Source organism: Callospermophilus lateralis, chromosome 2 (assembly GCF_048772815.1).
Source record: "Callospermophilus lateralis isolate mCalLat2 chromosome 2, mCalLat2.hap1, whole genome shotgun sequence".
Classification (NCBI taxonomy): domain Eukaryota; kingdom Metazoa; phylum Chordata; class Mammalia; order Rodentia; family Sciuridae; genus Callospermophilus; species Callospermophilus lateralis.
Window position 1 is genome coordinate 36,212,427 of NC_135306.1, and position 112,013 is coordinate 36,324,439.

General features: G+C 47.1%; 10 protein-coding genes and 1 pseudogene across 19 annotated transcripts; 6 read left to right on the forward strand and 5 right to left on the reverse strand.

Moving 5' to 3' along the window:
- Positions 1-5,704: 5,704 nt before the first annotated feature.
- Rgp1 (RGP1 partner of RAB6A GEF complex) lies at positions 5,705-17,083 on the reverse strand. Of its 3 annotated transcripts, none has more exons than XM_076845833.2 (9): positions 16,750-17,083; positions 16,214-16,348; positions 15,705-15,841; positions 15,349-15,432; positions 15,100-15,249; positions 14,680-14,826; positions 14,340-14,467; positions 13,952-14,141; positions 5,705-13,463 (listed from the first exon to the last, which is right to left on the reverse strand). In XM_076845833.2, exons 2-9 carry the CDS (start codon positions 16,327-16,329, stop codon positions 13,240-13,242), a joined length of 1,176 nt encoding a protein of 391 aa, XP_076701948.1. In that variant the 5' UTR covers positions 16,330-16,348; positions 16,750-17,083; the 3' UTR covers positions 5,705-13,239. The 3 variants fall into 3 exon arrangements, with proteins under 3 accessions (XP_076701948.1, XP_076701947.1, XP_076701949.1); XM_076845832.2 differs by having other exon boundaries at positions 16,705-17,082; XM_076845834.2 differs by lacking the exon at positions 16,750-17,083 and adding an exon at positions 16,461-16,536.
- On the forward strand, positions 11,880-12,986 carry Msmp (microseminoprotein, prostate associated). The gene is made up of 3 exons (XM_076845837.1): positions 11,880-12,018; positions 12,252-12,360; positions 12,700-12,986. The coding sequence occupies exons 1-3, from the start codon at positions 11,889-11,891 to the stop codon at positions 12,878-12,880; spliced, it is 420 nt and encodes a 139-aa protein (XP_076701952.1). The 5' UTR covers positions 11,880-11,888; the 3' UTR covers positions 12,881-12,986.
- Positions 17,084-17,194: 111 nt separating the features above from the next.
- Gba2 (glucosylceramidase beta 2) lies at positions 17,195-28,594 on the forward strand. Of its 2 annotated transcripts, XM_076845830.1 has the most exons (17): positions 17,195-17,807; positions 21,052-21,143; positions 21,352-21,467; positions 23,832-24,050; positions 24,339-24,578; positions 24,809-24,911; positions 25,073-25,226; positions 25,314-25,439; positions 25,603-25,775; positions 26,014-26,118; positions 26,336-26,443; positions 26,547-26,698; positions 26,813-26,919; positions 27,075-27,217; positions 27,296-27,411; positions 27,518-27,709; positions 28,008-28,594. In XM_076845830.1, exons 1-17 carry the CDS (start codon positions 17,473-17,475, stop codon positions 28,284-28,286), a joined length of 2,760 nt encoding a protein of 919 aa, XP_076701945.1. In that variant the 5' UTR covers positions 17,195-17,472; the 3' UTR covers positions 28,287-28,594. The 2 variants fall into 2 exon arrangements, with proteins under 2 accessions (XP_076701945.1, XP_076701946.1); XM_076845831.1 differs by lacking the exon at positions 17,195-17,807 and having other exon boundaries at positions 21,061-21,143; positions 24,344-24,578.
- On the reverse strand, positions 28,428-32,790 carry Creb3 (cAMP responsive element binding protein 3). Its single transcript, XM_076845836.1, has 10 exons — positions 32,182-32,790; positions 31,954-32,091; positions 31,705-31,864; positions 31,565-31,629; positions 31,360-31,449; positions 30,124-30,230; positions 29,968-30,036; positions 29,291-29,375; positions 29,117-29,201; positions 28,428-29,030 (listed from the first exon to the last, which is right to left on the reverse strand). The coding sequence occupies exons 2-10, from the start codon at positions 32,080-32,082 to the stop codon at positions 28,696-28,698; spliced, it is 1,125 nt and encodes a 374-aa protein (XP_076701951.1). The 5' UTR covers positions 32,083-32,091; positions 32,182-32,790; the 3' UTR covers positions 28,428-28,695.
- On the forward strand, positions 32,473-66,069 carry Tln1 (talin 1). Of its 2 annotated transcripts, none has more exons than XM_076845827.1 (57): positions 32,473-32,784; positions 38,649-38,816; positions 39,055-39,152; positions 39,534-39,663; positions 39,770-39,922; positions 40,328-40,470; positions 40,573-40,700; positions 41,576-41,636; positions 42,282-42,386; positions 42,735-42,890; positions 43,073-43,174; positions 43,344-43,420; positions 43,638-43,818; positions 43,996-44,109; positions 44,236-44,344; positions 44,571-44,779; positions 44,942-45,040; positions 46,107-46,274; positions 46,434-46,728; positions 47,795-47,961; positions 48,767-48,895; positions 49,064-49,180; positions 49,269-49,382; positions 49,584-49,718; positions 49,878-50,006; positions 50,298-50,400; positions 50,550-50,758; positions 51,128-51,247; positions 51,429-51,626; positions 51,824-51,963; positions 52,156-52,249; positions 52,347-52,436; positions 52,551-52,673; positions 54,206-54,349; positions 54,812-54,973; positions 55,202-55,342; positions 55,437-55,618; positions 55,813-55,945; positions 56,443-56,544; positions 56,625-56,795; positions 56,870-57,019; positions 57,126-57,227; positions 57,307-57,426; positions 58,162-58,308; positions 58,455-58,621; positions 58,789-58,972; positions 59,065-59,190; positions 59,291-59,407; positions 61,733-61,918; positions 62,038-62,145; positions 62,616-62,721; positions 62,916-63,040; positions 63,144-63,269; positions 63,997-64,059; positions 64,167-64,349; positions 65,256-65,384; positions 65,494-66,069. In XM_076845827.1, the coding sequence occupies exons 2-57, from the start codon at positions 38,687-38,689 to the stop codon at positions 65,617-65,619; spliced, it is 7,626 nt and encodes a 2,541-aa protein (XP_076701942.1). In that variant the 5' UTR covers positions 32,473-32,784; positions 38,649-38,686; the 3' UTR covers positions 65,620-66,069. The 2 variants fall into 2 exon arrangements, with proteins under 2 accessions (XP_076701942.1, XP_076701943.1); XM_076845828.1 differs by having other exon boundaries at positions 38,654-38,816.
- On the reverse strand, positions 64,737-65,026 carry LOC143390853 (prefoldin subunit 4 pseudogene; annotated as a pseudogene).
- A 6,688-nt stretch (positions 66,070-72,757) lies between the features above and the next one.
- On the forward strand, positions 72,758-80,896 carry Tpm2 (tropomyosin 2). Of its 4 annotated transcripts, none has more exons than XM_076845841.1 (9): positions 72,758-73,041; positions 73,476-73,601; positions 76,693-76,826; positions 76,920-77,037; positions 77,125-77,195; positions 77,338-77,413; positions 77,918-77,980; positions 78,155-78,224; positions 80,707-80,896. In XM_076845841.1, exons 1-9 carry the CDS (start codon positions 72,928-72,930, stop codon positions 80,787-80,789), a joined length of 855 nt encoding a protein of 284 aa, XP_076701956.1. In that variant the 5' UTR covers positions 72,758-72,927; the 3' UTR covers positions 80,790-80,896. The 4 variants fall into 4 exon arrangements, with proteins under 4 accessions (XP_076701956.1, XP_076701955.1, XP_076701954.1 ...); XM_076845840.1 differs by lacking the exon at positions 80,707-80,896 and adding an exon at positions 79,607-79,939 and having other exon boundaries at positions 72,768-73,041; XM_076845839.1 differs by lacking the exon at positions 77,338-77,413 and adding an exon at positions 77,666-77,741 and having other exon boundaries at positions 72,770-73,041.
- A 1,051-nt stretch (positions 80,897-81,947) lies between these two features.
- Positions 81,948-96,752, reverse strand: Ca9 (carbonic anhydrase 9). 2 transcript variants are annotated; one of them, XM_076843301.2, is made up of 12 exons: positions 96,664-96,752; positions 87,669-88,073; positions 86,824-86,853; positions 86,392-86,562; positions 86,091-86,233; positions 85,926-86,018; positions 84,906-84,972; positions 83,291-83,448; positions 82,975-83,110; positions 82,812-82,841; positions 82,348-82,429; positions 81,948-82,236 (listed from the first exon to the last, which is right to left on the reverse strand). In XM_076843301.2, the coding sequence occupies exons 2-12, from the start codon at positions 88,003-88,005 to the stop codon at positions 82,170-82,172; spliced, it is 1,314 nt and encodes a 437-aa protein (XP_076699416.1). In that variant the 5' UTR covers positions 88,006-88,073; positions 96,664-96,752; the 3' UTR covers positions 81,948-82,169. The 2 variants fall into 2 exon arrangements, with proteins under 2 accessions (XP_076699416.1, XP_076699417.1); XM_076843302.1 differs by lacking the exon at positions 96,664-96,752 and adding an exon at positions 88,119-88,180 and having other exon boundaries at positions 87,669-87,903.
- A 170-nt stretch (positions 96,753-96,922) lies between these two features.
- Positions 96,923-99,995, forward strand: Arhgef39 (Rho guanine nucleotide exchange factor 39). The gene is made up of 9 exons (XM_076841274.2): positions 96,923-97,060; positions 97,247-97,341; positions 97,586-97,706; positions 97,979-98,097; positions 98,687-98,757; positions 98,997-99,125; positions 99,282-99,511; positions 99,731-99,819; positions 99,980-99,995. Exons 1-9 carry the CDS (start codon positions 96,923-96,925, stop codon positions 99,993-99,995), a joined length of 1,008 nt encoding a protein of 335 aa, XP_076697389.2.
- Positions 99,996-100,715: 720 nt separating this feature from the next.
- Ccdc107 (coiled-coil domain containing 107) lies at positions 100,716-103,414 on the reverse strand. Of its 2 annotated transcripts, none has more exons than XM_076843305.2 (6): positions 103,245-103,414; positions 103,007-103,158; positions 101,398-101,458; positions 101,208-101,298; positions 101,048-101,139; positions 100,716-100,949 (listed from the first exon to the last, which is right to left on the reverse strand). In XM_076843305.2, the coding sequence occupies exons 1-6, from the start codon at positions 103,348-103,350 to the stop codon at positions 100,738-100,740; spliced, it is 714 nt and encodes a 237-aa protein (XP_076699420.2). In that variant the 5' UTR covers positions 103,351-103,414; the 3' UTR covers positions 100,716-100,737. The 2 variants fall into 2 exon arrangements, with proteins under 2 accessions (XP_076699420.2, XP_076699418.2); XM_076843303.2 differs by having other exon boundaries at positions 101,027-101,139.
- A 6,290-nt stretch (positions 103,415-109,704) lies between these two features.
- Sit1 (signaling threshold regulating transmembrane adaptor 1) lies at positions 109,705-111,273 on the forward strand. The gene is made up of 5 exons (XM_076843306.2): positions 109,705-109,872; positions 110,002-110,137; positions 110,222-110,280; positions 110,392-110,453; positions 110,544-111,273. Exons 1-5 carry the CDS (start codon positions 109,806-109,808, stop codon positions 110,775-110,777), a joined length of 558 nt encoding a protein of 185 aa, XP_076699421.2. The 5' UTR covers positions 109,705-109,805; the 3' UTR covers positions 110,778-111,273.
- Positions 111,274-112,013: the final 740 nt, after the last annotated feature.

Consider the following 112,013-nt stretch of genomic DNA (forward strand, 5'->3'; position numbering starts at 1 on the left):
GGGAAGCTTCATCTTGGTAGAGAAATATACATTTCAATTTTCCCCTTCCTCACCTGCCCACTCCCCATCTGTTCTCAACCTCTTTCATCAGAATTAATGTCAATAGGTTTATGTGTTTTCTTCCAATTTCTATGCAAGCATGCTATAAATAGGATTATACATGTTCTTATGAAACTGCTTTGTACTAGCTATGATTTTTTTATCTTCTCATCACATCTGATTAAAACTATATATATATGAAAGCCAAGCATGGTGGCACATGCCTGTAATCTGAGTGATTTGGGAGGCTAAGGCAGGAGGATCACAGTTTGAGGTCAGCCTCAGCAATTTGGTAAGGTCCTAAGCAACTTAACAAGACCCTGTCTCAAAATTAAAAAAAATTAAAATGGCTGGGGATGTGGCCCAGTGGTTAAGCACCCCGGGGCTTAATTCCTGTTAAAACAAACAAACAAACACAACAACAACAAAACTATACACATGAAAATCCCTACCAAAGTTGGAGTCTAGGGGTAGGGTAGGGGGGGACTCAGTTTTTCTCACTATTATATAGCCCATTAATTACTCATACTAGGATGGATTTGGTCTCACATTAAGCTGAACAGGAAAATCCTAAAGAATGCTAAAATTATAGGCTAAAAAAAGTCCTAAAGGCAATAGAGAGAAGATTCTTCAGCAGGAAAATCTCACAATGAAGGTATTTTAAAAATAATAAAATGGCAACAGTACATATAATGACAACCATAAGGAGGATAGATTGGGTAGAAAGGAGACTACTTGTGGTTAATATAAAATAGTAAATCTAAATCTATAGGTGATTCACGCCTATAAATCCCAGCAACTCAAGAGGCTGAGATAGGAGGATCACAAATTTGAGGCCAGTCTCAAGATGTGGCTCAATAGCAGAGTTCTAGCCTAGCATGTGTAATACCCTGGGTTCAATCCCTAGCACCACCAAAAAGAAAAATGAGAAAGAAAAAAAAAATTAGAAGAGCTAGATTTGAAAACTGATTGTGAATTTTATTAGCTGTGTGACACTTCCCTGGTCCATATCTTAAATTTCCCTGCATAAATAAAGATATTAGAATACCAGCACCTTTGAATGCACTTTTTTTTTTTCTAGCAGCCCTCCTTCTTGAAGGAAATCTAATTTTTAAAACAAATAAAAGCAAGATTGTTCTGGTTAAAGCATAGGTAAAGGGCCCAGAGATTTTCATTTCACCTTTCTCAACCACTTCTGAGACCATGAATATCCTGAAGGCTAAGGAACAAAGTTTGAGAACTCTAAAGACCTTTATACAACTCTAATGTTGAATGACTCAGGGGGTAAACTTGGCAGAAATGCCTAAAAAAATAGTAATAACTTGAACAATTGCCACAGAATCATATAATAAAAAAAAAGATGAATTGATTTTGGCTAAATTTGCCCGTTTCTCCTTACAGGTTAAACCTAATTTAATGACCAAAACATTATCCAAACTTGTGTAAATGGTAATCTAACCTCTACATAAGGAATGTATGGAGGTCACAAATAATTCACTCCCTAATAATTTATCTCAATTTGGGGTCCTAAAATTATTCAAAAGTTCATCCTTATCAAGCCAAAATGTGTCCACTATTACTGTCATCTAAATAAAAGTTTTCATTCCACCTTCTGGAGTTAAACCAAGTAAATGTGATCCCTCCCCCACATGACAGTCCTTCCACTGTTTGAAAAGAATTAGCAATTCTGCCTTACTTTAAGGGACCTTTTCAGTCCCTTACTTTAATCTGTCTTGAATGCTGCATGGAGGTGGTCAATTTAACATTTTCAAGCATCTAAGTAGCTTTTCATTTATTCATGACTTTAACAGGACTTAACCAAGCCAGATGATTTTCCTTAAACAAATGATTAGCTTTGATAATGAAGTGTAAATTAAATCTAAATTCATTATTTAGCAACTATTCTTTTCTGGCTAAACCTTACGTGTTCCCAGTGTATTAGAAGTGTATTGCTGAGCTGGGTGTGGTAGCACACACTTAAAATCCCAGTGGCTTGAGAGACTGAAGAAGTTCAAATTGCAAGTTCAAAAGCAGCCTCAGCAACTTAGCAAGGCCCTAAGCAACTTTAGAACACTCTATCTTGAAATAAAAAATAAAAATGGCTGAGAATGTGGCTCAGTGGTTAAGTGTCCCTGGGTTCAATTCTTAATAACAAAAATAAAAAAAAATTTTTTTAAAAGAAGTACATTACTAAGTTGGGGTTGTGGCTCATTGGTAGAGTGCTTGCCTGGCATGCATGAGGGCCTACGTTGGATCCCTAGCACCACAACCAAAAAAACAAAACAAAACAAAAAGAGTACCTTTCTAATCTTCTAATTTGTTTCCAAAACAAATTATGAACATCTAGTGAGGAGGATGAAAAACATCCAATACTCAAGGTCCAATGAAATAGGTATTAATAATATAAATAAATGGAAACATCCTGACTTCAAAGCTTGTAATCTAACTAGCTCTTGGGGAAATGTAATTCTTAACATAAAAAATTCACCATTTAGTTATCACCAAGGTGACATGGAATATCAATGTTAGAACAAAAGCTTCCCTCACCATTCCTTTTGGGTCTTGTTTGTTTCCTTGGGATCAAACCCCTGACTTCATGCCAAGCATGTGCTGAGCCACATCCCCAGCCCCTGCCCATTCCATATTCCATTACCAGGTCTGTGAAGTCAGGGTCTGTGGTATGGACCTGGGTATCTTCCAGTCTGGGTACTTTGAGGCTAGGAAGTAAGAAGGCTGACTGAGTCCCTAAGGAGAAAGCAAGCCAGGATAGCCACCATCTGTGATGCCTGTGAGAGCGCTGAGTCTTTATGGTTTCCTGTGCTCCAGTTGTCCTGGTTACCTGAGGCCTCCCTATTTGTGTTGGCATCATGAGTCCAAGGGCGGAAGCAAAGCTGAAGCACTAGGAAGACTTGTAGGAAAAAATGTGGGTAATGCAACAGTTATGCCACAGGAGGGTCAAACCTAGGGCATAGAATTACCTGATTAAGGGCAGGGGGACTGTTACGTAAAAATCCCATCTCTGGATTCTACCTCCAGTGTTTCTGACTCAGTAGATCTAGGATAAGCTCAGGAACCCGATTTGAGAGGCAATCTCCTATCAAGTAAGTTCAAAGACCACACTTTTACAGGCCAGGTTAAGCAAAATCGGCATCTGGGGAAAAAAAGTACAACTAATAAAATTCAGAAGGCAATTATTCTAGTACAATAGTTCTCAATACTGGAATGGGGGAAATATTGCCTACCTGGAACAAGCAACGTCTGGAAACATTTTTGGTTGTCATAAATGAGAGGATACCAATGGTATCTAGTAAATAGCTGCTAAATATCCTACAATGTAAGGAGAGCACCCCTTTCCCAACAAAGGATAATCCAGCCCCAAATGGTAACAGTGCCAAGGTTGGCAAACTCTGCATGAGAGGATATTCTGCTCCCAAAATCCCATCTGTTCCAATCCACAAGGAAATCAATGCTACGTATACAAAATTAGGTCCCAGTACAAAGACTTATGTAAGATCCCTCAAAATATTTTTGAGACCCCGAAAATTATCTATCTTTAATAGTGAATTTTGCCCAGCAAAGTGGCACATGCCTGAAAACCCAGTGACTCAGGAGACTGAGGCAGGAGGATCACATGTTAGAGCCAGTCTCAGCAACTTAGCAAGACTTTGTCTCAAAACAGAAAAGTAAAAAGGGTTAGGGATATAGCTCAGTGATAAAGTGTCCCTGGATTCAATCTCCAGTACCCACCCTCCCAAAAAAATAAAAAAGTGAATTTTATTCAGAGATGGATTGGAAGAGATGAGAACAACAGACAATAAAGGGAAGTAAGTATGGACAACAATGATGAGTCAAAAAGTTAATCAAAGGAGGATGAGATATTGAGTGACAAGCAGCAGAAAAATAAATGCTGCTCCCTCAGTGGATGTGGCATATTTATGTCTGGACCAGTAAAAATGATAAACCTATTAAAAATAACATAGAAGGAAAAGTTAAGAGCAAAAACCAAAGGAAAATAGACAAAGGAACTATCTATAAAAGTAGCTTTAGGATATATTCAACTGTAGATATAGAATGACAAAATGACATTAGCTGGCATTATGGTACACACCTATAATTTCAGCAGCTCAGGAGGCTGAGGCAGGAGGATCACAAGTTCAAAGCCAGCCTCAGCAACTTGGTAAGGCCCTGAGTAATTTAGTAAAGAGAAAGCCCTGTCTCAAAAATTTAATATGTAATTTAAAAAAAATTAGCTGGGGAGGTGGCTCAGTGGTTAAGTGCCCCTAGGTTTAATCCCTAGTACCCACACCCCCCGCCACCAAAAAAAAAAAAAAAAGACACTAAAGATTCTTCTGTAAAACAATGCTTAAGAATGTCCAGCAAAGATGAGAGGACTACTGGAAGGAATTCAGGAATTATGTATAAGAGGAAAAAAATATATATGTACTTATCGCCTTCTTCCCCTAGTTACCCGCCCCCAAGAAAGTGGGTCCAGAAAATGCCTGTTGGTTTTACAGCAGACAGGATAGAAAAGCAAAAGCACAGCTCTGTGGTAGAGTGTCTGCCTTAAGTGCATGAGGCTTTGGGTTCAATCCCCAGTAACCACCCCCAAAATTTAAAAAGCACACCTAAAAACTCTCCTCAGAAGGGAAGAGGGCAAATGGTGGTGCTTAAAGAAGATGGACAGGCAAAGCTCAATGAGAAGAAGAATTTCTTTTGATAAAGAAGAGAAGGAGAGAAGAGAGATTTGGTAGCCAGTATAGGAGCCACTAGGGAATGGGACTCTAGGAAAAGACAGATATTCAATGAAGACATTTTTAAGTTCTTCTTTTGGGGTATGGGATATGAGCTACAACCTCACCTTCTTGTCCTTCTAAGAAAACTTTGGTAAATTTGACATTATTCATCAGAGCTTTGGGAGTTGAGTTTGAGCTATTTCTCAGTTGCATAATGTGAAGATGGCCTCAGAAGACGGTGACTTCAAGAGCAAGTTACACATTTTTACCATGCTTTATAAGATTTATGAAGTGGCCAAGAAGAGTACTGTGTGACAAATACTAACTCCCAGAGAGTCAGAGCTGTACTAACACAGAAGCCACTGGCCTCATCAGGCTAGCTAAATTAAAATTAAATAAAATTTTAAAATTCAGTTCCTCAGTCTCACTAGGCACATTACAAATGTTTAAGAGTCACATGTGGCTAATGGCTACAGAATAGAAAGTTCAGGGAGAGAGCATTTCCATCTTGGCAGAAACTTCCATTGGACAATGTTGAAGTAAAGAGAAAGCTTAGACAAATAGCTAACAAAAAGAAACCCCAAACTTTTCAAATCTTTAAAAAGCTGCCATATTGAAAACTGATGTCTCCCATATTCTTCCAAAGAGAAGAATTAAGAGGGGAAAAGGAGTAGATAAGCAAGATATGTTTCAGCTTCACTACTCTCTAGTTACTAAACTTTATAATGGTAAAACAGGCAGCTCTACCTCAGGAATAGCAATCCATTCAAAAGCTGGGCAAAGAGCTTATTAAAGATAAGTAGAATTGTAAATTCTGTTTTGGGTAAAAAAAAACACACACAAAAAATAAAAAACTAGAATCCTTCAAAGTATCAAGTTTTAAATCTATTATTTTAAGAAATCAGTAATTTACAAATGAGATAAAGGCAAGAGTCACAAGTGGAATTTTAAGCCACTGCTACCATAAGTAGATTGTGGAGCAGGCAGGAAAAATCAAAGCATATAGGTAGATAGGTAATTTGGTGAAAATTAATAGTAATTAACTAGGGGTTAATTGGGGGGGGCTATCATGAATATAGGAATTTGTAAGTAGAAAAAATAATAAAGAAAATTTTGGTTACGAATGACTCCAGGGAGGGCTGGGATTGTGGCTCAGTGGTAGAGCATTGGCCTAGCTGTGTGAGGCCCTGGGTCTGATCCTCAGCACCACTTAAAAATAAAGAAAGAAAGATGTTGTGTCCATCTACAACTAAAAAAATAATAATAATAAATTTTTTAAAAAATGACTCCAGGGGCTGGGATTGTGGCTCAGCGGTAGAGCGCTCGCCTAGCACATGTGAGGCCCTGGGTTCAATCCTCAGCACCACATAAATAAATAAAATAAAGATATTGTGTCCAACTACAACTGAAAAAATAAATAAATATTTTTTTAAAAAAAAGAATGACTCCAATGGTATAGAGATAGGCAAATTTCAAAATGGATTATTAATAGAAAGTTGACTATGGTTGCAATCAGTATCACAGTGAGAAAATCTTTTTCTGGCCCTCTACCCATCCTCCTTCCATTCACCACAGCCTTAAAGTCATCCTTCCCAATTGCTGAAACTCAGCTTCTTTTATGAAGATACCATCTTCAAAGGGATAACTCTTTCCTCTCACCCTTCTCTAGTCTGAAAACAAAATATTAAAGGTTGGTTTTTGTTTCTATCCTAACTGCTTACCTACCCTCATCTTCCACCCCAAAATGTAATTGGGTTGATTGTAATGTATGTGCCTGTGTGTGCATTATTTATTTGTTGACTTTTGGTTCTGTTGTGCGAGTGTATGGCAACATTCATGCACATGTGTGATAGCATTTTTTGTTTGTAAGCATTTAGGAATCTGGTACCAGGATTATGAAATTCACTACACAGTGCTTAGCACAACACCAATCTTAAATCTATTATTTTAAGAAATCTTAAATTTTCACTCAATGAACTTTACAATAATGGACCTGTCACATTTCTGGATGCAAAACATTGGGAGAAGAGACTGAAGGAGAGGTGAATTGAGAACTATTTTTATACAAAAAATATATTTTTTACTGAATTCAGAGGAATAATTTTAATCATAAAAGAAAAGTGTAAGGTTTAGGGTGAAAATAAGCATAATGGAGTTTCAAAACAGTCCAGAATAAGAAAAAAAGGTGATTAGAAGAGGAAGGAAGGCAGAAGTGGATCATGCAGAATAAATAACCAAAGCCTAGCCTTTAAAAACACCCCAGTTCTCATCAAAAAAAAAAAAGTGGGGGGGAGGATTTCAACAAGAGTGTTAAAGATGGAAAAGAGCCAGGAAGGGCTGTAGGCTTAAAAAAAAAAAAAAAAAAAAAAAAAAGTAGGGAAGAAGTTGTGGTGTATGTTGGCAAAGACAAGTGTAGAGATGAAGGGAGGGAGCAAATTTATAGTAGAGGGAGTTGGTGTGAAGTTTTCCTCTAAAGATGCCCAGGCAGAGCACAGAAGGAATGAAGGTAAAGGCCACTGGGAATAGGGCAGGGCTAGGGCTGAAATAGCATGGGAGGAAAGCAACAGGATCCAAAGTAAGAAAAAAAATTTTTTTTTTTTTTTTTTTCACTAGCTGACCCAGATTTTCTTGTTTGGGACCAAAGGCAAATGAAGAATTAAGGATCTTTAAAATGACTTGAGGGAGGGGAGCAGGGGCAAGAGGTACCTCAACTCTAGTCCAGGCAATTTAGCAAGATCCTGACTCAAAAAGCAAAAAAGGTCTGGGGATGTAACTCAGTGGTATAGCACGGATGCATTCAATCCCCAGTACCAAAAGGAGGAAGCATCTTGAGAAATACTACCAGTGAATGAAACAGCTTTAGCTTTCTCTTTATCAGCCACAGGGTAAACATAAAACTACCTAGTTACATAACTGCCCACAGAAGATAGTAAGTAACCTAATGTCCATGACAGAATTGTTACTTGTCTTTGTAGACTGGAGTTCAATGACCCATGCCCCCACCCTAAGAAATGTTTTACTTGGTTCAGGATATATAAGGGCAGGTTAAAGAATTAAGCAGGAAAAAAAGTCAAGTAAACATAGCTGGACAGGGGCTACAGATTTAGCTCAGTTGATAGAGTGCTTGCCTCATATGGGCAAGCCCCTGAATCCAATCCCCAGCACAACCAAATAGGTGGACAAACTGGGCAGGCACAGTGATGCAGGCCTGTAAACCCAGAGATTCAGGTTTCGGGAGGAGGATTGCAAATTCTGGAAGCTCAGCAACTTAGCCACACCCTGTCTCAAAAAAAAAGGTAGGGGAGGGCAGGGGATGCAGTTCAATGGTAAAGCACCCCTGGGTTCAATCCCCAGTACGAAGGAAAGAAAGAAAGAAAAGATAAAGTTGGCATAGCTTGGGGAAGATCACAAGTTTGAGGCCAGCCTGGGCAATTTATTCAGACCAATAAAAATTTTAAAAGGGCTGGGGATGTAGCTCAGTGATAGAACACTTGCTACCAAGTGCAAGGCCCTGCCCCCTCCCCCCAAAAAAAGGATAAGATGAAGGAGAGGGAAAGAAGCAGATGTGCTATGCTACAGATGAGGACGAAATGAGCTACTGACTCACAGAATTCAGTCCTCTCACTGAGATAAAATTGTCACAAAAAGCAACAAAAGAAAGGCCCAACACCATATAACTAATTGTAAGAACCTGCCTTTAGGTTTTAAATCAAATATTGAATCATTTTTCAACTTTTCGATTTTATTTAAAATTTTGTTTTTAAAATTCAAAAACTTAATCATGATAGATATACTCATGCAATTTCAAATGACTATAAAAATGAGATCAATGCTTAATTTCTTTGGCAAAAACTGAATGGCAGGCAATAATGCTGGACACATAATTTTGCATTTCAGCCACCTCTTTCTGACACAGACCAATGATGGTTTTTTCTACCTGGGAGGCCAAATCGGCTTTCTTCATCCTGGTACTAAAAGCCTTCAACGACCAAATCACATTTGTTGCCTATCCTCCCCTGTCCACACAGGTCTCTGGAGGGGACTGGCCAGTTCCACCTTTCATCTGATGAGGATCTTTCCTTGCACTGAGTCTCTCAGTTCTCCAAGGCCCAACCTGGAGTTTCTTCTTGGTACTGCAGTCCTAGGGCTCCTCTTCCCTTTCTGAGTACCTCCTCTAGACTCTAGGTTTTCCCCAGGACCCTTTTCTCTGTGTGAGTTTTCTAGGGCCTCTCCCAGTGCAGGAAGTTCTCCCAGAGACTTTCATCCCAAGAAACTCCATTCAGTCACAAGCTACATACTCAGCGTGCTTTGCGGTTTGCCCTTGTACCAACAGGACACTGTCCGCACAGATACCCTTCCCCCATAGTTTCTGGGCTTTTCCATGATCCTTCTGGGGTCCAGGCCCCCAAATCTCCAGGTGCCACCATCCCCAAAGGCTGCTGCTCTCTCCCTCCTGGCCCGGGAGTTGTGGCTCCTACCCGGCTGCAGGCCAGCAGGGGGTCGGCAGTGACTCACTGAAAGGCGGGTGGCCGAGAAGGAGCCGGAATGTGCTCACTTCCTCATCCCGCGCACCTGCCCGTTCCACTGGAGCGCTGCCCGGTTGAGCCTCCGGCGGATGTTTTCCTTGTTCCTGCGCTGGCAGTGCGTGCCAACCGCTGTGCCCCCCGCCACTAGTGCCCCAAATGGCCATTTCCCTGGGACTCAGAGGGCTGGACCCCAAGCACTGACACTCCCTACACATGGACACACTAATAGGAATGCATACTTGGATCAACCAACACCTCCACACCCACCCCTCTAACTTCTGGGAGAGGAATCCTGGCTCACCAAACCTCTTTCCCAAAAGCCCCCTATTCCTGCCCCTATATACTGACTGCATGTCCATTGCACGCGAAAACCCTCACTTTTCCTGTATCCATAACCTCACACACCAATGGCCTACTCCCTTCACCTTCCAGCATCACCACCTCCACCTCTCCACTCACGCCTGCCCCCTATGGAGTCGGCCCCAGGTTGTAGTCTATGGCTCAGCTTCCTAGACATTAGCTGGACCCCACCAAAGATAGCCGCAGAGATACTGACAATTGACAAGACTGGGCCTTTGTGCCAGATAGGGCTTCTAATTCCGGGGCTCCAACCAAATGAGCAGTCGAAGGCCATGGTATTCCACACACCAGCCTACCTCAGGGCACCCTGCTGCAATTGTGAGTTTTCCCTTCTTTTCTTGGCACTCCTCTGAAAGAATATTTTGGAAGAGGATTGCTAGGGAGTTTGAAGTGCACTGAAAGTCATTTCTGAATGGAGAGGATGTTGACACAGGGTGGTCCTCTGAAAAGTTTGCCAGAAGTAGTTGTACCTACAGGTGACAGAGTAAGTCTTGAAGTAAATGGAAGCAGACATTTAGGAGGAAAAATGGTAACAATGGCAGTGATCAGCCCCATGAGTAGGAGGGGAAGAGCTGGAGCATGGGCCTTCAAAGTGTGGAAAAGTCAAAGAAATCCAGTTTGACCAGGGCCTTTAGTAACAAAAAGAAAGCTAACATTAGAGTGATCAGAACATAGAACTTGAGAGGCCACATCAGTAGGGATGGGAAGAAATGGATCAGAATCCTAATGAAAAAAAAGTAGAATCTCTAAAGTTAGCCAGAAAGAAATGAGAAAGAACACCTCTTCCCAGGCAAGATATGAGGGCACTGATATGAGGAAAAAGCAGGTTGATCCACAACATTGTTTTTCAAACCAGACACTTGGAATTCAATATTAGGACCCAAATCAAAATATTCCTGGATGCATGTTTGAAGGAGGTGGTAGGGATAACACAGAGCATATACATGAAAGGGAAGAAGTTGGCTGTGAGACAGCAGTCCTCAACAGATGACCTCAGCTGTGCACAGAGCTACTCAGTGCCATTCAAAGTAAAGAATGTCACCCATTTTGTCTGTGAGCTTTAGCACCAATACAGTAGCTATGTGCCAGACGGTGCTAAGAATATTCCCTATGCTATTGCATAACAACTCTATGATGTGGCATTATTATCCCTGACTTATAGATGAGGAAATAGGCTGAGAGAGATGAAGTAACTTGCCCAAAGTCACATGGCTAATAAGTCAGGATCTGAATCCCAGTAGCCTATCTCTTTGGCCTATGTTCTCAATCACCCATCTGAGTCCTTCAGAACCTGAAGGAAACTCAAAGGAGAATGCCAAAAGATAAATTCCTGAAGCCTCATTCCACCCTGAATAAAGAAGTGGCCCCTCTGTAAAACAGGTGATTCAAGCAGGTGATTAGGGTGCCTAGAGAAAATGCTCCTCTTTGAAAGGGGAACAGAAGTATCCCCAGACATGAGGCAGTCTTACAGCAGCTGCTTTATGTTTGCGGGTGATAAATTATGGATAGCTCATCTCTGGGATGCCTGAGGAAAACACCCCTCACTCCCAACATCTCTGAAGGGCAGCCCATTTCTTGAATGCATCAAAGAAAACCTGCCCCAGGATCTGAAGGAAACAGGCTCTCCACTCCAGGTGCCTGTTCGCTCTCCTGGAGCCTCTGGCTGTTGCACCCTGCTGCAGCTCCTTGGTTTGGCTAGGGCACAGAATTAGCCATCCCCAGGAAATACCTCCCTCCGGTTCAGGCAGGGATCCCAGCACACACACTCCTGGTGGTGGTAGTGGAGGGTCGGGTGGGGGAAGGTGGAATGTTTCCTCTCTCCAGTTCAGGGAGATCTGGGACCACCTGGAGCTCTCACCCCTCCCACCTCCTTGCTTGGGGAACTGCCCAGCCCAGTGCCCCTTCCACGGCCACCTCCCTCCTTCTAGCCATGCTGGGGCATGAATCAGCTCTCACAGCTTGTTAAAGCTGGACCTCTTGTTTTCATGCCCTCACCTCAGGAAACAGAGTTACAGCGGTTCCAGCTCTACTCAGCAGGGGGCCAGGGTCCTCACTTTATAAACATCCCAGCCTGTGAGAGCAGAGGGCAAGGAGATGGTGTGAGATAGGAGGCCAGGGAAAAAGAGCAAAACTAAAGACTCAAGGAGCAAAGCAAAGAAGAGCCAAAAGGACAAGATCCGAGTATCCTGAACAGAAGCTAAGAAGGGTCCAAGAGGGCAGTGCTGCAAGAATGGCCCTGAGGATGCTCTGGGCTGGACAGACCAAAGGGATCGTAGGAGGCTGGGGGATCATCTGCTTGGTGATGTCTCTACTCTTGCAATACCCAGGAGTCCACAGCAAGTGTTACTTCCAAGCTCAAGGTAAAGTGGGTTGAGACTTGAGTAAAGCAAAGAATAAGGCATGGGCTTGGGGATGATGATGAGGGCTTTACAGATGATGCTAATCAAATTACTCAGATTCCTTTTAACTGTGAAACAGGACAGAAAGATTAAACATAGGGATAGTATGAACAGACTCTCTCCAACCTCAGACCAGAAGAGACTGTCTGCTGTCACCCCTCCCATGCCTACTAACATTTCTCATTCTTCCCTAGCCCCCTGTCACTATGAGGGGAAATATTTCACCTTGGGTGAGTCTTGGCTCCGCAAGGACTGTTTCCATTGCACCTGTCTGCATCCTGTTGGTGTGGGCTGCTGTGACACGTGAGTAACCAAGAATGGCCAGAGGGAATACCTCCGATGTGAGTGACTGAGGGAAGGCCAGGGAGTGATTAGATTGCTATGAGGTAAGAATGAATAGAAGGGCAGTATGAGACTGGCCAGACGTGAAGGTATGTACAAGAATGAGAAAGATAAAGCTTCAAGCCACAAAGTCAGGGAGGTGGAAGTAGATCTAGAAGGAAAATACTCCTGCTACATAGCCAAAAAGTTCTTGTATAGTAGGTGAAGAGGATATAGGAAGACAGCAGCAGTGACAAAGAATGGGGGTACCATAAAGGTGGGCTTTCACTGTGAGCTCTTTCCCCATACTTGGTTCCCTAGGTCTCAGCACCCCATCGACTTCCCTGCTGAGTGTGAGGTACGTCAAGAGGCAGGAACCTGCCAGTTCTCCCTGGTGCAAAAATCAGACCCTCGGCTGCCCTGCAAAGGGGGAGGACCTGACCTAGAGTGGGGCTCAGCTAACACCCCTGTTCCTGGGGTTCCTGCTCCTCACTCCGGCTAAACTCAACTGATCACCTGTCTGCAGACTGCTCACTGTTGCCACTTCCAGGGAAACCACTAGCAGCTGCCAATTTATTCTGAATAAATAAATTAATGCTATAGCTGAAAGCCTGCCTCTTTCTCTCTCTCTTTTTATATATATATATCCCCCTCCCCCCCTCCCGTGCTGGGATTGAACCCAGGGCCTTGCACATGCTAGACAAATGCTCTACCACTGAGCTGCACTCCAAGCCCAGACTGCCTCTCAATTGTCTCTGCTATTAGGTCCTAGGTGGAAAAAGTGGATTCCAGCTAGAGTCCACAAGCTAAGTTCTCAGAATCTTGAAGAAGCTAGTGTCATGGTGGGTAGATGGGCCAGTTTCAGATGGTTATGGTGCTGGTGCTGGGGCCTGGAGCAGCATATGAGGCCAGGGTGGGGCTTGTAGGCAGCACCTTGATGGGAAGATCCCAGCTGAAGGTGTCTACAGGCACTTGCTCAGGACCTGTCCAGGTAGCAGGTTCAGGTTGTTCCACAGGGGGCAAGAGTACCAATCCTGGTTCTCGGGATGTTACAAATTCAAAATGCAGTCGCCACTTCAGGGACACTATGGGAAAAAACAGAGATAGAGGCATTAGAAGCCAGCAGGAGTAAAAGCCAACAGCAGGATGTGGTTAGTGAATGAGAAACAATACAAAACAAAATTTGTATTCAGGAAAAGGAAAGTCATGAGGAGTTCTGATCAAGGGCATTTTTTGAAGAAATCTGTTAAGGAGAGCAGTATCAACTACCTAATAACCCAAGAGTGGGACAGTCAGGACTACAGAGATTGAAGTAAATGTTCTGAAGAATTAGAGATCAGTGCATCACAGAGGCCCAGTAGGTTGGAGTGGGGAAGGAATTCTACAAAGCTGCTGAAGAGTTTAGGATTCTATGCATCCAGAAACAGAGGTAGAGGTTAAAGCTCTGAAAAAACATTAAGGGTCACAGGATGAACATAGGTATATGGGGAAATGTGTTAGCAATCAAGACCCATTACACTCTACCTAACACAGAATTTTATTCTCCCTTCTCCAATATTGGTAAGTGTCTTACCAATGGCAGTGCAGAAGCCTGGGGTAGAGCTGAGAGGGATGGGGAGAGAGAAGCTGGTTCTGGTAGTATGTAAGCAGGACTCCTGGTGCCGGGCATGAGTCACATGGGACACAGAGGGAGCACCCCCTGTCCCCCGGCGCCGCTGGTATTCAGGCTGTACCCGTTCCTCGGTCTGTAAGCTTACTGAAAACTAGGAGCAAGAAGAGAGTTACATGCAAGCAGGCATTTATAAATGCAGACATAAGTGACAGAGTAGCCCAATCTCAAAATGTTTTACCAAAGGCACCCTGGGTGACCCCACTGTCCACTTCTACATACCACCCCTCTCTCTGTAGGGCCTCCTTCTACTACAGCCCTTCAAGCCCAGCACCCCAGTCTCCCTTCTTACCTGCAAACAAGCTACAGTTCCTTCCCCTAAGTTTAAGGTTCCCACAACGTCCTCGCCAAGTCTGTACACAGATTTGAAGATGCCAAATGTCCCAACTTTCCCTCGACCATCACTGATATTATACAGATCTGGGGAGAATGAAAACACTATAAGCCTGGAGTCTACACTGGGGAATGTCTAGCACTGTGTTCCAGAGGCCAAAAGGTGGGACTTATCTTTATAATCCGGGGTGAGATAATCAGATCATCCACAAAAACATGTGGTGGTTAAGAGACTGTCTTTGACGTGGGAATAATTTGCAAGGAGGAATGGGGTGGAACAATTCTGAAAGGATTCTCACGGAGGCTACGGCAGGATGTGGCAGCCATGAGACGCTCCCCAGCCAGCTCAGCAAGCCATGAGTCCTTCTTGCCACCCTCATCCTCCTCTAAGAATGGACTAGATGGGGCTACAGCCTCATCCTGGGGAAACCGGACATCTTGAAGGCCTAGAGAGAGAAAAAGTGAAGAGGTAATGCTAGGAGGGAACAGATAAAAATAGAGATTTGAGTTTAGACTCCAACCTGAGAGAAGTGCAAGTAAGGAAAGCCTTGGATGAGGTCAACATCTTGACATAATCTCCAGGACGCTCCCTCCTTCCCCAATTCCCTAGCACCATCCCTAAGAAAGCTTCCCTGCAGCCCCACTTGCAAGCCCTCTTAGATTATTTCTGCTTTGGCAATGCTCTACTCCAGCCCTTCCCTCCAGGCACCCTTACTTACCAGTCAGTACAAGAACCCTCAAAGGGACCCTAAGTAAAGTGATGGGTGAGTTGACACGCTGGCAGCCAATAGTCAGTTTGTAGACGTACTTGACCGACTGACCCCGAAAGGAGGGTGGTCCCTCAATGGGCAGCACTTCACTGTAGGAGTCTGGTTGGGAAGCAGTAGTCAGGGCAGCTAGAGGCAGCCAGAGGAGTCCTCCCTCCAGGAGACTTAGAAGGCAATCCAGGGCTAGGGACTGTCACTCACATGATTTGGACTCTCCAGGGTCTAGCCTCAGGTCACAAAATAGAATTTTTGGTGGAGTAGAAAGGATACACTGACCTCTCTCACCTATAAAAGTCAGGAAAGACTATAATTTAATGACTCCACTGTCCAATGTCAGACAAGGCTAGTAGAGCAAGTGGAGGCAGTGAAAGGCTGCCACCTCTTTTCCTGTTGGGTTATGGGACAGAATCTTACACCATAAAGCACCAGCTACCTTCCTCTACATCCCCAGTGTGACACAGACTGTAACACACAAGAACAACTTAAAATCACACTGGGTGACAATGACTCCAACACCCCCCCTCCCCCGAACCCCAGGCAAATGCCCCATCTCTAACCTCGGTGTGGCAGAAACACAGTCTGGCTGTCAGGCTGGACATCTGGCTGACTAGAATCAGGGGGAGGCAGTGCTACTCGACTCTCACTGGCATGGAACTGGCAGTGGATCTGGGCACTGGCCCAAGCCAGAGCCTCACTGTGGAAAGAGGAAAAGGAGACATCAGAGGGTAATTCCTGACCTCACAAATGCTTTCCCAAACTCCCTACCACATGAGACCAACAAGGTTAGAAGGCTATTCTAGTGATCAGGAAATTTGGAACCCCCAAAGAGAAACCATTACATTAAAGTATACTGTGAGTACAAAGGGAAATGGGGAGGGCTAGGGAAGGGAGGAGGAGAGTGGAGGGCTATGTCATCCACCCCTTCTGTTAAATAGCCCTTTCCTACAATGAGAACACAATGAGAAGTTGGTGGTATAGCTACTGGACAACCTGATCTCTGGCATAGCACCAGAGATACCAAGCTTCCTCCCAGAAGGGCCACCACCTTCAGCAGGAGCATCCTCACCTGGATGCAGAAGTGGCTGTAGGGGGTAAGGGGTTGGTGACGGTTACCACACACTCCAGTGCCTCCCCCGCCAGAAATACAGGACCTCGGCTCAACTCAGCTACCACTTCAATCATGGCAGCTCTGGATTCAGATCTAGAGGGAAACATGGGAGATCAGAGGTTAGTAACATGACAGGGAGGGAGCCTGAACCTAGGGGTATGTCTAGAACTGAGTCCCAGAGACCAATATATGGGGGTTTTCTTACAAGTGTCAGAGGACTGGTGGTCAACACCTCGGTACCAGAGGAAAATGCCAGGATTTGGGTAGCTGGCAGGATAGGAGGGTCACGGGGCTGCTGACTCTGTACTGCCTAGGGGGAAGGCGTCGTTCTGGCCCTCAGACCCCGGCTCCCCTTAGCACCGGCTTGGTCCCCCCATCACAGGCTGGCCTCCACACCCCACTTCCCTCAAGACTTCACGTCCCAGCCCAAGACCACCGCCGCCTGTCACCTCGTACGGTCCAAAACCAGGGTCTCAGGACACCAAAGTCCTCACCTGCCCGGGCCCCTCCGGGACCCGGCCAGGTACGCGGCGGCGTCCGCGGCGTAGGTGGCACGGCAGAGGCGGGACTTCCTTTCAGATCCCCCCCGCCCCGCTCAGGGTGCCCCTTCCGGCCGGAAGCACCCGGCTGTCCGGACCGGAAGAAGCTCGGGTCCTCCAGGCGCCCGGGGTCACCATCCCACGGGCTGGCACCTGGGTGCGGGCGCTGTCCCGGACCCCCGCGGGCCGGACCCGGCGGTCAACCCTGGGGGGCCTGGTGCCGTGGCCCCGGGGCGGGGCCGAGGCCGCCGTGAGCTCCCGGGCCGGCTCCGGGGGCGGGACTGTACGGGCTGGTCCCGGGGCGGTGCCTTGCGGGCCGGTCCCACGGCTCCGCCCCTCTCCGCTGGCCCAGTCGGCCTTTGGCCAGACGAGCTAATAACCACGGCCCAATGAAGGCGAGGCCCGACCCTTCCCGCCCAGGACCTAGAGACACTACCGAAAGGGAGTCCGAGGCAGCATTATTGCTGTCGTCGCCACCGCTGCAACAAGAACTCCCCGCTTCTACGAAGCCACCAGCTCACCCCAGTTTTCCCCAGCGTCCAGCCCTCCCGGACGGCACCTAACTACTACCGGCGCCCGTGTCTGCACTTGGCTTGGCGATATACTTTGTGTCAGAGGTCTCGGGACCCGGGGCCATACATTGTGTCAGAGGTTGTGGGCACCCAGGATTCAGGGAACATGGAAACCTGCGTCCCAGCCTTGGAGCAGATTAGCAGCGCCAAAGGGGATTCCCAGCTCTATCGCCCAGAAGCTATTGGGAGCTCGGAGTCTGTGCAGGTTACAGGTTTCGAGAACCCTGAGGACAGTCGACGTCAAAATGAACCAGGCTACTGCAATCCGGAGGACTCTGGGCAGCTGATGGCGTCCTATGAGGGAAAAGCTAGGGGATACCAGGTGCCTCCTTTTGGCTGGCGCATCTGCCTGGCACACGAGTTTGCAGAGAAGAGGAAACCCTTTCAAGCTAATAACATCTCCCTAAGCAACCTGGTAAAGCATTTGGGCATGGGCTTGAGGTGAGTAGATCCTATTGTCTAGAATGCCTTACTTTGTTCCATTTCAGGACTTCCATCAGAAGTGGGAAAGGGTGGAAAAGCAAATGAGCTCCTGATCCCATTCAAGTGGCCCTTGTTTCAGAATATCTTAGGCTTGTGATTTTGAGGGTGAGACCAAGTCATATCTCTTTGCAACCATCTTCCTCCCTTGTCTTTTTAGCAGGAAAAGGTAGGAACTTTTGGTCCTGTTCCCTCTCATTTACTCCCTCTTTCTCAAAGACTTCCCTTTGGGATTAGCTAGACTTTGTGTCAAGGTAGGAGAGAATGGTAGGACTGCTGTTGCATTGACACAATGTTTTATTTGGAAGGGGGAAGTTTTCAACCCCAGATTACTCTGCGCAGCTGGAGCATTCTCTGTACCATCTTTAAGCAGACAATATTACACTTCCAACACTTGTCTGGGTCTGGTTTCTTTTCCTCAAAGTTTAGCTCCAGTGAGTAGGTGAGAGCCTGCCTGTTGTCATCCCCAAGGAGAGGGTAATGAGAACTTCACTCTATTCTCTATTATATCAGACAGCTTATATAAAAAGCAAAGACAGGGAGCTGGGCACACTGGTATGCACTTGTAATCCCAGCTACTTGGGAGGTGGAAGCAGGAGGACTGCTTGAGCCCAGGAGTTCAGAGCCAGCCCGGGCAATATACTGAAACCTGTGTCAAAAGTGGGGGTGGGGGGAGTAGTAGGCTGGGGAAACAACTCAGTGGTAGATTGCATGCAAGTGCTCTGCCACTGAATTTCACCCCTAGCTCTGCAAAGATGCCTTCTGATCAGAGAGGTGCTGCTATAGATGTCCCCAGAGGTCTTAGTAATAGTCTTCCAGAGGGTGCCCTGGCTTCTCCCCTACCTCAAGATTACAGACACCCTCAGAGCTTATTTGGGCTGTAGAAACCCTCTGGGTTCCCACTGAGTTCAAAGACTATGATGAGAAACCATACTTGTTAACAGGAACAGGTGGATGTGAGGCCAGAAAGCATCACCCTGAGGTCATCCTGAGTCAGTCCCACACAGTAAACACAGAGCTGGGGAGGGAGGTATATATGTTGGGAAACTGAGTCCTGATAACTTCTAAAGCAGGGAATCCTTCACTTCCCCAGTGTTGAGGGTTGTGGTGGGAAGGTCACTTACCTAAGCTCAATCCTGGACTAAGGGAAGGACCTGGTGCTGCCTAGACATCTGACTCCTCTGTTAGTGCCTGCAGTGTCCTGTACCACAGAAGAATCATCCCTCCAGGCGCTTCTGAAACTAATCCAGTCCAAATTTGACCCTAAAACCTTTGGGTTAAAATGGGATCTAGGGTACTGAGACAAGTACAGTTGGTTGTATGTGTTGGGGACCATGAGGTAAAAAACATCTGGGCATTCTAGCCCCTTAGTCCCTAAATATGAGCTGAATCAGAGACCTGAAGTTTTGCTCAGTCCTCTGGACCCTGGCTCCCCATCCCAGGATAGGGTAGGAGCCATTAACACAGAACTTCTAAAATGAGAGAATAGTCTTCATTGAGAAGAAAGCAGGAGTGAGACAAGGAAAAATTTGGAATGATAATTCTTGAGTTAGGGCAGAAATTATGGAGAAGGCCAGCTGCTAAATTAGGGGAATGCAAAAGCTAAGACGGAGCCCAACTGGAGGAACTCTCATTAGGAGCTACAGCAAGATGGAGTTCTCTGGGCCTGGGCTTGGTGGGAGCTCAATTTTGATGACTCCCTTCAACCAGAATCCATTCATGCAATAAATATTTATCAAGTGATTGTTCTATGCCAAATAGTTCTTTGTTCTGCTTATCTTCATATCTTTCATTTCTTTTCCATGGCTGTCCTAATCACAGCTGCACCCACCTTCCTTCCACCAATCCCTTCTGGCCTCTAGTGCCAAACTCTAGTTTCCTCTAAGCTAGCAAAGAAGACCTCTGCCTCCCCACATCTCATCCTTCATCCTCAGAGCTGTTCTCCCTGCCTCCATAATGTACTGCCCGCTGTTCCTTAATCACATTTCTCCTCCCCTAGCTCAAGTCTATTGTGTCCCATTGTTTGTACATTCATTTGTAAGCAACCATTTATGGATTGCAGACCATGTGCCCTGCCCTGTACTTAGAGCTGAGAGTAACACTGAATTAGTCTTTGTCACTATCCCTTTCCCCAAGAAATTTAAAAATTTGTCAGGCTCACATGGAGAACATTGAAATAACAATAAGCATACCTGTCACAGGTATTCCACTTTATGGCTTTCTTATCTGTCATGTCATTTGATATTTCATTTACTCTATGAGATAGCTAGGGCAGGAGGTATGCCCATTTTATAGATGGAGGGAACAGGCTTTAGGGTATACTTACCTAATTACTTGGTTAGAAGTGGTGTCACTGGACATCGGGTATAAAATCATTGGGCCAGAGAAGAGAGTAGAAGTGGAAAAGAGTCTGGCAGGGCATGCTTAGTACAGATCCATCCTGAATAAGAATTTGTAGGAAATAAGATTAGAAGGCAGGCTGGGGCTTTCTTCGCCTTGAAATGGAATGATTTACCTATTGGAGATAGCCTTAGTCGTTTGTCTATTGGCTATAAAGTGGGGACAAGACCAGGAAATTGTTGGGATTTTTAGAAGACTTTACTGGAATATTATGAAAGAGCAAAAATCTGAAAGCTTATAGTTTAAATGCTGAACTTAAAAAGGAAGACTTACAAGGAAATGGCTGGATACAAAAATATTGGTTCTCTTTGGGTGAGATATTTTTTCTTTCTCTCTAGTGTATTTCCAGATTTTCATTTTTCATAATCAAAAAGAAAAATAATCATTTTTAAAAGAAGAAAGTTATCTTGGCAGCCTGTACCTGTTTGGGAGGTAGGGAGTGGGTGGTAGAGTGGGTGGACAGAGACGTATAACTGACCCTTTCAACACCTCACACAAAAGCTCCTAAGGTTTGAACTAAAGCAATAGTAGTAGAATTGGAGAGGAAAGGAAAGATCAGAAAGCACCTTTCGCAGAGAATAAAGAGGAGAAACAAAGGCTATCCTACACCAATGGCTGGGGCAACTGGGAAAATGAAGGGGCCTTGAACTGTAGAATAATCAAGACAAGAAAAGGTTTGGAAGCCAAGGTGATGATGCCTTGGTACATTTAATAGGATGTCACTGCTGGATGTTGAAAGGCAAGTGATTTCAGCCTGTGAAGAACTGCCTATCCACCCCTGTACTCACTACCTCTTGCTCCTCAGGTACTTAAAGTGGTGGTACCGGAAGACCCAGGTAGAGAAGAAGACACCTTTTATCGACATGTTCAATTGTGTACCCCTGAGGCAGATCTATGGTGAGCCTCACCCCACTTCTGCCCTGCTCAGAAAGGTTGTAGCATTCAGGTCTACTATAGAGTTAGGCAAAGAGGCTTCCAGGTTATGCAAATTGCACTGCCCCATTCCCTAGGTTTTTAGAGGAAGTGGTTTTTATAGTCCACAAAGTGAGAAAGGCATTGTTTTATTCTCCCCTTACCTCACTAACCATCATGTTTCTCTTTCTAGGTTGTCCCTTGGGTGGCATTGGGGGAGGCACTATCACCCGTGGCTGGAGAGGCCAGTTCTGTCGTTGGCAGCTTAACCCTGGAATGTACCAGCACCAGACAGTCATTGCTGACCAAGTAAGAGCCAAGAGGCAGAGGAAAGTCTCAAAGAAGAGCCTCTTGGCTAGGGTGGGACAGTTAAATGTAGACAGGATTCAATCCAAGAAAGACTTTTAGGATGCTTTTTGTGTGCCCAGTCCTTTCTAGGATATACAATGGGAATAAGACACACACATTTCTTGAACAAGGAAACAGCCCTGGCATTTCTGTGTTAAATGCCTCCTATCTACCTTGCGGCCCCAATTCTACTAGCTGAGCCAGAACCCACCACAAGGAGTACAGAGAGTTCCCAGCTCACTGAACCTGGCTGAAAGAACATTTGGTAGGATTAGAAAGGAAAATTAAGGGGCTAGGGATATAGCTCAGTTGGGTGAGTGCTTGCGTAGCATGCACAGGGCCCTGGGTTCAATCCCCAGCACCACCAAAAAAAAAAAAAAAAAAAGGAAAATGAAAACCAAGTCTCCAAAGTCAAGGAGAAAAAAAGATCATAGTTCAACCTCAGCTGGAGGTCAACTTCTTTGTGTGAATCACAGGTCTCTGGCTAGGGCCCCCACAACTTTCTCTAGCCTTTTTTACTTTTCTGAAACTTCTTGTCCCCTTCTGCTTCTACATTGCCTTTGGGTCTTAAGTTGCCAGAGGTATATGGCCTGCCTTTCATCATATCTTTCTAATGGCCTACCTTTTTATTTATCTACCAAGTTCCTCTGTTCCTCTTCCCTGTTTGAGGAATGCCTCCCGCTTTCAGCTCATCTTCAAAGGAGAAATGACTGACAGATCTTAGTCCCATTGATGACAGTGCCCTTCTTAATTCAAGTTTATTAGCCCTACCCAATGCCCCAAGATCCCCCTCTGCATCATCCCTTAGGTATCCCAAGGGAATGCCTTCTGGAATCATGACTCTACAGTTAAAGTAATTATTGCATGCTTTATATGTCTAGGCCCTGTGCTAGACTTCTTGTATATTTAATATTAAAAACAATCCTATGCTCAGTTTATAGATGGGGATACTAAGAGCCAGAGAGGGCTGTATTACATCCAAGGTCACATGAGTGGTAAAAGGAAAGATTGGGATTTAGAACCAGTTCTTTCTATGATAAAGTACCTGTGGTTTTAACCATTATGTACTGTTCCAAGAACATGAAAAATTATTTTCTGTACAGTAAAAATACCAGGTATAGTTTGAACCAAGAGAAGAGCTATTAATCTCTCATAATTCCTACTCTCCAGGAGATGTGTGTGTGTGTGTGTGTGTGAGTGAGAGAGAGAGAATGAGAATGTATATGTTTGTGTGTGTGGTGGGCCTTACACATAGGCAAGCACTATACACTGAGCTATATCCCCAGCCCTAGCAGCTTGAATTTTTGTTGGGGAAATAGAACTTAGAGAAAATGGGAGACTGTGAGTGGCAAGGTGAGGATAGATAGTATACTAAGAAAAGGGACTTTGTATGGTACAGACTTGCTCATTCGCTTTACACACATGCCAGCTCTGCAGAGGGCCACATCAGTGAACTAAAAGAGTCTCAAAAGAACCGATAGAGCAATCAGGGAAATAGAATGGCAATTAAATATATTTTGACATAATACACAAATGCTACAACAGAGGGACACATGGAATGACTCACTACTGGAGGAAAAAGAGATAGCATCTGACCTGGCCCTTGAAGGTTCAGGAGGAGTTACTAGATGGAGAATAAACATGAGCAGATCCATGGAGGAGGAAATGTAGTGTGCTCAAGGAACAGGAAGTATTTTATGTAACCAGAATATAAATGTTTAAAGAGGTAGAGACCAGATTAAGAAGGTTTTTGGAAGCCAGGTAAGAGAATTTAGACTTCAGCCAGGTGCAGTGGTGCACAGCTGTAATCCCAGCTACATGGGAGGCTGAGGCAGGAAGATCACAAGTTCTAGGCCAGCCTGGGCAACTTAGTGAGGCACTATCATAAAATTAAAAAAGTCCCAGAGCATCCCTAGATCAATTCCAGTACTAACAAGGGGCAAAAAGAATTTAGACTTTAGCATTACACCATAGGAGTCAATGAAACATTAGAAGCAGAGACTAACTTATCTTGATTTGTGTGTAAGAAAGATCACTCTGCTAACCAGATAAGAAGTGGCATGGACTGTAGACTTAGATTAGGGTGTGGAGACCATAGCAGTAGAAAGGAAAGAAGAAACCTGGGAGCTAGATAATGGGGGGGGGGGGCAGCAGGACTTGGTGGCTTACTGAGTTTAGGGGAAGGCCTGGGGGATAAACTGAGGCTGGTGGTGCAGCTGTGAGGATCCAGGCTCTGGGAGGGGAGGAACTGCTCCAAGGGGAGGAAGACTAGTGTGTGGTACCTGTGGGTTGCCCTGTTCCAGCCTATCTGCCCTCTTGATCAAGTTCACAGTGTGCTTGCGTCGGGAGGGGCAGACTGTATACCAGCAAGTTCTGTCCCTGGAGCGCCCAAGTGTCCTACGCAGCTGGAACTGGGGATTGTGTGGGTACTTTGCTTTCTACCACGCCCTCTACCCCCGAGCCTGGACTGTCTATCAGCTTCCTGGCCAGAATGTCACCCTCACCTGCCGTCAGATCACACCCATCTTGCCCCATGACTACCAGGTGAGGCTCTCTTTCTGTTTCCTCCATTGCCCTCCCTCCCCCAGATCTACCTCTGCTGAAAATTCCATGACCTGTGAAAGGGAGGGGTTGGAGCCATGAACATCACACACCTTGTCTTCTATGTACTCTGGTAGGCAGCTTGCCTGGGAATATGGGGAGATGCAAGTGGAAGACAAGAGTACATTGGGGATATATGAGACAGGTCCTTCTTGCCCAGGAATAATCTGGGGGAGTGAGACCAGAAAGGGCTACAATGAGACCGTGTGAGTCCAATTTTTTTGTCCCCAGGACAGCAGCCTACCTGTAGGAGTCTTTGTATGGGATGTGGAAAATGAAGGGGATGAAGCTATGGATGTGTCCATCATGTTCTCCATGCGGAATGGACTAGGGGGTGAAGATGATGCCCCAGGGGGGTTGTGGAATGAGCCCTTCTGTCTGGAGCAAGACGGGAAGACTGTACAGGGACTACTGCTGCATCACCCAACCCTTCCAAATCCTTACACCATGGCTGTGGCTGCACGACTCACGGTAATGGAAGAGCCTGCCCTTTACCTTAGCCCCTACCCTTAACCTAACTTTAGACCCACTCCCAGTACATCATGCTCTCTTCATTTCTTCAACCCCTAAGTCCCACCCTCATCAGAGTCCTTCAGCCTCTGGAACTTGGAGGCGATAGTATGTAAGAGGAGCTGGACAGCTAGTCAGAATCCAGCATACTTGTGGAGCTTGTCCTCACAGAATTTTTGGCCCCTTAACAGGCAGATACCACGGTAACTCACATCACAGCCTTCGACCCTGACAGTACTGGGCAGCAGGTGTGGCAGGACCTACTTCAGGATGGACAACTGGACTCCCCTGCTGGTGATGGGGGGTCTGACTGGGAGGGTTGGGAAGAAAGACTGTACCTGTCTTAAGGACCAGGGGTGAGAGACCTGATAATAAACAGGCCTTGTTCTCATGTTAGGGACCCCAGCCCTGGTGTTGGAGAGGGTGCCTTTGCTGATTTGTCTTGTGATTCTCAGGCCAAAGCACCCCCTCACAGAAAGGAGAAGGCGTTGCTGGGGCTGTATGTGTTTCGGGCAAGCTGCCACCTCGAGGCCAGTGCCGCCTGGAGTTTTCACTGGCTTGGGACATGCCCAGAATCATGTTTGGAGCTAAAGGCCAAGTCCACTACAGGTGTGGGAACTAAGAACCTTTAATGATTCAAGACTCTAGAACTCTGACCTGGAACAGGTGTTCTCATCCCTTCCGTTTCTATCACAGGCGGTATACAAGATTCTTTGGCCTAGATGGTGATGCAGCACCTGCTCTTAGCCACTATGCACTATGCCGATATGCAGACTGGGAAGACAGGATCTCAGCTTGGCAGAGCCCGGTATTAGATGACAGGTGCCAGAGGAGCCTTCTCTTACCTTTTTTCTGGGCATGCCCTTCCAAATGGGACTCTGATTCATTGGCTACCCACCAAATTTCCACTATATTGAACACCAGAATCCTTTCTATCCTTGATGGTCCACACTCATGAAACCATTGCCTCCTTCTGACTTCCCAGATCCTTGCCTGCCTGGTACAAATCTGCACTGTTCAATGAACTATACTTCCTTGCTGATGGAGGCACAGTATGGCTTGAAGTTCCTGAGGACTCCCTACCAGAAGAGCTGGGAGGAAGCATGTGTTGGCTCCGCCCTGTTCTGCGGGACTATGGTCGATTTGGCTATCTTGAGGGTATGGACTGCTTGTGGGATTTGGCAGGCCATATCCCTCAGGTCAGTTAGTGACCTATCACAAAGCCAGATGATGATTTTTACCATCCAGGGTATTGATGGATGGGATGAGGGGGTCAGTGGTGACCATGAACAGATCACAGGCAATGCTCTGCCTCTAGCTTTGGAAGATGTGGAGAGGGAGCTATGAAGGGAAAGCAGGAATTCTGGCAACAGTGTATCTTCCCTCATTCCTCTAGGCCAGGAGTATCGCATGTACAACACATATGATGTTCATTTTTATGCCTCCTTTGCTCTCATTATGCTGTGGCCCAAACTCGAGCTCAGCCTACAGTATGACATGGGTGAGGGTAACTTTTGTGTTGTTTCGTGTCTTTCCCCTTAGCTTCCTATATCCCTGAATGTTTGTGGTCCCTCAGATTATCTCTTCTTCCACTTTCCTCCAAATATATCTATATCCTGTTCATTTCCCCTCTGGGGTGGCATACATAGCTCTGCGCCCCATCCCAAACCTGCCCATTCCATGCTTTTCCCCCTCCCACTTGTATGTCTGTTCTTCAGCTCTGGCAACTCTCAGGGAGGACCTGACACGGCGACGATATCTGATGAGTGGAGTAATGGCACCTGTGAAAAGGAAGAATGTCATCCCCCATGATATTGGGGACCCAGGTAAAGATCCCTCCACCCCAAGGTCAAATGCCCTCCTTCAACTTTTTATACCCTTCACTTTGTCCACCAGTACAAATGAATCAGGTCCTCTTCCTTCTCACAGATGATGAGCCATGGCTCCGGGTCAATGCATATTTGATCCATGATACTGCTGACTGGAAGGACCTGAACCTGAAGTTTGTGCTGCAGGTTTATCGGGACTATTACCTGACGGGTGACCAAGGCTTCTTGAAGGACATGTGGCCCGTGTGTTTGGTAAGGGATGCATGTGCAGTAGCCATTGTGTCAGGCATGGCTAGCATCTGGAGAGAGCCCCAGCTATTATCTTTTCTTAGCACTTAGGTCTTCCATTTCTTCATCTTTCTCTAGGCTGTAATGGAGTCTGAAATGAAGTTTGACAAGGACCATGATGGACTCATTGAAAATGGAGGCTATGCAGACCAGACTTACGATGGATGGGTCACCACAGGCCCCAGGTTAGAGGCAGGGAGCGGGCAGGAGTTTCCAGGAGGCTGGAGATGGGGAATTGGGAACCAAGAGATGGGGAAGGCTTAAGAAAAAACAACTGTTAGATTACATGAGGGTAGCTTGAGTTACCAGTCTGACCCCCCAAACTCCTGTCCCTGATCAGTGCTTACTGTGGAGGGCTATGGCTGGCAGCTGTGGCTGTGATGGTGCAGATGGCTCTTCTATGTGGGGCACAAGAGGTCCAGGATAAGTTTTCCTCCATCCTCAGCCGGGGCCAAGAAGCCTATGAGAGACTGCTATGGAATGGTGAGTTGGGACAACCTGAGGAGTCTTAAGGCAGCTGCAGGGGCCCTGGATGCTTATTTTACATTTCCTCTACTCCAGGCCGCTATTACAACTATGATAGCAGCTCTCAGCCTCAGTCTCGTAGTATCATGTCTGATCAGTGTGCTGGACAGTGGTTCCTGAGGGCCTGTGGCCTAGGAGAAGGTGACACTGAGGTGAGAGACACTAAAAGGAAGAACCAGAGAAAAAGGTGGATTGTCCCCAATATATGGGAAGCAAGTATAACAAACCATGTCCTTGCCTTTGCCCTTGACCCTCCAGGTATTTCCTACCCCACATGTGGTTCGTGCTCTCCAAACCATCTTTGAGCTCAACGTCCAGGCTTTTGCAGGAGGGGCCATGGGGGCTGTGAATGGGATGCAGCCCCATGGTGTCCCCGATAGATCCAGTGTGCAGTCTGATGAAGTCTGGGTGGGTGTAGTCTATGGGCTGGCAGCCACCATGATCCAAGAGGTAATGCAATGCACTCCTTCTCCTCTCTACCATCTGTACTGTGGCCCAGAAAACTTGATAATCCACCAGACATCAAGGCATAACCCACTGCCACATCAGTGCCACATCATTGGTCCATAAAGCCTCCCCCTTTTCTTTGGCATGTGTTCCACCCACTGCCTTTAGGTTTTTGCCTGTGGGTTAAGTTTTATCTCCCTGATAGCTGGGTGTTCCCTGAGGGCAGAGACCTTACTTCTCTATCTATCTGGTAACACTGGGAGTGCTAAGTTATATGTGTAACTTCCATCTCTCCCCACAGGGCCTGACTTGGGAGGGCTTCCAGACAGCTGAAGGCTGCTACCGTACTGTGTGGGAACGCCTGGGCCTGGCTTTCCAGACCCCAGAAGCATATTGCCAGCAGCGGGTATTCCGCTCACTGGCCTACATGCGACCACTAAGCATCTGGGCCATGCAGCTGGCCCTACAACAGCAGCAGCATAAAAAGGCTTCCAGGCCAATAGTTGAACAGGGCACAGGAGCAAGAACAGGGCCTAAATGTGGACCAAAGGAAGCCTTGGCAAATCTAAACCCAGAGTGAGCCCTCTGAACTGTGGGAGCCAGCCTGGTTGATGCTCCTTACCCCAAACCTCCTGCATCCCTGAGCCACCAGGACAATCATGCCTTCCCCTTTCCCCGACCCTGCTGTGCCAGTAAAGAGGGGCTGAGGGTGAACCATGCATCAGAATCACTTATTTATTTCCTTACCCTTTCCCTCACTGCATGAAATATTTGAGGTGGTCAGTTGATTTCCCCAGATCCATTCATGGGATAATAGACACACATGGGTACAAATAAAAGACCCACAAAGCCAGTAAGTGTTGTGTGTTTGAGCCTGTAGGCATCCTAGCAGGGCACAGGAGTGAAAGCCAACCCTCTCTTATTCTTTTTTTATTTGGACAGATAGCAGGGTGGGGTGGGCTTTTGCTGAAACACCTATATTCTCACATTTAACCCGAGTATCTGTCCTGCAAGATGACAGGTGATGGGCTGTGGGTAGGGAGGCATCCCCCCTTTCCTGTGAGATTTGCCTGCAGGGGAAGGGTGGGTCCCGGGCAGAGGGGCTCTGAGAAGAGGTTGGGGAGTAGCCACTGCAGAGAAGACTCTTCCTGAGAAGCCTGAGGCATGTGATATTGCAGGCAGGAAAAGTTGCCAGGGGCCTGGAGTGTATGTTCTGAGCTGTCCAGTAACTGGTTCGTGTTGTCCTTTCGTACGTCTGACTGCTGCGCAGGTAGCTCCAGCTGGTGCAGGTCCCTACTGGGGAGGGCACGAAGCTGGCGGAACACTGAGAAGACAAGAACTGTTAGGAAACAACACAGAAGGAGTCTAAGCCTCTAGTCAGTGCCTGAAAGATATCCTTAATCCTCTTACCAACATGCTCAGCCGGCAGGCTCCCCCTTGTGTCCGAGGAGTACATAGCAGGCACAAGGAGAAGGCAGAAGGAGAATAGTAGGACCTGGAGCATAGAAAAAAGGGGATAAAGGGATCTGAATTGTACTCCTGTCTCCACCCCTGAGGAATCCCTCCTCCCAACACCATCCTCACCAGGACACAGGTGCTGCTGCTGCTGGTTTTGTTTGATATCTCGATCACCATGGCCTGGAGTTTTCTCAACTGATCTAGAAGGGACCTAGAAGAGGGTACTGTATTGAATACTCCTTGCTGGCATCCTAAGCCACAATGAAAACCTCTGTTATGCCCACCTCCTCCCTCTGCCCTGAATCCTCTTATTATTTTGTCCTATTTTTGCAAATGACTTCTTCTCTGAACAAAATACTGAGTCCCTCATTAAAACAAAACACTTCCCTGACTGAAAATAATACCTTCAATAGTTCATCAGTGCCTGGTCAGCAGTGCACATAATTCTCACCAGGTACTCTGTGTTCTCTACCTTCTAGCCCAATGTGCCTTCCAGCCAAACCTGACTGTTGTGTTCTCTCTGCCTAGAATGCTTTCTCTACCCATCCCTCCCCCAGTCCTAACTGCATTCAGCTACTACTGCCCTATGAGGTCTTTAACTTACTTCCACTTTCCAGGTACTTAACTCCTTGGATACCTGTAAATTTATTCCCATCATTGGGAACTTCTTATAATCATAGAGTAAAGGCCAATGACCAGACCTTGCATTTGAGGAGCTGCCCCTACAAATCAAGTGTAGGATAACAGGGAAGAGACAACATTAAGTGGCAGGTTTGGGAGAAATTATCTGGAAGGTTGCTCACAAATTCTGTTCCTCCAGAAGTTGTACTTTGTTCTGTAGCTCCAGATTCTGGGCTGTGTATTTCAAGACCCTGGAGGATAAAAGGAATATGGGAATATGGCCATATCCTCCCTTTAAAACCTTAACACAGCTATTCTATTCCTTCTCCCTTTCATACCTGTTCTCTAAACCCCCCACATACACCTTCTTCTTCCTACGGCTCTCTTGAGCAGACCTCTTGTTTCGAATCTTCCTCCTCACTTGTTTCAGAACTTGTTCTTCCATCTGAGAGAAGATGGGATAGAGTATCAAAGGAGTATTGGATCAAAGAAGGCAACCAAGTTCAATATTCCCAGTGTAGGAATCCCTTCTACAGCTACCCTGACCAATAGTCATTCTACTTCTGTCTGTATGCTAAGGACCAGTGTTAACCCTCTCACAAGCCAGGACATTTTTAAGAAGCTTATTTTTTAAAAACTTTATTCTGAACAAACATCAGCCTTCTTACAGTTTTTCTTTTTTCTTTTTTCTTTTTTTTTGGTGGGGGGCATGGTGGGCAGTATTGGGGATAGAACCCAGGAGCACTTTACCACTGAGCTACATACATCCCCAGTTTTTGAGATAGGATTTACTGAATTGCCAAGGCTGGCCTCAAAATTGTGAACTTCCTGCCTCAGCCTCTCAAGTCATTAGAGGAGTGCACCACCGTGCCCAGCTTCTCATTATAATTTCTGTCCATCAGACTTACCTAGTCTCTGGGGCCAAATAGAACAAACCCTAATTAACTATTTTAGGACACTTTTAACATTGCCTAAATTTAAAAAGCAGAAAACCTCAACAAAACTTTAAATCATTGATGAACTCTAAAATGCACATTAAAATGTGCTTTACCTAGTATAAAGGAGAGCAAATTATTCACTGCCCTTGTAGGGGTAGCACCTCTATCAATAGCTTCCAAATCCCATGTACTTTTTGCTAGCTACACCACACTGCTGACTCATTTTGTACTTTTTAAGAACTCAAAATTCCCTTAACCCTTCTGCCAATGAACATTGATTTCCTCATAATATCATAATACTGTGCCTATGAAGTTGCCATTCACTGCTTGCAACCTAAAACAGGACTTTATCCTTATTTTATTGCTTGGTCCCAATTGTTGAACTCAAGACACTTTACAACTGAGTAAGAAGTGGGTTACCATGAAGCCAATAGAATGCCCTTCACTTGGACAGATCTTTCCAAGGCTGTATACTAATGTTGCACTGATAATTTTGAATTTATTTTTTCTTAAAAAGAACACCAAAGTCAGGAACTGCCCCAGTTTCCTACTAGCAACAGATTTGCTAACTTTGTCACAGAATTTGCCTACTTGGAAATTTGCATCCAGCCTTTGCTTCACCAATGGAAGCCTTACCTTAGTGAGAGGAAGTGTCCTGGGCAGAGTAAGCCCCTCCTTCTCCAATAGCCTTTTCTCCTCTTCTGTCAGTACCAGCCTAGCAATCTCCTGGGGTTATAGGAAATGGACAGCAGAGTTGCAGGCCGATGTCAGAAAGGAATGGGGAACTCTGGTCCCACCCGTTCAATGTGGGAATAATCCTCTTGAAAACCAAGTCAAGTACCTGCTCAGTGGGCTCCTCCATATGCAGTGGAGTCATCTGGACCTCCTTTCCACAGCTCCCACTATCTACAAAAAGGGATAGTAGGAATAATCAGACCCATGAACCCTCTCCTCCCCTAAAACTGCTTATTTCAGACTCACCTAGATCGACGGTGACATACTCCTGTGGTAGGGAGTAGGTGTGATCGTGGTGGACAAGGCTAGAGTCGGAGGATCCAAGAGCATCCAAGGATTGTGGGGGACTCAGCAGAAAGCTCAGTAAATCCTCTGCCTCCCAGTCGCTCAGTAATTGCACGGAGTCCTAACAAATTAACAGGCTTTGATTGATCTCCACCCCCACTCCCGGGCTCACAGATATCCTGAGCTTTCCCCCTCAGAACCTCTATGCACCTCGGAGGGCGGCAGCTTCCCGTCCAGCTGAGCCTCCACGACTTCATCCCGCAAAGCCCCCAAATCTCCGCTTTCCTCTAGCAGAAAGCCCAGCAGGTCCTGGTCACCAGGGTCCAAGGCCAGCTCCATGTGGGACACCTACGGAAAAGATAGGCAGAAACTAAAGGTACACCCCTCCACGCGGTTCCACCCCGGATTCTAGGCGGGAGCCCAGGCCATCTCCCCCACCTCGCTGGTCCGTCCGCTGGGTTGCCCCGCTGGGGGCTAGCTGTCGCTATCAAGCCGGAGCCGACTCCCAGCTCCAGGGCTCCTCAGCCTCCAACACAACATAAATGACGCATCCAACCCCATGGCATATTGGGACTTGAAGTTCTCTACGACTCGGAAGTGGCCTCCCAGCCGCGCCACGTCCCGGGGGCTATGCAAATAATGGGGACGTCCCCGCGGCTACCTCACACCCTGGGGGCGGGGATTCGGGGATCCGGCTACGCCTCCGCTCCAAGCTAGAAAAAGGAAGAGTTAAGAGTCTAAAAGGGAACTCGGGCGTAGTTCGGGTGTTTTCTCCGGTAGCGCCGCACCCTTGCTTCCTGCCGGGGAGGGGCTGCCGGTCTTCGGCGGGCTCCCGAGCATCGAGAGCTGGGGCCAGAGCAGCTTCCTGCAGTCCCCGCAACCATAGAGCGCGGGCCCAGGGCGCCGCCCGCGGGTGGGGGACGTTCCCGGGACGGAAGTGGCGGAGAGTGTCGAAGGGAGGGTGAGGCCGAAGCCCGACAGCGACCCGGACTACGAGCGGCTAGCGGGCCGGCGGGTGGGGCACAGAGCCCGGCAGCACAGGTAGGCCGGACCGGGCGAACTGGAGCCTCGGGGTGGGGCCGCGGGGCCCGGCCCGGAAGGCGGGCGGACGGGCGGGGCCCCCGACTGTCCTGCGTGTGATGTTTCGGGTTCAGTGGGAGAGGTCAATGTCCAGTGTGTCTCAGCTAGGTATTGGAGTTAAGTAGGCCGGCTTGTGGGAGGCAGGCTCTTCCTGGGAACCGTCCCCCGCCTGGTCTAGATTTTGGGGAGGGTGAGGAATGGGTGGCAGTGAGGCGCAGGGCGGCGATGTGCTTTGGTGTTAGCTGATAGCGGGTATGTGGTAGAAAAGCTTTGGGTGAGTTTGGGACTAGTTGGGGTTGGCTTAGAAGTTATAAAACGGGGCTAAAATTTCAGTTATTCCTATGAGTCAGGTCCGTTTTGTGTAGGTGAGGTTTAGATTAAGGTCATTATTTTGTTTTATGAAATGGCCACTGTAAGAGTGCAAGGTCGGGTTAAGGGTCAACAACAGGAATTAGATTAGTAGTCCGTGTCATGGTCAGTATTAAGGACAAACTGAAAATGAGATTTAGCAATCAAATTACAAATGAGTTTTAGGTTTAGGGCTCAACCTTTAAGGTTATAGACAGGAGAGCTGGTGCTAAAGGTAAAAATTAGACCAGTATGGGTGTCTGCTAGGAAAGAGAAGAATGTCAAAGCTAATACTGGGAATCAGGAAACAAATTAGGGTCAGGGTTAATGTTAGGATTTAGAGGCAACTTTGGGATTGTGGCTGAGGCAAGGGTCCTTGACCCTGAGCAGGTAAAATTTAAGAAGTTTGTAGTAAGTAGATGCCTTTGTTTTGTTCAGAGGTCCCTTATTCCTGTGTAGTCACAGGAGCTTCTTTCACCCAGAGAGATGATAAACTAATTTCAGACCAGGTTTCTGGGATTCAGCTAAAATCAGAGGTATCTGGGATTCCAGCTTTTTTATTCCACTCTCTATGCCCAAGGCTCTTACTGTGGTTATCACAGTTGGAGGACAGGGATTCCTGACTCTCTGTTTATAAGAAGGGATGTAGAAAATAAACAGGGACCCAGGAGATGTTACAAGACCTAGTGGTAAGTGGGGGACTGCCTAGGGAAGAGGAGACAGGTGACTAAGGGGGAGGAAACACTATTGCCAGGGGAGAAGGGGATGACTAAATCCCCTGACAGTTTAGCTACACTGCCTTCCCTTTAACTCTTTCCCTAGATATTAAGTGTCCCTCTCCAACTCTCATCCCTGTCTCTTATTACATACCCTTTTGTCATACCTCCTTATAGAATACTTTCTTTGCCTTTGACTTTCCTATGTTGTTTCAGCCATTCCCATCCTCTCTGCTGCCTCAACCCCACCTCTTAATCCACATATGCTACTTTAATTTGCTCACCCAAACCTGCGCTTTCCTGCATACCACCTGGTCATCTGCTGAATACCTGTCCACCCATCAGCCCCTGCCATGTACATCCACTAGTTCTGAGTCTTTTTTAATTTCTTGATCCAGTTATAGATCCCCTTCCCCCACTCCCCAACAGAAAAGAGGAAATGAGACCCAAAGAGGAAACTGGGTCTTGCTGATCTCACGCCTAGCCAGGCCACTGACCACACCCCCATTTCACTCCCAGCTTGACCCTGCCACTGACTACAGTACTGTACCCTACCCATCCTGATTCAGCTACTATCTATACCTAGACTGCCCTGCCCCCCACCACAGCTCCAGTTTTAGACACTGCCAATATCTCTTTACTTCCCCACCCTACTCAGCCTAATTTAATTACTTACTGTATCCCCCATCTGTTCTCAAACCCCTATAGCCTGACTTGGCCTCTGACCTCACAACATCTTCCTCTGACTTAGGCATCATCCATGTAGTCACTCCTCCCTTTCCCCCAGCCTGATCCAGTGACTGATAGTATATGTATTTTTCCTACCTGATTATTAATCACATCCAATCTTCTTTTCCCTCATCCTTGCCCCAGTTGGGAAAGTCCCAATTCCTTACCTAAATTCAAGCTGCTCTATCCACTGATGATAGGAAGCTAAGGGATCCCAGCCTGACTTTGGGCTCTGGTCCAAGAGATTGACAGAACAGACTGTCATCGGGTATTGTCAATTCTACCTCTTAAAAGTCTCTCCTGAGCCAGGTGCGGTGGTGCACACCTATAAGCCCAATGGCTCAGGAGACTCAGGCAGGAGGATCACAAGTTCAAAGCCAGACTCAGCAAAAGTGAGGTGTTAAGCAACTCAGTGAGAACCTGTCTCTAAATAAAATATGAAATAAGGCTGGGGATGTAGTCAGTGGTCGTGTGCCCCTGAGTTCAAATCCCCGGAACCCTCCGCCGAAAAGTCTCTCCTGAGTGGCAGTTTCCTCTTTACCATTCTAACTCTGGTTTCCTTACTTCTTACTTGTACTAAACAGTGTCTTTGTAAACAGTCTCTGAGTTATTTTCCTAAATTGCAGTTCTGGTTATGTTCCTTCTCTGCTTCAAAGCTTCCTTTTGTCTCCTGCCCCCCACCCGTAGGTAAAATTCTCATACTCTTCTGTAGGCCTCCCCTGCCTTTCCATCCTAACCCTGACTTCCTCACCACTGCTCCCTTGCAGGTACCCTGTGCTTCAACCAGTCTGCCTACTCACTTCCCTGACTGCTCCTCCACGATTTCCTGCTTCTCCACCTTTGCTTAAGCTATTCTCCCTGCCTGGAATGCTACTTTTGACTCATCTCCGGCTGGCGTAATGGAGAGAGCTTGGGCTTTGGAGTCAGAGAGACATGGGTTCGGATCCTGACTTCACCAACTTAGTATTTGGACAAGTACTTTGAACAAGTATTTAACTTTCTTGAGCCTCAGTTTCCAAATCTGTAAAAATGGAAATAATGACACCTACCTTGCAGGGTTGTTGTAAGGATAACTGAAGTGATGTATACAGTGCAATGGAAATATAGTCAATAAACGTTAGATCACTATTATTATATTTATTTATTTATTTAAATCCTAACTTCAAATGATACCTTTCATGGACATTTTTTCATCCCACTCCCTAATCTTCCTACTTCCCCCTCCCCCACTTGGAAGTAGATCTGTCTTCTGAGCACGCACTTTTTGGCTTTTATCACATCACATTATTGTAATTCTTTATTTAGCTTACCCACCTATCTGGAAGATTGGGAGCCCATTGAAGGCAAAGGCTAGGTCTTACTCATTTTGGTTCATAGCCACTGAAAGTTTGGCCCATTCCTCAAGGAATTCTGGCTGGGTGAATGAAGGAGAATGTGTACGTAATAGGAGGAGAGATGCTGGGGACTAGAGCACTGAAGCATGGCATGCTTGTGATTTGTGGGGAAGCTATGTGTGTGGGATGGGGACCCTATAAGATCCGTGTAGAGGCTGTGTGGTTGAGATAAGATGTATATAGAGACAATGTAGGTGGCTTTGTTGGAAAGAGTTCTGTGCACATGCTGGGGTGCATTAGGGGAGAATGAGTGTGTATGTGTAAATGTGGAGGGGCTGTGTTGGAGGAAGTTAGGTCCAAAGCCCAGCTCAGCTGCCCAGTCCAGCCCTAAATGAGCCTCCAGCAGCCCGAGGCCGGATATGTCAGTCTCACCCACAAACCCTCCCCCCATCCCCCGCGGTTGAGGACTCAGAGGCCAAATTTGGTAACAGACTGAGTGTTACTCCCCCAACCCTCTTACATTCTGACTCCATCTTCAGCTTTCTCGCTCTCTTTGTCCCTTTCTATAACTCCTTATCTTTCCGTAGTTCTGTTTGTGGGTATCTGCTCTATGTTCTCCACATACCCTAAAATTCCTTAGCCCCAATACACTTACATTCCATTCCTTGCTGGGATTTGACCTCCTGTCCTCTGTCCCACCTCCCCCCTCCAATTGCCCAACTCCTCTGGAATGCATCTCAGGAATGTATTGAGGGAGGAGGAGTTCCCTGGGAGGGGGCCATGGAGGGGGTGTTGTTGCTGTTCCATAAAACATGATGGAAAAGGGAGCAAAGTTCTTAGGCCAGGGCAGGAATCAGTTAGCTTCTATTCATACTTCCAGGGGCCTTGTTCTTTGCCACCACTACCCCCAGTGCACTAATTCCCTCCCCATCCTTCACCCTCCCCATCCTTCACCCAATTTTGTAGATGTCCACTCAGGACCAGCCTGGGATTTAGGGTAGGCATGACTCAACTGCCTTATCGGGGTCTCACCAGAGGCCTCTGAGGAAGATGTGGGTGTCCATATGTCCGGAGGAAATGGGGGGAGACATACAATTTCAGTTTAGGGTGAAGGGTCCTTTCAGTCCTGCTTTAGCTCCTCGGACTCCTGGCTTCTCTGACCCTCCAGCCCTCACTTTTGTGGTAAGCAGTCCATGGTCAGGTCTGTCCATTTTGGGAGAAGTGCCCCAGGAGAACAGGTGGAGAGAGGGGAGATTGGAAGGGTTCTTTCTTTTTTTGGAGAAAAGAGAGAGAGTGAGCCATCGTTTTTCTCTTATGAGATTCTTGACTATTTATAAGGTCAGAAATGGTCTAGTAGTCACTGATCCAGACCTTTTCCACATCTGCCTCCTGTTTCTACCTAGACTTTGAACTCTCTCCACTCATCTCTCCTGACCTCTCTACCCTCCACCCCTTTCCAACTTCCCTGGTTCTCAAATGCCTTCTGTATTCAGACACCCCACCTCTGCTTGCCAGTCCTGCTTTCCCCACTTGAAGCTAGCAGTTTGCCAGGAAGGGAATGGGGACCTCATTCTCTTAATTAAGAAGCACCCAATCCCTGTACCACACTGGGTCACATCATCAGCTGCTGGGCAGACTTGTCCTCTTGCAGCCTGTGCGCCACCTGCTGCCCACAGTGGCTCCTTTAGCCCTCTGAGATGTGGTGCCCGGAGGGCAGAAAAGCCGGGTAAGACCCCTGTGTGCTGAACTGCACTGATACTGTAAGAGGAGGTAACTGAGGTGGAGGGCAGAGAAGGACTTGCTGAAGCAGAGAGTGCATAGGAGTTGCAGCAAGACCTGAGTATCAACTTGGTGACTTGGAAGGAGCGAGGACTGAGTTAGAAGGACTGGGCTCTTTCTCTCAATTGCCTTGAAACTTTGTCCTCTCTTCCCAGGGTCTGCTTCCCCTTTTGCAAAATTCAAGAGTTAGCTAGATAATTTCTGAGATCTCTTTGGACTAGAGAATCATAATTTTAGCTTGACTGGCAGGGAAACCAGATATGTGGCTCTGCTCCTTGAGGAACCACCCACCCCCCAATCTCTCAGGTTGAAGAAAGGCTGGGGCAGGAGTGGGCCTGGATGGCCAGAAGAGCCTGCACTCGATCTCCCTGCCAGGCTAGCTAGAGTCTGTTTGCAGGCTTTAGAACCCTTGGGAATTATCTCATATAATGTCTTCATTTTGCAGAAAAGGCTAAAGCTAAGAGAAGAGGTCACGTGATATGTTAGGGCAGAGCTCTGAAAAGCACAGACAGGGAAAAGCCAGCAGAGAGAAGAATACAGAGACAGAGAAAAAAATACAGGCCGGGTAGGACTTGAAAAGGAAGTGAGCAGGGACAAGTGGCAAGAGAGGCACTTAGAAGAAAGAAGGGAAACAAAATTTCAGTGGTGGGTCAGGGCAGTGCCCACAGTAACATAGTATTTCAGATCCACTATTGTACCCTGCATACTAGCCTCTCCCCTGGATGTCTTAAATGATCAGAACTGGTCCTTTTAACGTAACGAATCTTTAATTCTTTTAAATTACTAAATTAAAAAAAAAAAAAAAACTGCTTTAGTCTGTTTTGGTGAGTCCCTTTCAAAAAATTTTCTCTCTAGAACTTCACTGACTGGTAAGCCTCTTTTCCAATTGAGAATGTATTCTAATGCCCCAATGTCGCAGGACAGGTATAGCCAGGCTGGAGAGCCAAAGCTGCCATCATGGTTGCACTTTCGCTGAAGATCAGCATTGGGAATGTGGTGAAGACGATGCAGTTTGAGCCATCTACCATGGTATACGATGCCTGCCGCATTATTCGTGAGCGTATCCCGGAGGCCCTGGCTGGCCCTCGTGAGTCTAACTCCCAGTGGCTGGGGCAGGGGTCCTCTTGTCTCTTCTCCTTTCCATGCTCTTGAACTTGAGGGATGACCTCATAGTTCCCTAAGACTACTCACTCCTCATGGTTATGCTCCATTGTTCCCTTCTTCCTCTTTAGGCCCAAGGTCATGGGAGAAGTGGTAAGGAGCAGTGATGTAGCCAGCCACAGTGGGGTCTTCATAAGTCTAACGTGATCCATCTTCTCTTTTAGCCAGCGACTTCGGGCTGTTTCTGTCAGATGATGACCCCAAAAAAGGTATATGGCTGGAGGCTGGGAAAGCTTTGGATTACTATATGCTCCGAAATGGGGTGAGTATCATTCCATCAAGGATCACTAACATCCTCTTCTATCAGCAATCACTGTCCCACCTCCTATTTTCAGCACCCACATCTATTGTCTCTGATCCCTCCCCCTCTTGCTTTATTTGTTATTTTTTTTTTAATGGTTCTGAGGATTAAACCCAGGGCTTTATATAAATGCTCAACCCATGTTGCTTTCTCTTATAAAATAAATAATACCTAGCCCCTCTCCCATATTGCTTTCTGTTACGTCAGTCATAATATCCTACTTTTGAATGAATCATGATAGTTTTCCTTTTGGTAAATTAGTTTCCTCCCCTCAGGCCATGTGAAATAGAAGTAATGCCTTTAGCCTAAAGTAGGCCTGACCTCCTTCTCCTACCCCGATAGGACACTATGGAGTACAGGAAGAAACAGAGACCTCTGAAGATCCGGATGCTAGATGGAGCTGTGAAGACAATCATGGTGGATGACTCCAAGACTGTTACTGACATGCTCATGACCATCTGTGCTCGCATTGGTAAGGGGTCTTGGTGGAGCTGAGGGCCCAGGCCCGGAAGCTCCAACTCTGCCATAAAATCTAGATGTGGTGCCTGGAAAGTTACCAAACTGTCCCCTTTCCCCAGGTATTACCAACCATGACGAATATTCACTGGTTCGAGAGCTGATGGAAGAGAAAAAGGATGAGGGAACTGGCACTTTGCGAAAGGACAAAACACTGCTACGAGATGAAAAGAAGATGGAGAAACTAAAGCAAAAATTGCACACAGATGATGAGTGTAAGCAACTGGAAAAAAAGAGGACTTTTGGGGGGACTGGGGTTGTGGCTCAGTGGTAATGTGCCGCCTAGCATGCATGAGGCACTGGGTTCGACCTTAGCACCACGTAAAAATAAAAGATATTATTATGTCCACCTAAAGCTAAAAAATAAACAAACAACAAAAGAGGGCTTTGGGAGAGGGCCAGGAAGGGCAGTCAGTTATTCCTTATTTATTCTGCATCAGCTTGTAAAAGGCACTGTTTTACACACTGGGGATGCATCTATAATAAAAACAAGTCCTACACTCACGGAACTTACATTTTAGTGAGGGAAAGTAGGAAATGAAGAAATAAACAAAAACCCAGATAGCAGACAGCTCAGGAGCAATGGGGATTTGACATTGAGGAAACTCTCTATGTCCCAGTGAACTGGTTGGACCATGGCCGGACACTGAGGGAACAGGGAGTAGAGGAGCATGAGACACTGCTGCTGCGGAGGAAATTCTTCTACTCAGACCAGAATGTGGATTCCCGAGACCCTGTACAGCTGAACCTCCTTTACGTGCAGGTATTAAAAGGACTTGACTGGTGCAGGACAGGTAGAGGGAGCGGAGCACATTGTGGGGTATTACTACACCCACACAACATTTGCTCCTCCTGTGCTCTCCAGGCACGAGATGATATCCTGAATGGCTCCCACCCTGTCTCCTTTGACAAAGCCTGTGAATTTGCTGGCTTTCAATGCCAGATCCAGTTTGGACCCCACAATGAACAGAAGCACAAGGCTGGCTTCCTCGAGTGAGTAACCCACATCCTATACTCTGTTATGGCCCAGGACTCCCTACCATTGTCACCCCAAAAAGCCTGTCTCCATCCCAGACCTTCTCCCCCTGTCTTCTCTTCCAAGGAACCAGGATTTGACCCACACAGTCATCATTCTTTTTTTCCTTATTGGTCCCATTGGAGTGTGACTGTAGTGCTGTATCTCTGCCCCTGTTCCCTTTCCCAGAAGTATGTAACTCTTGTCTATTTATTTAAGATTCCCTGAAGAATTTTGCTGCAGTAGCCAGAGGAAAATAGGATAACATTTTCCTTGTAGGGGAATTAGATTAAAAAGTTTCTAAAGTAGCCAGGTATGATGGCACTCACCTATAATCCCAGTGACTCAGGAGGCTGAGGCAGAAGGATTGCAAGTTTGAGGCCAGCCTCAGAAGCTTAGTGTGGCTTGATGGTAAAGCACCCCTTGGTTCAATCCCTAGCATACGGCTCCCCCTCCAAAAAAAAATCTCCCAAGTTTCATCTACTAGTATTTCTAGGAATGCATAATTCATTATGACTTTGTAGCTTCCTAAGTGCATGGTCATCCTTCTAGGGAGTTCTTCCACTTCTTGGTTCCCTGAAATGGTGCTCTAGACCCTTTCTCTTTCAGAGCCTGAACTTCCGATTTAATGAGCCCCTTTCCCCACAGAGGGAGACACAGGTTGCATTCAAGAATTTATGTTAAGTTATCTCCATTTCAGAAGATAATCCAGACCCAGTTTCCTTAGAGTCCTCCTTCTCCCTAGAGGTAGCACTGTCCTAGACATTTCATCATACCCCTAGGCCCAAAATTGATGGCCCACATGTCCCCCAATGCTGTCCACTATGTGCTGACCCTCCCTTTTCTGGTGTAGCCTGAAGGACTTCCTGCCCAAGGAATATGTGAAGCAGAAAGGAGAGCGTAAGATCTTCCAGGTGAATGGGGTAGGGGAGAGTGTCTGGGATGATCTGGGAGCTTTGCTGCTTGATCCTACTGACTAAGTGGACCCCTGCCCACTGCCCATCTCTGCTTACCCTGCTTCTACCCTCCGCTATTCTTCTACCTCTCTTGTGTCAAACAAGCAGAAGACTTGGGCTTTGATCTCAGCCCCATCACCAATTTTGCCATGGAATTCAGTTCAATATTTTCTTTACCTCTAATGTGGGATAAAAGTGCCTATACCCTGTGTATGATTGATGGGAGCATCAAATGGGCTACTATGCCTGAAATTACTGTGAAAGTATAATCTTTGTCCAAGGGTGAGGTGTTATCTCCATTATTTGAATACTCATCCCACAAGGCCTTCTCTTTGAACTTTTAATTCCTAACTACCTATTTCACTGTAGAATATCTGTAAGTTCTTTATCCTTATCTGTAAGTTCTTTATCCATATCTCATGAGTCATCGCTTCTGTATATCCCTAGCCAGTCCCCATTCCATCATTTCTCATCTCTTGCGCTCCTGAACCTTTCTGTATCCCTATAATATTCTCTTGATACAGTTAACATATCACCTTGACTTCTTAGCTGTAGCTTTGTTCCCTTATTTTTGCTGAATCTTTCTCCATTTCATATTTGAAGGCACACAAGAATTGTGGGCAGATGAGTGAGATTGAGGCCAAGGTACGCTATGTGAAGCTAGCCCGTTCCCTCAAGACTTACGGTGTCTCCTTCTTCCTGGTCAAGGTGGGTTCTAGTCCCTCTCTTTATCCTCCTATTTCTCACTCTTGTCCTTTCCTATCTCTCCGAAAGTCTCTGACTCTTCCCTCAATCACATTTCCCAATATTTCCCCAAAAGTCCCATTCTCTGCTTTTCTTATCTTGTGAAACTTGCCTGGAACACCTGCCTGTTGTCAGTCCTCCACCGCTACTTCCCTCTCTACCTAGCGTTTTCCCTTGTCCCAGGCCCATTCATGGACACCCTTGTGTAGCCCTCCTAACAACTTTAGCATCCCTTGTGATCTAGAGCTAATCTGACAATTTGCCTCTCATTCAACCTCTGACCTGAAATACCAACACCAATCTGCTTTATAGGAAAAGATGAAAGGGAAGAACAAGCTAGTACCCAGGCTTCTGGGCATCACTAAAGAGTGTGTGATGCGTGTGGATGAGAAGACCAAGGAGGTGATCCAGGAGTGGAGCCTCACCAACATCAAACGCTGGGCTGCCTCTCCCAAAAGCTTCACCCTGGTGGGTCTGGGGACTCCAATGAGGAAGGGCTTTGGGATTTTCTGAGAAGGGACAGCTATAGAGGTCTTTCCCCTTTCCTTGGGATAAGTGCACTGAGTGCGACTCCAGAAAAGCTGTTACTTCAACTTTCCATTCTAGTTAGACTTTAACTTTTCTTCTGAGTCCCCACCTTGTTACCCTAGGACTTTGGGGATTATCAGGATGGCTACTATTCAGTCCAGACAACTGAGGGAGAGCAGATTGCACAGCTTATTGCCGGCTACATCGACATCATCCTTAAGAAGGTGAGCACTGTCGACTCATCTTCACCTCCTCTCCCCAGCACCTTTCCCAAGCCAGTCCTTTAGAAATGGGGTCCCAGGTGTGAGACAGCTGACTATAGAAAGAAGAGACTCCCTTTCCCAGCTTCCTCTTCTTTAACTGCCCCCAATTCTTCCTTTTTTCTTCCTACAGAAAAAAAGCAAGGACCACTTTGGACTGGAGGGAGATGAGGAGTCTACTATGCTGGAGGACTCAGTGTCTCCCAAAAAGTAGGAAGAGAGTTGGGCTGATCCCATCCCTTGGGTAGGGAAGGCAAGGCTTGACTTCAACGACTGTTGGGGGACAGGGATCCCTAGTATGGTTCTTTCACTAGGCATAGGCTGTCATGATCCTTCATAAACCCCCAGATCCCAGGACCTGCTGTGGCGGTGTTACTGGAGGGTGGCAGGGAGGTGAGGAGTCCTCTGTCCTCCACCTTGTCTCTAGGTCAACGGTCCTTCAGCAGCAGTATAATCGGGTGGGGAAAGTGGAGCATGGTTCTGTGGCCCTTCCTGCCATCATGCGCTCTGGAGCCTCTGGGCCTGAGAACTTCCAGGTGGGCAGCATGCCACCTGCCCAGCAGCAGATTACCAGTGGTCAGATGCACCGAGGACACATGCCTCCATTAGTAAGTATGCCCCATCTTCCACCCCAGTACCTGGGCCCTTCTCCTACCCTCTGCCAGGCCTACCTAGGAGTCAGCAGTGCCCAGGCTTCTGTGTTCCTATTTGAATTCCCTTTAACTTCTCTTTCTTCTAAACTTTCCGTTCCAGCCTCTGTTATTCCTCCTTCCCTTGTTTTTTAGACTTCAGCACAGCAAGCCCTCACCGGAACCATTAACTCCAGCATGCAGGCTGTGCAGGCTGCCCAGGCCACTCTGGATGATTTTGACACTCTTCCCCCTCTTGGCCAGGATGCTGTGAGTATGGAATGGAGGAGAGACCAGTGGTCCTAAAGCTGGAGTTCCCAAGAGATAGAAAGGGACTAACCAAACCAGAAACAGATCCTGAGGGGGATTTTTTTTTTTTTCGCTTCCTTCTTTCAGGCCTCCAAGGCCTGGCGTAAGAACAAGATGGATGAATCAAAGCATGAGATCCACTCCCAGGTAGATGCCATCACAGCTGGTACTGCCTCTGTGGTGAACCTGACAGCAGGTAGGCTGGATACCAACATGTGTGCGTGTGCCGGGGAGGGGAGGACAAGTGTGTACAAGCATGCGTGTAACTGGCTCCATGTGTGACTGTACCTTGACTCATTATGGAATGTTCTATGTGTGTACATCTCTTTTAGGACTTGTATATGACTAACTGGGTGTGACAATGTTCCTTCCCTAGCCTGTTGTCTAGCCTGCCCTGTCTCATGCTTTTCCTCTGCCCTCAGGAGACCCTGCAGAGACAGACTATACTGCAGTAGGCTGTGCAGTCACTACAATCTCCTCCAACCTGACGGAGATGTCCCGTGGGGTGAAACTGCTGGCTGCCCTGCTGGAGGATGAAGGCGGCAGTGGCCGGCCCCTGCTACAAGCAGCAAAGGGTCTTGCAGGAGCAGTGTCAGAACTGCTGCGTAGTGCCCAACCAGCCAGTGCTGAGGTCAGGGGCCAGGGGGCTGCAGTGAGGGTGAACACAGGGTTCCAGTCCAAGGAGAAAGGGCAGTCCAATTTATAAAATGGAAGTGTGGCCCAGGAGACTAGGAGACCCTTTGGTATGTGGGCAGATATTGGGCAGCTTCTGACAGGTGTTCACTCTCCACAGCCCCGTCAGAACCTGCTGCAAGCAGCTGGGAACGTGGGCCAGGCCAGTGGGGAGCTGTTGCAGCAAATTGGGGAAAGTGACACTGACCCCCATTTCCAGGTTGGTGACTTACCTGGTCCCTAGAACCCCTGCTTCTAGGAGGTAACCTCTGATCCTGAATCCAGATCCCAGTCCCTGCTTCTATTCAGTGACCCCTCCAAACCAACCTGGGTCTCTTTCCAGGAATGACACTTTGAACTTACAGGGCTGTTTATATATATATATATATATATATATATATATAATTTTTTTTTTCTTTTTTTTTTTTTTTTTTGGAGTAGTGGGGCAGTAAAAATTGAGAATCCCTGAATCCAAATAACCTACTGATTTACTCTTGGCCCTCAATGATGATATTCTTAGCCCTGTCATCCCTATATAGCCCTTGCCCAAGCTTGAGGCTGTCTTGAATCTCTAATCACATTACCCTGAGGACATTGGTCCTCTGGCTATTCCCCTTCCCCACCCCATGCCAGTTGCCACAGCTGACTTTTTCTCCTGAATTTCCCATGCAGATATGTGCACCCAGAGGGGCCGGGGCTCCATCTCCCCCCAATTCCCCTACGGTAACGGCCTCTGGCCTGGGCCTTCCCAGCTTGGACCTCTCTGAGCCGCATACACTCGCTTCTGTACCTCTCCTCCAGCCTCCTAGGGGAGCAGAACACAATGGGAGATGAGGAGGCTTGGCCCAGGCAAGGCTGGGGAACTGGGATCAGGTAGAGTAGTTCAGGGACTTGTTCCCAAGATGCCAGGACGACTGCTTACTTGCAAACCAAGATTGAGAAGAAAGGAAAAAGAGAAGCTGGAGGTAGGAAGGACCCCAAAGGTCCCTCCTGTCCCCATCCTACTGTATTAGTGCCATCCCTCCCTCACCATTCGAGTGTATCCGCCTCGTACATTTTTCTCTTTGGTGTAGGCTCTATTTCTTTTGGTGTAGGTTTGTTCCTTGGTGGGGTTTCTGTCCTGCTGGGTTGCTCAAGGCAGGGACTAGGAATAGGTTCTGGTTGCTTCTGCATACACTGTCCTCTGATTGGAGTCATTGGGAATAATGAAGCAGCTTATGCTTTGGAGAAATGTCTATGGATCCCAATCTCAATCTCAGGTCGTACTAACTGCTATTTTCTCATAGGATGTACTAATGCAACTAGCTAAGGCAGTGGCAAGTGCTGCAGCTGCCCTGGTCCTCAAGGCCAAGAGTGTGGCCCAGCGAACAGAGGACTCAGGCCTTCAGACCCAAGTTATTGCTGCAGCCACACAGTGTGCCTTGTCTACCTCCCAATTGGTGGCCTGTACCAAGGTAAGCCCAAATAGTACTATCGCCTGCATCTAGGACTGCTATTACCAGACACTCATTTTATTTCTTTGGTTTTTGAGGCCTCATTACCTATCCCAGTGACTATGTGAAAACCACAGACATCTCATGACTTCTTTCCCTTGCCTACATCTTTGCCCATAGGTGGTGGCACCTACAATCAGCTCACCTGTGTGTCAAGAGCAGCTGGTGGAGGCCGGAAGATTGGTGGCCAAAGCTGTGGAAGGCTGTGTTTCTGCCTCCCAGGCAGCCACAGAAGATGGGCAGCTGTTGCGAGGGGTAGGAGCAGCAGCCACAGCTGTCACTCAGGCCCTGAATGAACTGCTGCAGCATGTAAAGGCCCACGCCACAGGGGCCGGGCCTGCTGGCCGTTATGACCAGGCCACTGACACCATCCTTACTGTCACTGAGAATATCTTCAGCTCCATGGGTGATGCTGGTAAGGACACCCACCCCCAGGAAGACAAAAGCCCGGATGATATTCCCCAGGCCTTTGGACATTCCTTTGCCAACCCAACCACTCTACCCCTAAAGACTCAGCACCGTGTGGCCATCTCAGCCATGCAACCACAGGCTCAATGTTTAATCTCTAAAACCTCCACTTTCCCATCTATAAAGCAAAAACATGAGCCCAGCTCTGCTTTCCTTGGAGTATTTTAAAGAATATATCAAAGGTGGGGGAATAGCCAGGTGTAGTGACATATGCCTGTAATACCAGCAGTTCAGGGGACTGAGGCAGGAGTTCAAAGTTCAAAGTTCAAAGCCAGCCTCAGCAACTTGGCAAGGCCCTAAGCAACTTAATGAAACTTTATCTCAAAATAAAAATACAAAGGGCTGGTGATATGACTCAATGGTTAAGCACGCCTGGGTTCAATCCCCAATGCCAAAACAAAACAAAAAAAAAGAAACAATAAGAATATAACAAAGTACACACCCAAATATGCCAAATATAAGAGCTAGCCCTACCAGGTACTGTGGCACACACCTGTAAACTCAGCATTTGTAGAGACTGAGACAGGAGGATCACAAGATCAAAGCCAGCACCTGAAACTTAGCAAGACCCTGTGTCCAAAACAAAACAAAAAAAAAAACATTAGGGATGTAGCTCAGAGGTAAAACAACCCCGGCTGGGTTCAATCCCCAGTACCAAACAAAAGCAAAAAAAAAAAAAAAAGAAAGAGAGAGAGATAGCCTTCCCCATACTACCTGCTTAATTCCAAAAGCCTTCACAAAGAATGTCTTGTCTTCTCAAGACTGTTTCCTGAAAATAACCCATGGGAGATTGTCCTGTTCCCCATAAGAACTCACAGGGAAATCTTCCCCAAGATCCTAAGCCCAGAGAAAAAGAACTTGCTAGAAATCACTCAAAAACTTTTGCCAGTTTCTTTCCTGTCCCTAAAACCCCCCACCTACCTTGTCTTCACTGTTTTCCTTCTCCATTGTCTCCACCCACTACCCTCTCAGTGTCTCTAGCTTCCTAACCTGATTATACCCTGTTCTTTCAGGAGAGATGGTGCGACAGGCCCGTATCCTGGCCCAGGCCACCTCAGACCTGGTCAATGCCATCAAGGCTGATGCTGAGGGAGAGAGTGATCTGGAAAACTCTCGCAAGCTCCTGAGTGCTGCCAAGATCCTGGCTGATGCCACAGCCAAGATGGTGGAGGCTGCCAAGGTAAAAAGCCTTCTTGGCAGACCCCAGACTGGGCCCTGAAGAAAGTAGAAAGTAGAAAGGTTTAGATGTTCAGCTTCATCTGATGGGGAGACCCAGGAAAAATAGAAAATATAAAAGAACAAAGAATACTTAAGAAGCAAGTGTGTCCCCATTGCTGCAGGTGGCTGCAACCTATACTCCCAGCCATTGTGACTACCAGGCATCCATACCCTTTCCTCCTGTCCAGTCCAAGGTCTGCTGTTCCTACTTTTCCCTACATTGCTGCCACCACCTGCCTGGGATTCCTCTCCTTCCTGATCTCTCCTGTGGAGGTGCATGGGCCTTCAGTCCCAGGCATCTTGGCACTAGTAGCACAAAGACAAGGCATTGGGACAGAGGACCAAAATTCCTTTGGTGTCCTTTTGGAAGCTCCAAAGATTCCCAGACCTATTGAGCTCTAGAGCTTTTTGGTTTGCAGGAAGAGACAGTTCCCTGCTTAGGAATCATGAGGTCCCTACTCTAAATTGAGTCCTCACTTTTCCAAGGATCCTTGCTCACTGCACTCTCTGTAGTATTCTGGGTGCTTTAGGGAGTGGGGCAGGAAATGAGGGAAAGAAGGAACATCCCAGAGGGAATGCATATGTCCCTGAGGCTTCCTGTTGACTTTCCCAAGGTAGTTCCTATCAATAGTGATTATCTTTCAGTGTGGACAAACAGAAGTGACCTCAGGAAAACAAATGTATTTCAAATCAAGTCTAGAGGGGTCATAGCAGGGCATATTGAGGGTCCACAGGGATGCAGGGTGATGACTGTCCACTTTTCTCAGGGGGCAGCTGCCCACCCTGACAGTGAGGAGCAGCAGCAACGGCTGCGAGAGGCAGCTGAGGGGCTCCGCATGGCCACCAATGCAGCTGCACAGAATGCCATCAAAAAAAAGCTGGTACAACGCCTGGAGGTGAGGCTGAGAAGTCAACAAGAACAAGAGAGTGTGGGTGCTGTGAGAGGCTTGAACCAGAGGGATGTGCAGGAGAGTCAGTGTGTCCTTGTGGGCATAGCAGGGGCCAGGTGACCTGGGACTGGACTTGGAAATACCTGGGTTGTCCTGACTGCTCTGTCCTCACAGCACGCAGCCAAACAGGCTGCAGCCTCAGCCACACAGACCATTGCTGCAGCCCAACATGCAGCCTCCACCCCCAAGGCCTCTGCGGGTCCTCAGCCCCTGCTGGTGCAGAGCTGCAAGGTAAGTCTCCAAGAGGCACATGAGATGAGAAGAAGGGGACTTTCCCTAGTCTGTGGGGAGGTGGCACTGATGACATTTCTACCTACAGGCTGTGGCAGAACAGATTCCACTGCTGGTACAGGGTGTCCGAGGGAGCCAAGCACAACCTGACAGCCCCAGCGCTCAGCTAGCCCTCATTGCTGCCAGCCAGAGCTTCCTGCAGGCAAGGCACCCTTTCCTTCCTCTTAGACCAGGCCCTCCCCACCTTGCCAGCACCAACCTCTCCCACAATTTAAATGTTTGCTAGTTGCCTCTTTCCCAATACTGAGCTCCAGTGCTCACCATGTCCTGACCATTATTAGTCCCTACACCCAAGCTCAAAGGGAGGATGGCACACCCTATCTGCCCATCTGTTCCCTAACAGCCAGGTGGGAAGATGGTGGCAGCTGCGAAGGCCTCAGTGCCAACAATTCAGGACCAGGCTTCAGCCATGCAGCTAAGTCAGTGTGCTAAGAACCTGGGCACCGCACTGGCTGAACTCCGAACAGCTGCCCAGAAGGTATGAAAGCCACTTTTGGCTGTTGGGAAATGAGGGTAGAGTCCTGGTATAATAGGTAGTCTGTATAGTATAACCTTTAACAGGGACAGTGTGTAATCTGAGGGGTCAGTGAGACATACCCATACCTCCTACACCCCAAACCCCTTCTTATCATTGCAGGCTCAGGAAGCGTGTGGGCCTTTGGAGATGGATTCTGCACTGAGTGTGGTACAGAATCTGGAGAGAGATCTGCAGGAAGTGAAGGCAGCAGCTCGAGATGGCAAGCTTAAACCCTTACCTGGGGAGACGGTGAGTTGTTTTTTTTTTTTTTTTTGAGTGTGTGTGTGTGTGTGTGTGTGTGGTGGGGATGGAACCCAGGCCTTTGTAGCCATGCTAAGCAAGCTGTCTACCACTGAGCTACCCCCATAGCCCTGATAATGAGTATTCTTAACATCTTCTTACTCAAATCCCAAACGTCTTCCTTGCTAGCTGTGCTACAGAGCTGCCCGAAACTGTCATTTAAACTGTACCCAGGTACCTTCTCAAGTGCATTCTCCTCATTCCTCCTTCCCCTGAGCCTATTTCTCCCATCATGTGTAGATGGAGAAATGTGCCCAGGACCTTGGCAACAGCACCAAAGCAGTGAGCTCTGCCATTGCCCAGCTGCTGGGGGAGGTCGCACAGGGCAATGAGAATTATGCAGGTATGCAGGCAGAGGGCCAGGAACAGGGCATATGGTAGGGAGGTGGGGAAATGGGAGCTAGATGAGGGATGGGGCCAACAGAGGAAACCACTGGGATCAGAGCCCGCCATTGAAGGCAGTTTTTCCCTTCCCTCCTCTCGTTTCCCCAGGTATTGCTGCTCGGGATGTCGCAGGTGGGCTGCGGTCACTGGCCCAGGCTGCTAGGGGTGTAGCTGCTCTGACATCAGATCCCGCAGTGCAAGCCATTGTGCTTGACACAGCCAGTGATGTACTGGACAAGGCTAGCAGTCTCATCGAGGAAGCAAAAAAGGCAGCTGGCCACCCAGGGGATCCTGAGAGCCAGCAGCGTCTTGCCCAGGTCAGGTATTAGGAAGGGCCACTCGCTCTCTTAATAAGGTCAACCCCATCAGAACTTCATGCACACTGACGGAGGGATATCTTGGACCTGCTTATGAGAGCTTTTTCCTGGATTCTATCCTTCTTTCTTCCAATCTTGGAAAAAGTATCTCAGTAGGCTAAAGCATGGGCCTAGCTAAATACCAAGTTTAAGGAAGTTTGATCACTATCACTTGATACTCTGACCCCAGCCTATTCAGATAGAGCACCCCCTTTCCTTTTCCACTTTTGGAATCAGGAGCACTTGTTATCTCCTGTGTCTCAGGAATGGGGAAGAAGAAAACTCCTAGATTTTTCCCACTCTGGCAACCTTATTTCCTTTTCACTTCAGGTAGCTAAAGCAGTGACCCAGGCACTAAATCGCTGTGTCAGCTGCCTGCCCGGCCAACGAGATGTGGATAATGCCCTGAGAGCAGTTGGAGATGCCAGCAAGCGACTCCTGAGTGACTCGGTAAGGGGACCAAAGTGTAGGAGAACAGAAGAGTCAAGAATATTCCAAGCCTTCCCTTCTTACTGATAGACTTTTTTGATTCTGACTGCCCAGATCTCTCCCCCTTTTTTCCCCTCAGGTTTTGTGCCTACCCTCCCAACGCTCCTTTCCCATACCATTCCATTCTTCTCAAACCCTGCAGCTTCCTCCCAGCACTGGGACATTTCAAGAAGCTCAGAGCCGGTTGAATGAAGCTGCTGCTGGGCTGAATCAGGCAGCCACAGAACTGGTGCAGGCCTCCCGGGGAACCCCTCAGGACCTGGCTCGAGCTTCAGGTCGATTTGGACAAGACTTCAGTACCTTCCTAGAAGCTGGCGTGGAAATGGCAGGACAGGCCCCGGTATGAAAGCAGGGGGTCTAGTTACATGGTCTCCTTTGGGGGCCAGTTAGGAGGACTTGGGTGACCACAGAGTCTAGATGTACTCCTGGCTCCCTCCTTACCCCACTCTCTAGCAGTGCCTGAATGTCTAGAAAAGATTTTTTTCAGAGACAAATAAGATGGGACAGGAGAACATATGACCTTCTCACCTTTAACAGAGCCAGGAGGACCGGGCCCAAGTTGTATCCAACTTGAAGGGCATCTCCATGTCTTCAAGTAAACTTCTTCTGGCTGCTAAGGCCCTGTCCACAGACCCTGCTGCCCCCAACCTCAAGAGTCAACTGGCTACAGCTGCCAGGTAAGTCAGCTCTGGGAAGCCCAACCCTAGGGCATGTGAGAGAAACTGGGGAGGAGGCATTTCATGTGAGGTCCCCAGCTTAGGAACAATAAGGCAAAAGGGAGAAATAGAGACTTCCCATGTGTACAAAGGACCCAGGAATGATCACCTATTCACCCATTCACCTATTTACTCAATTTTCTGTCCCCCAAGGGCAGTGACTGATAGCATCAACCAGCTCATCACCATGTGCACTCAGCAGGCACCAGGCCAGAAGGAGTGTGATAACGCCCTGAGGGAATTGGAGGTGAGCACTTGGCTAGGGTTAGAGGCTCGAGGAGGGTGCTCTGGGTTTGGGGCTGAGGGAGGTGTCTTGTATTTCCTATCTCCTTCCACTCACACAGACAGTCCGCGAACTCCTGGAGAATCCAGTCCAGCCCATCAATGATATGTCCTACTTTGGCTGCCTGGACAGTGTCATGGAGAACTCAAAGGTAAATGCAGCTGGGAGCCCAGGAGGAACGAGGCTAGGAACATGGTACCAACTGGATGCTGCCCTACTGCTCAGATGACACCATCAAACTCTCCTGATATTCTCTGTTCCTCAGGTGCTGGGTGAGGCCATGACTGGCATCTCCCAAAATGCCAAGAATGGAAACCTGCCAGAATTTGGGGAGGCCATTGCCACAGCTTCCAAGGCCCTCTGTGGCTTCACCGAAGCAGCTGCACAGGTTATTTCCTTGAAACAGGTTCTGGGAATAATTCCTACTTTCCTTGCCCCGTCTCCCCTCACATGTACATAAATCAAGAAGTTTGTGTCTACAAAGCCAACTCTTTAAAATCTGAGTTTAAGATAAAGGTCTATCAACAACTAAAATATATTTTTAAAATATTAAAAAAGAAAGAAAGAAAAGAAAAGAAAAAAGAAATCTGGGTTTCCCCCTCCTGAAGGGGGGAGATACTCAACAGCAGTTGTTGAATAGCAACAATTCTGATTGCTGTAAACCTTGAGCTGTAGTTATGATCACACTGTCCATCTGTGAGGTTGCTTTGTTGTTTTGTTTTGCTTATTATTAGTGGGGATGGGGGGGCTAGAGATTACAGTCAGGGCCTCGTGAATGCTAGCAAGTGCTATACCACTGAACCACACTCTCTGCCCAAGTGAAGTCTTTTTTTATTAAAATAGTATCAGAAACAACATCTGTAGTCACTTGAGTTACCATTTAACTTTAACATTTTCTACATTATCAAGTAGCTTGGAGAGTGTTTTACTTTAATGCATTGACCCTTAAACTAGCTGGAGAGTCCTTCTTAGACTTGTGTCTCCCTGCAAGCCCACCATCTACTCCCCCAAACTCCACCTCCCATTGTCCTATTATTTTGGATACCCAGCTCTGTGTATCTTAGCTTTTGAAAATCTTTTTGTTTTTGTTTCTTCATTTCTTTCTGATAAACATAAACAGGAAAAAGCAAAGCTTTCATGTACTGATGGAGGTATGAATCAAAAAAACTTTTTTATATCCAGTATATCCCCATCCCTTCCTGTTTTTCAAATATCTGAAGCTTAGAGATGCCATCAGTGTTAATTAACTTAAGAACCTTCATAGTTTTGTCTTTAAAGAGACTTTGCCTATATGTGTGGGATCGGGGGATAAGAGAGAGAAACTTTTTCACCATTACTCACAGTAAGCTATACTTTTCACTGTAGGACCCAACACACACATACATACACACACCTCTAAACAGATAATCATTAAAATTCTTTGTATGTGTTTTTTATTGTTGGCTTTTTTTTTTTTTTTTTTTTTTTTTTTGGCATTGGAGATTAAACTCAGGGACCCTTGGCCACTGAGCCACATCCCCAGCCCTATTTTGTATTTTATTTAGAACAGGGTCTCACTGAGTTGTAAGCACCTCACTTTTGCTGAGGCTGGCTTTGAACTTGTGGTCCTCCTGCCTCAGCCTCCAGAGCCACTGGGATTACAGGCATGTACCACAGTGCCTGGCTATTGTTAGCTTTTTTTTTTAATTACTTTTTTAATCTTCTGAAAATTTTAAAAAATATTTAGCAAAACAGGAGTTTGGTGTTTTTTGTTTTTTGGTTGTTTTTTTTTTACAGTGTAACCACTGTTCATTTTTATATTTCCACTTATGTAGAACTCAGAAAAATAAACCCTATTCTCTAAACTTACTCCTCTTTCCTTCTGTCCCTACTTTCACTAATCATTTCTGACCTGCAATCTTTATTCCTCACCCTCTTTAGGCAGCATATCTGGTTGGCGTCTCTGACCCTAACAGCCAAGCTGGACAGCAAGGACTGGTGGAACCCACACAGTTTGCCAGGGCAAACCAAGCAATTCAGATGGCCTGTCAGAGTTTGGGGGAGCCTGGCTGTACCCAGGCCCAGGTAACACAAGGGAGCAGGTACCATGGGCAAGTCTGGGAAAGAGCAGTCTGGACTTCAAGGGGAGAGAGGGAGAGGAAGCATAAGTGGGGAGGAGAGGGGAGGGACCCATCTCTAACCTTCCGCACAGAGCTTCTCCTTGGGTAATGTCTTCTCTCATATTTCTCATCATTCTTCTAGCTAAATTCACAACTTCCTTACAGATGATTGAGATTATTCTCCCAGTTGCCCTATTTTGGTTTTTCTCCATTAAAGTATCTGTCTTTCATCTTCTCCTCCCTACTGCCTCAGTTCATCTTTAGGTATCTCTGTTTCCAATCTCGACTTATCTGATGACTGTGTCTTTCCTATTTAGACATCCAAGAACATTGTTCTCCATCCTCCAACCTTAAAATGGCTTCTCCTTTGGTATGTGCACTTCTCTCCTGCCCTTGTCATGAGTTTTCCATATCTCTGTCTTCTCAGGTGCTCTCTGCAGCCACCATTGTGGCCAAACACACCTCTGCGCTGTGTAACAGCTGCCGCCTGGCTTCTGCCCGTACAGCCAATCCTACCGCCAAACGCCAGTTTGTACAATCAGCCAAGGAGGTGGCCAATAGCACAGCCAATCTTGTCAAGACCATCAAGGTTTCCAGTGATTGAATTTTATCATCTCCCTGATCTGCCCTGGTTTCTCCCCCTCAGTCTCCCACTCATTCTCTGAGGCCTTCTGCCAGATCCTCTAACTAAGCCTAAGCCCTTTCCTATTCCAGTGGCTACTGCCAGTCTCCTAATATTTTAAGCTCTGGAGGGAGGTATGGGCTTCACTTTCTATGTCTACAAACTGAATCCTCAGGACCTTCCTGTCATTTCCAGGCATTAGATGGGGCCTTTACAGAAGAGAACCGTGCCCAGTGTAGGGCAGCAACAGCCCCTCTGCTGGAGGCTGTGGACAATCTGAGTGCCTTTGCATCAAACCCTGAGTTCTCCAGCATCCCTGCCCAGATCAGCCCTGAGGTGAGACAAAGTGAAGAGAGAACTGACAGACCTAACATGTCACCTCATCTTCTGGGGTACTGTGAGACTAATCTCTCTGCTCCCCTCTCCCTAGGGCCGGGCTGCCATGGAGCCCATTGTGATCTCTGCCAAGACAATGTTGGAGAGTGCTGGGGGACTCATCCAGACAGCCCGGGCCCTTGCAGTCAATCCTCGGGACCCCCCACGCTGGTCAGTGCTGGCCGGCCACTCCCGAACTGTCTCAGACTCCATCAAGAAGCTTATTACAAGCATGAGGTACTGTGAGGTGCAGAACTGGTGCGGCTGGGGGACAAACATGGCAGAATGGAGGAGGTGGGCACTTAGATACAGTTAGATGGAGTAGGGTTGAATGACACCTTTTACTCCAAATTTGGGGAATTCATGGAGGAGATAGACTAGCCCTGTTTAAGGGAGATGTTCTTGGTATGGAACCTGTGATGCATCTACAGGGACAAGGCCCCAGGGCAGCTGGAATGTGAGACGGCCATTGCAGCTCTGAACAGCTGTCTACGGGACTTAGACCAGGCTTCCCTTGCTGCAGTCAGCCAGCAGCTTGCTCCTCGTGAAGGAATCTCTCAAGAGGTAAGGGGAAAGTTTACATGAAAAGGAAGACATCAGACTCCAGGAAGATAGGGAGTCAGAGATTGGGCTTCACAAAGACATCAAAGAGCTGAAACATGTCCAGCAGGATTAGGAAGTTCTGTATGGGAAGAAGAGTGGGGCCAGGGCGTAGCTCAGGGGTTGAGTATGTGCTTATTGTGCATAATGCCCTGGGTTCAGCCTCCAGTACCACAAAAAAATGTTGGAAGCCAAGCATGGTGGTTCACACCTGAGACAGAAGGATCACCAAGTTCAAGGCCAGCCTCAGTGGCTTATCTAAACCTAAGCAACTTAGCAAGATCCTATCTCAAAATAAAAATTTTAAAAAAGGGTTGGGGTTGTGGTTCTGTGGTTAAGTACCCTTGGGTTCAATCCCTGGTACCAAAAAAAAAAAAAAATAGTTGGAAGAGTAGGGTTCTGTGCACCACAGGATCCTACAACAGGTCACAATCAGAGCTGATATACACTTGCTTCCCCAGGCCTTGCACACCCAGATGCTCACTGCAGTGCAGGAGATATCCCATCTTATCGAGCCACTGGCCAGTGCGGCCAGAGCTGAAGCCTCCCAGCTGGGACACAAGGTACCTAGGAAGATCTGTGAGGAGTCCTGGTGGGGAAGGTAAGAGAGAGTACTTGACCCCATTCTAACCCCTTGCCTCAGGTGTCCCAGATGGCCCAATACTTTGAGCCACTCACCCTGGCTGCAGTGGGTGCTGCCTCCAAGACTCTGAGCCACCCGCAGCAGATGGCGCTTCTGGACCAGACTAAAACCTTGGCAGAGTCTGCCCTTCAGTTGCTGTACACTGCCAAGGAGGCTGGTGGTAACCCCAAGGTAGTGAGGGGGAGGGAGAGTGGGAAGAGCAGGAATAATAGGGTTCCCTTCCACTAACTCACTGTGCCCCACAGCAAGCAGCTCACACCCAGGAAGCCCTGGAGGAAGCTGTGCAGATGATGACAGAGGCTGTAGAGGACCTAACAACCACCCTGAATGAGGCAGCCAGCGCTGCAGGGGTTGTTGGCGGCATGGTGGACTCCATTACTCAGGCCATCAACCAGGTTAGACTCCTGGGTCCCTGTGGGTATGGAGGTTATCCTGGCCTGGGACCTTGAGCAGTGCCAGAGACCCTGATAATCTTCCCCCTTGCCCCACTCCCCCACTCAGCTAGATGAAGGACCAATGGGTGAACCAGAAGGTTCCTTCGTGGATTACCAAACAACTATGGTGCGGACAGCCAAGGCCATTGCAGTCACTGTTCAGGAGATGGTGAGTTTAGGAGATTGTAAATGGACTGCCCTTGGAGAGTTGAGTTTAGATAGAACATGACTTTTTCTGTTATCATTAGGTAACCAAGTCAAACACCAGTCCTGAGGAGCTAGGCCCTCTGGCCAACCAGCTGACCAGTGACTATGGCCGGCTGGCCTTGCAGGCCAAGCCTGCAGCTGTGGCTGCTGAAAATGAAGAGGTAAACATGGAGGCAGCTCTGACCTTCCCTGACCCCCTCACAGGAAATCCCTGGGGCATGCCCTTTGTTCCCATCTGTCAGCCTCTAGGGTTGTCCCACTGACTTTATCTAATCTGGTAGAAAAGGGAACATGCCCTCAGGGCCCCTCTACTAAAGAGTGATCAGGGCTCTACATAGGGACAGAGGAGATCAAAGCCTTCAGTCACAAGAATAAAGGAGATAGCTCAAGTTCTAAGGACTTCTCAGCCCTGCCTCTCTTGCCTCTGCCAACCCTCTGCTTCTCTTCTACAAGTCTATACTGGCACTATCCCTTCTTAGCTCTTCCTTGTTGTAAACTCATGGCGCTCATCCTTCCCTAAGCTCCTGGCTTTCCAAGAAAGCAAGTAATTGGATCTTACCCGGACACACCTAATCCCCAACCCCAGACCTACCACAGTCCCATACAGGCCAAATTGTAATCCACAGCCCTCTGGTCCAACCCCTCAAGTACAAAGTGCTTCTCTCCTCCTCCTCACTGTGCTTAACACAACCTCACCAGTTGGTGCCTACATGCTATTGTTTTCCATGTGTACGAGGTGACCTCCGCTTAAAGGACATGAAACCAGAAGAGTGTGCTGGCAGCTTTTCTCCACAATTCCATTAGTCAGTGATCCTAATATCCTTGGTTACTCTTCTAAATACTGTGAAGGTGCCCTAAGTGCCCCTTGTAAAATCCATCTTTCCCCCTGCTCACAGATAGGTGCCCACATCAAGCACCGAGTACAGGAGCTGGGCCATGGCTGTGCTGCTCTGGTCACCAAGGCAGGTGCCCTGCAGTGCAGCCCCAGTGATGCCTACACCAAGAAAGAACTCATTGAGTGTGCCCGGAGAGTGTCTGAGAAGGTGACCATGGGCTGCAGGGCTGGCTCCCCAACCTGAGGTCTTTTCCACACTCCTCTGGCCTTCCCAGCCCTTTCCTTTTGTTTCTTCTTCCAAGCATGGATGACCTTTCCCTTATACGTGGCACCATGTAACTTTCCCTATCCCAGGTCTCCCATGTCCTGGCTGCACTCCAGGCTGGGAATCGTGGCACCCAGGCCTGCATCACAGCAGCCAGTGCTGTGTCTGGTATTATCGCCGACCTCGACACCACCATCATGTTTGCTACTGCTGGCACGCTCAACCGTGAGGGTGCTGAAACTTTTGCTGACCATCGGTGAGGAGGGAACTGGCCTGAGGGAAGCACCCAGGTTGGGACATAGGGCCAGAAAAAGGCAGGATATCATTAGCTTGTTTGGGAACAAACCTAGTCTGGGAACTCTGGGTCAGCTCAAGTGGGCAGTCAGATCTGAGAAGAGCTGACTAGGCTGGACCCTTCCTCAGGGAGGGCATTCTGAAGACTGCAAAGGTGCTGGTGGAGGATACCAAGGTCCTGGTGCAGAATGCAGCCGGGAGCCAGGAAAAGTTGGCACAGGCTGCCCAGTCTTCTGTTGCCACCATCACCCGCCTTGCTGATGTGGTCAAGCTTGGTGCAGCCAGCTTGGGAGCTGAGGACCCTGAGACCCAGGTATCTACACCTGATATCCCTAATTCTGGCTAGAACTACTTCCTGCTCCTCTTCCTTCTCCCATAGACCAGAGCCACCTCTCTTTTACACAGGTGGTGCTGATCAATGCAGTGAAGGATGTAGCCAAGGCCCTGGGAGACCTCATCAGTGCAACAAAGGCTGCAGCTGGCAAAGTTGGGGATGATCCTGCAGTGTGGCAGCTGAAGAATTCTGCCAAGGTTGAAGGGAATGAGGAGCACTATCAGGATGGGGGTGATTAATGCACTTCTTCCTGTTATTTTAAAGTGATCCCCTCCCCCCACTCTTTGATGCTCTTAGGTGATGGTGACCAATGTGACATCACTGCTCAAGACAGTGAAAGCTGTGGAAGATGAAGCCACCAAAGGCACCCGGGCCCTGGAGGCAACCACAGAACACATACGGCAGGAACTGGCGGTGAGCACAAGAAGTCTGGGCATCACAAACTAGGGTCAGAGAGAGGGAACATGATAGACTGTAAACACGTACCTCACATTCACAAATATAGTTAAAACATTCTTATTGCCAAACTTCTTGTCTTTCCCTTCTTATTGATTCCTTAGCATTTGATAGCTATTTGCTTTCACCACCATCTTCCCATTTTCTCCATTCTCCACAGGCCTCTTAGTTGCTACATTCAGTGATCTCTTTTTGATCTTTATTCTCTTCAAACATTTCCATAGTATTTGACTCTGTTAATAAACATCTCTTTGAAATTCTCTCTGCTTTTGGCTTTCTTGATACTGGCTTTTCTCTTGCTGCTTAAACGTCATTTTAGTAGCCATCATTGGATCACCTTCAACCTAGTAAATGCAGAGGCCTTTCCAGAATTGTAAAAAATAGCCTTTTTTCTCTATTCCAATCTTGGGTGAGTTTAATCATTTTCATTTTCATTCTTTAAGCTGACTTCCTGTTCTTTGTTCATCTCAACTACCTGTTTGATATCACCACCTGGATGCAGTGCCTCCATGCAGTTCTTTTTTTTTTTTTTTTTAATTTTTTAATATTTATATTTTTAGTTTTCGGCGGACACAACATCTTTATTTTATTTTTTATATGGTGCTGAGGATCGAACCCGGGCCGCACGCATGCCAGGCAAGCGCGCTACTGCTTGAGCCACATCCCCACCCCGCCTCCATGCAGTTCTGCCTCAAGGCCACCTCTATAAACAGTGGTCATAACCTTAAATCATGAAGAGTTCTCAAACATCCTTGATTTCCAACTTATTCACCACATCCAGGCCATTGCAAAACCCTTCCACTCCTCTTCTCTAGTCCCTTTTCCTTTCTAGCTTTCTCTACCACCATCCCCCTGCAGTACTGGGGATAGAATTCAAGGGTACTTTATCGCTAAATCCCTAGCTATATAAACAAATACATATATATTAGTTGTAGTTGGACACAATACCTTTATTTTATTTATTTTTATGTGGTGCTGAGGATCAAACCCAGGGCCTTGCATATGCTAGGTGAGCACTGAGCCACAACCTCAGCCCAATCCCTAGCCCTTTTAATTTTTATTTTGAAACAAGGTCTTGATATTATCAAGTTGTTGAGGCTGGCCTTGAACTTGATCCTCCTGCCTGTGCCTCTCTAGTCACTGGGATTGTAGGTATGCACCAGCACTGCTTTCATGCCCTTTTCCTTTCATTCCTCCCCTCTAGCCCCATTGTCTGCCCTCTTGTTCAGACTTTCATTTTCTCTCCTTCACTTTGCCTGTTGTACCAGTCTTCTCCCTGCTTTCAGCCTCTACCACTTTCCTGTCTCCTCATCTTTCTGATGCTCTGTTTTCACCAGATATCCAAATTGAAACTCTCAACTTTCTGCCTTCCAAACCTAGTCCTTTCCTAGTCTTCTCCAACCCAGTAAATGGAAATTTTGAATAACTCATTTTCTAAAGCTAGAAACCCAGCTTTAACATCTAAAAATCTTTCATTCTCTTTATCTAAGTTCATTAGCAATTCTTGTTAGTTCTCCCTCCAGATAGATCTCACTTTGTCTCTTCCCCATCTCTTCTACCACCCCTGCCTTGTCCAGATCATCAACAGTCCTTAGCCGAATTCATGCAATAGTATCTATCTGATCTCCACATTTCAGCACTTGCCCCTCCAATCTATTCTTTCTATAGTAGCCCAAATTATCTTTTAAATTTTTAAATTAGCGCTGGTGATAGAGCTTAATGGTAGAGTGCTTGCCTAGCATGCTTGAGATCCTGGGTTCAATCCTGACCTTAAATAAGATTATGTTACTTCACTGCTTAAAACCCACTACTGTTGGGCCTCTGCCAACATCCCACTCTTCTGCTTCCTGTGCCCCTATTCCTCTGGACTCTTATCAGTTCTAAGAGCATGCCAGGCTCTTGCCAGCTGTAGGCTTTTCTACTTGCTTTGCTCTGACTTTTTTTTTTTCTTTGTTTCTTTGTTTTTTCAGTGCTAGGAGTTGTACCCAGAGCCTTGTAGATGCTAAGCACATGCTTTTCCACTGAGCTACGTCCCCAGCCAGAAGCCTCTATTTTCATTTCAAACAAACTCTCCCCCAGTCACTTCATTAGAAACATCAGTCAGCTGCCTTCAATTCCATTAGCTATGTACAAATGTCCACAAGGACTTAACCTCCAATAAATACTCAAGGAATGTTTGCTGAACAATCACAGATGATTGAGCAAATCACATGAGCATAGAGTATGACATTGTCTTACAGTCTCAGTCACTGTAAAATCTTTCTTCTTATTCTGCTCCAACAGGTTTTCTGTTCCCCAGAGCCACCTGCCAAGACCTCTACCCCAGAAGATTTCATCAGAATGACCAAGGGTATTACCATGGCAACAGCCAAAGCTGTTGCTGCTGGCAATTCTTGTCGACAGGAAGATGTCATTGCTACAGCCAATCTGAGCCGTCGTGCTATTGCAGATATGCTTCGGGCTTGCAAGGTAGGAATGCTAATAGTGAGGTAGCCTTGGGGAAGAATATGAGGGCCATAAAACTGCAGGGACTTGGGAGGCCTGGAGATCTATGGAATCCTAAAGCTAATATATTACTCTGGGGACAGGAAGCAGCTTATCACCCAGAAGTAGCCCCTGATGTACGGCTTCGGGCCCTGCACTATGGCCGAGAATGTGCCAATGGCTACCTGGAATTGCTGGACCATGTGCTGCTGGTAAGGAGGGCATTGTTTGCTCATCATCCCAGCCTCCCTGAATACATAGTCTTCTTCCCACAAGGCTCAAACCCAACTCTTATTTTTTCTTTAAATTCCCTCCATACTCTGCCATCTATTTCCCAAATCCATTCTTGTTTCCAAAACTCCCTTTCTCTGGGGCCCTATCATTCTTATTGTCTTTGTTTCTCCCTCTTACTTCCTCTTCTTCCTCTTGTCTCTTCCCACCTTCATCATCTGTCTTTTTATTTCATCATTCTCCTTGCTGCTTCTTGTCAGCCGGTAAGTGACAAAGCCCTGCTCCTCACCATGTGTGCAGCATGATGCACGGAGTATACTTGGATAGGCAGCATGATGTTTGAGGGCTGTGCTGTGGAATGCTTAGGGATGGGGTGGTGGCATGGTCTGCCCTGCTTCATAGATCAGAGTGGAATCTAAGATGTTTTACTTTTTGTTTCCTGCCCCCTCAGACCTTGCAGAAGCCAAACCCAGAACTGAAGCAGCAATTGACAGGACACTCAAAACGGGTGGCTGGTTCAGTCACTGAGCTCATACAGGCTGCTGAGGCCATGAAGGGTGAGAAATGACCAGGGACTGGGAGGGGGGAGGGGAAAGCCTTACAATGGTATGATCTCTGCTTCCTGGTTAGATATCTCTGAGCTAACATAGTCCCCACAGGTGCCAGGACCTAGTGGTACTAACCAAGTTTTCCAGTGCTTCTGACCCCCCTGCTCTACCTTAGCCTCCTCCTTTCCCCTTCATCCCATCAGGAACAGAGTGGGTAGACCCTGAGGATCCCACAGTCATTGCTGAAAATGAGCTCCTGGGAGCGGCAGCTGCCATTGAGGCTGCAGCCAAAAAGCTAGAGCAGCTGAAGCCCCGGGCCAAACCCAAGGTCAGTGCTTTCCCCTCCCCACACCCCTCCAATGGCAGAAAGTCCCCACCTTTGGTCTCCTGAATTTTTGTCTCTGCCTGCAACTTATATGTCTTTGTTGTAGGAGGCAGATGAGTCCTTGAACTTTGAGGAACAGATATTAGAAGCTGCCAAGTCCATCGCAGCAGCTACCAGTGCACTGGTAAAGGCCGCATCAGCTGCCCAGAGAGAACTGGTCGCCCAAGGAAAGGTAAATACTTAAAATATTAATACCCAGAATCCAGGTGCAGTGGTGCACACCTAGAATCCAGGCTGTTTGGGAGACTGAGGTGGGAGAATCGTAATTTCAAGGCCTGAGCAATTTAGGGAGACCCTGTCTGAAAATAAAAAAAAGTCCAGCAGATCTGGAGGGTGAAGCAGGAGGAGAGCAAAATCAAAGCCAGCCTCAGCAACAGCAAGGTGCTAAACTTCTCGGTGAGACCCTCTCTCTAAATAAAATACAAAATGGGCCTGGGGAATATGGTTCAGTGGTTGAGTGCCCCCCTGACTTCAAACCCTGGTACCAAAAAAAAAATCCCCCCAAAAAACAAAATAGGGCTGGGGCTGTAGCTCAGTGATAGAGTGCTTGCCTAGCACATGTGAGGGCATTGGGTTCAATCCTCAGCACCACCACATAAAAATAAATAAATAAATAATAAAGGTATTGTGTCCCTCTACAGCTAAAAAAAAATAGGGCTGGGGATGTGGCTCAGTTGAATGCCCCTGCATTTGATTCCTAGTATCCAATAAATGAATAAATAAATAAATAGCTGGCTCAGTAGTAGAAGGCCCCTTGACTAAATCCTTGGTACACTTGGTACCACAAATAATAATAATGAGAGCAGGGAGACAGCTTTGTCATTCACACCATATTCTTACCTGAGAGGCTTGACATAAGGAGAGCACAGGTCTAACGGGCACTCCTTCTTCCTCCACAGGTGGGCGCCATTCCAGCCAATGCACTGGACGATGGGCAGTGGTCCCAGGGTCTTATTTCTGCTGTGAGTATACTACACATTCTGGGTCTCAAGTTGGGGAGGCATAAAAGGCTGGAGGAGGGATGGACCAGGGCAAGAGGCATATTTTCATCTAACTCTCCCTGCTGTAGGCCCGGATGGTGGCAGCAGCCACCAACAATCTGTGCGAGGCAGCCAATGCAGCTGTCCAAGGCCATGCCAGCCAGGAGAAGCTCATCTCCTCTGCCAAACAGGTAGCAGCCTCCACAGCCCAACTCCTTGTGGCCTGCAAGGTCAAGGCTGACCAGGACTCTGAGGCAATGAAGCGGCTTCAGGTGAGGAATTCTGACCATCCCATTGTTCCTTGGGTTATACTTCATTCAACTGTCACTCCTGAGATGCTGAGACATACATTTTTTTTTTTTTTTTTTTTTTTGGTGCTGGGGATCGAACCCAGGGCCTTGTGCATGCAATGCAAGCACTCTACCAACTAAGCTATATCCCCAGCCCTTAACCGATTTTAATAACGTGACATAAAGCCCCTAAGATTAATATAACAGTTATGCAAAATACATTTTCAAGTATATAAAATAAATAAGCACGACATGTGAAAATAGGCAAGTTTCCATTAAATAAATGAAAAGTTTAAAAAGAGAAAGTTTTCCTTTTTTCATTTTAAAAAATATTCAAGTTTAATTAAACAAATAAAGTATTATAAAATGTTAACTTTCATCAGCTTCAAGATTTATGTTGCTGCCAAATTTTGCATATAACTGAACTTTCAAATCTGCTAACACCCACTGAATTGATTCCACTCTGGATTCTAAGGCATCAAGTTCTTCTTGCAAATTTTTCTTTGCTTCCTCTAACATTTCCTGTGTTTCCTCTTGATGATGGCTAATGAAAACATCCCCAGTTTGATAAGGTATCATTAAGCAGTCATTATCTGCAAACATCTTGGCCCTGTGTCCCTCAGGTGTCATCACAGGCATCTTCTAAATTTTGGAGTAGTTTCTTTTTTACTTCTATTTCTTCCTTTAGCTTTTTGTATTCTATTTGTATTCCGGGCAAATTTGTTTTTCTTTTGCTGATCTTCAAAAGTAACATTGATATCTTCTGCAGCTGCCTTCTTCATGGTGGCTGCCATCTTGGGGCTGCTGAGATGTACATTTCTATGAGGAAATTAGGGACTCTCAGCTGGGCTCCTGAGTTCTAACTCATGCTGCTTTCTCCATGCTCAGGCTGCAGGCAATGCAGTGAAGCGAGCCTCAGATAATCTGGTGAAGGCAGCCCAAAAGGCTGCAGCCTTTGAAGACCAGGAGAATGAGACGGTGGTGGTGAAGGAGAAGATGGTTGGGGGTATTGCCCAGGTGAGCCACTCTCAGGCAGGAGGGTAGTTCTGTTGCTCACACTGCCCCACCCATGCTCTGCCCCTAATGAAAATACTGACCAAACCGATCTTGGCCTTGTGTCCCTCAGATCATTGCAGCGCAAGAAGAGATGCTCCGGAAGGAAAGAGAGCTGGAGGAGGCTCGGAAGAAGCTGGCCCAGATCCGGCAGCAGCAGTACAAGTTCCTACCTTCAGAGCTTCGAGATGAGCACTAAGGGATGCCACTTCTATTTATGCAGACCCAGCCCAGAGACTGTGCCTGCCACAACCAAAGCCTTCTGGGCTGTCAGGGCCCAACCTGCCCAACCCCAGCACTCCCCAAAGTGCCTGCCAAACCCCGGGCCTGGCCCTGCCCAGTCCCACTGCACATCCCCTGCCCCTATCCTGATTCCAAGTGCCTTCATGCCCTGGGGCCCCTAAGTGCCTACCCCTTCCCAGAGTATTAACGCTCCAAGAGTATTATTAACGCTGCTGTACCTCAGTCTGAACCTGCCAGGGCTCCAGCCCGTTCCACCCTGCCAGCAGCTTCCAGCCAGTCCCCACAGCCTCATCAGCTCAGCTCATCTTTTTTGATACTATCTATCCCCAACCCCAGCCACCTATGGGGCTGCAGGGTTGTTAACCCCCAACAGGTCATGCTCCAATAAAGATATTCTACCTACAAATCCCTGCTTGGCTTCTTGAAGAGATATAACATTTATTCCTGGACAGCAGGGAAGAGCAAGGGACTGAGTTCTGTCACCCAGCTTGATCTGGATCAAAGTAGGAGTTGGGAGAGACAGGAGCATCTGCCCCCTCAGACCTCTTCCTCCTTTTTGCACTCAAATCCCTAAAGTCATCCTAGTTAGGAAGCTGTGCCTCAGAAGTCACTTTCCTGTTGTCTCCATTTCATTGGCCAGTGCCTGAGCTTCACCAAGTGTTGTCTTCTGTCACTAGGATAACAGCTGCCACTGCTCTTTGTGGCTACCAGGATACTTTGTTCTTCGTAACTACTTAAAGAGTATATGACAGGTCTAATCCCTCACCAAATTGAATTTTCAAAGCATCTTTGCTAAAAATAAGCAGCCTATAAAATATGTGTCTGAGCCTAAAAGAACTGTGGTTACAGAATTGGTTAAAACCTGAGGCTGTCTGGGTGGTACTACTATTAAGTGGGATGGGGAGATTCCAATATAGAATTATGCTAAAACTGGGCTGGAGATGTGGCTCAAGCTGTAGCACACTCGCCTGGCACGTGCGCAGCACTGGGTTCGATCCTCAGCACCACATACAAATAAAGATGTTTGTGTCCACCGAAAACTAAAAAATAAATATTAAAAAATTCTCTCTTAAAAAAAAAAAGAATCATGCTAAAAGGAAAGAGGGTGGAACTTGGCCCAAGTGTGAGACTTTTCTAGTTGGAGGGGAACAGCACCCCTAGTGGCTAGCTAATTGTGGTCGCCCTGCTCCAGCTGCTTGCCTCATCTGAAGGTTCCATGAGGAGATATGTCAAGGAGGTAAATGATGTGTGCTTCCATGATTCCACTTCCTTGTACACTCACACCCCTGGGCCCATACTGCATGGGCCCTCTGGCAATCCTCTTGGTTAGCCACTATTTTCATGTATGATTTTTAGCCAATCCCACTGCCAGGCATATTATTTCCACAATACTTCTCCCTCGAAATAGAACACAAACATAGCCTAATACCATCTACTCCCCTGCATTAGAGTAAGTTTAAAGTGGATGCAAATACTTTGCCCTCCCCAGGGCAGTCCAACTTCCTACCGACACCCATGTCACCTGTGATTCATTCATTCAATATTTACTAAGCCATGCCCATGCTAAGCACTGGAAAACTGAGATGCATTATCACTTCTCTGACGCACAGACTGGCAATTCCAGTACATACTGCTGTGGTCCCTGAACCCCAGATTCAGTGTCATAGCATCGTGAGTTAAGGACCTTGGAGATCAAATCCCTTCTACAACCTCCCTGACAAGTGACAATCCAAGAATCTGAACTGCAGCTATGAACCAGAACAACTGCTTACTCCTGGTGCTACTTCCCTGTCATGTCCTCAGGAACTGTGTCCACTCACGTTCCTGTCACTGGTGATAGCCTAGGAGACTTCTGGGGAGAGGTTATAATATCCATTAGACCAGTAGGTCTTCAAATATGGCCCTCAGACCACTGGGGATCCCTAAGACCCTTTCAGGGTCCAGAAGTCAAAATTATTTTCATAATAATAATATATTAATTTTCTTTGTCACATTGTCAACATTTGCACTGACAAGGTAAAAAATATCTTAGCACAAATCAAGGCAGTGCCCAAAACTGTACTAATAGTTGTATTTTTCAGCACCGTGCATTAGCAATTTAAGAAATAGGCCAGGCACAGTGATCCCTGTAATTCCAGCGTCCTGGGAGGCTGAGGCAGGAGGATCTCAAGTTCAGAACCAGCCTCAGCAACTTGGTGAGACCCTGAGCAACTCAGCAAGACCCTGTCTCTAAATAAAATATAAAAAGAGTGGGGGATGTGGCTAAGTGGTTAAGCACCCCTGGGTGGTTCAGTGTTTAAGTACCCCTTGGTTTGATCCCTGGTACCAAAACAAGGAAGGAAGGAAGGAAGGAAAGAAGGAAGGAGGGAAGGAGGGAGGGAAGGAAGGAGAGAGGGAAGAAGGGAAGAAGGGAGGGAGGAAAGGAGGGAAGGAAGGGAGGGAGGGAGGGAGAAAAGCCAGCTTCACTTAAGAATATCCTTGATTTCTTGATGAAGCCAGGAGAGGCCAGGAAGGAAGGAAGAAAGGAAGGAAGGAGAAAGAAGGAAGGAGGGAAGAAAAGCCAGCTTCACTTAAGAATATTGTTGATTTCTCGATGAAGCCAGGAGAGGCCAGGCTTGACAATTTAGACCCTGTCTCAATAAAAATAAAGGACTGGAGATATATATAGTTCAGTGGTAAAGTGGTCCTGGATTTAATATCAATATAAAAATAATACAATATATATGTACATACACATGTATATACTTGATGAAATAGTAGAAAATTACTGATTTTAGCCTGGTGCAGTGGTGATGCTCACCTGTGATTCCAGCTACCCAGGAAGCTGAGGCAGGAGATCCCACTTTTGTCAAAGTGGGTTCCATCCTCAACTAAGTTAAAATCCCAAGTTTGAAGCTAGCCTTGGCAACTTAATGAGAACTTATCTCGAAAAAAATAATAATAATAAAAATAAAAAGGGCCGGGGATATAGCTCAAAGTTTGTGTGTTCCTGGGTTCAACCCCCAGTACTACAAAAATAAATAAATAATACAATTTTTTGAAGGGCTGGGGATGGAGATTATTGGTACAGTACTTACCTAGCACGTGCAAGACTCTGGGTTCAACCTCCAGTTCTGAAAACGGGGCAGGCATTTATATGGTTTCAGGGTCTACACTGCAACTAACACTTAAAAAATTACCATTTGTCCAAGCTTCGGTGTTGTATCATCAAAGAATGCCCATAGTTATCTGGAAAAGCTCTAAAAGCATCTATTTTTTTCTAACCGCATATTTGTGTGAGGCTGGGTTTATTCCTATCCAGTACTTCAAACAAACCAGCATATCACAACAGATTGCATGCTGAAGCAGATTTTTAAAAAATATTTATTTATGTTTTGTAGTTGCACACAATCACTTTATTTTATTTTACTTATTTATTTTTATGTGGTGCTGAGGATCAAACCCGGGACTGAACCCGGGACCTTGCACGTTCAAGGCAAGCGCTCTACCACCGAGCCACACCCCAGCCCCTGAAGCAGATTTTTGAGACTCCAGTTATCCTCTACTAAACAGATACTAAAGAGATTTGCAAAAATTGTATAATTGCCTCACTCTAATTTGGAAAGTATAATTATTTTCCATTTAAAACATTTATGTGAACATGGTTAATGTGTAATGGATTCATTTTTATTATATGTATTCATTAATTTTTGGTATTGAGGGATTGAACCCAGGGGCACTTTTACCACTGAGCTATACTCCCAGTTCCTTTCTTTATTTTTCTTTTCTTTCTTTTTTTTGAGACAGGTTCTTCTAAATTGCTTAGGACCTCACTAAGTCACCAAGGCTGGCCTTGAATTTGAAATTCTTCTGGCTTCAGCCTCCTGATTCACTGGGATTACAGATGTGCCCCCATCATGCCTGGCCATTTTTACTATTTTTAATGAATTGATAAATATTTTTAAATGTTCTCAGTTTCTATTTTAATATGCAAAGTATTGATAGATGGAACCCACTTCGACAAAAGTTACTTGGGGTCTTTGATCATTTTTAAGAGTGTAAGGGAGGGGCTGAGGCTGTGGTTCAGTGGTAGAGCACTTGCCTAGCATGAGTGAGGCGCTAGGATCAATCCTCAGCACCACATAAAAATAAATAAAGGTATTAAAAAATCACATCTGGGCTGGGGATGTGGCTCAAGTGGTAGCGCGCTCGCCTGGCATGCGTGCGGCCCGGGTTCGATCCTCAGCACCACATACAAACAAAGATGTTGTGTCCGCCGATAACTAAATAATAAAATTCTCTCTCTCTCTCTCTCTCTCTTTAAAAAAAAAAATAAAAAATAAAAAAATCACATCAATCTTAAAAAAAAAAAAAAAGACTGTAAGGGGGTGCTGTGGCTGTGCTGGCCTAGAACTTACGAGCTGCTGAGTTTGATCCTCAGCACCACATATAAATAAATAAATAAATAAAGATACTGTGTCCAACTACAACTTAATAAATAAATAGAGAGTGTAAGGGATACTAAGACCAAAAGTTTGAGGGAACTGTGGCACTAGACTGTGGGTTCCTCTACACCCACACCATATTAGTATACACAGACACACTCCATATTAGTGTATCTAGAACCTGGTATGTAAAAACTTCTGCCTGGTATGTAAAAACTCAGCCTGGTGCTCTGCTAGGCCCTCAGGATTCAGAATTGAAAAACAACAGTCCATGTCTGGAGGACACACAAATGAAGGGGACAAACATATAATATGGAACTAGGATGAGAATCACAGGAGTCTGCACCAAGAACAAGCACCTATTAGGTGGAGAGGGTGAGAAGGGAAGGCTTCCCAGAAAAGCTGACACTTGATCTGAGTCTTAGAGGACACCAGGAATCAACAGAGGGGAAGGGCATTTTAGAGAGAGGAAAACAGAATGCACAAAATGTGGAAGCTTTAAGAAAGTTCCTATTTCCAGCTCCTGTACACTGCTCAATCCCAATGCAACCTGGAGTAAAAGTCTGAGTATTGGTGGCAAGGTTGAGAATGAAAGGAGATGAGGCTGGGGAGATAGGCAGGGGCCTAAACAAAGGACCTTCTATACCATATTAAGAAATGTGGATTTTTTACATTTTGGTGGGGGGGGGGGGTTAGGGAGGAGTTTTGGAGAATTTGGGATCCTATTTGCATTAACTTTTTAAAGGTCTTTGATAGCTCTGGGCCCTGGTAGCACAAGCCTGTAATGCCAGCAACTTCAGAGGATGAGGCAGGAGGATACCAAATTCCAGGTCAGCTTCAGCAATTAAGCGAGGCCCTAAGCAACTCTGTGAGATCCTGTCTCAAAATTTAAAAAGGGCTGGGGATGTAGCTCAGGGATAAAGCGTCCCTGGATTCAATATCCACGAGTCCAAAATAAATAAACAAATAAACAGATCTTTGGAGCAATGTCAAGGGGTTAAATGAGTTGGGGAACGAGGAGCAAGACCAAAACAGATTCACTCAAGCCGCAGGTTACATGAATTGTGCAAAACAAGTCCCAAGGCGACTTCAAGGAGGAACAAATTTGTAGAATCCCAGGATTAAGTGGATGTGGGAAGTGAAGAATGGGAGAGCGCCCCTGGTAACACCCAGAGTCCAGCAGAACCTACTAGATGGATGTCTTTCGCAGAGTTTGGGAAACACACAGCGATGGGTTGGAGTGAACACTGAGTAGTCAGGTCAGGTCTGTTCTTGTCTACTAAGCAAGCGGCCAAGCAGATCTGAATGCTTTTCCGCGCCCCAACCCCAAGGTCCGGCCCTCAGCCCAGGGTTCCCCGCCGCCCCCAACTCGCCACCAAAACCTAAGCCTTCAGCTCCATAAGCCCAGGGGAGTGGCAGCCCGCTCCCTCCCGGCTCTCTCCAGGCTTCCTCCGCCAGGTCTCTCCTCCGCATCCCCTTCCTCCGGGGGGTGCATTTCCACTTCCCCTCCCACCCCACCCCACCCAGAGGAAAACCTAAAATAAACGCCTTGCGCCACGCGCCCCAGACTTCCTGACCCGAGACCCGGCTCCGGGAGCGATTTCTTGAGGCCTGGATTAGACGGAGCATATCGCCCACCCTGGCTCCCGAAGCCCGGCAGCTCCGCAATTCTTCCCCTCGCCCCCAGCCTTCCCAGCCTCGGCCCGGCCCCGCCTCCCCAAAGGGAAACATCCCAAAAAAGGGCAGAAAAGAAATTTTGGCATAAAGTTGACCACTGGGGAAGAGCAGAGTCCGCTGGGGAAAGGGGAGAAGGGAGGGCTCGAGGGAAAGAGGGAGAGGCAAAAGCAAGGGTGGGGACGGACGGATCCTGAGGGGGCGGGGAGGGCAGATGGGAGTCCGGGAGGGGAACGCGCCCAGTCCAGCCCCGCCGCAGCCGCGTGGAAAATATGCGGGGCACGTGGGGGGCGGGGCGGGCAGGCGAGGAGCTGGGTCCCCCGCCGCCCGGCGCTTTCAGGAGAAGGGCCCTGGCTCCTGAGCTGGGTTGGAAGGGGACTCTAGGGAAAGAGAGGTCAGGCCCGCCCTGGGGGACAGCAAGCCGGGCCGCGTTCCACAGTGCGCCGGGGGCTCCTCCGGCCAGTTTCACCCAGCCCATGGGGAGACTGAGCTACCACCCCCACGCCCTTAACGCAAACTTGCGGTCTGGAACTCGGGGTAAACTGAGGCACTCGAGGCGCGGAGGAGCTCCGCCTCCCAAGAGACATTTAATCTGGGGGGATTTACAGGAAACTTCTAAATTAAGGGCAGCGGCTGCTGCAGCTGAGAGGAGGGGGGGGCACGTAGGTCCTTGTCCCCGGGCAGCTGCTGTGAGCTCACGCCCCGAAATAGCCCCAGGGGCCCCAGACGCAGCTGCCACTGGGTCCGGCTGTCACTCAGAGGAAACGCGGAGCCCCCAGCCCAAGGGTCCCCTCCCTCCTTCGCAGCGCCAGGAGTTTTACAGTCCACCGCGGGCTACTTTCTCACCCGACGGCTGGCTGGGGGTGGAGGGCATGGGAGGCAGAGGCGGGACCCCAAGGGGCGGGCCCGACGGAGTGTGCGCCGGGGGCGGCTGCGCCCCCGGGCCGGGCCGAGCTTCTGCCCCTACAAGGTTTGGGCCGTGGTGGGGGAGGGTCTTGGACCCCGGCTCCGCCTGGTCCCTCCCCGTCTTTTAGGCGCCCGCGCAGTTGGGACATCCCAGTCCCGCTCAGTCCTTCTTACCCGGCCCTGGTCTGCCGAGCCCTAGCAGCCAGCCCAGTCCACCAGGTTCTCACCACCCGCCCGCCGGCCCACCCCGCACCGCAGCCATGGACGCCATCAAGAAGAAGATGCAGATGCTGAAGCTGGACAAGGAGAATGCCATCGACCGCGCCGAACAGGCCGAAGCCGACAAAAAGCAAGCTGAAGACCGCTGCAAGCAGGTGGGGGGACCCTGCGTTCAGTGCAACCTCTTCTCCCTTCTCCTCTACTAAGGGTCAGACGGGCCCTTGCCAAACTTGGGCCTGCTCCCAAGGCTTTTTCCCACCCAGTAGCCTCCGGGGCCCTCACAGGGCCCTCACAGGATCCTCAGGAGCCCGGCAGAAACCACACTCCATTTCACCCATGGCTGCCCAGGGAGCCCATCCCTCAGTTTCCACTCCTGCCCTTGCATAATAGCGATGGGTCCTACCCCTTGGGACTTGAGATTTATTCTCTATCCTCACCAGCTTCCCCCAACATTCTCAACTGGACTGTCTCTCCTCTGTCTCCCTCTTCCTCCCCAACAGCCTCCAAATATCTTTTAGTAGCCCCCAGGAATACCCCTCCTCCTTCCTAGGCCCTCACCTGGGCCTAGCTGACTTCCTCTCTCCCCTAGCTGGAAGAGGAGCAGCAGGCCCTCCAGAAGAAGCTGAAAGGGACAGAGGATGAGGTGGAAAAGTATTCTGAATCGGTGAAGGATGCCCAGGAGAAACTGGAGCAGGCTGAGAAGAAGGCCACCGATGTGAGTTTGGACTTGGGGGATATGGGGGGCATTAATGAACTGGGGAGGGGTCCCAGGCATGGAGATAAGTAGTGAAGCAGACCTAGATCTTCCCAGCATTAGCACAGAAATAGTTTCCTCTCAGTAACCCAAGCTAGGGCAGGCTTACACAAATAATACAAGACAGTGGGTAAATCAAAACCACCTACCACTTCCCTCCAGGACTTAAGTCTTGTAATTCCATTTGGTTCCAGCTTTTGGAAAGTACAGTGATCCATCCAGTAGTGAGTCATCGTGGGGGTGGGGGTGTGAGAATTTACTGTCTACCTCAATTAATGTTGCTGCTGAAAATGGTAAGGAGACTGCAGCTATATTTGGGGGTGGAGTGTAAGTGTGAGGTACTAGTGGGTAGGAAGAGATAGAGGGATCCAAAGATGGGGCCCTAGCTTGAGTTACATCCCTATGGGACCATTAGAAATTCCCTGGCCTTGACCTCTGGCTCTAGCAGCTCTGCTGTACCCTGGGGCTCCAGCTCAGGTTCTAACGGGCTCCTCATTTACCCTCATTAAGCTGTCAGCCTTCAGACCATGCCAGGCTAATGGGCAGAAGGACAGGGCCACAATGCCAAAGCAGCCACCTTGGCAGGTCCTGCTTACCCTGAGATTTCTCTGCCTGCACCTCCAGCCCCAACCAGACTTGTCTACTTCTTAGGATTCCCAACCCCACCGAATGGTAGAAGAATGGCATATGACTTTAGATGTGGTTCTCACGAATCCCTGTCTCAATAGCCTCATCTGCCTTCTCCCAGGAATTGTTTTAAATTGAAGATGGGCCTGTGGTTAGGGTGTGCCAGTAGTTAGCATAAAGTATGGTCTGAACATTAGGAATGACATTCCTGTTTCTGTTGACCATACTTCATGCTTCCCAACCCCCAGAGTTGGGCTTCTTTGACCTCCAGCCTCCAGTTTTGGTTCTTCACCAGCCCTGGCACATGGGAGGGAACTGACCTGCAGCTGCTAGCAAAGATGACCCTGGGCATTTGATACTCTATAAATAACCAAGGCCCAGTGCAGCTAGAGGCCAGACTGGAAACCCAAGGAGCTAGGTGGGGGCTGGAGGGGGGAGGTGGATGGAATGGAAAGCCCTGGGAATAGGGACAGGGCAGCAGTGCCAGAAGTAGGGAGGAAACACTGATCAAATTTATAGTGTGACCTTGAACACAGTAGTTATATAGTGCCTCAGTTTCTCCCTCCTCTCTTCCCATTTGTTCAATGGGGAGAGGAGTGCCTGTTCTTTGATTAAAGAACAGCCATAGCTTTGAGGAACTTGAGCAGCAGGCAATGGCAAATGTCAGACCTGTGATGAGGGCCCTAGTACTTCCCAAACTTGGCCATCATTTCTCACCCCACGACCATGAAGAGAGTTTTCCTTATACGGAGTTCTCATCTCTCTAGAGTAGCCCCCAATATCCTCCAGAGTCATTCTTCCCAACACCAGTGATGTCTCCAGAATCTTTCCACACTGAGTCATCAGGGCGAGCCTATGATGGGCTCTTGTCACTCTAGGTGGCCAAGCTCCAGGTGCCTTCAGCACCTGGAGGACAAGGTATAATCCACTTTCTATATATGGTACTGTGTTTCTCTTGCCCTGCAGTGCCACCAGGGCCTGCCTTCTATATACTCTGCTCCCAGTGCTGCCACTCAGCTCCTCCCCTCCACTCACTCTTTCCCTTACACTGTCTCTTTATCCTTTCCAGTCTTAAAATTCTGTGGGGTCGCTGGGCGCAATGGCACAGGTTTGTAATCCCAGCAGCTCTGGAGGCTGAGGCAGGAGGATGGTGAGTTCAAAGCCAGCCTCAGCCAAAAGTAAGGTGCTAAGCAACTCATTGAGATCTTCTCTCTAAATAAAATACAAAATAAAGCTAAGGATGTGGCTTAGTGGTCAGTTGCCCCATAGTATCCCCCACACACACATTCACAAAAAAAAAAAAAAAAAAAAACAACAACAACAACAACAAAAAAAAAACTCTATGGGGTCTCTATGGCTTTGAGGGAGAGAAACTTTTGGAGTGTGCTCGTGCAGGCAATGTGCTCAAGTTTTTTCTGCACATTGTTTCATAATTTCCCAAACTTAGCTTATCATCAGAATCACTTGGAAGCTTAAAAAAAAAAAAAAAAAATGATTCCCAGTGTTTACCCTGGAGGTCTCAGTTCAGTGGATCTAGCATGGAGCTAGTTTTTTAAGCCTCCCAGATGGTCCTATTGATGAAGTGCTAGAAGCACTACATTATCTCAGAACAGTCTCCAAAAGGAGGAACTGATCATTAACACCAATTTATGAAAGAGGAAACTGAGGCTTAGAGAGACTAAATAAGGTGCCCAAGGTCACACAAGTATTGAGTGGCCTCCATGGCTCCAAGATAGCAATCTGACTCAGAGCTGTGCTCGTAATACCAAACTGCACTGCTGCTCTTTTTCCTTTATGGGGGCCTATCTTGCTCTGCCCTCTTTTTCTCAGGATGTCCTCAGTTTGTTTTTTATGGGCCTTCTCCAAAATCTCAAAGGTTTTGTTTCCATATTGTAAGACCAGGGGCCTTGGTAGGAAGCCCCTCGCTAAAACCATGGATGTTGACCTAGTGTGCCCTCTTGGATCCCTTGTTGGTAGTCTACCTGGCAGCTGGTGACATCACTGAGTTCAATTCTATGATTGGCTGTTATTTGCAATGGTGAAGTCGGTTTGGCCTAATTCTTCCCCCTTACCTGTCCTGCACCCACCCACCCACCCACCCTGTGCTCTGCTGAGGAGGAATCAGGGCTACCTCAGACCAGTCTCAGCACTTCAAATGCTCTCAAAAAGAACAGAGTAACCAGCCATCAAGAGACTCACCATGCACTGTGCCAGAAAAGGCCCCATGGCCGGGGAGTGAAGCTTGTCAAGTAATGTTTTTGGCTAGAGCACGGTTTTAACAGAAGATAGTTAGTAGAAAAATAGGTTAAAATCTAGAAGTCAGGAAGCCTAGGTTCTTTCTGAGAGGAGTCTTACCATCCTCTGGAGCCCCTCTGACTCACCCAAGGCAGACAAAGCTTTTTGACCTCTGACCTCTGGCCCACAGGCTGAGGCAGATGTGGCCTCCCTGAACCGCCGCATCCAGCTGGTAGAAGAGGAGCTGGACCGGGCACAGGAGCGCCTGGCTACAGCCCTGCAAAAGCTGGAGGAGGCTGAGAAGGCCGCTGATGAGAGCGAGAGGTGGAGAGGGGCACACGGGAGGTTCAGGGACAGGGGAGGGAGCCTGTCTCTGCTGGTGCTGACCTCACACTCACCTCTCTCCCTGACTCTCAGAGGAATGAAGGTCATCGAAAACCGGGCCATGAAGGATGAGGAAAAGATGGAGCTGCAGGAGATGCAGCTGAAGGAGGCCAAGCATATTGCTGAGGACTCCGACCGCAAATATGAGGAGGTGAGAGCCCTACCCCACTTCCTTCCCATTCCCAAGCCTCACACCCCAAATCATAACCACTGATCTGCTCTCTCCCAATGCTCTCAGGTGGCCAGGAAGCTGGTGATTCTGGAAGGAGAGTTGGAACGCTCAGAAGAGAGAGCCGAGGTGGCCGAGAGGTAAGGATACCCTGGGGTGACCGATGGAACTGGACCTGAGCCGGTGGCTGTGAGATACCCTGCACAGTGGGCAGTTGATTTCCCAGGCCTGGGGCGCCCTAGGGACAGGGCCTGTCCTCTGACCCCTGCCTGCTGCCCCCAGCCGAGCCAGGCAGCTGGAGGAGGAACTTCGAACTATGGACCAAGCCCTCAAGTCCCTGATGGCCTCAGAGGAGGAGGTAGTGACCTCTGAGGAACTTTCTGGGCAATGCCACTTTCTTGCAGCTCATCTTCCCTTTCCCACCTCAGCATCTCAGGCTGCTCTCTCTCACCTGCCACGGGTTGGGAAGGGCCTGGGCTTCCAAACTCTGCCTGCTGTCACTCTCACCACTCGGCTCTTCTTTTCTCTCCTCCACCCTTACCCCACTGTGCATCCTTTCTGTCTCGCCTCACTGTGCCCTCACACCCCACCCTGCCGCACACCCCTGCAGTAAATGTGGGGACCTAGAGGAAGAGCTGAAAATTGTTACCAACAACTTGAAATCCCTGGAGGCCCAAGCGGACAAGGTAGAGGCGGTAGAGGGGTAGTGAAGATTGGGTCCTGCAGGGGAGGGAGGTGAGGGCCCAGGCAGGGAGGGCTGGGTACTCAATGGAGGCAAAGTTAGAGGAACCTGAGGGCCTCTGTGGAGAAATGAAAGACTTGAGAAGGCGAATTACTAATGGCATGTGTATGTCCCTAAAAGTATTCCACCAAAGAGGACAAATATGAAGAGGAGATCAAACTGCTGGAGGAAAAGCTAAAGGAGGTAAGAGCTCTCTTCTAGCTCCCAGTCTCCCCTCAAGCCATCCTTGTCCCTGCCAGAGGCTGCCTGTGACAGGGGATCTGGAACTAGGGATGGGAGAGAAGACTGACTTAGGTGCTGAGTCTCTCTGAGATGCTTAATTCTTTACCTTGTCACTCATCCCACCCTTATTAACAGGCTGAGACCCGAGCAGAATTTGCTGAAAGGTCTGTGGCAAAGTTGGAGAAAACCATTGATGACCTGGAAGGTAAAGGATACTCCCCCCACACACCTGTCACTGTAGGCCTGTCCCTTATCTCCTCATTGGGTTATATTTACCACTCATAAACTAGGGTTGGACTTACCTAGGACTCCACAAATTCTGGTGGGCTATGCCCACAATTCAAGAAGCTGTAACAAGCCAGAGTGCATCAGCTCCTGTATTTCTCAGACTTGAGCATGCAGAAGAATCAGAGTGCATCAGCTCTTGTACTTCTTAGACTTGAGCATGCAGAAGGCTCAGGGTATAGTTCCTTGTACAGCACATTTAAAAACCCCTATAGAGGACTGGAGATGTAGCTCAGTTGGTAGAGTGCTTGCCTCACATGTACAAGGCCCTGGGTTCAATCCTTAGCACCACACACACACACACACACAAAAACAACAACAACAACAACAACAAAAAAAAAAAAACATAGAGCCAGACATGGTGGCTGTAATCCCAGCATCTTGGGAGGCTGAGGCAGGATTGCAAGTTCAAATCTAGCCTCAGCAACCTAGCAAGGCCCTAAGCAATTTATTGAGACCCTGTCTCAAAATAAAAAATAAAAAGGGCTGGGAATGTGGCTTAGTGGTTAAGCGCCTCATGAATTTAGTAAAAAAAATACCCATAGATACCTGCACTCTAAACCAAAATGATTGATTGCTGACCTAGGGCTGGTGAATTTGTATTTCTCACAAGATCTCTGGAAATAACTATGCTGCTGGTCTGCAGAATGTACTTTGCATAATACTGATCTAACAAAGCAAAGCCATCTCCAAGCACAACACAATAGAAACCGATCACTGAGCCTTCTTGATTGAAGAGACAACTATTTGATGTAGTGTTTGAGTTTGCCTGACAACATTAATGGAAGACACTACATTTGGTGAAAACAAACATCCAGATATTTGCTAGTCTCTGGTTATTTCTGTTATCAACAATGCTGCTGTACTCAAGGTCACCTTTCCTTTTTATCTGATAACTCTTTAACTTTCACAATTCCCAGTGCCTTTGCTTCTTCTCAGGCAGGTGCTAATTTTATCTCCAACTTTAGGACTTTAGCCCTCTTTGATTCAAGCACCCTCCCTCTCCTACTTCAGCAAGCATGCCTGCCTGTTCAGAGCACTGTGCCCATAGGTTCCTGGGGGGGCAGATGCTCAGGGGAAGAACCAAGCTGGGGCAAGAGAAGGGCAAAAGAGAGACGTGGTAGAGAAAGGGGAGGAGGGAGCCCCCAAAACCATCCAGCCTGTTCTCTGGTCGCTTTCTCTTACTTTCTCTGCCTCTCTCTGATTCATTTTCTCCCCATCATCCTTTCTCCTTCCTTTCTTCTTCCCCTCCATTCCCTCTTCCCACACTCCCACCTGGCCCCTCTCCCCTGGTCATCCCAGATGAAGTCTATGCACAGAAGATGAAGTACAAGGCCATCAGCGAGGAGCTGGACAACGCACTCAATGACATCACCTCCCTCTGAGCCCACATCAGTGTGATCATCTCAGCCCCCTTCTCTCCCCTCTTTTCATTTTCTCTATGGGGAGGGGCAGATAGGAGGAGCAAAAATTGGCATCATTGCACAGCCAGATTGGGAACAGCCTAGGGAGAGTCTCCATCACCCCCGCTGCCCACTCTGGCACTGGCTTCATCCTTCAATCTCTGCACAATGCCCTCCACCCGCTGCCCTCCAGCCCTCTCTGCTGCCTAATAAACTCTAAACTTGGTCTCCATGCTGTTTTCCTCTCCTCCAGAGAGCACTTCTTCACTGCCACAGACCACTCCTTCACTCCTGAGACCCTGGCTTTTACCGACACACCCAATCTTGTGACCCTCACCTCCGGCCTTGAATCCCCGTACAAAATGCTGTGACCCACACCAAGACCCCTCTGCCCTGCAGTCTCTGTCTCTGACTCTCATTATTGCATGTGGGCATGTGTGACCCCATCAAGTACCATGGCCCCCTCTGGTGCCTGTCAGACTTTAGAGCACTTAGCTGGGATTCCAGGATCTAACAGAATGATTAGAAAGGAAATAGGGTGGGATGAGCTACAGGGGAGGGACAAGAAGATCGTGGAATGAAGTTTGAAAAAGTACTGGATATCAGCAACAGGGCTTTCCACTACAGCTGCAGGTCTGTCTTCCACCTCATTTCTGTCTGTCTGTCTGGTCTTCTCTTTCCTGGCTCAGCCTTTGTCTTTCCTTTGGTTTTCAATTTTTGCTATACCTTCTAAAGAAGGAGGGTAAACTAGTTTATGACTCAAACCTCCCCATTCCCACCTGCATGACCACATAGGCCTTAAGTGAGGCATCTGTCTGTCCTGCTTAATTCATCCAATTGCCCCTGCCAGGGAGCCCATAGGTCCCTGAAGTTTATGTCTTCCTGTGTCTCCTAACCCACCCCATGTCTGTGTCACCTTCCCCTGTCCATGGCATCCCCCTGTCTCCCCCATGCTCCCCGTCTCCCTTCCCTCTCCTCACCAGCTTCCTCCCCTCACAGAGACCTTGGCCAGTGCCAAGGAGGAGAACGTGGAGATTCACCAGACCCTGGACCAGACCCTGCTGGAACTCAACAACCTGTGAGGGCTGGCCCTGCTCCCAGCCAGGGTATAGTTGCCACCCCAACCCAATAAAACTGATTTACCAGCATCCCAGGGCTCTTTAAGCCTTTCTTTTGGTTGCCAATGGAATCAGAATGATTATGTCCTAAGTCCTTGCTCTATGATGGGAACTCCTTTTCATTCAGAGCCCTGGGGAAGGGGTGCTGGGCTCACTGAGGAGAGGTCTGAACAGGCTATGTGAAAGCAGAAGATCCTAAGGGGTGGGGGAATATCCTGACCTTTACTCTGCAGGGCAAAGGAGCTGTCATCTGCAGCACTGCCCTATTCTAATGGGCAGCTGGGTCAAATGATATGTTCTGAAGACAAAACTGCAAGAAAAGACAGATTTTCCTTCATCGGCGTAAAAGCCTAAAAGCCTCAATCTAATTTTAAGCCTAGTAGCTTGTAGCCTACCCCTCCTCCCAACACCCATGCTGACACACACACCCATCTCAGAAATATCAGTCACCTCCCTTCTGAATAACATCTGTGGTGGACAGAATAATCCCCCTCCCCCAAAGATGTCCACATTCTTATCCCATGAAATGTTAATTTACATAGGAAAAGGGACTCTGAGCAAAAGGTCTAAGATGAAGAGATTCTTCTATGTTACCTGGGCAAGCCCAGTGTAATCACAGGGTCCTTCCAAGATGGAGAAAGATCAAAGGCAGTAGGACATGTGACAATGAAAGCAGAGGTTGGATTGATGCGAGGAAGGGGCCATAAGCCAAGGAATGCAGGGAACTTCCAGAATCTGAAAAAGGCCAGGAAACCTTCTACCCTCGGAATGTTCAGAAGGAACTAGCCCCTTGGGCTGGGGATGTGGCTCAAGCAGTAGCATGCTCGCCTGGCATGGGTGCGTTCGGGTTCGATCCTCAGCACCACATACAAACAAAGATGTTGTGTCTGTCGAAAACTAAAAAATAAATATTAAAAAAAAAAATCTCTCTCTCTCTAAAAAAACAAAAACAAAAAAACGAACCAGCCCCACTGACCCCTGGACTTGGACACCTAAAATTCATTTTGGACTAACTATAAGAATAAATATGCATTACCATCAAGATTGTGAAAATTTGTTAAAGCAGCAATGGGAAACTAATATACCAACCTTCTGGTTTGAAGGAAAAAGGTGACTTACACATTTTGTTAGAAATATTTATTTTTTTAAAAAATCTGGAAGTTGAGTGCAATCTTGCTTCGCTACTATAAGATCCCATTTCAGTGGCTTTAGGGGGGAAAAGAAGAAGAAACATTCTTTGGAAATTAAAAAGGAATCATCTAGTGGGCAAAATAGGAAAAAGTTTCCAGCTCTCCCCAGAATCCTCTAGCTGGCTTATCTGCATATTTTCCAAGTTCCGGGCTTCTAGGCTCCAGTTTCCGCCATCTCTGGTGGGCTGTAGCTAACACCCTCTTTGGTCCTACTTCTGTGTCTATACAACAAGGAACTTGAATCAGAAAACTGGCCCTGGATGAGTTAATTTGCATGCACTCCACAAAGGGTGGGTGGAAGAGCTGTACTGAAGGAGAGGGTCAGTGAATACCTGTGCTGCCTCCCCATCTGCACAAGGAAGGCGATACTGGTGACAGCAAACAGGAAGCCAAACACCAGGGCCAGGATGTCACCTGAGAGGAAGAGGAGAAGGACCACCTTAAGAGGGGTGCCTGGGGTCCACTGGATCCCTTTAGGCCTGCTTCAATGGTTGCCACACCATAAGCCCCAGACTTCTGTCTCTGGAAGAGGCCAGCCAAGAGAACCATGGATGCACTGGAAGGTTTTCTTCCTAACAGCTAGGTAAAAATTGTTTGGGAGAGAGGATGTTAGAACATTTGGGGAGCTTCATCCTCATCAACTAAGTCATGGAATCAGTGGGGGAATCCCCCTCACCAGTCTGACTCTGTCATATTAGGGACAGGGGTCTGTTCAAGGAAGAGGAGAGGAAGCATAGGTGGCCCGACTACCCCCTGGGGCTGAATGATGCTAAGAGTAAAAGGGATACAGACTCACCGGCAGCAAGGCAGGAGGAATTCATGTGGACTGACGAGAAAAAGGAGACATTAGAGACTGTAGCCACCAGTGATAGACTCTCTGATATAAATGAAGACATGTGAGGAGGAGGGACCTATGGCTGGGGTGATGTAGCAATACGGGACACCAGACAAAGCTGCACCTGGCTCAGGGTGACTGTCCACTTCAACAGGGAAGGAGGCCTCAATCATTCGCCCATTCAAAGGCTGTGTGGCTCGGAAGTTCAGCTGTAGCCGAGAGTCATGAGATTCCCACAGGGAACTGGAGAGGATGTGGAGCTGGGAAGGTCAACGGATAGTACAGGTAGACTCCAGAAAATAAAAGAGGGCTGGGGATATAGCTCACTAATGGAGAGCTTGCAAAGCATATGCAAGGCCCTGGATTCAATCCCCCAACACCACAAAAAATAAAAATAAAAAAAGGAAACAAAAGGGTCCCACACCATGCCCAAGTCTTACCTGCTTAGCACTCAGCCTCACTGTCTGATTGAACACAGTCCAGATGACCCCCTGGGCACAGGGGGGTGTGGTCAGAGATCCCACATATCGGAAATAACGGCTGAGGTCAGAGGGCAGCAGGGCGGATACATCCAGTCCTGGGACCCAGATCTCTGAGTCTGTGGAGAAGACTTGTTGGTGTCTCACTTAGACTATGTCCCCTTAAAGTTCTGAGGTAGAGAGATACAGTTTCACCTCCCAGAAGCCCACTTAACTCCCTGAGCATACTTCTTCACTATGTGTGGTCCCTTCCCATAACATAGGACAACTCAAAAGGAAGTAAAGGGCTTTGAGCAATCCGATGAGCCTCACAGAGTGAGAAAACAGGTCTGAGCCATCATAACTTGCTGGATCACCAATTTAAGCCCAGAGTGAATTAAAAAGAAAAAATGAGGCTAGGGAAATAACTCAGAGGTAGAATGCTTGCCTAGCATGGACCTTGCCTTGCAAAGACCTGGTTTTGAACCCTGGTATAACTAAATAAATAAATCTAAATAACTTGAAAATAAACTCATATTCATAATTATCAAAAACAGACACAAAACTTCAAAGGCAGCTGGGTGTGATGGCACACCCTATAATCCCAATCACTGGGGAGGCTGAGACAGACAGGAGGATCACAAGTTCAAAACCAGCCTCAGCAACTTACTGAAGCCCTGTCTCAAAATTAAAAAAAAAAAAAAAAGCTGAGGATGTATCTCAATCATGAAGTACCCCTGGGTTCAATCCCCAATGCCACAAAAACAAAACAAAAAACCCTCTAAGGGCACACTTCTTTCCATTTAGCAAAAACCTAAAGGTCCAGTGGAGTAAGTAAAGTTTAAAATGACCCACTGCAACTGAGAAAGATTTCCAACAACTGTTTCTATAAACTTCAAATATTTGATGATTATGAATGAGAAACAGAGTTTTCAGAAAAAGTGTATCTTTCCACACTCAACCCAGGAATTTCCAAACACTGGGGTTTTTTTTGTTTTTGTCCTTTTTATCTTTTCTTTTCCTTTTTTTTCTAACTTTGTTTTCAGTCTGGTTTTTGGTTTGGAATCATCAAGCCTGTGGGCAACAGCTTGCCTGTGGTCAACTTCACAGTTATTATCCAGATCAAAGATAGTTCACACCCAACTCCATCCAATCTCCATTCTCAGATCTGAAGCTCTCAAAAGCTTTTTTTTTTTTTAAATATTGGTACTGGGGATTGAAGCCAGGGGCGCTCTACCACTGAGTTACAGCCACAGCCCTTTTTACTTTGAGACAGTGTCTTGCTAAGTTGCTGAGGAGGGCCTTGAACTTGTCATCCTCCTGCTTCAGGCTCCCAAGTTACTGGCATTACAAATGCAGGTACGCACATTGCACAGCTATGTCTTTTTTTCTTTTTCTTTTTATCATTTATTTATTTATTTATTTATTTATTTAGAGACAGGGTGTCACTAAATTGTCCTGGCCTCAATCTTGGAACTCTCTTGCCTCAGCCTTCTAAGTAGCTGGGATTACAAACATGTGCCACCATACCCAGCTCCCCAGGGCAAGTTTTTAAGCCTTAGGGTATAGAAAGTAGTGGCCAGACCAACAAACTGACCTTCCTCAGCAATTTCTTCCAAATGCGACAGCAACTGCTCATAGGCATTGTTTTCTTCTGGGCCCTCCTGGGGGTGAAAATGCAAAACAGACTTATACCTATAATCTAGGGCCTTGCCTAGAGACCTAATCATGGGGTGGGTTTCCAATAATCCTCCCCCATTCCTCACCTCTGAGAGGAAATCTTATTACTCTTACTGAGTAAGTTTATTACTCTTGTTTTACAAACTAATGAGCTTGGTGAATTGGGTTTCAAACTGGAGGAGGAAGAGGAGGAGGAGGAAGAGGAGAAGCTGCCACTTCACTAGGATACTAGGCCCTCAAGGACCTTGGCCCTGCTAACTTTTATACATATACATGCACTGCATAGTTCTCCCACAGAAAACCATAATACACCTTGTATTTGTGCTACTTCTGCATTCACTTTAATAACTCATGTTTGGCTTTTGGAACCTGGTCCTGACGTGCTATTTCTGAGGCATTTCTCTGAACATTGTGCTGTGAGTTTGGCATTTGTGAGTGAGCCTAGCAGGTCTCTCATCCTTTCCCTTTACTGGCCTCCTCTAATCATGGCATATATAAGGTCCAAAGAGGTCAATAAATGCTGCATTTTAGGAAGGGAAATGACAGGTTACAAGAGTTAATAGAGAAATTACTTCTTCCAGTGTCTAATTGTTTCATCTGCCATTCCCCAAATGTGCCACATAGTATTTGCAAATACTGTTCTCTCTGGTTGAAATGTTTCTTTTTTTTCCTGTCAAAAGCTTCAGACCACCATTTTACTGTGTCCTTCCCATTCCCTATCATGTCAGCTCCCACGGGTTGTGAGTTCCTTAGAAGCAAGGACTCACAGCTTCTGAATCTTTTTTTATGGTCCAGTGCCTGGTTCAACATGGGTGTTGAAAGAGGATGAAGGCTAGAGGCCAGAGTGACAGTTTGGGGATGGGATCTCTGAGGGCAAGATACATTGGACCCCAGGGAAGAAGGGAACGGGAGTGGGAAGGGTGTGCAGATCTGGTACCTGTAGGAAGGCAGCCAATACCGCCAGGCCTCCCGGGCGCCCCAAGGCCTCATCAACTCCCGAAAATGCAGTGCTGAGGTGAACCACATGGATCTGGAGAAAACACCGGGGTCAAAGTGGGGTATATCTCGGGCCACGCCCCTTTGCCCCTACTTGGATGCTCACCTCGGCAGGGAAATGGTGGCCATCAACAGAGTGCTCTGAGCCCGGGCGATCCGAAGTACCCCAGTGCAGATGCAACTGCAGGGCCCTGTACTCCCGCCCGGGACCCAGGGCCATCTCCAGCCCGGGAGGCAGAGTCAGCTGCACTGCGGGTGGGGGAGCGCCAGGTGAGCCCGACCCTGTCTTGCCTGCCCGCGGGTGAAACCAGCCTAACCCCGAAGCACCTCCCCAACCGCCCTCATCTTCGTCCCATCCCCAGACAGTCCCTTCGGTTTCCCTGAGGCTCCACCCCAGACCCCCTCACCGGTATGCCCATTGTTGCGCAGGCGCAGTTCCGGACGTGGCGGTAGCGCAAAACCCTGAAGTTGTGGGGGTCGCAGGGCGCGGCTGAACGCAGTGAGTTCCGGGCGGATATCTATAGGGGACTGAAAGCGGCCTGCGCAGGCTGGGGACACCTGGGGCCAGGGCGGGTTGCCTGGGAATAGAGAGTATGGTGGAGAAGTCTGGTGACTAGGTAAGGAACTTTTAAGCAACCTGGGCGAAAAAGTGAAGCGGGTGGAGTCTGGAGGCCTCGGAGCGGGAAATAGAAATCAGGGATGTGGGCGGGGACCGGAGCCGGCGGGGACCGGAGCCTGCCGTGAATGGGACGCCCAGAAACCAGTCTTGGGATGGTTGTGGGGCAGATCAACAGAGCCGGGTTCCCAGGTTGGATCTCTGCAGGGAGTGGGTGTCTCACCTCCGTAGCGCCAATGAATGTGGCCATCCCCTGCGTAAATGAGAAGGATGTACAAGCCAGCCTTAGAGCCCATCCCTCCCCAGGGGTCGGGAGAAATAGGTCCCCCACCTCGCGGCAGGGCCCCATAAATTAAGAAGTCTTACAGGGCATAGCAGGTAACAAATGTCTGAAGCGGACCACGTGCAAAAACGCAGTGGACTGCAACCAAACATAACACTGGAGCCGGGAGGGCAAACAATGGCCCCATTGGCCCCAGAGATACCTGTTTGCAACCACTAGTTTAGGATCTGTAGAGTAGGTGGGTGCCTCAGTCCCCAGGCCCAACTCAGTAGACCATCTTTTTCCTCTCTCCCTTATTCATCTCTTTCCCGTACTCATTCCCCTGCCCTTTCTAGTCTCCAACTCTTTTCCCTAAATTCCTGGCTTGGAAATCAAGTTATCAGGTCCCTCTCCTGTTGTTGATTCCTTCTTCCTAGTCCCAGCTTCTTCCTTGCAGACTGAAGCTAAGAAAGTCTCTACAGGTTCTGCCTTTCCTTTGGTACCCACCCTCTCCTCCTAGTCTTTCCTCTTTTCTTCACATTCTCTCTTCCTCTTCACCTATCCCCCTCTTTCTGGACAGTCCTATTCTCCTTCTCCTCTCCAATCTCGGCATTGTTTCCCATCTCTTCCAGCAGTTCTCCATGTTTTTCCTTTCCCTATCTTTCCTCTTCTAGCGCTGAAAGACAGAGGGGTCTAATGGTGTGGGAGCCCCCTGGAGGGGTCCTTCCCTGAATGATCTCTGCCAGGAGTAGGGAGAGGTGGCATGATTCTACTGAGCCTAAATTTGGAGGCTGATGACCACTTACCTTTTTTGTTCCCGGGAGCTTTACTTGGGTGACCTTGACTGTCCCCAGGAGCTTCAACAGTTGGTAGATCCTCTAACTTCAGGGAGTTGTCCTCTTCTGGTTTAGAAGTAACTTCAGGTGAATCCTCCTCCCCAGGTGGATCCTCTTCACTGTACAAATCCTCCTGGCCCAGTGGACTGTCTTCCCCAGATGAACCTCCTCCCATAGAGTGATCCCCCTGCATCCAGGACAGTTTCTGGGGATGGGCAGGCACCAGGAGCAGTAGCAACAGCAGCAGTTGCACAGTAGGGGCTGGGATCAACAGAGGGAGCCAGGGGCTGGGGCACAGGGAAGCCATGCGGCTGACTGGGGTGTCCCAGGACACGGTGTGGTGTGTACGGGCTGTACGTGCATAGGAAACAGGAGCTGGGTGGGGGAGGAGCAAGCCTTGAGGGGAGCAGGCTGACTCACAGAGTGCCCTTATGTAGAGATGGAGCCAAAGTCCCGCGGGTCTGTCTGGCCCTGTGCCCCCTCCCCGATACCAAAGCTTGGATGGGGTGGAGTGAGGGGCAGGTGTGTTCACAAGCACAAGGTTATCGGGGTCATGGGCCCAGCTTGGAACCCAAGGCACCGCCTGGCACTATACAGGCTCTCCCTGGCACCAGCCAGCTGCTTACCAGCAGCAGCCTCAGCTAACCCTGGCCTGCTTCCCAGCCCCAAGAAAGGAAGGGAAAAGACAGGGAAGCTGGGGCCCCTGTGTCGCCTGGCTAAGAGGGAAAGCAGCCCACCTCTGGCCCAGCCAGGGAGCAGAATGGGGCAGGGCAAGCTGTACAGGGACTGTAAGAGTAAATAGGTAAATGTGTAGAAGAGTAGGTAGGAGGCAAATTTGAGCATGAATGAAAAACTGAATGTATGAATGAAAAACTGGGTGTCTGAAAGAAATTCTGGTGGGTTTAAACTAAATTTATCTAGTTTTCATCTTTCCACCTGCTCAAAAACCTTCATTGGTTTCTCACTGCTTACCAAAGTATGCCCATTTTCTCCTTCTCACTCGCATGTCCCTTCAAAACCTTTCCTAAGAGATCTTTCCATCTTATCTCCTCCCACTCTTCCTCATACTCCAAATTAAACCATTCATTTTCATAAACTCCTTTCCCCCCTTTTTTTGTTTTTTTCGTATGTGTGTATGTGTGTGAATGTGTGTGTGTGTGTGTGGTGCTGGGGATAGTGTGTGTGTATGTGTATGTGTGTGTGGTGCTGGGGATAGTGTGTGTATGTATGTGTGTGTGTGGTGCTGGGGATAGTGTGTGTATGTGTGTGTGGTGCTGGGGATAGTGTGTGTGTGTATGTGTGTGGTGCTGGGGATAGTGTGTATGGGGTGCTGGGGATAGTGTGTGTGCGTGTGTGTGTATGTGTGGTGCTGGGGATAGTGTGTGTGGGGTGCTGGGGATAGTGTGTGTGTGTGCGTGTGTGTGTGTGTGTGGTGCTGGGGATAGTGTGTGTGTGGTGTTGGGGATAGTGTGTTTGTGTGTGTGGTGCTGGGGATTGCGTGTGTGTGTATGTGTGTGTGTGTGTGTGGTGCTGGGGATAGATAGTATGTGTGTGGTGCTGGGGATAGTGTGTGTGTGTGTGTGTGTGTGTGTGTGTGGTGCTGGGGATAGTGTGTGTGTGTTTGTGTGTGTAGTGCTGGGGATAGTGTGTGTGTGTGTGTGTGTGTGTGATGCTAGGGATAGAACCAAAGGCCTCATGGGAGACAAGTGCTATACCACTGAGCTAAACTCCTAACCCCCAATTTTTTTTTTTTTTTCCTGCGGGGGGGATTGAAATCAGGAGTGCTTTACCACTGAGAACTACATTCCCAGTACTTTGTATTTTTTATTTTGAGATAGAATATTGCTAAATTGCCCAGGCTTGGCCTTAAATTTGTGATCTTCCTATCTTTTGACTTGCTGGGATTTTTAGACATGCACCACCACACCTAACTCAAAACTATTCATTTTTTCTTCTCCTTTTCTCTTTTTTTTTTTTGGATACCAGCTATTGAACCCAACAGGTATTTAACACTGAGCCACATCCCCAACCCTTTTATTTTTTATTTTGAGACAGGGTCTCACTGAGTTGCTTAGGGCCTTGCTTAGTTGCTGAGGCTGGCTTTGAACTTAATCCTCCTGCCTCAGCCTTCTGAGTTGCTGGGATTATAGACATGTGCCACCATGCCTAGTTTATTTTTTTTTTTTTGCTCCAAACTGTTTACTACCTTTTTAAATCTAGTTCTCATTGCCTTTAATGCCATTCACTGAAGACTTTTTGTTTGTTTGTTTTGCTGTGCTGGAGATAAAACCCAGAACATCCTCTGTAATAGGCAAGCACTCCTCCACTGAGCTACATCCCCAACCAATGCCATTCACTGTTGCATTTGCTATTTATTTAACACCTACTATATGTCAAGCACTGGGCTTTGGACTGGGTGTCTGGAAATGAATAAGAAAATCCCCTCTTTAAGAAGCTCACTGTCCAGTGAGCAAGGGCAAGTACTCTCATATTTTGGGGGAGAGAGAGTCCTTCTGCCTCAGAAAGTAATAAGTAGGTAAAATTTGATCAGGACTTTGAAGAGGAAGAAGTAGCAGTCCAATTGATTTTTTTTTTTAAATGGGGATAATGGTAGTCTGAAAAAAAGGGTAGGCATAAAATATTTTGAGCAAGAGAGTGGCCAATTATGTCATGTTGAGAGTAAGTCCCAACCGTAAATTGGAGGGGGAAATTGGATGTAAGAGGATGAGGTAGAAGAGTGCAAGGAATATAGCTCAGTTGGTAGAGTGCTTACCTCGTATGCACAAGGCCCTGGGTTCAATCCCCAGCACCACAAAAAAAAAAAAAAAAGAAAGAATGGTCTCCTAATTTGCCCATTTAATGAGTATTTATTGAGCCTCCTCCAATCCTCCTGGTATTGCTCACAGCCCTAGGGATGCATCATGGAACAGAAAACAGCCTTCATTGTTCTGTAGCTCACATTTTAGAAAGGCCCCTAAGGCTCTGACAAGTCATTTCATGTCCATATGTAGGGCCATTCAACAGGCATGAACCAGCATAGTTGTATATTTCTGATCATGTTGGTGTACAGCTGCAGCCCCTTTATCCAGGATACCCTACTATCCCATCTCCTCCCTGGGAACACTATTGTCCTCATGATTCCTTATCTAAAGGGGTCATGCCTAGCATAGAGGAGCCTCAGAACCCCATTTGAGTGCTTCAGTTCTGACACATTGGTGCTTGTGCTAAACTGTCTCCCTATGTCCTTTGTCTAAATCTCTTCTCAAGACTCAGTTCACAGGCCAACTCCTCCAGGAAGCCTTCACCAACCCTCTACCAACAGTCCAGAAGAGATCTCTCGTGCCTCTGAGCTACCACAGTTCTTTGCCTGCCTTTGATAATAACCTTGCCCACCATTTAACTCATATTAGGTGATTTATGACATTTTATCTGCTCTAATAACCTTAAGTACCATTAGGGCAGGGTCCAGTATTTGATTGAGTCAATCTTTTATTCAGTAACTATTAGGTAGATCACCTTGCCAGGTGCTTGAAAAATACCAAAATGACTGAGATGTCTTCCTTCCCCTCAGCTCATCATCATTAACCTTTATATTTCAAATCACAGCTGTCCCAGGAGGATGACATCACATTTTTTATGGCACCCCCAAATTATCTGCCTTGACTGAGTGACTCTCGTTGTTCCCAAAACTTGTATGGCTAAATAAAAGCTCTTCTCCAAGTGGTCATCTTATGAGATAGTCAGCCCAAAATTCTAGATTGTCTTTCTAAAGCCAAATTCCAAGCCATATTCCAATTCTGTAGCATTCTGATCCAGCATGCAATCTGGATAGTGAGCTATGTTGTCAGCACCTTGTTTGGCAACCAAAACCTGGAAGGCAAATGGTAAAATCTGAATTGGATGGGCCTGTGCAAGACAGAATGTGGTAACTAATTTAGTTGAGGTGTGAGAGGTTATGGGAGCAGAGACGGTAAAAGTACCATGCTAACTGGAGACTTACAACTAGACATCTTTCTCCAACATGAGTTTCAGCTTTTGTTCATTTTTCTTTCCAAATATTCTGAACATTTGAGTCTTTTTCTTTTTTAGGCAGGATCTCTCCGTATACTTCTCTGAAGCATTAGCTATGACCCCATATCTCTGTGTACATCCCTCCCCACTTCTGTGGGGCTTTCTCTGAGTATTTCAGATCACATATCTGCCTATAGGTGCTGAACTAACTCTCTGTTACAGCTCACTAACTTTCCAAACACTCTTTCCTATGGTTCCGTCTCTCTCCCTTGCCTTTCTAGAGTTACTGTTCCTCTGGCCTGGGTGGAGATGTGGACTCTGATCCTGGATCACACCTTCACAGCTGGGAGTCTGCCAAACACTAAAACAGGTTTGAGCTCCTGGAATTCTTGTGTCCTGAATCTGCCCAGGTGGGGACACAGCATACTCAGGACTAATCAACTGGGGTAGTCCCCACCTGGTGCAGAAGTCGCTGCAGTTATTTAAGACCAAGTTTTCTGTCAACGGGATCTGTGTTGTCAAACACTCAGGAACACGTTACTTAAACGTGTTTCTGATTAGCTCAGGGTTGCAGAGGAGGGAGATATTTGCTGACAGGGTAGAATGAGAAAAGATCCCTTTTCTCCAACCACGGATTGGGAACAAAGACAGGTCAAAGCCTTTCTGGAGCTTTGAGGCTGACCTGTAGTTCTGGCCCATTGCTCCATCTGTATTAATAGTTTCTTAGGGCAGCTGTAATAAGGGCTTCTGTAACAAATTACCACAAACTCGCCTGGGTATAGTCTTGCACACCTTAACCTCAGCTACTTGGGAAGCTGAGGCTGAAGGATCACAAATTCAAGGAAAGCCTCAGCAATGTAACAACAACCTGGTTCAAATTAAAACATAAAAACTGGGGTGTAACTCAATGTTAGAGCGACCCTGGGTTCAATCCCCCAAATCTGAGAAAAACAAACAAAAAAATTTATCAAAAACTAGGTATAAACAACAGAAATTTATTCTTTCACAGTTCTGAAGGCCAGAAGTCTAAAATTAAGGTATTAGTGGGGCCAGGCTCCTTAAGAAGCCTCCAGGGAGGAATCTTTCCTTGCCTCTTCTAGATTCTTATGACTCCTGGGCTTCAGGCTGACAATAACACCATATGGGAGTCTGCCAAACACTAAAACAGGTTTGAGCTCTAGAATTCTTTTTTTTTTTAATTAGTAACTTCTGGAATTCTTGTGTCCTGAATCTTCCCAGGTCAGGACACAGCATACTCCAATATCTGCCTGCTTCATGTGGCAGCTGCCTCTGATGTTGTGTCTTTCTACAGGGTGACTTTATTTTTTTGAGACTGGGAATTGAACCCAGAGGCATTTTATCACTGAGCCACATCCCCAGCCCTTTTTATTTTGAGACAGAGTCTCACTAAGCTGCTTAGGGCCTCAGTTAGTTGCTGAGGCTGGCCTCTAACTTGGCAATCCTCCTGCCTCAGCCTCCTGAGCTGCTGGGATTACAGGTGTGCCCCACAGGGTATCAATACAAACACACTTTTTGGATTTAGGGCCCACTGAGATAATTCAAGATGATCTCATCTCAAGATCCTTAATCATATCTATAAAGACCCCTTTTCCAAAGAATGTCACATTTGCAGGCATGGACCTGGACATGTCTTTATGAGGGCCACTATTTAGTCCACCATCAGTGTAGTGGAACTAGAGTGGATGCACAGAATGTCCTCAGTATGTCTTCTCAGCTTTTCCCTCTCCTTCCTCTAGAGTTGAATGATTCCCTCACCTGAGCTCACAGTAGGCTGTATTCTCTCCCTTAAGCACAGTCACAATGGCAGCATCCTCAAACATACTGGTCACCAACTGCCTCCACCAGGCATTTTGATGTTCTATTCTCATCACCTGGGGTCACAGTGATACTGATGACTATGGGATTCTCTGGCTTTTTCCATACTTGAGCTTTTAGTATGAACTGTGCCTCATTCATTTGAGACAGTGAAACCATAAGTTGTCACCAGTTTTCACAGGACCTGAGCATAAGATACAGTCTGATCCAAACTCTTAACTTTTCTCCATCCAAGATCTTCAAGTTGTTCCTGCCTGGTCCAAGCCCAGCATTTTCCCATTCTTAGAATTCTTAGAATATCAGAGCTGAAGGGGAGCTTAGAACCCTGACAATCCCCTGGTTCTTGGCTTGGGGCCCAGATTCCTGAGACTCCAAAATGGTAGTTTCTCTCTTAACATTTTGTTTCCTACTACGAAATGTATTTTCTAATTATAAATAAGGCATGCTTAAAGCTGAATACTTGGAAGGTGAAGAGGGAATTTTTAAAATAACTCTATTAGTCCCATTTGTACCTTGAATCTTAGTGATTCACTGTCTGGAACAGGTTAGGTACATAATACATCTTTGTCCAAATTATCTTCACTCTGATCACACAGAGATTAAAAACACAATTAGCTTTTGATTATTTAGTCTTCCTTTTATATGTTACACAGTTTTATAGCCTGCTTTTTCCCCTCAACAATATACTTATAATGAGTGTTTTCTTTTTTATTATTTTTATGTGGTGCTGAGGATCGAACCCAGTGCCTCACATGTGCAAGGCAAGTGCTCTACCACTGAGCTACAACCCCAGCCCCTTAAATATAATTTTTAATGTTTTCATATTATTCCTTCAAATAGCTGGGGGATTTTTTGTTTGTTTGTTTTGTTGTTGTTGTTTTGGTAGCACTGGGGATTGAACCCAGGGGCTCCTTACCACTGAGCTACATCCCTACACTTTTTTATTTTGAGATTCTCACTAAGTTGTTGAGCCTAGCCTCAAATTTGTAATCTTCCTGCCTCAGCCTCCTAAATAGCTGGGATTATAGGAATAAGCTACTGCACCTGGCTGTACCATAATTTTTCTAACCAGTTCTTTACCATTGGACATTTTAGGTGGTTTCCAGTTTTCTGTTGTTACAAACACTGTGCCAGACATTCTGGCACATATATTTGTTCACATAGTCATTAAGATGCATTTAGGAACCACTAGTCTGATACACTCTGGAGGCTAAGGCAAGAGGATCACAAGTTCAAGGCTCTGAGCAACTTAGCGAGGCCCTGTCTCAAAATCAAAAATAAAGGGGTTGGAAGTAGCTCAGTGGTAAAGCACCCTATGGTTCAATACCTAGTACCCCCACAAAAAAGAGCTGATACATACATACTAACAAAATGGCATTGCCAATTTACCACATGGCTACTTCCAGTTTTTCAAAAGACTAAATTAGGAAAATTGGGTACATTTATCATTTTTTAAGTTTTTTTTTTAACTTTGTTGTTTTGTGTTTTGCCTTCCTCTGTTTTCATAGATTTAAATTGTTCCACTTATTTTTTAGGAATTATTGCTCTTTTAAATTAGGAAACACTTTATTTTCTTTTTTATTTTTTAGTTGTAGTTGGACACAATACTTTTATTTATTTTTATGTGGTGCTGAGGATCAAACCCAGAGCCTCCCATGTGCTAGGCAAGTGCTCTACCACTGAGCCACAACCCCAGCCCCTACATTTATTATTATTATCATTACTATTTTTTTTTATTCCAGCACCAACCATTTTAATCATTTTGCGGCATTTGAGGCCCCAAACATAATTAACAAACAAGCCATCCTTGTTACACCCTGATAAACACCTGGCCCACAAAACACAAATATATAATACAATAATTATCTTATAACATTAAATCTTGTATCATTACTCTTTTTGTACCGAATTGAACCCAGGGCCTTGTACTTGGCAGGCAAGTACTCTACAGCTAAGCTACATCCCAGCTGTTTTTTAAATAAGTTTTATTTTGAGACAATGTCTTAGGAAATTGCCTAGGCTGGCCGGAATTCACAGAGATCCTCCTGCCTCACCCTCAGGCCTCAAGCCCTGCTGGTACACCTTATTATTTTTTAAAAGTATTTGTTTTTTAGTTGTAGGTGGACACACACATCTTTATTTCATTTTTATCTGGTGCTGAGGATCAAACCCAGTGCTTCACGCATGCTAGGCAAGCACTCTACCACTGAGCCACAACCCCAGCCCAGTATACCTTATTTTATCTACTTATTTTTTGTGTGCTGAAGATCAAACCCAGGGCCTCATGCATGCTAGCCAAGCACTTCTAACACTGAGCCGCATCCCTAGCCCAGGAACATTTTATGTTTATTTTTTATTTTATAGGTACTGGGGATTGAACCCAGGAGCATTTTATCACTGAGATACATCCCTCGCCCTCTTTTTATTTATTTATTTATTTTATTTTTTATTTTGAGACAGGGTCTCTCTTAGTTGCTGAGGCTGGACTTAAATTTGCCACACTCCTGCCTCAGATTCCCCAGCTGCTGGAATTACAGGCATGGGCCACCACACCCGGCCAAGTACATTTCATTTTTGGTAAGGCAGCAAAGACCCATCAACTCAAAGCTTTTGCCCTGGGTTAGAATTACAGCAAATCAGAACTACCACTTAATTGACATCCTCATCAGAAGCTAGTGAGCCGTCGTCAGGCTTTGGACCAGTAGGAAATGAATAAAACAATTACTTAAAATCTGTAAACTTGTTTGTTCAGGGGCCAGAAAGGTGTTGAAAACATTGGGAATGACTGAACCCCTTCTGTAGACTGGCATGGGCCCAGGACAGAATACATACCGTAAGGATTGTCCCATTCCCAATTCTACAAATAAGACACTGAGGCTAGCCCGGCAGGGTGGCGCCCACCTGTGATCCCAGGGACTCAGGCTGAGACAGGAGGATCGGAAGTTCAAAGCCAGCCTTAGCAAAAGCAAGGTGCTAAGCAACTCAGACTATGTCTCTAAATACAAAATAGGGCTGGGGATGTCGCTCAGTGGTCGAGTGTCCCTGAGATTAGTCCCAGGTACCCAAAGGGGGTTAAAAAAAAAAAAAAAAAGACATGAGGCTCTGCCAGTGGTTGCACCTATTGAGTGTCCCGACTCCAAATCCAGCTGCTGCCCCAACTTAGTGCGGACACCTCCGCCACAGTTCACGCCCACCTACAGGGTTGCCCTTGTGTTGGGGCGACCTCAGGAAAAGGAGAGCCAAGGCAAGCCGATGGCCATTGCGCATGCTCCGTCCTGCGAGCTCCTCCCCTATCCCACCCGGGGCCCCGCCCTGGGAGCGTTGGAATTTGAATCTCTGGCGGGCTGCGGCCGGAAGCATCAAACCCTCGGACAGGAATGGAGATCCCAGATCCCAGCTCGCGGTGCCCGGTGCGGGAGCAGCGTGCTCGATGGGAGCGGAAACGCGCCTGCACCGCCCGGGAGCTGCTCGAGACCGAGCGGCGTTACCAGGAACAACTAGGGCTGGTGGCCACGGTGCGGGCCTGGAGCAGCCTCCTCGTGTGGGGTTGGGAGCCCAGGGTGTGGGAAGGTCTCTGCTAGGTGATGACCCCAAGTATGATGGGTCCTGGATTCTACATATAGGGGGTCAGGCAAGCGTCTGTCTGGCTGAAGCTTGCATTAGCCTGTTCCTCCCGACACCTGTATTCGCTCCTTCCACAGTACTTCTTGGGGATCCTGAAAGCCAAGGGGACTCTACGACCACCCGAGCGCCAGGCCCTATTTGGGTCCTGGGAGCTCATCTACGGCGCCAGCCAGTGAGTGGAAGGGGCGCGAGAAGAGGGAGGGCCATAACCTCTGGCAAGGAGCTCTGTCTTGAGTCAGAGCGAATCAGGTCTGCCAATTTTCTCACCTGTGGCCTTGGCCCAATTCCTTAACCTGCCAGCCTCTCCATCTGTAAAATGGGTTAATAGCACTACCTCGGGGTAGAATTATGAGAATTAAGTGAGGGAGTCCTTGAGTAGTTCTTGGGCTTCCCTTTTACTGCCTTTGCCCACACAGAATGCTACTTCCCTACCTGGAAGAAGGACACTGGGGACAGGGGCTGGAAGGCTTCTGCCACCACCTGGAGCTCTACACCCAATTTGCAGCTAATTCGGAGAGGTCCCAGAGGACCCTACAGGTAACCTGGAGATGACCTCAAATCCATCCCTTTTCCCTAGTGTCTAGCTTGCCCCTCACATTTTCTCTTCATCTAGAAACCAAACTTCATTCACATAATCCCTGCATTTATAGAGCTCTGGGTGTTTAGCCTGTGCCGAGTTTCCCCTAGGGAGACCAAGTTTCTCTCAGGAGCACAGAGCACACAGTTACTGAAGGCTGGGGTTTGTACACAGATGAATGCAATATAAGGAGTGGCTTCTCTTGTTGCCAATTATTTTCCCCTCACTCTAGGAACAACTAAAGAAAAACAAGCATTTTCGGAGGTTTGTGCACCTTCAGGAAGGTCGCCCTGAGTTTGGGGGACTTAAGCTTCAAGACCTGCTCCCTCTGCCTCTGCAGCGGCTGCAGCAGTGAGTGAACTCCCCTTGACTCCAACCAAGTCTCTTTGAGACTATATAACTGCTGTCCTCAGTTTTGGGGGATGTCATGGGGTCTATCCTAACCTACTGGCTCTCTCCTGAGCCAGATTTCTTCTAAGAAGTTTTTACAAGAGTACATGTGAACACACAAGTACCCATAGTCTGAGACTGTGTAACCCTGTAAAGTGAGTGGGGCTGCAATAAGGTCTGAGGCAAGTTATCTGGAGAAGTTTGTTGAAATGAGTGGCCAACCTACACTAGAATCTCTGTCCCTGGGAATGGGTTAAGGGTTCATAGGTTGTCTGCAGCATCCTTCTAGGTTTGATTAACTTTCATATCCTGACCTGGCCTTCCAGACTGTGGCCTGCCTTTGACTCTTCAGTGTGGAATTGAAGCGGGCCAAATGGTGTGAGCCCAGGTTCCAAGTCCCAGATGAAAGAAGGGGATACAGTAGCCAGAAGCAGATCTTTCCTGGACCTGTACCTGAAGAATATATGGGGGCTGATTGTGTGTCAAGCAGAGGCAAAGGGAATTTTGCCTGGCTCTACTTCCCCTTATAGACTTACACTGTTAATTCCAGGTATGAGAATCTGGTTGTTGCTTTGGCTGAAAATACAGGTCCCAATAGTCCTGACCATCAGCAGCTCACACGTAAGTTCTTGCTCCTTTTCAGCTCAGGCAGGAGGCTGGCTCCTGTATCCTTTTCTGGTTCTGATTTCCAACAATGTATGTCCCTAGCTTCCATTACTATGTCCTTATTGCCCTGCCTTTTCTTCAAGAAGTTAGACCCTGCCCCAGGTCCCCTCCAGCATAGCCTGTCTTTCACCGGTACCAGTCAGTCACCCAAAGTCAAGTGTGTGAGCATTGAGGTTGAAGGTGTTATATTCTAGGGGCTGCCCGGCTGATAAGTGAGACTGCCCAGAGAGTCCACAGCATTGGTCAGAAACAGAAGAATGAGCAGCACCTCCAGCGTATCCAGGCTCTGCTCAGTGGACGTCAGGCAAAAGGACTTATTTCAGGTAGACTGTTTACTTTTTCATCTCAATCCTCAAATCCTTCTTGCCTATCATCTCTTCCTCTATAGAACCCACACATGCCCCTCAAACTCTACCTCTTTCCTCCTATTCCCATGGATCCTGGAGCTGCACCAAAATAACAGCTCTCCCATCCCCCAGGACGCTGGTTCCTACGCCAGGGCTGGCTGTTGGTGGTGCCTTCCAGTGGGGAACCTCGACCTCGCATGTTCTTCCTCTTCTCCGATGTGCTCCTCGTGGCCAAGCCTCGACCCCCATTGCACCTGCTGCAGAGTGGCACCTTTGCCTGTAAAGCCCTCTATCCTATGGCCCAGTGTCAACTCTGCAGGGTCTTTGGCCACTCAGGAGGCCCTTGTGGTGGACTGCTCAGCGTAAGTAATAGCAGGAACCCTAGATCCAAAGTATATCTCAAACACTACTGGGCCTGTTTATCTCCTTCACCTGAGTCCCTTTTCATAGTAATGAGAGGATATGAGAAATACCTGGGGCTTGAGCCTCATATTTCTCAGTCCTAAATCACCTCAATGAAATAGCAAGGGCTTCAGCCTGGACCTTTCTGAGCCATGCACTAAGAGGTGGTCTCTCCCTAGTTGTCCTTCCCCCGTGAGAAGCTACTGCTTATGTCCACAGACCAGGAGGAGCTGTCCCACTGGTACCACAGTCTGACTTTGGCTATCAGGTGAGTTGTGTTGTGTCTTTATCAAGAAGAGTGAAATGAGAAGGAACACAGGTCTAATCCTACCTCATTCCTATATCTCCTGGGACCTCCCCCAACCCTGCAGGTGGCTGTGTCTAAATGGAGTGCTCATGTTAGTACCTGAACTGTTTTTTCTCCGCAGCAGCCAGAAGAACTAGAGGAATCTTACAAATTCAAAACTCAGAATACTTCAGGAATAGGTCAGAGCCAGAAGTACAAAGGAATCTTCTTCAGCACTAAAAGTACAGAACCCTTCTTGGCTTGACAGGGAGCATTTTAAGAATCAGGAACCCAGGCTGGGGACATGGTGGCTGGTGCTTATAATCCTAGCAACTCGAGAGGATCACAAGTTCAAGTCCAGCATGGGCAATTTAGCAAGAGACCCTGTCTCAAAAAATTAAAAGGACTGGGGATGTAGCTCTGTGGTACACCGCCCCTGGGTCCAGTCCCCAGTACTGCAGACAAAAATCAGGAAATCAGCTAAAGACCTCAGCTGAACTAGACCCTCCAACACAGATGAGGGGATTTGGGGCTGGTAAGCTCATGCCCTCTATGGGTATGCAGCTTTGTTAAGGGTGGCTGTTTTTATGTTGTATATAGTTTTCTATAATTTATTTTCCCACTGGATTTTAATAAATGTTTTTGGAAAGATTCTTCTGTCTCACCTATGAAAAAAGGGATTTGGGGGACCCTGAAGGTTGACATGCTGGTAGCCTCAGGAATACAAGGAAAAGAACTGGAGCTCCCTCTGTCTTCTCTGCTCTCACTCTGGAAGGCAGTGTCTTTTGTCCTAATAAGGGAAGCTTTTCAAGGAGGCCTGAGGCACCTAGTATGGGTGTATGACCAACGGGGAGAGAAAAAAGTGCAAAGAAGCAGACTTATTTTACTAAAGGATAAACTTTATTTTACTAAACCTTCAGCTATTGTCCTTCCTTCCTGGCTGGAGCTGTATCTGGATTCCTTTGTCACAGTCTTACTGTATCTTCTCCTTAGCCCCTGCTCTACTTCCCAGGAAGTCTCTGTGCTCCAATTTATGGGTTCTTCCCAGTCCTGACTGTCACCAGCCTCTTCCTCCTCTGTTCTTAAGTCCTCAGGAGAAGGTTTGCCGGCCTCTGTGAAAGGAAAGATCAGCATGTTCCAGTTTCAGAGACTATCTCCCCATCACCAGACTCAGCTCTCAACCCTTTACCTGGTTCTGGGACCTCCACACCTTTATCTGGTTTGCAGTCTTGTAGAAGCTGGTGGATGGTCTGTAGCTTCATGTTCAGAAGCTCCCGCTGGGCTCCAACCAAAGTAGTCACACTGCAGAAATACTCACTCAGGGGCTGCCCAAACTGTCTCCATTACTCCCACCTGCCACAAATTCTTACCGCTCAAAAAGGGGGTCCAGCTGGGACATTAGATTGTTTAGGTGCTGCTCTGTCTGGGTCAGCTGTTGTGTCAACTGGGCCAGATGTCTCTCTGGGGGGTAGGGAGAAAAGGGGAGCAAAGTTAAGTAACCATTCTGCTGTCCCAGTCTCCTCACCATCACCACCAAGGACAGACTTATGCTTAACCCACCTGACTGCAATGATTCCTCCTTGTCTTTCTCCTCTTGGAAAACTGCAGCATCATCTTTGCCCTGTAGCGGGAGAAGAAAAGGCAATATAGTAGCAACAAAATTCTGCTCCAGCACCTAAGTCTCCTATAACTATGAAGGACAGGAGAATTTGCAGTAGAAACCTATTGTTTGTTTTCTTCAGTTGTAAATGAACACAATACTTTATTTTATTGTGGTGCTGAGGATCAAACCCAGTGCCTCACATGTGCTAGGCAAGCACTTTACCACTGAGCCACAAGCCGAGTCCCAGCTATTGGGTTTTCAACCTTAGAGAATCTCATTTCTAGTCCAGGTTCTTACCCGGGACATGAAGCAACCTATCAGTATGCCCACTATGTGCTCTATCTGTGGAACTATCTCCAGGAACAAGCAAACCTCTCCAGTTTGATAAAGCTTTGGTTATCAGTTCATACACAAAGTCAAAAATTTTTCCTTTGTGTATCCATAATGCTGACAAAAGCCTTCCAAATAATGTCTTTATTTTCAACATGGTAGCCCCTCAGGAATCTGAAGACAATGGTTGCACTCCTGCCTCCTTCCCATCTTTTCTGGTAAAAAATCTTAAATCTTTTCTGTCAGTGCTCCATTCACATGTTTTTCTCCAGTTGCTTTACTGAGCATGTAGTGCAGATGGAGCACAATAACTTGTTCAGTGTACTGATTTGGGAAGTGGGTTGCCACATCACACAATGAACTTAATAGTCAACTGTAATGCCTCTTTTATAGGTGCTGGTTCTAAGTTGTTTCCTCCTCACTGTACTTGGGCCCAAGAATAAAACTCATTAATCTATCCTTGTTATTTTTTTTTATTATTAGTTGTAGACGGACACAATACCTTTATTTTATTTTTTGTTAGGTGGTGCTGAGGATCAAACCCAGTACCTCACACATGCAAGGTAAACGCTCCACCCACTGAGCTTCAATCCCAGCCCCCAAACTTATTAAATTTTGTCATTAAATTCATATCCTCATCCTTGCCTGTCAAGAATACTTGGGATGATTACTAGCTAACTCTTCTAGTTTCATATAATCTCCAAACTGGTTCAGCCTTGTTTTCTAATGCAAGTGAGTGATAGGATCAGGACTAAAGATACAGCCCTGGGTGGTGCTACTTTCCATTTCAACAGTTTCAATCCACCAAAATGTACTGTCAGCTCATATTTCAAGGCCTCTTTCCCAAGGAGAACCTGAGACTGCTTGATGTCTTGAACTCTGGACACACTGGGGCTGCAGCAATCAACTGCTGCCAAGACTGGATCCTCACCAGGAACTGCACTTTCGTAGTACACACAGCAGCTGGGTTCAAATCCCAGCTCCACTATTTACTTAGTGATCGCTCTTCATTGGATTGTGGAAGAAGTAAATGTGACCGGTCTTCATTTACAATTTACCAGGAGCCCTTCTTATCCATTACCTGTCTGGATCCTTCGAACCCTATAACGTGGGAAAGCCAAGAAACTACTGACTTCAATTTATAGACAGAAGGGAAGCGGAGTCCTGTTTTTGGTACTATAGCGCCCCCACGGGAAATTCAGGCCCTGGAAAGCCCCACCCACTGCCGTCCCGCACCTGCAAACACTTGTACAGCACAAAAGCCACGACAGCTGCAGTGTACAGAGCCCCCAGAGGCAGCGCGCCAGCCCGGGCCCGCTCGCGCTGATCTTTGGGCGGTGACCGCCGCCGGGGTTCGGAGGCCCCAAGGCTGACCCGGGCGCGGTGTCCTGCGGAGGGAGAGAAGAGACTCGTCAGCAGAGCGAGGGCTCCTCCCTTGCAGTCCCAGCCTCCCTCCAGCAGCCCTCCCCGGTACCTGGGTGTGTTCCGAAGTCGGAGCTAGGGGGCTCTCCGAGAACCCCAAGCAGCGCAGATATAAGCATCAGCCCCAGCACACCTGAGGACGAAACCGCGCCGGCCATTGCTGGCCCACAGGCGGGCAAGCCTGGTGCCCAGACTTTGCGCGTTGCCCGCCCTCCCTAGTGCGCAGGCGCGCACGCGACCCGAGCGGATCCCGCGCGCCGGATCCCCCAGTGAGGCCACTCCCAATCGTGTGGGGCGTGACCATAGGATATTTGCATAAGACCAACTCCTGGCTTTCTTAAGTTAGTTCATTTTCCACCGATTTAGATATTCTATTAGTCAAAAATGCTTCCAGAACCTAAGCTTTTAAAAAAAAGTTATGCTTGAAAATGCTTTCTTTATATCCCTCATCACCAATTTCTTCACCCTAATCAAAAGATTAAGTTTCTCGTAGAGCTATAAAGTGCCACAGAGCACAACGAAGGTCGCAGTTCGTGCTGAAGGCCTGTTTCCTAGGCTACAAACGAGGGACTAGTTCCTTACCTTTCTGCCTAGGGGAAAGTCCCCGGACCACCGGCAGAGAGTGCCACGTGCGCTCGCACGTAGACCTTCCCACCAGTCACCGGTTTATCCGCCAAGAAGCGATCCCGACCCTTGCGAAGGGGGAGCTGAGCGGCGTGTGGCGTGGGCGTCGTCCGTCATCTCTCCTAGTAACGCAGGCAGTGCGTGCTGGCGCACCAACCGCACGGGGCTCATTCTCAGCTCGGCTGCTTTTTGTGCATTAACAAATTGTTGGTCTTACCCAAAATATGGACTACTAAAAGGTTTCCATCGACTACTAAAAGATTTCGGTAGCACTTCCCTGTGCCACTTTTTGCAGTTCCCTCTGACAGCCTCCCACTCTGCCCTCTGCCAGATGTAGAGGCCTTTCATTAACAGGCACCATTTATTGTGTACCATGCTACAAACGCTATGAAATCTGCCTGGAGTAGAATCCCGACTGGAAAGCAGGTGACTTGAGCCAAGTTACTTAGTATCTATCCGTGCCTCAGTTTCCACTCTGAGGAATGGAGGTAGTAATATGCATGCACCTCAAGGGTTTGTATGATGATTAAATGGGAAAATCTAAGTAAAGAGTTTAGGACTGTGCCTAGCTATTAGTGATTTTAAACCTTGGCAGCTACTACTATAAGTCAGGCAGTTGAAATGATTGAAATGATACTAACTGCCGGGAATTCCATGGTCCTTTCCTTGCCACAAAGTTGACTTCTACACACCCTTCAGTTCTCAGCTCAAGTGTGTTCCTTCCCTTCGTTCAGAACCCTTAACAGTTTCTAATTTATTCCTTGGTGCAACAATTTTACTTTCTTCAGTACCACTAGAATATTAGTCCCCCAAGAGTAGGAACCTCGTCTCTATTTTCCTATTTTATCCCAATGTCTAGCACAGCACCTGGCACTAACAGGCATTCAATGAATCATTCAATAAAATAAAGGAGTGTTCACAACCACCCCTCAAAAATATAATTAGGCTATTTTAAAGAATAAAGAAGCTGGGTGCATGGGTGCACGCCTGCAGTCTTCCAGCGGACTCAGGAGACTGAGGCAGGAAGATCACATGTTGGAGGCAATTTGGTGAGACTCTGTCTCAAAATTTAAAAATAAATAAATAAATTGAGAAGGGGTGGGGATGTTAAGTCAGTGGTAGAGCACCCCAAGGTTCAATCTCTAGTACAAAGGGGTGGGAGATGAAGAAACTATGGATTCAGAAATTTAAGACAATTATGAATCAGGTAAGAAGAGGCAGAGGAGAGATTCCAACCCTTTCTGCCTATCTCCATACCACTTGCCTCACCACTGCTCACCCTTCTGCCTTCCACTTTTTCAGACAGAATGGTATTTCACTCTGTATTCCACATTGCCTTTTAATTTTCTGGGATACACAAGGCCATCTTCTCAACTAGACCAAAAGTTCTTTGAAGAAAGAAACATGTTCCTTTCACATTTCTATCTCCAGAGCTTAGCATATGGCAGACAATAGGTATATATGTGTCAAATAAATGAATGAAATATGGGTGTATCTTCTTGTTTTTCCAAAAGGGAATAAGGACAGGGCAGGGCAGGGAGAGACCTACACCCTGGGAAATAGAGTCTAATTGATTACCTGGAGGCAGCCTGGGTAGGAGGGTAAGGAAGTCCAAACCTTTAATATAAGTGGGTTGGCTCAGTTGATCTAAATAGCCAGTTGAGACCAGTTATGATGAGATAAATGAGTGCCAGATGACTGTGAACTACATCTGTAGCCCTAGAGGAAACATTTTTAAAATGATTCATTTGAGCCTTTAGGAACTCAGGTCCACTGTTGCTGGATCTTTTGATTCTTTCAAAAGAATTAACCAATCAGGATTTTAAAATTGGAATTTTAAATTTTAAAAAAATTGAAAATTATCAATTTTGATAAGGAGTCAATGGTATAGTATATTTTACACTCAAATGAATTTTTTTTTGTACTGGGGACTAAACCAGGGGTGCTTTATGACAGAGCTATATCCCTAGTGCTTTTTATTTTTTATTTCTGAGACAGGGTCTCATTAAGCTGCCCAGAATGCCTCAGCCTCCCAGGTCCCTAGAATTACAGAAATGTGCCATCATGCCTAGCTTCAAGTGGATCTCTATTTTTGTTTTGTAATGGGGATTTAATCCAGGGGCACTTAAACACTGAGCCACATCCCCAGCCCTTTTTATTTTTTATTTGAGACAGGGTCTTGCTAAATTCCTTAGGACCTCACTAAATTGCTGAGGCTGGCTTTGAACTTGCAATTCTTCTGCCTCAGCCTCCTGAGCTGCTGGGATTATAGGTGTGTACCCACACCCAGCTCAAATGAATCATTTTAAAAATGTTTCCTCTAGGGCTACAGATGTAGTTCACTGATAGAGCACTTGCCAAGCATGTGCAAGGCCCAGAATTCAATACCCAGTACCAAAAAAAAAAAAAAAAAAAAAAAAAAAAAATTATCTGTGACAAAATTACTTTCAGTAATTTTCATAAAATGAAACAAATAATAAGGGCCAGAAAAGAAATGCAGATAGGGCTGGGGTTGTGGCTCAACGGTAGAGCACTCCCCTAGCACATGGGAGGCCCTGTGTTTGATCCTCAACACCACATATAAATAAAAAGAAAGGTATTGTGTGCAACTACAACTAAAAAATAAATAAATATTTTTTTAAAAAGTGAACATTTTGGGCTGGGGATGTGGCTCAAGTGGTAGCGTGCTTGCCTGGCATGCGTGCGGCCCGGGTTTGATCCTCAGCACCACATACAAAGATGTTGTGTCCACCAATAACTAAAAAATAAAATACTAAAAAAAAAAAAAAAAAAAAAACTCTCTCTCTCTCTCTCCTCTCTCACTCTCTCTTTAAAAAAAAAAAAGTGAACATTTTTTATTATTGAACTCCACATATAATCAGATCAGTATAAAATAGATATAGTTAACAATTTTAAATCAAATAAATATTACAGGACAAGAAATGAAAATGAGTTCATAATTCTTTTTCTTTCTTTCTTTTTTTTTTGGTGTGTGTGGTACTAGGGATTGAACCGTCCATGGGCACTTAACCTCTGAGCCACATTCCCCAACCCTTTTTTAATTTTTATTTTAAGACACATTCTCATTAAATTGCTGAGGCTGGCTTGAACTTGCAATCAACCTCCCCAATTGCAGGCATGTACCACCACTCCTAGTTTATATCCACATATTGATCTGTTGGAATGCTGAATAGTGTCATGATTTCTTTTTTTGATTCTTAACTTTGGCAAATTTGTCAAAAGTGATCTTATTTGTATTCAATAGAAGTATAACCAGATTTGTTGACTTTCACTTAAGTTGATTAAAATAACTTTAAATATTATTTCCAAAAGTTCTTTTCATGTGAGGCAACAGATATACAAATAGGAAAATCTTAAACATAGGAATAAATTTGGCAAAGACTCACGAAAGTCCCATTTCACAGTGAATTCCAGAAAATTTAAATACCACATAAATAAAACCTTGGGGCTGGAGATGTGGCTCAAGCGGTAGCGCGCTCGCCTGGCATGCGTGCGGCCCGGGTTCGATCCTCAGCACCACATACAAACAAAGATGTTCTGTCCGCTGAATACTAAAAAATAAAAAAAAATAAAAAAAAAATAAATAAGTAAAACCTCAACAAGTCACCTAGAATGAGAGAATTACAAGAACTCAAGTTCAGTTTCTTCGATTTTACAATCAGGGTGCTAGAGTTGTTTATTTTGTTTATTTATTTGTTCTGGGGATTGAATCCAGGTCTTCAAGCATAAGAAGCACATGCTTTACCACTGAGTTACCCGTCAGCCTCTCATTGTTTATTTTATTTATTTTTAAATCAATATATTTATTTTCAGATGGTGTATTCGCCATGTTTTCCAGATTGCCTCAAACTCCTAGCTGAAGTGATCTGCCTGTCTAAGCTTTCTGAGTAGCTGGAACTACAGGCATGTGCCACTAAGCTCAGCTCATTGTTTATTTTAAACACAGAAATATGTATCTATCTTTGGGGCTGGAGACAGACATTGCACTCAAAGCAAATTTGAACAATTCCAAACTGTTAAGAACTTATTCTAGATTTAAACACACATAGACAAGTCAGCTTGTGTCAAGGGCTATTGCATAAGTGAAAATTCTCTGGATTGCTGGGCGAGGTGGCCAATGCCTGTAATCCCAGTGACTCAGGAGCCTGAGGCAGGAGGATTGCAATTTCAAGGCCAGCCTCAGCAAATTAGTGAGGCCCTAGGCAATTTAGTGAGACTGTCTCAAAAAACTAAAAATGTGGGCTGGGGTAGTGGCTCAGTGGTAGAGCGCTTGCCTTCATGCATGGGGCACTGGGTTTGATCCTCAGCACCACACGAATAAATAAAATAAAGGTATTGTGTCCTACAACTAAAAAAAAAAAAAAAAAATGCTGGGGACTTAGCTCAGTGGTTAAGTGACCTGGGGTTCGATGGCGGGGGTGGGGGGCTAGGGGGGGTGCATGGGGGTGTAAACTTCCATGTATATTAAATGTTTTTTAAAAATGTGCCTATTTGGAGCAAAACAATATGCTTATTTGAAGCTTATACAGCATTAAAACTTATCAGTGACTACAACAATTTAGAACTAAGATTTACAAAATTTTTTTTGTGAAGAGTATTTTGTCATTGATATTTTTTAAAATTGTTGAAATATGGTGATAACAAATAAAAAGACAGCTGAATTTTATTTTATTTTTTAAGGCCTATACAGACAATACACTCCCTATCTTCAACAAAAGGACAGGACTTCTCTATTTATGCCTAGCCTTGGCAGGTCACTGTAGTTTAAATCTAAATTTAAATTTATATTCAGGGTTGGCACTCCCTCAAAATGAACAAGTGCACCCAGGGGCTGTGGAGCACGCCTATAATCCCAGCAGCTCCAGAGGCTGAGACAGGAGGAACACGAGTTCAAAGCCAGCCTCAGCAAAAAGTGAGGCACTAAGCAACTCAGTGAGACCCTGTCTCTAAATAAAATACAAACTAGGGCTGGGGATGTGGCTCAGTGGATGAGTGTCCCTGAGTTCAATTCCTGGCACCAAAAAGAAAAAAGAACAAGTGCAAAGACTGAGATCAGTTTGCTAGAATAGTCCTGGTTCAGAAATTCCTTTAATACAAATAAATGAAATGAGAGTTCTTAGGAACAGTTTGGATGAAATGGATCAAACGAATCCAGAGTGGATCACACCTATAATCCCAGCAATTTGGGAAGTTGAAGCAAGAGGATCACCAAGGTTGAGGACAGCCTGAGCATTTTGTCTCAAAATAAAAATAAATAAGTCTGGGGATACAGCTCAGTGGTAAAGTACCCTAGGTTCAATCCCTAATATCAAAAAAAAAAAAAAAAAAAAAGGTTGGGGTGGGAACCTAGTTTCCTTATTCTCCCCCCACTATAATAGTAGTAATAACAATGACAATAATTATATATATATATTTTTCAGGTTGCTAGGAATGGAACCCAGGGCCTCATGCAAATATTTTCTCTCAGTCAACTTTAGACTGTGATGAGACTGCAGGCACCCCAAGGCCACTGCGCTTGACAGCATACTCATTAAGGAATACATTCTCATCCATTCATGATTCAGAGTTAGATAGAACAAGTGGACATAATGTGGCAGGTGGGGTGGGGGCTCCTGTCCTTTTTGGTCATGTCTCATGCTACTTCTGCCCCTTGGTCCTTATGGGCTCACCTACACATGGCACAGAACACTTGGGCCTGCAGGTGTTCTTGGGTGAAGGGGACTCAGCCTGAGTGTGGAGGGAGCTCAGGAACTGCAGAGTGGTGCAGGTGCAGACACAGGGCGGGGTCTTTGTTCTTTTGAGATCATCCTTCCCCTCCCCCTTCCTTCCCGGAAACCAGCAACTTTGCCACCCTCAGTACTGGGGATGTTGAGCTGTGGGGGCCAGACCCAGGGAGGGATGGGAGTAAGGGGGGCTGTGGCAGCTCTCCAGCCATGAGCTGGGCTGGCCAGCTCAGGGCAGTGTGTTTATGGACCCAACTCTCACATCAGCAGTCATGAGCAGAGGTGACAACTGCACGGATCTACTAGCATTGGGTGAGCTGGGCGGGGCAGGGGTTTCTGAGGGAGGGGTCATGTGGCTCCATGTCCCACTTGCTGGCAAAGGTAGAGATAGGTGGCTGGGTGGTAACAGCCCCCACCACCCCAACTCTGTCATATCCACAGGAATCCCTTCCATAACCCAAGCCTGGGGACTGTGGGCCCTCTTAGGAGCTGTGACACTGATGCTTCTCATCTCACTGGCTGCACTGTTGTCCCAGTGGACAAGTGGCCGGAGCAAGAGCCAGCCAGGGCAGGGACGGTGAGTGGGGGACAAAAGGGATGGGTTAACTTAGAGTTCCTCCTTACCAAGGAGTCCCGCTTACCCCCTAATTCTGTGTTGCAGTTCTGGAGGGTCTGTGGAAGAGGTCCCCCTGTATGGGAACCTGCACTATCTACAGACAGGTAGGGTGCTTCGGAGGAGGGACAGGCACAGGGGCCAGGTCCCGGTGGGTGGGTCGGGGGTATATAGAAGGAGGAACAAGAAGCTGACCAGAGTTCTGTTCCCTGCCCAAGGACGGCTGTCTCAAGAGCCAGGACCAGACCAGCAGGATCCATCCCCGGGAGGTCCTGCCAGGGTGAGTCAGATGGTGCTGAAGAAGAAGGGAGGGAAGGACATGGGGGTCTTTTCCAAGGGTTCAGTGAACTCTGACAGCCTTCATTTCCAGGCTGCAGAGGAGGTGATGTGCTACACCAGCCTGCAGCTGCGGCCTCCTCAGGGCCGGATCACCAGTCCTGGGACCCCCATCAAGTACTCAGAGGTGGTGCTGGACTCCGAGTCAAAGCCCCAGGCTGCCAGCCCTGAGCCAGAGCTCTATGCCTCAGTGTGTGCCCAGACACGCAGAGCCCGGGCTTCCTTCCCAGATCAGGCCTATGCCAACAGCCAGCCTGCACCCAGCTGAGGAGGAGGGCCTGGAGCAGCGGCCATGCACTGCCACCTCCTTGTTGCAAGGACTCTTGCTGCCCTGCCAGGGGCATGCCTGTTTTCCAACCACACCCAAGGACTGCCAGCTATTACCCAGTCACAGGTGGTGACCTACCCAGAATTTCCTATCTGAGCGGCGAGGGAGACATCTCAGGGTATGGTAGGCCCAAGGCTTCCTGAGAATAGAGGAAGCAAAGACAGTGGCCCCCTCCCCACTTCTTTTTTCTATTTGTTCTTCTCAGCCCTCACACTCCCAGGTTGTCACCTCTTTCTCCTTCTGGAGTTCAACCAGATTCCCCTCAATCCCCTCCCTCACAGCCTACCCTGCACCTCAGTGTCTCCTCAGGCACAGGAAGTGGGTACTGTGGCAGGTCTAAGCACTTGAGAGGATGTGGGTAAGAATCATTTTTGGGAGTTCATAGGCTGGAAGGGTCCTAGGACCTATGACCTGAGGGACCCAAACCTGGCTTCTAACCTGAGAATCCTGACAGGGCAATATTGTCTCTATGCTGCTGTCTCTGTCGTATTTTGAAATAAAACTTTTCAAAAAATGTTTCGATTTTTACCTAGAAGGCTACAAACAACAGGTCCCACAAGGGTGGGGGTGTGTGCTGCAATCCACACAGATCATTTCTGGGGATTCCTAGCTGCAAAAGAAGGACCAAGAGGGACTCCAGAAGTAGGTGCTAGGAATAGAGGGCTGGAGCTCAGCTCCTCAGCTGCTCTTGCTGCTGCTAGAACATTCCCAGGATTTGCACTCAGGGCCAGCCCATTGTCCCTGGGTCAGCAAGCTCACCAGCCCGATGACCTCTGTAACTGTGCTACCGCCTGCTTACAATCTGCTGGCCTAGCTCCTCCATCAGTTCCCCTATCAATCCCCTCATGCCTCATGAGTTCACCTATAACCCTGTTGTACACTTCTTCTGACCTTTTCTTCATCACTATGGCAACAGTTCACTCCATCCTATTCTACTTCAATTTCTCAGTTGTCACTTATGGTCCTGGCAACAGCTTTGCCTGTTACCACTTTCATTTTAATCCCCATCTAATATGCCCTCCCTCTCCACCCATCATCTGCTTTATTCTTAACTCTAGCTTCCTGTACTATATAGCATGCCACAATAGGCAGGTTAGCATTGACATTAGAACTGTGGGCTTCGGAGCCTGACCATCTGAGGTCAACGTCTAATTCTACCCCTGCCACCACCAACTG

Excerpts from the sequence above, each read along its gene's own strand:
- Ccdc107 (XM_076843303.2), bottom strand. The coding sequence starts at position 103,350 with ATGGCCGGCGCGGTTTCGTCCTCAGGTGTGCTGGGGCTGATGCTTATA. Across the intron at positions 103,159-103,244 it reads CGACTTCGGAACACACCCAG|GACACCGCGCCCGGGTCAGC; the intron begins GTACCGGGGAGG and ends CTCCCTCCGCAG. Across the intron at positions 101,459-103,006 it reads TGCTGTACAAGTGTTTGCAG|GGCAAAGATGATGCTGCAGT; the intron begins GTGCGGGACGGC and ends CTCCCGCTACAG.
- Ca9 (XM_076843301.2), bottom strand. The coding sequence starts at position 88,005 with ATGGCTTCCCTGTGCCCCAGCCCCTGGCTCCCTCTGTTGATCCCAGCC. Across the intron at positions 86,234-86,391 it reads GCGCAACAATGGGCATACCG|TGCAGCTGACTCTGCCTCCC; the intron begins GTGAGGGGGTCT and ends CCCCACCCGCAG. Across the intron at positions 83,111-83,290 it reads TGAGGCTGAGTGCTAAGCAG|CTCCACATCCTCTCCAGTTC; the intron begins GTAAGACTTGGG and ends TGACCTTCCCAG.
- Tln1 (XM_076845827.1), top strand. The coding sequence starts at position 38,687 with ATGGTTGCACTTTCGCTGAAGATCAGCATTGGGAATGTGGTGAAGACG. Across the intron at positions 56,545-56,624 it reads CCTCCCAGCTGGGACACAAG|GTGTCCCAGATGGCCCAATA; the intron begins GTACCTAGGAAG and ends CCCTTGCCTCAG. Across the intron at positions 62,146-62,615 it reads TGCTGGACCATGTGCTGCTG|ACCTTGCAGAAGCCAAACCC; the intron begins GTAAGGAGGGCA and ends CTGCCCCCTCAG.
- Creb3 (XM_076845836.1), bottom strand. The coding sequence starts at position 32,082 with ATGGAGCTGGCCTTGGACCCTGGTGACCAGGACCTGCTGGGCTTTCTG. Across the intron at positions 31,865-31,953 it reads GGAAGCTGCCGCCCTCCGAG|GACTCCGTGCAATTACTGAG; the intron begins GTGCATAGAGGT and ends TTAATTTGTTAG. Across the intron at positions 29,202-29,290 it reads GCAGCAGCACCTGTGTCCTG|GTCCTACTATTCTCCTTCTG; the intron begins GTGAGGATGGTG and ends TCTATGCTCCAG.
- Msmp (XM_076845837.1), top strand. The coding sequence starts at position 11,889 with ATGGCCCTGAGGATGCTCTGGGCTGGACAGACCAAAGGGATCGTAGGA. Across the intron at positions 12,019-12,251 it reads GTGTTACTTCCAAGCTCAAG|CCCCCTGTCACTATGAGGGG; the intron begins GTAAAGTGGGTT and ends ATTCTTCCCTAG. Across the intron at positions 12,361-12,699 it reads GGTGTGGGCTGCTGTGACAC|GTCTCAGCACCCCATCGACT; the intron begins GTGAGTAACCAA and ends TTGGTTCCCTAG.
- Sit1 (XM_076843306.2), top strand. The coding sequence starts at position 109,806 with ATGGACCCAACTCTCACATCAGCAGTCATGAGCAGAGGTGACAACTGC. Across the intron at positions 109,873-110,001 it reads CACGGATCTACTAGCATTGG|GAATCCCTTCCATAACCCAA; the intron begins GTGAGCTGGGCG and ends TCATATCCACAG. Across the intron at positions 110,138-110,221 it reads AGCCAGCCAGGGCAGGGACG|TTCTGGAGGGTCTGTGGAAG; the intron begins GTGAGTGGGGGA and ends TCTGTGTTGCAG.
- Tpm2 (XM_076845841.1), top strand. The coding sequence starts at position 72,928 with ATGGACGCCATCAAGAAGAAGATGCAGATGCTGAAGCTGGACAAGGAG. Across the intron at positions 77,196-77,337 it reads AGAGCCGAGGTGGCCGAGAG|CCGAGCCAGGCAGCTGGAGG; the intron begins GTAAGGATACCC and ends TGCTGCCCCCAG. Across the intron at positions 78,225-80,706 it reads AACCATTGATGACCTGGAAG|AGACCTTGGCCAGTGCCAAG; the intron begins GTAAAGGATACT and ends CTCCCCTCACAG.
- Arhgef39 (XM_076841274.2), top strand. The coding sequence starts at position 96,923 with ATGGAGATCCCAGATCCCAGCTCGCGGTGCCCGGTGCGGGAGCAGCGT. Across the intron at positions 98,098-98,686 it reads CCTCTGCAGCGGCTGCAGCA|GTATGAGAATCTGGTTGTTG; the intron begins GTGAGTGAACTC and ends TGTTAATTCCAG. Across the intron at positions 98,758-98,996 it reads TGACCATCAGCAGCTCACAC|GGGCTGCCCGGCTGATAAGT; the intron begins GTAAGTTCTTGC and ends GTTATATTCTAG.
- Gba2 (XM_076845830.1), top strand. The coding sequence starts at position 17,473 with ATGGAAACCTGCGTCCCAGCCTTGGAGCAGATTAGCAGCGCCAAAGGG. Across the intron at positions 24,912-25,072 it reads ACAACTGGACTCCCCTGCTG|GCCAAAGCACCCCCTCACAG; the intron begins GTGATGGGGGGT and ends TGTGATTCTCAG. Across the intron at positions 26,119-26,335 it reads CAGCCTACAGTATGACATGG|CTCTGGCAACTCTCAGGGAG; the intron begins GTGAGGGTAACT and ends TCTGTTCTTCAG.
- Rgp1 (XM_076845833.2), bottom strand. The coding sequence starts at position 16,329 with ATGATTGAAGTGGTAGCTGAGTTGAGCCGAGGTCCTGTATTTCTGGCG. Across the intron at positions 15,433-15,704 it reads TGTGTTTCTGCCACACCGAG|GTGAGAGAGGTCAGTGTATC; the intron begins GTTAGAGATGGG and ends TGACTTTTATAG. Across the intron at positions 14,142-14,339 it reads GAACTGTAGCTTGTTTGCAG|TTTTCAGTAAGCTTACAGAC; the intron begins GTAAGAAGGGAG and ends TCTTGCTCCTAG.